At 37.5% G+C, this 127,714-nt stretch overlaps 4 protein-coding genes across 4 annotated transcripts; all 4 read left to right on the top strand.

The window, feature by feature from the left end:
• The first annotated feature begins 4,214 nt into the window (after positions 1-4,214).
• Positions 4,215-14,563, top strand: NMRK1 (nicotinamide riboside kinase 1). The gene is made up of 9 exons (XM_053456706.1): positions 4,215-4,314; positions 5,544-5,589; positions 7,066-7,156; positions 8,452-8,500; positions 11,283-11,445; positions 11,836-11,907; positions 12,808-12,914; positions 13,083-13,151; positions 14,336-14,563. Exons 2-9 carry the CDS (start codon positions 5,561-5,563, stop codon positions 14,353-14,355), a joined length of 600 nt encoding a protein of 199 aa, XP_053312681.1. The 5' UTR covers positions 4,215-4,314; positions 5,544-5,560; the 3' UTR covers positions 14,356-14,563.
• A 3,726-nt stretch (positions 14,564-18,289) lies between these two features.
• On the top strand, positions 18,290-26,800 carry CARNMT1 (carnosine N-methyltransferase 1). The gene is made up of 8 exons (XM_053466758.1): positions 18,290-18,596; positions 19,353-19,548; positions 19,774-19,937; positions 22,512-22,652; positions 23,916-24,094; positions 24,629-24,742; positions 25,830-25,933; positions 26,173-26,800. The coding sequence occupies exons 1-8, from the start codon at positions 18,379-18,381 to the stop codon at positions 26,272-26,274; spliced, it is 1,218 nt and encodes a 405-aa protein (XP_053322733.1). The 5' UTR covers positions 18,290-18,378; the 3' UTR covers positions 26,275-26,800.
• A 2,160-nt stretch (positions 26,801-28,960) lies between these two features.
• LOC128474371 (uncharacterized protein C9orf40 homolog) lies at positions 28,961-33,236 on the top strand. The gene is made up of 2 exons (XM_053456694.1): positions 28,961-29,458; positions 32,013-33,236. Exons 1-2 carry the CDS (start codon positions 29,174-29,176, stop codon positions 32,166-32,168), a joined length of 441 nt encoding a protein of 146 aa, XP_053312669.1. The 5' UTR covers positions 28,961-29,173; the 3' UTR covers positions 32,169-33,236.
• Positions 33,237-61,362: 28,126 nt separating this feature from the next.
• On the top strand, positions 61,363-105,020 carry TRPM6 (transient receptor potential cation channel subfamily M member 6). Its single transcript, XM_053472437.1, has 39 exons — positions 61,363-61,455; positions 63,834-63,913; positions 65,139-65,177; positions 66,522-66,702; positions 67,124-67,337; positions 69,951-70,075; positions 70,174-70,345; positions 70,811-70,985; positions 71,594-71,717; positions 72,076-72,148; positions 72,668-72,768; positions 73,530-73,664; positions 73,955-74,008; positions 74,921-75,061; positions 77,091-77,240; positions 77,822-78,102; positions 78,378-78,606; positions 79,110-79,265; positions 80,107-80,250; positions 80,796-80,924; positions 82,426-82,677; positions 83,130-83,304; positions 84,205-84,319; positions 85,122-85,321; positions 88,312-88,444; positions 88,529-89,613; positions 90,275-90,378; positions 90,944-91,073; positions 91,497-91,594; positions 92,070-92,110; positions 93,514-93,539; positions 93,972-94,022; positions 95,739-95,804; positions 96,727-97,013; positions 97,656-97,738; positions 98,250-98,455; positions 99,718-99,769; positions 102,635-102,741; positions 104,634-105,020. The coding sequence occupies exons 1-39, from the start codon at positions 61,363-61,365 to the stop codon at positions 104,735-104,737; spliced, it is 6,111 nt and encodes a 2,036-aa protein (XP_053328412.1). The 3' UTR covers positions 104,738-105,020.
• Positions 105,021-127,714: the final 22,694 nt, after the last annotated feature.

The raw sequence follows: 127,714 nt of genomic DNA, 5'->3' as shown, positions 1-127,714 counted from the left end.
ATAAGAGAAGGCAGCGGTGATAGTGTAAACACACGAGGAAGCATCTCCAAAGAGGAAGAAAGCGGTGACTGCAAACCCTATTGCAGACTGCACCGTCAGTTATTTACTTGTGTGTATGTACAGTGTCTATATATATATATATATATATATATATAGATAGATACATATATACACCAATCAGCAATAGTATTGTGGCCGCTGACAGGGGAAGAGAATAACACTGGTAATCTGGTTATCATGGCACCTGTCAATGGGTGGGATATATTAGGCAGCAAGTGAACATTTCGACCTCAAAGTTGATGTGTTAGAAGCTAGACAACTTGGTCGGCACATCTCCTAAGCCACGGCTCTTGAGGGGTGTCTCTGGTCTGCAGTGGTCTGTACCTATCAAAAGTGGTCAATGGAAAGAAAAAAGCAGTGGGCCAGCGACAGGGTCATGGTCAGCCAAGGCTCATTGGTGTACTTTGGGACAAAGGCTGGCCGTGTAGTCACAACCAACAGATGAGCTGCTGTAGTGCAAATTGCTAAAAAAAAATGATGCTGGTTCTGATAGAAAGGCTGGCCGTGTAGTCACAACCAACAGATGAGCTGCTGTAGTGCAAATTGCTAAAAAAAAATGATGCTGGTTCTGATAGAAAAGTGTCAGAACACACAGTGCATTGCGGTTTATTGTATATGGGGCATGCTGACCCCTGTCCAACAGCTGAAAGCTCATACAATGGGCATGTGAGCATAAAAACTGGACCACGGAGTAATGGAAGAAGGTGGCCTGGTCTGATGAATCATGTTTTCTTTTACATCGTGTGTGCGTTGCTTACCTGGAGAACACATGGCAGCAGGATGCATCCGTGGAGGTCCCTCCTTTAAACTTACAGGACTTAAAGTATCTGCTGCTAACGTCTTGTTGCCAGAGGCCACAGCACACCTTCAGATGTCTAGTGGAGTCCATGCCTCGTCATGTCAGGGCTGTTTTGCCAGCAAAAAGGGGACCTACACAATATTAGGTGGTCATAACTCATATGAAGGGAGAAAAGTTCACCAAGCATTTTTGTTTAAGAATTGCCTGTACCACTGATTAATGTTAACTACTGATGTTAATTAAAAAAAAAACAGCAATTCTAAAAAAATACGTGGCGTACTGCTGGTGTTATTTCTCGTGTAACTGAGTCTGCAGTCTACAATAAGGTTTGCAGCCACCACTTTGTTCCTTTATGGAGATGCTTCTTACTGGGTTAACACTATGTTGACTGGACAGTGTACCAAAGTGTGATATTTGTGTCTAGGCTTCTTAAAAAAAAATTAATATATAAATATATGGACTAGTTTGGATTTGGTGGATGCCAGGAGAACATTACCTACCCGACTGCATTGTGCCAATTGTAAAGTTTGGTGCAGAAGAGATAATGGTATGGGGCTGTTTTTCAGGGGTTGGGTCCTTCCAGTGATGGGAAATCTTAATGTTTCAGACATTTTAGACAATTGTATGCTTCCAACTTTGTGGGAATAGCTTGGGGAAGGTCCTTTTCTATTCCAGCATGGCTTTGCCCAGTGGGCAAAGCAAGGTTCATGAAGACATGGTTGGATGAGTTTGTGTGGAAGAACTTGATTGTCCCACACAGAGTCCTGGTCTCAACACCATCACAGTGGCATCTTTAATATTGGTTTTGTTGAGATATTTACAAATTTAGGACGGTAATTTTTCAATTTTAATTCATTTTCCTTCTCTGCGCATTTCTACTGAAGCAGGCAGCATAGTTAAGGAATCTACCCATACATGTATAGTATCATATGACAGATTAACTCACATTGATTCAATAAATCCATACAATGTTTGTATTAATTAAAAAAGCAATATGTTTTATGTGTAGCCAACTTTATTTTTTTCACGTGATCATTGCTTCCCAATAGCTCTGCCCTATTTTTATTTTGCTGATTTCTGTTAATTTAAACATCGTTTGTAAGGCTGTTCAGAACGTCCAAACTATCCAAATACTGCTTATGAGGAGGTTTGAGCTATGGCTTCATCAGCTTCTTAGGGTCTACTGTGGTAAAAAATATCAGATTGATGGTTACATGCAGGGGATCACCTGTAAACACACCGTACCCACCCTGTAGAAAAAACACAAACATATTAATCTGTATGTCATGGTGGTGATATACTTGCCTCTAGTCAGCTCCAGCTCTGGCTCAGGGAATGCTGTGGATTTCTGACCACCCATGCACGTGTGTGCAAAATCTCCCACATTGATTTAAATGGGAGCACATTCCTGCCACTGATTGGATGCTTTAAGAATAGTGGAACCATGGAGAATGAGGACAGCTTCTTTTGTGGGGCTGCATCTTCTGTGTCAGGTAGGTGTTTTTTTTTCCTTTTTTGGAAGAACATAGGGGTGTCAGCGACATTAAACTGTCCATTTAAATGGAAGCATGATGTTCGTGTGAATGATAAACTCATAGTATGTTATAGTTTAGTTATTATTGTTATTGATGTATACAGCACCATTATATTCAAAAGTGCTGTGCAATAGTTTCCTAAGGCTAGGTTTCCACTTGTTTTTTTTTTTGCTAAAAACGCCCATAAAAACGCCAATTCAGCCACACGGCGTTTTTTTAGTGAAAAAACGCTGCAGCCAGATGTTAGCTGTTCTTCAATAGGAAATCGCACAATGCCATATCCACTTGGCGTTTTTCTGTTTGGCGTTTTTTCAGTCCTCTTTGGCGTTTTTCTGCTTTTTTTGGGCTCTGTGGCAGTTTTTCAAAATCGCAGCATGTTGACACTCTGGCGTTTTTTGCAAGGAAATCTTGGCGTTTTTCTCCAATAGAAGTCTATGGGAGAGAAAAAACGCCGTGAAAAAGCCATGTGGGTTTATTGCCTTCGCGTTTTTTATGGTGTTTTTTTCACAGTTACAATGCAGAGGATGGACCCAATATCTGTGTGACCTACGAGAAATAGGCTGAAAACAAACAGTTTCACACAAAACAAAGTTCATATTGAATTTTACACCATTGGGAACAAACATGCCATTACAAACAAACATACCCGACTGGATCCTGCATGCCAAAAGCAACAGCAAACAATTTGCACCATCATTTGGGGCCAATCTTCCTAGAGGAGCAGACATTCGGAATAAAGCATGCCTTACAAACCACAGAAAAGAGACAAAAGGGTCCGCCCGGGGAGTTTAAGTGGAACTCTACCAAGTAAATGACATCAGGAGGGGGCAGATACTTGCCATTTATCCTAATCCCTTTTAGCTGGGTGAAACTTCTAACTTGTAAAGGCTGGAAAAACTGCCTAAGGTCAAAAAAAGCAATTTCCACAGAAAGGCTAAAACGCCAGAAAAAACGCAGGAGAATGCAGTGGCAGTTTTCTTGGCGTTTTTCATCAAGAAAAAAACGCAGGACAAAAACCCAAGTGGAAACCTAGCCTAATAGTAACTTTTAGGTTTGTTAGATAAAAATAGTTTATCTGGTTTAGAATCCCTTCAAGGTAAAGATTTCAAACTATTTTTATGATGATTGGCTTTTAAACACAGTTTTATTTATATGGGTCACTTGGTACTGAAGCAATTCTCAGGGTTAAAGGTTAAAATGCATTATCTGCAGCTGATTCTGGATTTAACACTAGAACTGGTAAAAAAACAAAACCTTATCACAGAGTTTCCAAGAATTAACTCATCTTCAACAGGCACAGGTTACAGACACTGCAGCATGTGACGACCTTCTTCAATGTCAAAATTAGTCTTTTAACTGCAGTTTAGCTTTCTTGAGGATCCCGTAAAATGCTTTCCTAAACATGTACTGGGTGGGTATCACAATTTGGCTCTTGTTAAAGTGTCTCAGATCCTTACGCTTGCCCATTTTTCCTGCTTCTAACACATCAACTTGCTATATCCCACCCACTGACAGGTGCCATGATAACAAGATTATCAGTGTTACTCACTTTACTTGTCAGCGGTCATAATGTTATGGCGGATCAGTGTATACATTGAGTTAGCTGCCGCTTTCACATAGAAACCATATAAGTATGTTTGCAAAAAAATGAAATATAATAATAATAAAAAAAAAGATTAACGTTCCTTTAAATATAAACAAAAATACAGTTAGTACTTATTGTACTGTGCCGAGGAATACTATGGTATGTTATAAATCAATAACTTTTACAGATAGGTGCATTTCTGTGCTTGTATTGAGTGTACATTTCACCGAGCACCATGTGACTACAAACTCCAGCCAGCTCTCCTTACTTGCCCAGCCCACTAACACTCAGCTGACACAGAGAAGGACAGCCGGTCCTCCAAGACAGCACATAAGGTACACAGTACATTTAATTAGCTATGGATTTCTGTATAGTTGTGTGATTTTAATGTGTATGAGGACACTAATCTAGTATGTTGCCTTAATGCAGTATATTCTCTTAAGATGTTCTTGCTTGCTACCAGGTAGACTTTGCAGAAGCAGGAGACTCATGTCTCTGTTACTGTAGATGATCATTAGCCAAGGGATTGTCTGAAATAAATACAAATGCATACAATGACTATAGCGGTATCAATCTCTGAATGTAGCATCTTGTTAGTGTATGAATGTACTTTCTGATATTTTGCATTATGTGCAAACTGGGTAGGAGACTCTTACAAGACCGATGAATATACATATTATAAACAACACTAACACTGCATACATACAAATAGCACTGAAAGATGACCTCTGTACCTGATACATTCGTGAATTATTGTGACCCCTCTTGTGCCTTTAGCTACCTAACCTTACTGTATTTTGTATTGCACCATATCTGTTACATTGAATTCATTGCAGAAGGTAAAAGAGCTGGAAGAGCAAAGGGTCATGTCCACTTGGCAGACTAGGTAGATGAAAGGAAACATTATTTCCAAGTCTGCTTCATATAAATAATAACAGAACAAGTTTCTGTGCCACTGTTAGATATTCCTGGGATACTGCATCTCTGGTTTTAACAGCTGTCCAGGTATTAGGGTGTATTAACTAACCTGATTACAGTACAGTCACAGCATTATAGTCATAAACCTGGTTCAAACAGCCACATGATTAGAATCATAAACCCCCTTCGCTTCACAACTGCAGGAACCGGTCTTAACTATTAGCATGTTTAAAATGAAGCAGGTTGATTCCTGGTCCTAATGACATCAAGTGAAATATTCCATTCAAGTATAGATTTCTTGCTTGCAATCTGAATGTTTTATGCAATGTAAAGTTGCAGTTTTACATATCTGTAACTTTAATAGAAATATGTGAATCCTCTATTCCTCCACTTGCTTTGCCCTTGACACAAATAGTCTGTAAGATTCAATCCTGAATCCTGCCATTAGGAATGAAAGCACTGGAGAGTTGCGCGCATGCCTAATGTGTGCCTAGAGGTTTGCATCACTGGAATATAGGCAGCGCCCTGGCAAACATTTTTTTTATATCTTATGAACACTCTAGTCTTCCGCAGTATAAATATTGCAAAGCCACCATTTCGAATGAAAAATATTCCTGTATATAAAATAACACATGCTTATTCCTAGGAAGAAGACAGTTGGTCATGAAAACGTTTATTATCGGAATTGGAGGGTATGCTACTATCAACTATAGTTTCCATGTTCCTCTTTGTCATTGTTTTTATGAAATAATATTGTGTGTGTTCCACTTTGTTCTGGGAGTTCCATACAAGTTCCTCCATTGTAAACAGACAAGCGTACTGCATTGTTTCACATATACCGTAATAATATAGTACAATTACAGGTACCTTGTTTATCAGTTCAATCCAAAGGAAGCACCACGAGTCACAAAATTATAAGTATAGACATTTGGTTGAACTGTCTGCGGACCAGGGAGTCTGGAGTGTTTTGCTTAAACCATAGAACACTTGTTCTTTGGTCTTACTTGGTCCCATCACGCCACAGCTCCTACCTTCACACCTTGGAGATATGATGGAATATCATGGCACCCTGCTCTGTCTGAATTGTGCCAGGACCACTATGAAGGGAAAGTAGATGAGGCACATATTTTTACTCAGGTAGCAGGACTGCCCTATGACTGTGTCTCATATGGCCTTGTCCTTGAGTATGTCCTTGGTCACAATAACTTATCATTGGTTAATCCAGGGCTCGACAAATCCCAGGTCGCCATGGCGACAGAGAATTTTGTCCTGGCGCCTAGGTTTTGTCAGTCTCTGACATCCAGAAAAAATTGTGGATGTAAGAGGCTGAGTCACCACACGGGGGCGCTGCTGCTGCTGGAGTCTGGGCAGACAGCACAGCCCACCCGAGCCCGCCCCCGAGCCTGAGATCACTCCCACGGAGTGAGCCTGTAGGCTGAAAACGCGGTTGCTGCAAAACCAGCAATCGTGTTTTCAGCTGCCACAGGCAGCTTCAGGGAAGGGGGTTGTGTGTTGATTGGGTCCCCACACAAGTGAGAGTGACAGTGCAGAGTTAACCCCTTCAGTGCCGCGATCGCGGCATTTAGGGGTTAATTCCCGTTTTGTACGGGGCTCTGCTGCTGGTAGTAGCCCAGGCATACCAGCAACAGCAAAAACGAGCCCCCACAAGCCCTTTGATGATTCCTGTAGGCATGGAAGCCTACAGCAGTCATCAAAGACTCCTTTCCCTGCAATGGCTGGTCTATAGACCAGCAATTGAGTCCCAGCTGCCAGAGGCTCCATGAGAGCGACAGTGCAGCGTTAACCCCTTCAATGCCACAATTGTGTATGACACATTCATGGCATTGCAGGGGTTTACATTTGTCCCCACAAGCTTGTGGGGACTAAATATCAATCAATGCTGTGCTCCAATGGAACATCAGTATCGAAAGAGTTAAAAAAAAAAAAAATTAAAAAATGTATTTAAAAAAAACAGCACTAACCTGAAAGTCCAGGGTGCTTCCAGGTCAAGCGCTGTGAGTTTAGTAAGTGGGCTGATGATGATCAGATCACTCCTGACCAAGTGTTAGTTTAAAAAAATCCTGGCTCCTAACTTTTTTACCTGGCACCTAGATTCATAACAAATTTGTCAAGCCCTGGGTTAATCATTGTTTTATTTCTTTTAACAGCGTGACAAATGGAGGGAAAACAACCCTTGCAAAGAAACTCCTGCAGTCGCTTCCTAACTGCAGCCTTATCTCCCAGGACGACTATTTTAAGGTATTTTTTGACAATAAAAATAGGCTTTTACAGCGGCACCTCATTTAATACCACACAGATATACCGTATATTCCGGCGTATAAGACGACTGGGCGTATAAGACGACCCCCAACTTTTACAGTCCAAATATAGAGTTTGGGCTATACTCGCCGTATAAGACTACCCCTCTACCCAGCGTACAACAACCAGCCAATCACGGCAAGCGATGTACCTTACCGGTGATTTGCTGGTTGATTTGCTGACATATACATACATGCACTGCCCTTACACACACACACACACACACACACACATATATAATATATATATCTACACATATGCCTGTCCATACATACACATTTATACACTGCCATCACCACACACCCCTGCCTTTACACACACATGTATATGTATATGTATATATATATATATATATATATATATATATATACACACACACGTGTGTGTGTGTGTGTGTGTGTGTGTGTGTGTATATATATATTATATATATATATATATATATATATACACACACCAGTGTGTGTGTGTGTGTGTGTATATATATATATTTCTCCCCCCTTTGTCCCTTTCTCCCCATCTCTTACCTTATCTTCTTTCTTCCATCCAGTTGTGGGAGCCCGAGGTCTGGCACTTCAGACCTCGGCTTTCCTGCTCTCTAATCACTAGGCGCCGGCTATTGATGCCGGGCGCCGGGACATGACGTCATCCCTGCGCTCGGCATCAATAGCCGGCGCCTAGTGATTAGAGAGCAGGGAAGCCGAGGTCTCAAGTGCCAGACCTCGGGCTTCCCTGCTCCCTCATCACTACGCGCCGGCAATTGATGCCGGGCGCCGGGACATGACGGCATCCCTGCGCTCGGCATCAATAGCCGGCGCGTAGTGATTAGAGAGATTGGTGGCTTCGTGGGAACCTCCGGCTTGGTAAGTACCCGGCTTATAAGACGACCCCCCACTTTTAAGAAGATTTTTTGGGGTTAAAAAGTCGTCTTATACGCCGGAATATACGGTACTAATTAGTAATCAGTTAACCTGTTGTCCCTTTGTTCTACCACAACCCCACAATATTATAATTGTTCCCCACACGCAATATCAGGAAGTTGAAATGTTGAACTCTCCTGAAGGTTCCATCTTTAGTGAATTGGCGCCATCATGTGTAAACCTCCATTTTTATCCCATATGATTTCCACTGTTCCACAAAAAATAAGAAATGTAGTCAGTAAATTTTATTTCACAAACAAAATATTACATGCTTTCCGTAATATTTGAAGTTTCTGTTTTCCTAATACCTGCAACTAGCCTGAAGCAGAAGTCGAGACTGATGAAAGAGGATTCAAACAATATGATGGTTAGTGATTTATATGTAAGTAGTATCTTTATAATAATCTGAATGCCTGCAACATAAATACTGGTTTGTTGCCAAACACATTAAGGGGGAACCCTGCTTTTTACATGACTAAAAATAACAATATTACAGGATGACCCTTGCCATCTTTACTAATTCCTCTTAGTGAAAGGTGGCTACAAGTGGTAGCTGCTCGGTTTCTCAAAGTAAAATCTAGCCCCTCCAAAGGAGGACACAACACGCCAGTCGTGATGCAGAACAAAAACTGTTTTTGAGGAAAAAAACAGGGCTTTTTAAGGCTAGTAAAACAATGGAAATAAACATAGAAAACAGATTGAATTCGCTGCTGTTATCTCCAGCCAATGAGTGTCGAGTATATAGGGTTTGATGACCAATCAGTCTTGGTGAGGAAAAATATTTGGATAAACATTTACACTCTGAATGTAATGCATACATACAGCACATACAGTATGTTGCCGGGGCTGGCATAGTATAAAGAATACATAGCATTAACCAACACACAGTAATACGACTGTGTTCTGTAACAGCGTCTTCCAGCCCCGAAAACATCTCTATCGTTCTCTTTATTCCCTTGGTCTGTCATTCTTTCTTCTGCTCTATTAAATCAAAATATTTCTTGAGTTTCATAAGTAAAAACAGTTCCAAACCATAGAAGAACCTACGTTATGTCAAATTTGATTACCAGAAGTATGCATTCTCTCATAGTTTTGGGGTATCTTCATGGGTGTCCACAGACATGTTTTCATAGGAGGAAGGGCAAAATACTAGCCTTCGCTCTAATTTATCTCAAAACTCGTAGGCATGGTCTTTCTGTCCACAATTTGGTGTTCGCCGGGTACTCGAACAATAAACGTATAATTTTGAGTAGTGGAGTGATTTGTTTCTGTGCTTTATTTAAGTGGATGGTTTTGAAGAGATGGAAGTTTCCATTGTGTGTATCTGCTCTCGATTTGCTGGAGTGCCAAGACTATTGTAGCTGGGACCTGATTTATGTTTTTGATACAGACAAAACGATACGATATTGCAGCATACATTTTTAAGCCTTGGTAGCCTCACCTGTACAGTACACACTTGCCTATTTTGTTTATTATGAGTGCCTGGGCTAGCCTTGTGTGGGAATCCAGCACTGCTCTGCAGTGATCTCCTAGAGAGAGACACTCTCTCTCAATGCATCCCTACCTTCTCCACCAACTGCTTCCATGCCCCCATTTTCTTTCCCGCAGCTCCACTTATTCTTTTGCCTTACTTCTGTCTCAGGCCTCTTCTCCCTGTGTCTTCTTTCTGTGTCTTCTTCTCTGTGAATCAGAGCACTTGCACAAAAGAGTGCTGTCTGTGGGAATAAAAGAAGCGTTTCTGCACATCTCCGCGAAATTGTCTGCATTATTCTGGCCTCTCGGAGTACTCGAAGACAGAAGAACAAGAAGAGCCAAGACAAGAAGCGGAGATGCAGGAAAGGAGACGGGGACACGGAGGTGGCTGATGGAAAAGGGAGGGGGACATTGAGAGAGTTTCTGACAGACTTGAGACCCCCCTGATGAGTGGCACCTAGCCCCCACTCCCCTAAGTATTATTCAAAATTCCCTTATCTTTTTTTTTTTTTTTTGATCAATGAGCAACATATAAGTCCGAAAATGTTTCAGGAGGGGGCAAGTGACCTTTCCCCGCCCATGGATACCTTTTAACAAACCATATATATCTACGCCATAACATGTTAATTGTTGAGTAAAACAATTGGACTTTCAGACCCTTTGGTTCAATGCTTTAGGGATATCAGCTGTTCTGTTATACAGACCTCTGGGTTTAAATATTCAGTTGTGTAGTAAATAGAATATAAATAGAATATACATTTTGACGTGCATTGCCCACACAAGGCTCATACACAAAATTTTGGAAGCAGTACCTATACGTAGTTCACAATAGAAATTACTATAAAAAAAAAAGCTTTTTTTGTTAATTGTTGAGGTTTCTCATACCATTTATTATTTGTCTGTGACTGTGAGTAATGTCTGTATGTGACTCAGTGTCTCTAGACATCAGTATATATTTTACTAATTATATCTTTCTGTATGTGAGATGCCATCTTCTGTGTTTCAATGCTCTGATTATACTATGCATGGTCATCATTCTAGAAACAACCATCCTTTCTTCAACAGTTAAGTATATACACCGAAGATAAATACAGTCTGTGGTAAAACACTACATTGCAATTTTATTGGAATGCGAGAAATTAGCTGCCAACACACTAACATTTTGGGATTTTTTTACTTTAGAAGTTACAAGCTCCTTTCCCAGGGTAGCTGTCACTGCCTTCTAGCAGGCAGCGATTCTGTCAGCAGTCACTTACTGCTCCTGCAGAGAGTGATGGTGTTTTATACATAATAAAGAACCATCTAGTGAGATGAACCATCTAACATCTAGTGAGTTTCTGCTGCAGGATGATTTTTGCTGACCCTGAATAACTCATAATTATCGGTAAATCAGCAAAATTTCTTCAGAGGCTCCTTCCGCATAGAATAATGCATTATACAGGGTCAGCTCAGTTCTTCACTCTGGAGACACTTGCTACTTTTTATAATGAAGAGGGAAGTGTGGAAGTTTAAACCATAACACTCCTACCAACTCTTCATGTAATGAATAAACCCCAATGTCTTTAAGAAGCTCTGGCACTCTCACATAAACAACCTCTGATGCAATGAAAGAACATGACCAGACCCAGTCAAAGGTGGACTCGTTTTCTAAACTCGGTAATCTTTTTGTTTTGTAGTTCTTGAGGCTTTGAACATGGATGCAATGATGACCAGTGTACATTCTTGGATACGTCATAGTAAGGATGTTGAGTTCTCCGAGGAAAAAATCAAAACCGAGAGCCAATTTGAAAACATAATAAACTTTTTAGTAATTGAGGGATTTCTCCTATATCATTACATGTAAGTATACATTTGTCAGCAATGTATTTCAGTAAAATACCACTTGTTTTGTTGTAGTCTATCTATCTTCTAGACTGGGAGATTGGATGGGCCGAATAGTCTTTATTTGCCATCAGTTTCTATGTTTCCAGTCCACACCTTTTAAAAGTTCTTTCTCTAGTCTTTTTGGGGTGTGTTTTGGACAGTACTAAGCAGTGCACATGCATGTCCTCTCTTCTCTAGCCATATTAGGCTAGCCCACTCCATTGATTCAGTAACATTTTGTTTTGAGTTCCGTGCCGTTGTACCAGCTGCTAATTATTTAAATCAGTAGTTTTTTTTTTCTTTATATGTTTAGATAAAATTAGATCATCACATCACATTTTTACAGTTGTCATTCCACATTTCTAGGCCATTGAACGATGTGTTTAATAGAAGATACTTTCTGACAGTTTCATATGAAGAATGCAAGAAGAGAAGAAGGTATGTTCTGGGACTGCTTTAGCTTTATACTCACTATATGGACCTTGGTGTTCATCACAGTCCTTATGAACAAAAGACCCTAAACACTTTTTGTATTTTTTGTTTTAAATTACCAGGTTCTATGGAAATACAGCTCTGTAATAAATTATCACATATTGAGTGTAAGAATGAGAAATGAGGGACACTCTTTTGTACATACAATAGGAAGTGCTCAGGTCATCCAAAGTGTCTGCTGTCATTTGCCCATTTCTGGTGCTTAAGCAAGGGGTATTTCATAGAAAATCATATGTTCTAATGGCACCTAGTGCAAAAAATATTTAAATTGGCAATAGCTGCCCCAAACATGCTAAAAGGGTCACCTTCTTGCTATCCTCTAAGAGGGATGGTTATATAGCATGCAGGAGGCCAGAGTCAAATTCCACATGTTGTATAAGTATATACTTTGTGTGTGTGACAAATCAGACTTTTAGTTCTGGTCTCCTATGTGTTTTTCAAGACTTCTTTAATAATCTGAGACTGTTCTTGTAGATTGATATATGATAGGAATGAAATATCCATCCATATCAATTAAGAAATGTGGTGTTGCATGCATTAGCCATCAAACACACTCTACCTGCAAACTCCTATTCACCACTTACGCTTTTTAAACTTACAATATTTGCTTTTAAAGTAACTGATCAAGTGGTTACGTAATGCCAACATATAAAGTGGATATAAAAAGTCTACACACCCCTGTTAAAATGCCAGGTTCTTGTGATGTTAAAGAATGAGACAAAGATAAATCCTGTCAGAACCTGGCATGTAAAACAGGGGTGTGTAGACTTTTCATACCCACTGCACTTTATATACAGTGCTGTGAATGACAAATATTCAAAAATAGACAACATTTCTTTTTAACAGCACCCGGGTTTATGAACCCCCTGACCCTCCTGGCTATTTTGATGGACATGTGTGGCCTATGTATCTTAAACACAAGAAACAAATGGAACGAGTTGTGAGAGAAATTGGTAATTATCAGAACTTTTTTGTCTGAGAACTTGAAATATGTAATTTGTACCTTGATAGAAACGTTGCTTGTTTTCTGTTAGTTCTGTTCATGACGGAAACGTTGGTTGTTATAACATAGGCCCATTTATTAAATCTCCTATAAGTATGTATTGTCTGCTCTTTCCTAGTTTACTTAGATGGTACCAAGTTGGAAGATGACATTTTTTCTTATGTTTATGGTGATATAAGAACAGCTGGTAAGTTGGGCAAATTACCTTTTTTTTAAAAAAAAAGAAACAAACAGTATAGTAGACAGTAATACATTTAATGTTTTGTATTCACATTCAAGGAACAATTTTGAGTCTCTCTCTTTGTCTGTATAAGCCCCTGGCAGTGTATAGGGAAGTCATTCATCAACACAAATAATGACACAAGAGCTAATTGTCATGGAATAAACAAAATGGGTAGTGCAGAGAACTGACTTAAAGGGACAGTATGATGTCTCTTAGACCCACACTATAGAAGAATTAATTTTGCAATATGCATTCTTCCACAACTAAAAAGAACAGGCAGTCCTCCTGCAGCAGCTGCCCACCTCCTCCATAGTCTGAATTTTAGCGTCACCAAGTCTGAACAGACACCTGCGCACCCCAGCCTTCCCCTAGCCAGAGCTGGAGATGACTGGAGGTAAGTGTATCACATGCTGGGAGATATGTTCAGCCAAAACCATCTCCTGCAAGGCATTTACCTTGAAGGTGGGGAAAGGGTATTAATGTAATTGCAAGCCGGTGTGCATGAAAGTGTTAAAGGACCACATATCTATCAAAGGCATTAAAGTGCATATGATGGTTGAAGTGTCCCTATGATGGTTCAGATAGAAAAGTGGTAGAGTAAAATGAAAGGTTTAGCCGCTCCAAATAACACCAACAAGCGTGCTTCTAAAGCTAATCAGAAGATACAAAGTAGCTCTGATAATATTGTGGTGCGGGGTTTAGATTAAGGAAGAGGACAGGATAATTGAGGTACATAATCTTTAAAAATGTAATTAGGTACATATGATATGTATATATCTTCAATATAACGTATAATGACATTTAACCCTTTTTATTATTACCAGTATTTTTATATAAATTTGTCTATATGTTTATACCTAAATATATAACATTTTTAAGATTTGTTTTACCTCTATTACCCTGTCCTCTTCCTTACTCTAGTGTCCATATCACAATATTATCACAATTATCTTCCTTGAGCAAGTGTTTATCTTGATTGATTATTGCATCTTATTTAGTCTTCATGTTCTCTGACCACTGCTCCCCGAAACAAAAAAATGTGTTAAACTGTTAAGACTTACTTTTTATTATTTGTTATATAAAGTTCATGTATTATTCCAAGTTGTACTAAAGTGTACCTTTTTTTTTCTCTTTTTTTCATTTTACAGCTCAGCAATTGACTACTTAAGATCGCTTGAAGGCCTTATCATCTATGCATAGTGTCACAGGAGAGAGCACAGTGAACCTTGAGTGCTTTCAGACTTAAATTAAGTCTTTAGTCAAAGTTCCTACTTTTTATTGGGCCAGCAAAGAAAAAGATGTACAAAGTTTTCAGGACCTCAAAGATCCGTTCATCAGATTTTCTTATACAGATTTAAATATAACATTGGTCCTCATTATCCGTGCCCTAGGGCATGGTGTGTTTAGTAAACTTTGTTTCCAGCTTCACTAAGGTGGCCGTGAATGTTTCTAGCACATAGGTTGGCATGGTTGATTCTACTGATGCCACTTCTGACCCCATACGCCCTTCCAAGATGTCAGATTTTGTACACACCATTTACACTATTGTATGGTGTAAGTGTATTTCGTTTAAAGAAATCCTGTGGTCAACATTTTAAAATGTAAATGACAGTAAGAGTATGTGCCACAAAAAATGCTGTTAGTGGTGTATTTAGGTTTTGAGCTCCACTATGACTGACTAAACTCATACCCTCCTAATCTTCATTTACTCTGCACCTCTTCCTATGATGTAAACTCCTTCCTCTGTAAACCCCACTCCTTATTCTTTTGGTCCCATCCCTTCCTCTCTGAATATTAAGTGTGGATACCTACTTTTGTATACTTTGTTCTTTTGTGCACCATTTCAAATGTTTTATTTATTAAGAGATTATAAGAGATGATATTTAAACAGGAGCAGTAATGCCACACCAAGGCCCAAGCCCTCTGTCATCGCCCAGCTCATCTTACCTGCTGCCATCAAGAAGACTTTTTATTTACCTGCTCTTCCTTTTTTTTGCCCTTAATTTTTTAATGCCTCAAATCCCATCCTATGGAACATCGTAGAAAGTAGCGGTGTGCGCTCTTGTTCACACTGCCAGCCAGAGCAGAGGACTGCCTCGTACCACATGCAGTCCTTGTGATCCGCCATTCATGATCACCACGCCGGATGTCTCGCGCAATCGCACAATAGACTTTCATTATTAATGGATGCATTGTGAGTCTCCCCTTATGAATGGATTGATGCCTTGGTGAGGAAACCGATCAAGCGCTTCAGAAAAGTTAAAAAAGAAAATAAAAAAATTTCAAAAATGAAAAAACTGATTCCTGTTGCCATGCAGCCACCTGAAAATAAAATCTATAACAAAAGATACATGGGCTGATGCTTCTCTCTTACATCTGCTTTTGTCTTCCATCACCCTTATCATCTAAACTGTGTATAGTGTATTATTTCACCTTTTATTTTCTGTGTGTCTACCTTGCCCTATGCTGTGTGCTGTTGCATTGTAAAGTGTATGTAGTGTGCCCTGTAGATATCACAAAATATACAAAAACCTACGCGTCTGGGGTATGTCTGTAATCTGGTGATACAGATGAATACATTGTGTTGGGTTTCTCTGTAGCTGCATGTAATTGGTGTAAACAACCCTAAAAACATGAAAATAGCAAAGAAAACTAATGTTACGGCTACCTTTGCCAGGTATTGGAGACAAACTGGTTGCATGATGTCCAAATGCTTCTTGTGAAATACTCTGGGGTTGTCTTCTCAAATATATATCATTTTGTGGGAGGTATTTTCAGCTTGTGGGCTGCTAAACAGTCCCAAATAAGACAAATGCTTCAGAAAATAAAATGTGAAAATGCCAAGTGAATGGGCATGTTCCATTTTGTGTCCCGTAAATTAAAAATAAACAAAAAAAAAATATGCATAATTTCGAGACACTTACAATAATTTAGTTTGTGGTATTTTGGTCAACCCAACTGTTTTGTGAACCATTTTCATAGTAAAATATTAGAAAAAAAAATGTTTTGTTTCCCATTCCCCCCAAACATTTTAATTATTTGAATGTATTAATAATGGAATATAAATTTTAAAATTGTATCAAAAGAAAGCTCTCCCTGCCCTTGGAAACAAATATAATTTTTGTGGGTACATGACCAATTAAAAAGGCAAATCATGGTTAAGGAAACATAGTGTAAAATGCTGAAAAAGACTCAGGTTTTTGGGCACAAAAACCCCCTTGGGAAATAAAGGATTAAACTCAATCCAGCTGGTGCATGGCACTGTGCATAGGTAACAACTTGTTTCTTGCCAGTGCCAACTTTATCTGCAAACAGCTCACCAGTGCCATATTTACCCCCAAACAGCTCGTCAGTGCCATTTTTCTCCAAGCAGCTTGTCTCTGCCACCTTTGACCACAAACAGCTTGCAAGTGCCATATTTGTGCCCATGCACAAAAAAACTAAAATGTGCCAGTGCATGAGTCAGTGAAGAAAGGATGCAAGGGTTTGATGGGGTCACTCGGCTTCAATTCTCATCTTGTCGTACCCCTTGAATATATGTATTGTATTAAGCGCTGCGTAAATTGTTGGCGCTGTATAAATAAAAGATAATAATAATAATAATAAAAAGTGGGACACGCTGCAATGCTGTTCCCCCTACCTGAAGCTTCCCCCTAGCTTCACCTCGAGTCTCCGGGCAAAACTCAGAAAGTTCTGTGGTACATGCATTAGCTTCTACCGCTTCTGCTGGGAAGCTGTTCCATTTATCTACCAGTCTCTTAGTAGGAAATTATATATTTTAACCAAAGGTGATTAATCCCTTTTAGGATTTTGAAAGAATTACTCATACATAACAAACATTATGGGGACAATCAAAGTTTTATTATGTAATAAAAAAAAGCATTGTATGGATTGGGCTAGGGGGGACAGAGAAGGAGCTACCTCTGGACTCACGAAGAGTCATTCTTCAGCACGCAGGAGAGGAAAACCCCCATTTTTAGGAGGAAACCTCTGGGGAACCATGGCTTCAAGAACTGCCCTTCCCTCTGGGCACTAAGAGGTTAACTCTGACTACACTAAAACAACAACAACAAAAAAAACATAAAAAAACAACAAAATCCACACTCTTCATACAGTTGACGGATCTCTTGCTCTCATCCTGACACTCTGCAAATCTCTTTGCCGGGTAGCCGACACTCTGCAGTTCACTTTGCCAGGAAATCAGCTGTCTTCAGATGGTCCTTCAAAATGGCACTGTGTGTGTGGAAAACCAGTGTAATGTGCGTAGCTTCCATTATGATATCACAATAATAGCTAACGTGAGAGGTTCCATTCACCACACTGCATGTTTAACCCTTCCACTGCCAGAGTACTGTATGCCACTCACATCTTTATATAAAAAATGTGAACAGAAGCTATCTTACTGCTCGTTTACATTTTATTTCCCTGAAATCCTTTTATTTAAAAGTAAAATTGTGGTGTGATAATTGGCTATAAGTACCGTTTTCCCTTTAATTTGTGTGTTGTGTTTAAGATATGAGAGATATTCCTCTCCTGGAAATTATGAATAAGTAACCAAGGTTTTTCTGTATGAAAACAAATTCTGTGTGACTGTATTATCGGTACTGTTTTTATCAGGTGCCCTTCTTTAACATACAAGCAGATTTTGCCTGCGTCGAATTCAATTTCCAAATGGAAGATGGCATGAAAATGCTGCCCTCAGACCAATTCGTTTCAACAGGAAATTCTGAATACGTAACCAAGGTTTTTCTATATGAAAAGAAATTACAGACAAAATCTATTGAAAACCGCCTTTGGCGTCTTATATTGTTACAAATCAGAGTAAAACGAGTATACATGTAACCAGTCGTTGGTGCCAATACTAAACATGGCTGCCACTGGACTATTCACCTACCACTTTTGGTTCCGTCGCAGTTTAGTGACGTTGAGCTATTATGGCAACCATCTCTAGCGGTGAACGTTGTGCTCTGTGAGCCGTGGTTCGCTAGTTGTCATTACCGGCGGGTAAATCATACTGGGATTTTCAGGCTTCCGACCTGCCTGGAGTCCCATCCTTCTTTTGTTTCGTTAACGGTTCTTTTTTACACCCCCCCTCGCCCTCTCGAGCACCCGGAAGTACCCTGACCCGTCCTCATCATTTTCTACCGTGTATAGTGAGCAGAACGTGTGTCAGGCGCCCACAGGCTCAAATATGCTGACCAGCAGCCGGAGACGGAGGCGAGAGGAAGCAGAGCTCGGGGGCGACGAAGACACACAGAGTACTAAAACCGAGCCGGACCACCTACCGGCCGACGAGGAGCTGGAGATCTGTGTGAGCACCGAGAGGAGGCAGCGGCTGAGCCCCCAGGAGGAAGAAGCCCTGGAGAGAGAGCACTTCTGGAAAATCAGTAACACTTTCTCCTGCTATGGGTGATTATATACAGCAGAGCTGCCCGTTATCGGTTGCCCATTATATTTAGCGCTTCATTACAGACAATAGGATTGAGTATTAGTTGTGAAGCAGCTATACAGTGCAAGTCACAATATAGGTAACAATGTGATCACACAACCATTGTGTTAATTGCAGTTGTATTCAGTTTCAGGACTGCTAATACATCAAGCTATATGGCCACTACTGCCTTGTGCCCCGCTTTTCTTTAATGCCGCTACCCGCTGCTTATACCATCTGGTGTGTGATGGGTTGAGTTGGCAGCAGCTTATTGCACTGGATCTATGCGTGACTTGCTTTTAATTGTTTAGTTTCTGCAAAGATGGACAAGGCATCGGGCTTCTCAGCCATTGTGTTTCCACGAGGTTAAAAGTAACAGTGATATTTATCATCACTCCTCGTCTTTGTTTATCGTTCTTACATAATTTTTTATTTTTAGGTTTATAAATGGTTTATTTATTAAACAGTAACTTTTAGGTGGGAGGAATGGGGTGCCCTAGAGGATACTTTTGCAGTCAAATAATTCCTTTTGTTCAATATTTCCAAAACAACAGCTTGGTTACAGTTTATAAAACCAATTGTTTGCTAAGTTATATCCTATCTGGTTTGAGCCGACATTAGTTCATTCAGCTGGTTATCATCTTAGAGATCTACATTTTACTTTGTAAACTAGGAATTCAAATAGAAAAAACAAAGCATGAATTCCACAACAATATTTTTATCTCTTTCTTCTTTAGAACGCATATTCATGAGCGAGTGAAACGCACAGAAACACAGTTTAAGTCCTTGCCAAAATCTCAACAAAACTTGCTCCCCAATTTCCTTTCAAACCTCGACCGGATCCGCCAGTGTATAGATCACAATCAGGAGATCCTGCAGATGATTGTGGATGATTGCACCGACATGTTTGAAAACAAAGAGTACGGCAGCAATGTAAGTAGCTGTCTTTCCTCTGGTGGTCCTGTTTTATATGGTTATTTCTAGAACAAAATTAACATTTCTGCTGGTGGAATAAAGGAGAATATAGCAGAAAGTTTTAACTTCATGCATTATCTGAAAGTAAGGGGAGCCATTTGTATTTATTTTGGAAACGTATATAGCATTTTTTGCTTAACAATTAGAAAACCTGACACGGTGAAACGTTGTTTTGTCACACAGGGTCATAGAAAACGTACCCCGGCATCAACTTTTGACATGGACAAGCTGAAATCTACCATTAAACAATTTGTGCGAGACTGGAGCGAAGATGGCAAGTCCGAGAGAGAGGCTTGCTATCAACCTATCATTCAGGAGATCCTAAAGTATTTTCCAAGGGATAAATGGTAATCCATTTCAATGTATTCACACTGCTTATGAGACTGTCATTAATCTCTTAAGAATTGTTGAGAAACGTTCTATTCATTATCAGTGGAGTAGGATGGTCCGTGGTCTTTTAGTTACCTAGGGGTTTACTTACCAGGGGTTTTGCCATAGGTAAAACACCTGCTCATCTATATGTCCTGAAGACCAATGCGGGTAGCGTTTATTATGTCTGCAAGAAAGGGAAAAAAAACAAGCTCATTTCATCTCGTCAATCAAGAATGATGACGGTCAATGCGGTATGACAGCCTGGCATTTGTCAGGTTTGCAGAATAATGAAATAAAACTTTAACTCAGTTCTTCTTGCATGAAAACTTTGATTTTGGAACTTCATAATATTGTAATAATGTTGCATAGACTTTTTTGGTATTTAATGGGATAAAAAAAGTGTCTTCTGTTTAACTTGGTTTTTCCATTTCAGCAAAATGTTAACATGTGAACAAGGCTTTTTTTTTTTTGTAATATCACACAAAACAATAGTAGATCATTTTGTTTTCCTAGGCTATTTAAACATTTCATCTACAGTAGATGGCTTGATTGTCATCCTTTTTGTAGCAGACTTTTAGCAAGAATGCAGGGCTGGAAATTGTCCTTAAACATTGGAAATTCCCTTTTAGTTTAAGAATTGGACACCCCCGTTTTATTAGTTACCAAACTCATTCAGTGCCTTGCAAAAGTATTCACATACCCCCCCCTGGCAATTTTCTTTTTTATTGCATTACAACCTGGAATTAAAATTCTTTGTTTTTGAAGAATGTGCTAGGTGTGCCGGGCTTACAAAGACCATACCCCAAGAGACGTGGCTCTACAAAGTATTGACTTTGGTGGGAGGGTGAATAGTTATGCACGCTCAGGTTTTCTGTTTGTCTTATTTCTGCTTTGTTTCAGAATAAAACATGTTTTGGATCTTCAAAGTGGTCGGCATGTTGTTTAAATCAAATTATACAAACCCCTGACAAATCCATTTTAATTCCAGGTTGTAATGCAACAAAATAGGAAAAATTCCAAGGGGGGTGAATACTTTTGGAAGGCACTGTAGAGCCACTCTTAACCACACACAACACATGCTTCATGACGTACCCTCAGCCACAGTGATGTACACACAGACACAACACTCACTCATACACAAATCACACTCAGCCATACATAGGTATCCAAAAAGTTTCACTTAATCAATTCTCATTTAATCTGTTCTCACTTAGAGACACTGGTATAAGCTGTCTGCAAAACAAAGTCTATAAAGAAGTAAGTATTTCTAGTGTTTTTGTAACACAGATTCTGTAAATATTGTTTTCCCCCAAAAAAACAATAAAAGGGGGAACATTGCATCCTCTGCAAGAATTCATAATAATTCAACTGAATCGCACATTCTTGCAGTTATAGTGCCATTTTTAGACCTTTGATTAAAGGTAGGGCTTGGCAGTGATGTTTGACCTAGATGATTTAAACCAGTCCCAACCTTCTTATAAACAGTTTATCAGATGTTTAACCACAAAAGTGATTGTTCTGTTTGTAGCTATAACCTTGTTCAGGGCACTTCAGTGGTCTTCTAAAAAGCAGGGTGGCTATTTTTGGCAATGTTGTTTGTTTAATTACTAAAGTTTAGAAGGCTGCCCATGTTTGTTCTGTATGTTTAATATGTTCTTAAAGGTCCTTGAATTTGCTGCTTCATCATCTGTTATGTTGCATTGGATAGAGACTCTGCATTTTGACTAAGCATGAGGTGCACACAGACAGCATGCTGCCCTCCTACCAGTGTACCATATGATATAATAGGGGTGATGTTGTGTCACTCTGACTTGCATAATATGACACATTGCCCTGTTTTAAGCAGGCTGGAAATGTAAAATCTATACATTAATACATCTTCTAATGTTTAAGTCAAAATTGTTTATTTTCCGTTCTGTGATATGTTTTTATCAAGTGTTAGCACGTCACCTTTTTTAAATTTAACACAGTTTCTCTAGTTGTGGTTCCACTGTGTACCCATGTGATCTAAATACAGCTGGTCCTTGAGTAACATTGTTTGGTTAAAACGCTGATGAGAAAATACCCACGCTCACTCTCAATGTCTCCCTACCTTCTCCACTGACTGCTTCTGTGTCCCCGTCTCCTTTCCCGGAGCTCTGTTTCTTCTCTTGTCTTTTTGTTCCCTGTCTTCTTTCTTCGCCCGCTTCTTCCGTTGTCTTCCTTCTTCCCTGTGAACCAGGCCTCCCGGTGAGCTTCTGCAAAAGGGCAAAGCCTCAAGGCACTCGGCTCTCTTGTGGAAGTGCGCCGGGAGAAACAGACAAAGAAAGAACACATGGGGATTAGCCCGCAAGCCTGAACTGGTATAATTTTGTTGTACATCATTTCGCAGTTTCCAAGAGACCATTAACAATGTTAAGTGAGCACTAGCTGTAATTCAGTTCCTCAGTCTTGCCCCTCTGTCATTGGACAATTTTATTGTTTAATCTTAACAAAATTTAGAATTCCCCTCCCAAATCTGAAATAACCGCACTTATGCCAACTTATCTGCTTTTTTTTCTTTTCTGCAGTGATGTTGCCAACATTAATGTCCTTGTGCCAGGTGCTGGACTTGGCAGGTTGGCCTGGGAAATTACCAGACATGGATATTCTTGCCAAGGGAATGAATGGAGTTTCTTCATGCTCTTTTCTTCCAATTTTGTACTCAACAGGTATGCGACTTATTCCTTCCCCTCCAATCTATGTGGAATCTGCTTGTTCTGTATAAATGTAATAAAGCTCAAGCCGCACATTTTCAGAGATTCACAGAAACAAAAAAACATTAGGACACTAGAGAAAGAATGTGGTATGGTGCATGGTTGTCCAGATTACACATGCTCTGAGTGATTATTAAAAGGGAAGCTCCCTACTCTCCCTCCTACTTCTTTCTATACCCCCCCTTTTTTTTTCTTTTTTCTTTTTTTCTTCTCTTTTCTCTCCCTTCCCGGTTATGTAAAATAATGAAAAAAAAAACCTGAGAGCTTTATGGCATATTGTTTGTACATTATACCAATGAGCCGATGACGGTTTTCGTCTTCACATACTGTACTACGGTATATTCAATGTGATGTCCGATTGTAATACACATCCTGTCTTTTTTGTTTGTTTGTTTCTGTATTGCACAGATGTTATTCATGTTCTCATTTATGTCTGATCTCAATAAATACTAAGTGACAAAAAAAAAAGGGACGCTCCCACCAAAATGTGATTAATATTAAAGTTTTTGTTTTTGGGTGTGTTAGCCCAACCTACCAAACACATTGACAGCTTATGATACTGTCTGTGGTAATAATGCTCATGTAAAAGTGAAAATCTTCTTTAATATTTAGAATGTGCTCTTTGCCTTACTTGATTGCTTTGGGAATTTTTGTACCGTATTTCCTTGAATATAAGTTTTTTTTTCATTATATATTATTATATTTGAGGTTGTCTTATAATCAGACCTCAAAAAGAGGTCTGACTATAAGACTAAGATCTGGATCCCCCTCTCTGGCAGCCACTGAAAGTCTATGCAATGTGCACAGACAACCTCTTCTGCTGCCAGGAATTCTATGAAGGAGCACCGGCGTGACATGACCTTCCAGCGCTCCATCATAGAAGCCGAGGTTGTCCGTGCGCATCGCGCAGACCTCCAGTAGTAGAGAGGGGGATCTGTGCTTAAATTATTATGCCATGAAATCTCACATAACAAGAACCAATCGCAGATTGGATGCGAGCTCACATTAGTGCCTACTCATAAGCTTATAAGAAAGCAGAGCTCATATGTTTTTATGTTTCTTAAATGTCATGCACTATTATGCTATGAGCAGCACGATAGTAATCATGTTGAGCAGGACAGTATATTTCAATATAACTTTGCCTTTCTGTTTTATAAGTGTCTTTTTTTTATTCCTTAAAGGCGTTTATTTGTTTTGTTTGTTTCTATTATTTTTCAGATGTTCTCAAATTAATGCTTTTAAACTTTATCCTTGGGTTCACCAGTTTAGTAACAACAGGAGTCTGACAGATCAAATAAGACCAGTTTACTTCCCAGATGTCAACCCTCACCATCTCCCTCCCGATGCAAATTTTTCAATGACTGCTGGAGACTTCCAGGAAATCTACACCGAAGCCAGTGAGGTCATAGGATGGGTTTGTCTGTACATGCCTCACTAGTATTGGTGAGAAGGCCTCTGTATTAGTGGGCCAAAGAGCAAATGTGGATCAACCAATGGGTGTTCCAGTTGATTGCTTCTTATTCAGCACATTCAACAAAATTGGCCTATACTTTATTCTCTTTTCAGCAGGAGATCACGGTACTCCATATAGCAAAACAGTTAAAATATTAGGAGTCACCTATCTATTTTTTCTTCCTATTGGTTAAAATCTGGATTGCTCTTACAATTATGACATTTTCTGCATGTGTTTTTTTTTTGGATTTCCAGGCTTAATAGTCAAATCCATATTGTTTCCAGAACATAGGGTGCTATGAATAACAAGTAGTTCTGGCACATCCAATAGGAGCTTTCTGTTTGCCTCAGTAATGCTTACTTAATTTATAGAGCTATGCCCCAGAAATGTTTAACGTACCTAACACCCACAGCGCCTGGCTTAACTAAGCTTTATTGTTTGTTTGTTTGTTTTTAAATCCCTTTTTGTTTTCTGGAAGGTTCTTGGGACTGCGTTGCAACATGCTTTTTTATAGATACGGCACACAATGTCCTTGACTATATTGAAATCATTTGGAAAATACTAAAACCTGGGGGCATATGGATAAATCTTGGTAAGCACATACGTTAATTTGAATGCTATTTCTAGGTCATGTCAAGCCATTTTTTCCTGTTCGTTTATTTGTAGAATTTGTCATTGCGAGTAAAGAGCCATTTGAGCTGTACATTACAGGTTTCAATACATTTCCTAGGGTTTATTAGTTATTTTCATGCCTTCTTGAATTAGTAATTGCAGAAACATAGGTCAGAAGTACCGTATTTCCTCGATTACAAGACAAGGTTTTTTTTTTTCCAGAGGTCATCTTATAATCGGACCTCAAACAGAGGTCTGACTAAAAGACTAAAATCTAGATCCCCCGCAGCGCTGCAGGGGACCTGCATCCTTCTCTTTGGCAACCTCTGCTGCTGCCGGCACTTCTTCTGGGGCTGATGCGCTGGCATGACATGACCTTTCAGTGCTCCATCATAGACGCCCCAGCGGAAGTGCTTGGCGGAAGCGATCGCTATCTGCCATTGGCTAAAGAGGCTACACGACATGTTCTTAATGAATAACAAAGGTCAAGGATGTTGGAAGCATCAGTGTTGTGTGAAATTTTTTTTCCCCTTTGCTGTGCCACAAACTACTATTACAGATGAAGCAGACAGCCCCTATCGGGGACATATTACAGTGTGTTGGTGCCGTGTCACTTATAAATGGAAATGATAGCATTATGACAAGTTTTATTATGCAGTAGAATATAAGAAACAAATTATACTAAAAGAACGTGTTGCAGAAAACTTCCACTAAATGATCAGAAATATTTTTGTTTGCATTAGTTGGCCTAAGCACTAGGTGGCACTGTGTCTTTCTGTGTAACGCTGATTAGGGATTTAACATTACTTGGTGTTATTGAAAAGCAGTGTGTGGAGTTATTTTTTTTATTTAGTGCCAACCATTTACAACATTGTGTTTCTTGTGAGAATATCCCTGTGCTAGTATTTATAATAATAAAGAATAGTCTTCAGACATGTCAACGTGACAGAAGCACAATATTGGTTTACTGCTGCCTTATACACGGCATGGCTGGTACTGTATTGGGCTACAAAAACATAAATAACGAAATATCTTTTCTATCAGTCTCTAAATATTTTTTTTCCTAGGTCCGCTGTTGTATCACTTTGAAAACTTGGCAAATGAACTTTCCATAGAGCTGAGCTATGAGGATATAAAAACTGTAATGTTACAACAAGGGTTTCTCATAGAGGTAAAAGCTTTTCTCTATTTTTTTTTCCTTGTAATATACTGTTCAATCTGTAATTTGTACACTAACTTGTCAGTACCACGTTTAGATTGAGGTACTAGTTTTCATTCTCTTATACATGGAAGTTCTCACCTTTTAAGGTTTAGTATAGATGCAACACATCAGCGATGCAAGTATATTATTTATACATACATACACTGTACCAGTGGTGTTCTAATATTTTTCATTATGTCTCCTCACAGGTAGAAAGAGAATCTGTGACTACAACGTACACTGCAAATAGCTCATCAATGATGAAGTACATCTATGATTGTATATTTTTTGTGGCTCGGAAGCCAGAGTAGAAGTATGTTTTCAAGTTAATAATAATGAACTTTGTAAATCAAATGAAACAACCTAAGATGGCTTGATTGAATGGACACAGTCTGAAAACAACGGTGCCTTCTTATTCTTCTTGTCCAGAACGTCCCAGTTGTCCCAGGAATGTGGACCATGCCAACAACCACACTCCACAACCACACTAGACTGATGGGGATAGTTTTTCCAAACTTCATCTTCTCATATTAGGGATTTTTTTCCTCTCTTATTTTGAGTAGGAGTTTTATTGTGGAAAAAATGATTTTGGGTGAATGCTATAAAGCCTCTCCAGTCCTATTCACGATGCCATATCGTACATGTTCTCCAGATCTATGTACCCATGTTTTGCGATTTCATGAAATCCCTAATGTTAACTACGCAGAAATAGCAGGGTCACGTTACAAGTAGTACTTTGATTTATCCTCATTAGGAATATTGGTGCAACATTATTAATTAGCTAAATGAAATTCAGTAATTTATTCCACTTTTTTTAAATAAATCTTTCTATTTATATATTGTAGATTTGTTTTTCTTTTCAGTTGTTTGGTACTCCATGTGAATTTTGTACTTGAAAGCACTCTTCTCATGCAGACCGTTAAATAGGTTATTCCCTTAGAGTACAGTGATGGAGGTTGACACAGGAGAGCTTCATGGCTGTTTGATCCAACTCCCATTCATGTCAACATATAAATTACACATTAATTATTGCATATTTTGAAAACATGGAATGCTTAATACTAGAAATCTGGTAGGTAGGCATTGTAAAATAATTGTTCAGGACTTAATGAGGCTGTTTACTGTCCTGACAGAAAAGTTATAGCCATGCTGCAAAATCTTTCTTCTTACACCATGATTTACAATTTCTTGTTAGTGAATTTTTCCTGCCAATGACTGGCTAAAGCAACCACTTTGCATCCCACAAAGACTGTACACCCACAAAATCAATGAAGCAGAGTTTGTGATACCCGAAAGCAAAACAAAATTTGTCATGACCACCTGCTGTCCCGCAAAAAACATCTGCTTGCCAACAAACTCAGAATGTGGAAAGGAGGATATCTGTATGAGATGTTCTGCAGAATCCCTTATGCATTTGCAAAAGGGATGACACCACATTTTAAAAGGCAAGTGCATATGATGCTGGTTATCCCTTTAATACAGCCCATTGTTTGCTAAAATATATATACATTTCTAAAAACAATTTAAATCAGCTGATGCTGAGAGGCTGGAAAAATTAACCGTTTAATAGCCCATTGCAAAGATTCTATGTAGTGACTCTACAACTGTGTTAACTAAATGGCTTCAATACCAGTACTAATGGAAACGTTGACTTGTCATTATTTAAAGTTACACTTAATTGAGTCACCTGCATTCAAGCAGGCATATCAACTATAACATGCTGGAAGCCAAAGCACAAATTGTGAGCTATGATCCTGGCACTGTAGAATGGGAAGGAGTCAGCTCCAGAGTGTGTGTGTGATTGGGGCAAAAACCCTGAGAGTTTCCAGCGATCCATATGATATACAATATCAGGCCCCGGTAATTATAATAATAAAGCAGTAGAAGTGCAACCTGAGGTTCAATAGACTGTGTCAAATGATGATGCTCACAGAGGTATGCAAAAAGAGGGCAAATTGAAGGAAAGAGAGTTTAGGCAATATGGAGAAACTACAACTCCTTTCTGCCTTTTCAGGTTCACTTTCTCCTCTCATATCTTAATCACCACACACAAATTAAAATGAAAACTGTATAGTTTTAATTATCACATCACAATTTTACTTTTAAATAATAACATTTCTGGGAAATAAAATGTAAAAGTGCAGGAAGATATCTTGGGGTGTTCACATTTTTTTTATATGTAAATAAAGATGTAAGGCATACAGTACTCTGGCAGTGGAAGGGTTACACATGCTGTGTGGTGAATGGAACCTCTCATGTCAATGTGACATCATAATGGAAGCTACGCACATTACACTGGTTCTTCACACACACAGTGCCATTTTGAACGTCCATCTGAAGACAGCTGATTCCCTGGCAAAGTGAACTGCAGAGTGTCGGCTACCCGGCAAAGAGATTTGCAGAGTGTCAGGATGAGAGCAAGAGATCCGTCAACTGTATGACGCGTGTGGATCTTTTTTTCTTTTCTTTCTTGATCTTTTTGTTGCTTTTCTGTTTTTTTTTTTTTTTTTTTAATGTAGTCAGAGTTAACCTCTTAGTGCCCAGAGGGAAGGGCAGTTCTCAAAGCCATGGTTCCCCAGAGGTTTCCTCCTGAAAATGGGGGTTTTCCTCTCCTGTGTGCTGAGGAATGACTCTTTGTGAGTCCAGAGGTAGCTCTTTCTCTGTCCCCCTGCCCCAATCCATACAATGTAATTTTATTATATAATAAAGCTTTTATTGTCCCCATAATATTTGTTATGTATGAGTATTTTAAAGCCCTAAAAGGAATTAATCGCCTTTGGTTAAAATATATTTCCTACTGAGATGGTGGTAGATAAATGGAACAGCCTCCCAGCATTAGTTGGTAGGGGCTTATACACACACACACAGTCGAGTTGCGCTGAATTTATCCGTAACCCTGACGCTGTTTATAGAATACACACAAGAGGGCGCGTGTATGTAGCGTGTACAGTCTGGCATACGGCCGTCGTCTCTATTGCTTCCGGATATCAGCGAGCGGAAACAAAACAAGAGCTTCACGTGCGGGTGGCTCTTCGAGATTTCCGTTAGTGTCCCGTCGTACGAGTGGCCCTTGTGCGCTGCTGGCTATATTTCCCGTCAAAGTCCGGCTCCCCTGGACGCTACAATGTAAGGTGCGATCTGCAAAGAAAGTCGCGAACACATTTCAGTTCGCACAGCAGCCGATCTCGGTTCGCAGCGAAAGTAGAACCAATGGCCAAAAGGAAGCTGGAGCAGCAGCTGGTCACCTTTCACCCCCCGTGTAAGAAGTCGGCGTATGAGTCTAATCTGTGTGCCCCGCAGAGCACTCACATTGCCCCCAGGAGAAAGCGGAAGCTAGATTCCGACCCAGATGGGGTATCGGAAGTCACCACCCCTTCAGTGCCGTGTGAGACGCCGGCCCGGGAGCGAAGCCCGGAAGGATCCGTACCTGTTTCCAGCAAGAAGAAGAGACTTGAAGAGAGCCGGTCCGTCAAAGCAGCGGTGTACAAATACCAGGTACATTAACCCTAAGCATCCCGCTTACAAAGGGGTACTGGCTCTGTGCGTAGAGAAAATGCCTTGTATTTCGGTAATTGAGATACATTTAGTAAAAAGTACTATATTGAGTACCTGATACTTGTGTAATTAAATAAGAAATACTGGAGTTCTGCCCCAGCCCCCACCCACCTGTAACTGCATTTTCTAGTCTGCTGATCTGAACATACCAACTACCCCAAACGGTTCATGTTTTTACGATCTCCTTACATGAGAATAATTGGAAGCTTCCAGAAAGCCATCTAATTGCTGGTCATGTGACTAAATTCTGCACACTTGTGCTGTTGGCGTTCCTAGAATTTCTGTTCAGGCCTCTTGCACCTGAGCTTGCCATAGACAGACCGGTGTTATCCAGCCAGTGACCCGCAAAAGGCTTCATACGGCCTTTACTTACTCAGAAATTCACAATTGATGTTGTGTTACAGAAAATTTAATTGTTGATCCTCAAGGATCTCTAACTATGTCTTCCGTGTATTAAACGTTTTGTTCCATAGCAGTTGCATGCTTATGTGAGATCCTAAAAGCTGTCCATTTGTAGTAAAAAGGTGGGAACATCTCTATAGGCTCGGGATTCATTCCCACTCTGTTCATATGTGTCTGTAAATAAGTGCGTGGAGATGAACAGCAAATAATATGAAACCTTTCAATATATGTTCTCCATAGGCGTGATCATTGTTGGGTTATAACGGATGTTACAGGGAATAGTTGGAGACAAGGACAGTACTTGCCAACAAAACACTCAGTAAATGCTACTTAAAAGCACTTATGTCAGGCACGTCCAAACTTTTTTCTAAGAGTGCCAGATTTGATGAAGTGAACATGTGCGAGGGCCGACCATTTTGCCTGACATTTTTTGAACCATTAAAATTAAATGCAAATTAACTATTTTATGCAAAGTTTATTGAAAACGGCATACCACATCTATCCCTTTCTCACTATCTCCCCTCCCTACCCCCCCTTCTCACAATCTCCCCTCTCCCTCCCTACCCCCCCTTCTCACAATCTCCCCTCTCCCTCCCTACCCCCCTTCTCACAATCTCCCCTCTCCCTCCCTACCCCCCTTCTCAAAATCTCCCCTCTCCCTCCCTACCCCCCTTCTCACAATCTCCCTCTCCCTCCCTACCCCCCCCTTCTCACAATCTCCCTCTCCCTCCCTACCCCCCTTCTCACAATCTCCCTCTCCCTCCCTACCCCCCCTTCTCACAATCTCCCCTCTCCCTCCCTACCCCCCTTCTAACGATCTACCCTCTCCCTCCCTACCCCCTTCTCACGATCTACCCTCTCCCTCCCTACCCCCCTTCTCACGATCTACCCACTCCCTCCCTTCTCACGATCTACCCACTCCCTCCCTACTCCCCTTTGTAGGTCACTTACTGTCAACTCCTGTGTTGGGAGCGTGAGGCGTTTGTCTCGGGTGCCGCCGCTTCACTGGTGAGTGCCGGCATGTGACGTCATATGCTGGCGCTCAGCGTGAAGCGCAGGCACCCGAGACAAACGCCTCACGCTTCCAACACTGCACTCTGGGCAGCGCAGAGGCAGGCGGCGGCGAGCAGAGGAGTCCTGGATTTCTGTCAGTCAGGGGGGCCCAAGAGGTGCCGAGCGGTCGTTTTCAGCAACCGCTCGGCACCCCTTGGGCCCCCCTGACTGGCAAAACTCCAGAGCCCGGTCGCAGTCGCGACCCCGGTAGTTCCGCCACTGCCTACAATTTCTTCATCAGATGCCCTTGTGGCTGTGTGTGCCGGCGCAGGGAGAAGGAAAGCCCAAATCTAGCGACGTCCGAGATCGCAAGATTTGGGCTTTCCTTCTCCCTGCGCCGGCACACACAGCCACAAGGGCATCTGATGAAGGAATTGTGTAGGGGAGGGTTAGATTTCAACCCTCGTCTACAGTCAAACATGAACCCTGTTTAAAGTTACTGTAGACGAGGGTTGAAATCTAACCCTTCCCTACACAATTTCTTCATCAGATGCCCTTGTGGCTGTGTGTGCCGGCGCAGGGAGAAGGAAAGCCCAAATCTCGCACTTTCCTTCTCCCTGCGCCGGCTGATGACGCCAAGTCCCGTGGCTCACTTGGGGGGCCGTATCAGTCCGGAACGCGGGCTGCAATTGGCCCGCGGGCCGGACTTTGGACATGCCTGACCTATGTGAAGCATAATATCTATCGCCATATATTGCTTAGTCCGCGACGTGAAAGAGCCCGATCTCGGCGAGTCCTATCTACATCATTGATGGTGTCCAGAATTCAGTGCAGTTCCACTGATTGGGCTTCATGGCAAAAAATACAGCAATGTTAGGACTACGTAGGACTCGCCAAAATTGGGGTACTTTGACGTGAATACGAAATCCTCAATATTAATGCCTCCGGTGCTGTTAGATGGTACTAGAAGTAGCGGAACTTGAATTTCTATGCTATTAAGGATGTATTTTTCAGCATATCACAGCCATGAGTGCCAAGAACATAGTAATGGAAATGCTCAAAATGTGATTGTTAAAGTTTTTTTTTTTCTTCTTTGTAGGATGATGAGAAGTTCTCTGAATTCAATACATTCCAATTTTGGAAGACGCCATTACCGCAAGTGGATTTATCTGAAATAGCAGCTGGGACTTGTGAAGACAGTAATAACATTACACAAATCGCCACCAGAGATGTAACAGAGGAGATGGACAGCTGATATATACGATTTCATATAAACTGCAACAGTATCGCTGTGTACTGTCTCATGGTTTGAGGGTTCTTTATTTATTTAGGGCTGGAATTACAGGCTTCTTAGGAAAAGGATTTGGAAATATCACGTCGGCTTTAAAGGCTCAACTAGTGTACATGCGATTGGTTGACAATATTCTTTGATTTCAATGGCTGTGCTGCAGAACATCTGCAGGACATGTACTTCAGTATGGTTCCTATTAACATTTCTTTTGTTTTAGTAGAGGTGGCCATGGGGGGACCAATTTGCATACAGTCAATATCTTCAATAAGTATTAAAACGTTTATAAAACAACAATCGTGACGAATAGACTGTACTTGTTATCAGGAGGAAAGACCCGAGCCTTAATTTAGCTAGAGCTACAAAAACAAGGCTTTGGGCATGCGAAAAAGAAACAGGAAGAAATGTCAGAAGAAACAAGTGTATTTTGCGATCATCAGAATGAACTTATTCTGTACAAGACAGTTTGACATTAAGTGACCTGTTGTAATAAATGTATATTAATGTGCATAGCACAGATTGGTGAACTGTTACCACCGTTGTGGTAGGCCATAAAGTTGTTATATTTTCACCTTTTTATATAAAAAAAAAAGTTACCATAATTTACTTTTGTTTCAGATTTGTATTGGTGTTGATGAGAAAAAAAAAAGATTGCATTATATTTAAAAGTCTCTGTAATATTATGGTCCAGGGATCCGATTCACTGTTGTAAGGTTGTAAATTATAAAAGAGAAATCAAAAGAGGGTGGCTGCAGAATAAGAAACAATGCTTTTTCCCCTCCATTACATTTTTTTTCTTAGCTATCATAATCTGTACAACCCGTTTAAAGGACGTGAAAAGTTCCAGTCGCTTAACTTTACACATACCCTTTTTTTTTTTTTTTTACTTAGCCCAGGCTGTAAGAACAAAATGATTATGTTTTAGATTATATGTCATGTGCACATCTTAAACTTTCAATTGCCATTATGTATGATCTATAAAGTTGTCTTCTTTGCAAACATGCAAATAAAGTCTGCAAAGTTACACTACAATAAGCTGTGATCTACCTTTTTTTTATAAGATTTTAACCTCAAGAAAAAATTGTGTGCTGCTGTTGCAATATAGAAACCAAGATTGCATTATTTATTGTAATGTTTTAACCCCCTGAACACAAAGTAGCTGCAGCAGCTTGTAATGGTGGTAAATTAAGGAAGGGGTCTGATTCGAGTTTGCTATCCACGTGACACCTGGAGAAGTCTCGACGCACATGAAGGCAAGAATCTAAAACACCTAAAATTTGGTATTGCTACCAGTCTTTTTATTAAGGATTACGTTCCACTGATCAGTACTCAGTATTTCCTTTAGGGGGTGCTGTTAATCTTGAATTCAGGAACATGTATCCAGGAACATGATAGGCAGGCTCAAATTACAGGATTAGATGCTCCCCTGCTTGATGGAATTAGGAACAATAATAGCATTTTAATACCGTTCCATAGCAAAATATTTGTGTAATAAAATTTCATTTTAATACCTCTTAAAATGAAGTGATGGTACAGAAACTGCAGACAGTAGGTAGAAAGTTTTGATTTTTAAGTCAAAAAAACTATTTTACAATTAACATTGTAACTAAGTGATGTGACACTTATGAAACGTTCCGCTTCAGGTATTTTCCATTCACCTTTGTAAAATGTAGGACCCTGTTTTGTGGCTGCACATAAAATCCTTTTGGTTGTTTATGATGATTAATGAAAGGTGAGTTGACCCCTGGGAGCCTGGATAGTGGCATTATTTACTAAAGGGAGAGTTTGCTGGATAGTTGTAGTTTAACCTTGCTCGCTTTAATATTCATTATGAGAGCTGACCGGTTGTTCCAGGAAGCTGGGCTGAGCTTGCCCTGTGTAAAGCGTAACTGCACGGGTGAGGTGGCTTTGAATTTTTTTATACAGATCCTGCCTCTTACTACAACAGAAGCTCATTTGTGTTTGACATCATCATGTAGAGCTAAGTCACGTAGTTGACATGTCAACTCCCTTTCTTTAGTGAATAAACCCCAAAAGAGGTGGCATGTAAATGCCCTACACCCATGTATTTTTTTATTTTTATATAGCAACTTCCATTGCCCTCAGCCACGTACGAATGCACGGGAAAAGAAAAAGGCTGGCATACTTGTGAAAATATATATATATTTTTTTATCTAAACTGTGTTTTTATAGTGTATTATCATTTAACCTTTTATTTTCTGTCTGTCTACCTTGCCCTATTTTGTGTGCAGTTGCGCTGTGAAATGAGCATGTTGTAATGTGCCCTGTAGGTTTAAAAATATATATATATATACAAAAACCTATGTGTGTGGGGTATTTCTATTATCTAGAGATGCAGCTGAATACATTTTGGGTTGCTCTGCAGTTGGATGTACTCTGTGCAAAAAATCCTAAGAAACATGGAAAGGCTGGTAGAAAAAAACAACCAACTTGGTCCGGTTGCCTTCTTCCAAAAAATATATACTTTTGTGGGGGTATTTTGAGCTGTAAAGAAGGGGTTAATGCATATGTATAGTTTATTTTAATTTATAAAGACACTTACATTGGTTTATCCACACACCGCTAAAGTGCACACACGACCACCAATAATAAATAAATAAAAATTGTGTTTGTACAAACCCAAAATAGTTAAATGAATGGAGAAAACTCTCCAGGTGTAGCAAGTAAAGCAAACAAGGTGCTAGTCTTTGGATTGCAGTGATATCCCACTGAAAAGAATCCAATATAAAAAGTAGCGCTTGAAAATACTGTATACATCACCACTGAATATTATGTAAAATCTTTTTATTAAATCTACAATGACCACACATCATAAAACGTAGAACATAAATACAATATAAAACATAAAAAAGCTCAAATGTAAAAGCAATCAAACAAGAGCCTGAATGTACGGCAATGTTACAGGCTGCAGAAAACAGGGACTGGTATGTTTAATCCAAGCTATCTCTGTATACAAAGACTATTACATACTCATACCTCCCAACATTTAAAAATGTGAAATGGGGACACTATGACTAGGCATCATGAGAGTTGTAATCCACAAATAACACCTGTCACGTCATCTGCTGTTAACTACAGTTCCCAAGAGGCTCAGCCACAATGCTTCCCCAATGCTGGCTGAGCATTATGGGAAGTGCAGCCAACACTAAAGCTTCAGATGTTAGCTGTGAACTACATTTCCAATGATTCTCAGCAAGCCAGGTGTCCACCATGATCCTGGCTAGGCATCATTGGAAGAGTAGTCCACATCAGCAGAGATTTTTTTTAATAAAAAAAAAGGCTAATGTCAGCCTCCCTCCCAGGACCTTTACACACTGCCTTTACATGCACCTGCTCATTAACACGCATATACATATGCACTGCCCTTACACACACCTGCCCGTACACACTGCCTTTAGACACACCTGCCCCTAAACACACATATACACATCCACTGCCTTTACATACACCTGCCCATAAATAAACATACACACACACATACACTGCCCATAAACATACTTCTACGCATATACATATACAGTGCCCTTACACAGACCTGCCCATACACACTGCCTTTAGACACACCTGCCCATAAACACACATATACACATACACTGGCCCTACACACACCTGCTCATACACACACCTGCCCATGCACACATATACATGTACACTGCCCTGACAAATGACTTCCCATTCACACTGCCTTTAGACACACATATATGCGCATATACACACCAGCTTACAAATACCTTCACTGCTCTTCTACACACCTGCCCGTACACACACACTTATAAACACACACATACACTGCACCTACACCTCTTTCTCCTCATCTCTTACCTTTCTCATCCTTACTGTGATGTCCGTCATTTCAGACCTCTGCTTTAGTGCTCCCTCATCACTATGCGCCGGCTATTGATGCAGAGCGTGGGGGTACAACATCATATCCCGGTGCTCGGCATTCATTTCCAGCGCATAGCAATTAGGGAGCACGAAAGTTGAGGTCTAAATTGTGATGTAATGTTGGGCCAGTTAGAGGGGTTTGTGATCTCCCTAACCAGTCCTGCAGGCTGCTGTTCGGGTGGCTGTGCTTGCCTCTCTCCTTCATACGGCCCTGGCAAAGCGGGACAGAGGTAGGGATAGGCGGGACAGCGGGACAGAGTCCCAAAATCATTGGGGAGCATTAGTAACTAATGTTCTGGGCAACCTGGGAATGTAGCTGAAAAGCCTGAGTATACCTAGTCTCCTTCTCGCAGAGCTTATACACCTTTACTTCATACCTGGAGCACTTGGGAGGAATATACTGTTTGAATCCCAGATATTTCTTCCAGGTGCAAACGTCTCTGCAAACTGGGGGTGCTCCCAAGGGGGCACAGGCTGGATAATTTCATATCCTTGCCTAAGTAGAGATACGACGAAGCTCCAGTAGGAGCGGATGGAGTGCTTTTAATGATGACCATTATTATTGTGAATGCCCAGGATTTAAGAAATTTTATTCTTAAATCTTAATCTTAAAGGCCAAGAAGGCATAAGCCTCCTCAGTGCTATACCTGCACTGCATTAACCCCTAGCAGGTAAAAAGTACATCAAGCTAAAAAGTGGTGTCTGGGAACATATTTTTACATTTTTTTGACATTTTTATTTTGAAATGTTATTACTTTTTTATTTATGTTTTAACTGTTTTTACATTTTAAATATCTTTTTATATTTTTGTTTCTTTCGAAAACACTCTACACTATCCCCAATTCCCTCCTCCCACTAAACTATTATTTTTATTATTATTTTATTATATTTTATATATATATATATATATATATATATATATATATATATATATATATATATATATATATACGGTATATTTCCCAGGGTTCAGTAGTGTCACTTTAACAAAGTATCACTTTTTAAAGCAAACAGTGCTGAGCTTGCCAATGATAAATTATGCACCTTGTCCAACTAAAAATGAGATGGACATATTGAAAAGACTGCTCAACCTTATCAAAGAAGAAAAATGCATTTTAAAGTACTTTGTAAATTCCCACATGGTATAATACTTAAATGTACCCTTCCAAGGGGATATGACTGATCATTAACAGGAAGCTGGTGCCAGTTAAAGTGTTAAGTAAACACTATAATTTCTCAATACGTTTTCCCAGAAAGGTAAAGAAATGTTTTCTGAAACATTCAGTAGAATGAGAACAGTAATTATAATATACATATACAATTTTGGATCTCTTTTCCTCGTTTTTTTCCATTACGACTGATGTTGCATACCCATGGAATAACATAATTCCTGCACGAAATGCTGTTCTTCCCCAAGACAATGAGCTTTCAAAGCTGTAGCAGCATCCTCGTCACATCATGTTTCCCCATCTTCTTCTTGCCGGTTGCCCTGGCCAGTGTCTGGAGTGGCCATAGTTCTTGCCGTTTTAAAGCCTGGAGAAGTCTTGAATCTTGATCATCATGGTGGCGCAACTATGTAAAATGGCCAGAGACTGACATGATGTCCTGATGAACCAGGACTAAACATTTGCTAACATATCATTATATCTGCATTTTTAAAATTTTTAAATTAGTTTATTTGAATTCATTGCTAAAATACACACTATTTCACAACCATCCAGTGGTCTTAATCTTATGTTACTTTATTTCACCTCTAATTCACTTTACTAGTGGCTGCTGTCTGCTTTCTGATGAGTGAATCATTGAGTCCACTGTGGATCATCAGGGCTCCCAATCATTCTCCTCTTCTGGTAGGGTTCAGGACTGAACTCTGTTGGTACCTGTCCATGTCAACCGCACTCCTACCTTCTGAACAGACTGAAAGTTATTAGGGCCAAGTGGCTTTGCTGGGTGTTTCACACAGAAACATAATGCAGAGCATAGGAAGACAGGGGACGTACAGATTTAACAAAAAGGAACTGTCATGCAAAAAAGATTTTCAACATAATTTTTTCTTAAATATATAAATGGGAACTTATGCAAATCCTATACCTTCAGCATACCAGAGAAGTGTACAATACCACTTAAAAGTGTTGCAACATACTGGACACCCCTCTGTCATTCCTGCATGAGTGTTAGCAGAGCAAATACCAAAGTAAAGGTAAATACAAAACTAAATTTGTATAAACGGAAAATGTACATACTCACCGACAAACCACACGCGTTGCCTTTTATTGTGGTTGAAGAATATAATGTATATTTACTTAAAAAGTAATTTCATTAAGGAATAGGGCATGTTTATTGCCTAACCAGTTCAGTGAGTTTAGCACAGAAGCAGACATTAAAATATGGCATATCCAGAATGAAAAATTATTTATACTATATTTGGGAATTTCCAGTGATTGGACAATTTTAGAAGAACTGTATACCCTTTTAATCTAATTGTACTACTACAGCTTTTAGGCTATTATGAGGCAGGTTTCTAATTCTAATGTTAATACGCCCAGAGTGGCAAATGGTCCATGTGCTGTTAAAAGCCTTCAATCTTTATGACAATGACCAGAGACCGTTTACATAAAACAATAACATTTGAGTTCCATTACCTTGCACTAAGTGACCTTATTCAAAGCCTACAAAGATTTTTTTAAGAAGCATGACATTTTTCTAACAATCATTTAATTAAAGACAACAGGGATTTGGGGGGGGATCAGTTAAACAATTTATGTTTAGGGGTGGAGAGTGGGTCATGACCAAAAACTGCTCCCCTGTCTGGAGAAAGAATAAACTGGCCAGGATAGTCAGATCTTTACCTGAAGACTCCGGGTCAAAACTGGAGAAAACAACCTGTGCTTTACTAACAGACAGCACTACTATGTATAATTAGCACACATGCATTGGAAGGGCAAGTTTTAACTCTGCTGACACCTGTCCAACACAATGGCACAAGCTGACATTAGCTAGTGTGCCCTTGCACTGAAAAAGGTGAGACATGCTGGAGGTGGTCATTTCTGCAAATGGATCATTATTGACATGTTCAGAGCTGGAAACCTACTGCATTTAGCCTAGTGTCTCCTTGTGAAGGCATAGTCTTAAGGCTCTGGCTTGCAAACAATGTTTGGTAATGGTAATGCCCACTTCTCACCCAGGTTCTGCCCACTTTCTACCACTTCACTTTCTACCAGGAGCTAGTCAAAGCCCTTGTCATGACCACATCCCTTCCTGCTATAAGGAGCAGGAGAGGGGGAGCTACAGACAGAAAGCTCTGGGAAGTTCCCAGGTATGGACATGACTGTTCTTATAATGAAAACATATAAATAAATTAAGTCTCAATAATTAACCCACCAGGAAAGGCTTCTCAGGATGCATAGATTATTCTTTCTGCAATTTCTCATTTGGCTGCGTAGGTTTCCCCTCCTTTATGTCACTTTTACCCCCCTCATTTTAAATTAGCACTCTTTCTTAGAATTGTCCCTGTTTGCTTTCACATTACTGCAAATGCCTGCTTGGATTGAGGACACCAATGTTAAGTCCACAAACCCCCTACCCCTGTGATTTTGTTTTGAGGGTGGCACTGTCACTAGTCACTTCTAGGCTGCACACATTAAATACACCAATGGTAACCTCAGCATTTTTTACAGGATAAAACATAGTAAATTCTACACAGTGCCAACCTTTTTTATAGCCTGACAAACTCACTTGGCGTCTATGCAAAAGTTTAGGTGTAACATGCCATTTGACATTTGACCGCTCTTAATCCAGCCTTTAGAATAAACTACTGAACTTAAAAGCAACTAAGATCACCAATGTTAATCATTTTCTACACTTAGAATTGATTGAAGCCAGACTAAGTCACAACCTCCCAAGTACTTCACCAAGGTGACACAAGCCGTGTCTCCAACTGCAGAGAAAGTTGTTTTTATTCTAACTTTCTGACAAGATTGTGATTTTGTCTGATCAAAGTGAATTAATTTCCTTCCTCTGGCTCGTAAGATAGATCTTAGCCTGGCAGAAGCATCTGGATCAGCTGAACCGGAGAAGCTCAATTCAATGGCTGGAGCCTACATACTTGCAGCTTGTGAGCATGAAACAGGTATGTATATGGGTTTCCTTGCAGGATCAGTGTTTATGATCTATTTTGACGCTGTGCATAGAAGACTGCTTGCATTCAAATCCTAAACCACATTTAGCATTGCTTCAGAGAATTTCTAATTGTTTGCAATCTAACAATGTTAGAATGTGTATATAGTTATGCACAATTTTTTTTTGGTATAAATCGTCATTATATTGGAACTTTCCTCCCTGTTTGAGTGAGAAGGAACGAGGCTGTTTCGAAAAAAAAAAAAACAGAGGGTACCAGGGTATCTACTTATGAGCATTCTTGCTGAGAAGTACACTTGAAATATATCTTTCCTATAAGGAAAGATGTTCTTTAACTATAACCCTTGCTAGGTTTTCCCTAAAAGAAATTAAATACCAAACTGGAGAGAGCCTTCTGAAGAGTGGTCACAATTTATTTCCCTTTGCTTGTAAGACTTAATAATTTTCTTGAGAGGAATGTTGTATTAGACAATTAACTAAATGAATCTCATATTACATTACAGTTAGTAGCTCCATTCCAAAAGAGAGAGAAATAGCTCCCTGCCCCTAATACAACAGGATGTGTTTTCAATAACCGACAAACACATTACTACCAGCTACAAAGCAAAGGAAGTTGTTGGAAGGATGTACTGTGTGTACTTGTTATAAACAAGCAATGCAGCTAAGACTGTAAGTAAAAAAGTAAAGATGGTCTCACTTTAGCAAGAACAATCTCTCCAGTTCTTTTTTTATGATATGGGCCATCACGGACTGGACCAGGGGGCAAGCCTAGTGACCGCACTGTAGTAGTGATGCGAGCTGCTTTGAGGGCAGCAGCTTCACTTGGGCCAAAGGGTCTGAGCCCATTCCCCTGTAGACCATTATAGATCCACTTGAGTAGTATTGTGTTGTTGTTGCTATCTACATTTGTTTTAAGAAATAAAAATATTTTCTTTTTTTTCAGAGAGTTGTATTATGTATGCAAAATGCTTTATTAGTCTTTGTGTTATTGTTGATTTGTAGCATGTTGTCGCAGATCTGTTGCATACTGAGGAACCTTTAGTTACATTACAGAGAAATATACATTTTAATATCACTCATTATTATAATATTACACTTAGAGCACCTCGCATTTTATTATGTATTTGTAACCTGGCATTTTCCCGCTAGCAAGATGTACAAGTAGATAGGAAAATAGGTGGTGAAGTCGTGCAAATATATAATTACTAATAAACTGCTAAATGTTTTTAAATTTTAACCCAAAATGAAGCTGCTTATAATGCCGTTTTGTTCAATGTAATGTTTTTCCTTTTTGTGAGGTGACAGATCAATTTTTTATATGTTTTTGTGCTGGTCAAAATAGTAAACTTTCCTAATCTGTGGCCTACGCCACTTTTGTCACAAAACTTATGACACACTTTACAGTATACTTTATTGTGTATATCCTACTGTTTACACAGTATTTTCTCAGCAAAATTAACCTTTGAACTTAATGTCAGCAAAATGTTTCACTGAATTACATTTGTTCACACATATGCATTTAAATGCTACTTTTGACACCTATAAAGCTTCCACATGCCAGCTTCATAAACTGTTTGTTGGCATGATACACATGAAAACCTTAACAGGCTTATACTAGCTCAGTCAGAACACACTAGTTGTTTAATAAAATAAAATGAAAAGAAAAATGACTAATTTGGCCTAGATAAAGGTAACAAGCAATTCGAGCACAATAATAAAAGGAGGCTGATTTGTTGGGAGTGTATCTGGGGTTTTGGGTGGGTGTGTGGTGTTTATGTACACACATATATCAGTACACAGAGTGCTTATGCTTACAATGAGCCATGTACAGCAAGCAGAATAGAATACACTTCAGTCAATATGAGCATCCTGCTCCATATTTAAATGAGTTCCAACCACCCTGAGTATTCCCCATATGCATATGCTGCTCCTTACACATAGCTTTGGGCAGATCACATGGTTGGAATGGCAGAAGCCTATGAGGGGGTTTGGGATTAGCAGATGCTATGAGGGGGCATTGATAAACTACTGATAGGCCATACTGAAACAGTCCAGTCACACAAATCCGCTTCAGACACCCTGACCATCTCACTCTAAAATGCACACTTAAACAAAACTGACACAAACTAAAGGATACAGAGCACACCCAGCCCCAATCATGCACACTCAAGTATACATACAACTATCAGCCAGAACTAACACACACTACTGTCAGCCAAAGTGGGCACTCAAACACACCTTACTGCCAGCCACACAGACTTGTCATTTTCAACCACATAGATGCCTACACAAGAGGGAGAGGGTGAGCCTAATGTTTGTGGCGCCTGGAAGATGGAGAGGAGGAACAGGAGATATAATGGATGTGTATGTAAGTGTAAGTTGTTAGAGTGGATGGGCGTTGGAGTGGGTCTGTGTGTTAGTATGCATGCTTGTTAGTTGGGAGGCCCTAACTCAGGAGCCACTAACCCTAAGCTTGCCCTTGCTCTGGTGGAGTGATGGGTGGAATATGCCTGGGGCAATGTGTGGAATAGTAGGGTGGACATGGGAGGGAAATGGAGGCCCAGGCTTAAAGTCTGTACTGGGCCCCAAGATTTCTGATGGGGGGCCCTGGAGGCCCCCTGCTTCATATATAGTTGCTCTAACAAACTAGAGCATTAAAGTTGACTGTGGCTGTTAAAATGGCCAATAAGTTATGTAGCCACACATTACACTTTAACCATGTCTGCATCATAAGGTGCAAGCATTTGCCTGGCACTTCTGTCATTAGACTTCAATGGTACCCCTTACAGATCTTTTTATAGTCCTATTTACCATGTTATCTTATTACAAGAGATTTGCATTCTAATTTATTTGATTTGGTGGCATAGACAACACTTGGCCCCCCCAGGAATATATAATCTGCATTACCACCAGAGGACAACAGAAGGTAAAAGTTTAGACAAATACAGTAGGAGTAAAGATGGTTCTAAAAAAGCAGCACACTTATTTATTTTAATGGGTCAGCAATTCCTTACTATACACATACTTATAATATATAAAGTAAAAATAAGAAAAACAAAACAACAACAAAAATATTTTCCCCCTTGTAAACAGGTGTAAGGGTCACTGTGTAGGACTCCTTGTTCCAGTACAGTGTATCTCTGCTCTGCAGAGGGAGCCACACATAAAGTTCAGATTCTTCAAGCAGATCAAGGATCAAATGTTTGTCTACAGAGATATGTAAGGTGTTTGTGTGAAGGATCCTCCTCTACCTCCTCCTCCTCCACCTACTGTTGGAGCTGCAAGTGTTTCCCTGGAGGGTGGGGGATCTGTATCTCTACATCGCCCCTTCCCTGTCTCCCTGCTAAGATTGTTGCATGGAAGCTGTAAAGAGAAGTCCCTGCTGATCCAGTTACTACTTCTGTGTACTCCAATCCTGGGGTCCTGGGAGAAATGAAAGTGCAGCTGAAGGTAAAGTGCCTTCAATCCCTCATCTTCATACACTACTCTTTCAAATGCATCCTCACCATTCCTTCACAGCAGTACAATTTGGAGTATGTCTATATGATTCTTATAATATGCAGAATAGATGGTTTATCTGCATCACCAGTACAAGAAAATTCACTCTCTTTTTATAACAGCATTCTGGTTACATAATAACATATATGTGTGTGTGTATATATATATATATATATATATATATTACATTTGTGGGTGATGATATGCTAAACACAGTATAGTGCAAAGGATGGTTTAACTGTTGCATGCTGGCTGGATTATAACATTTCTGTACTTAATAATATGCCAGGTATAGTATAAAATGCATGTTAGGTCTCTTCTCAGATCACCACTTGTATGCTGGATAATATGACTTTTATAAAAAAAGCATTTTATAATATAATATGGACTTTAGCTGATATTTTATAAACATTTTATGATACGCCTCCTATAGTACAGCATTCTCCTTGGTCTTGGTAATATGCTGTGTTATGCTGTCTGGATAATACATGCTTCTTATAGAATATCATACACACTGTATACTAGGATGCATGATTCAATGAATTTTTTAAAAACCTCCACAAATGAGGCTAATGGTGGTTACATTTGTCCTTTTTATCTGGAAACTTGGACCAATATTTTGCTTTTATTTGTCTCTCAAGAACAGTACAAAACTGGGGTATATCTGCTGGCTGTTGGGGATGCTGTGAAACCATGAATGCAGAGAATCATTTTTGATCTACACTTCTAGACTTAAGCAAAGTTTGTCTGGGTAAAGTGTGATGCTTTACAGACACAAACTTTGCTTAGGTCTAGAACTGTGGATCAAAAATCATCTTTTAAAAGCTGCTCTTTTCAGTATTAGAAGTAATGTGTTCATAAGGAGGGTGAGCTACCTGTATTAGTTTTAAAGCTTGATTATTGTTCATAGTAATAGGAATATATTGGGGGGGATTGGTCCCTGCCAAAAACTACCCTGGGAAATGTTTTTTTTTTTTAAAACAACCCTCATCACTGACCCAACCTTCCCCTTTTACCCAATGGACCTTTTGGAGTTCAGAAGGACTGTGTTCCAATGGTGAATGCCCTAACGGTTGTAAATTTACCGCTATAAGGTTGATGGGTAATTGGTAATTGTTCACTAGAGGGACTTTTATATTAGCACTAAAAATCAATTTCCACGTCGCTTCAATAAGTACCATGCAGTGGCGTTCACATGAAACGCTGAGCAATCAAGCTCAGAAAAATCATACCAACGGAAGAAAAAAGGGAACATGGAGTAAACTTCCAGAAGTCCAATGTAAGTATAAAAGGAAGCTCTTTCGCATTTCGTGCTATGCAGCACTTAATAATAAGCTTTGATTAAGTGCTGCATAGCACGAAATGCGTCTGGCAAGCCTGTGCGTTGTCTACTTCGCTACATGTCTTTATACTATTTCAGAAATAAAGCATCATTTTACACTTAGTAATATTTCGGAAATGCTATGCACTATTATTAAGTGCTGCATAGCACGAAATGCGTCAGGCAAGCCTGTGCGTTGTCTACTTTGCTACATGTTTGCATAATATTTCAGAAATAAAGCATCCTTTTATACCTACATTGGACTTAAGTAAATGCTGGTTTCCTCTTTACAGGATTCATGAATGTTGATAGCATTGTTTGCGGTATATTTGTGTCAGTGGCCTATCTTTACAGGATTATTTCATCTATAAGATTTCAAGGTGCTATCATGTACGCCATAAGTTATATGAGAGTGGAGGCGTTTTTCAGAGCTCAAAGAAGATGTATTCTACAAGCTGCATCAGGTTCTCTGGTTACCATAGTAAACACTGGAACTTTATTATTAAAGTTATTGCAAACATACGGTATATTTCTTAAAATACCTTAGTTTTAGAAGATGGGAACATGAATATGTGTCTGCCTTCAAAAAAACATTGATATCGAGACAAATTTCTTTGGAAAAGACTGAGAAATGATACCTTAAATGCAGAATATGCATTACTGTTTTTTTTTTTTATATAGATTTCTTACTTAGATGATGTCATAATGACATCTCGCTAACATGAATTTGGCAACTGTATGGTTTTCATTCAATACAAGATAAGGTAATAAAGCCTCACTTGGGTTGTTATCTTATTCTACCTAAAAGCGAGAATGCTTTATAAGAATGGATTTAACAGTTACTGAGAACTACGGATCATGTCGATGCAAGGATTAGTGTATTTACTTAACTCCTTAATGATGATAAAAATAAACTGTTGTAATACACTTTATTAGCTAGATAGATTAAGTGTATTAATAGGGTATTCTTGCCATATTGTGTGTTTTTTATTTTTAATTTCTGTTATAATAATTACAGTCACTTTTAAAACAGCTTTTTAAACTCTTATGTTTTCTTGTTCTATTATTCTTTTCATAGTAATTAGCTATATGCATGTATTCAGTAGAATAGGTTACACTAACTTAAACTAAGCAACTCACAAGGTCCATATGATAGTGCCTTGCGTTAAACCATAGAATGTCTTGGCCTTAATCACATAGACAGTTCATCTATCTATATTTACAGCGCTACAGAATATGACGGTAGTTTATAAATCAATGTGAAAACGTATTATTATTTTGTATTATTATTATCTTTTATTTATGAAGCCCCAACAATTTACGCAGCGCTTCTTACAATACATATATTCAAGGGGTATGACAAGATTAGAATTGACAGGCTAAGACAAATCGATACATTAGGTACATTAGGCTTGGCTTGAAGGAATGGAGTGAGGACAAACATAAGGAATAGAGAATAGAGAGGTAGTGTGGGGCTGTATCAGTGACAGGGAAGTTCTATCAGCTAAGATGGTGCGGCTTCTCTGAAGAAGTGGGTTTTGAGATGTTTATTGAATGTTGGGACGGAGGGTGAATGCTGAAGGTTCCTTGGGAGTAGATTCCAGAGATATGGAGCAGCCCAAGTGAAATCTTGTAGATGGGAAAAGGAAGAGGTGATAAGTGAGGAGGAGAGCCCTAGCCCATGGGAAGAACGTAGGGATCGAGTAGGAGAGTATTTGCTTATAAGGGCAGAAATGTATGGAGGAACACTGTTAACGAGGGCCTTATATGTTAGTACAAGCATTTTAAATTGAATTCTAAATTGAATTCTAACAGGGAGCAGTTGAATGCCAACCAGAAGAGCATTCCAATAGTCAAGACGGAAAGTGATAAGGGAATGAACCAGAGTTTTTGTGGATTCTTAAGTGAGGAATGGGTGGATGCGAGAGATGTTTTTTAGGTGCAGGCGGCAGGATCTGGCAAGGGACTGAATGTGAGGGATAAAGGAGAGTCAAGGATGACCCCATGGCATTGGGCCTGGTTAGTAGGTGAGATAGTCCTGTTGTTAATGGTGATTGAGAATTCAGGTATTGGGTTGGAGATGGAAGGTGGCATCCATGAAGAAATAACAAACAAGCAGTTGGTAATACTAAATTTACAGCGCTACAGAATATGACGGTACTTTATAAATCAATAAATAATAATAATAAATGTCTATTTTATTAACAGGACTTTATCTGCTCTATGTGGTTGAATGATAAAGGACACCTATTAGAACAATATCAAAAAATTATTGGGGCAATGGGAAAACATACTTTTGCTCTGCATTACTGTATGCAACACTACTTTGTAATATAATTTATCTGCAGTGCTTCCAATTTAAACACGTACATTAGGTTTCCATTTTGACAGCAATGAAAAGGAATTGCAAAGTGTTATGTAAAGCAGAGGCAATTAAACATTTGAGAGGCGTTTAAAGCCATAGATATATATGGCAACTCCCATAAACACTGCAATGGTTTTTGGCATTTGGGATTGCCAAATTGCAGCCTATTAAGACAGAGGTCTCACTGGGTGATATTCCCAGCTAAACTAGGACACTTGGCATCTGTTGAATGTTGTTTGCCAACAATTGCCCTGAGAAATGTGGCATAGGTCAACCGTCAAGGCATTGCAAAACTTGTGACGGATACAGAGATGCTGTGTTGAAAAAGATCAAACTGAAAATGGATCTGTCGCTTTTCTCAAATACTCCATATTACAGTTTGATATGCATACCCCCCAACTGTCCAGCTCAGTGTGAGACAGTCCCGATTTTGCCACCCCATGAAGTAGAGCTCAGCAGGACAGCAAGATTCACAACCGCTATTTTCAGTTCCTGATTTCATTCTTTGGTGTGGAGGACATTAGGGCTGCAACTAACGATTATTTTCATAGTCGATTAGTTGGCCGATTATTTTTTTGCTTAATCGAATAAAAAACATTTTTTTTGGTTTATTTAAAATCATTTAATGAACAAACTGGGTGTTAAAAACAAACATCAGAATAAAAACCTTAAAATTTACATTAACGTGTCATTGTACTCTGCACACACAACACTTTCTCTACACTAATCCTTGCATCGACATGATCCGTAGTTCTCAGTAAGTCTCTAATCGCCTTCTTATTTTACTATGACATAATAATAAAAGCTATATTTAAAAAGGAACCCAAACATAATATTTCCCTAGGTTTTAATACCTAAAAAGTTTTATTAGTAAATATTAATTCATATGTAAACTATTTTTGCCATATTTAATAAAAACTATGAGAAAAATGCATTTCCTTCTAGTTATGCACATCAGCCTTATTTCCCCTCAGTATATGCCTAATATCCCCAGAAATGCCTTATATCCCCCTAATATGCCACTGTGCCCTCTGATATGCCATATACTTTCTGATATGCCACGCTGCCCTCCAGATATGCCACTCTGACCCCCAGATATGCCTTATACCCCCAGATATGACTTATTTTCCCCAATATATGCCTATATCCTCAGATATGCCTTATATCCCCCTAATATGCCACTGTGCCCTCTGATATGCCATATACCTTCCGATATGCCACTCTGCCCCCCCAGATATGCCTTATACCCCCAGATATGCCTTATTTTCCCCCAATATATGCCTAATATCCCCAGATATCCCTTATATCCCCCTAATATGCCACTGTGCCCTCTGATATGCCATATACCTTCTGATATGCCACTCTGCCCCCAGATATGCCTTATATCCCCAGATATGCCTTATTTTCCCCCAATATATGCCTAATATCCCCAGATATGCCTTATATCCCCCTAATATGCCACTGTGCCCTCTGATATGCCATATACCTTCTGATATGCCACTCTGCCCCCAGATATGCCTTATACACCCTGATATGCCTTATACCTCCCTATATGCCACAGTGCCCCCTGAAATGCTTTATATCCCCTATATGCTACTCATCTTATATTCTATTAGTTGTTGCAGCCCTAGAGGACATTGAAAAGATGAGTCATTGAAAAGTTGAGTTGTCACAGAAAAAAGAAGTTGCTGCCATGTAGATACAGGTGTTTGTGTAAGCTTTGCAAATCACTTTCTGCTGTTCACCATAAGTGAGTGCTTGGAGGTTATCATTTAAGAGCTTGATGTGAGTACTGACTTAGATTCCTTGACAAACCTGATGCCAATTAAAAAAAAATTAAGCAGAGGTCTTTCCTAAATTACTAAACTGATATTATGGTCGTTCCGGTTGCGTGTAGTTAATTGGGTGTGTTACTTAATGGTTCAACTTCCCTTTTAAATATATTTCCAATATCCCTTTTACGAGTCACGTTGAACACCTGCTGGTCAATTTACGTGCAGTACTTTCCATTTTTACTTGGGGTTCAGTTGTGTCCTTGTGAGTCAGTGTAACAACTCGCAAGTTGGCATTTGACATATTTCAGGATATGGGTCCATGGCTGGCAACATTTCCCCCTAATATATATAAGTCAAGGCTCTCTCCAGTTTGTCCCTAGTTTATTGTGTTACTGGGCTACTGAAGGCTGATAAGTCCACATAAAATTTTATAGATTCTCTCCTTTTCTTTCTCCTCTTTCTGTAATTTTCCCTCTGTTGCAGTTAGTGCATACCCACAAGGCTTGCCTAGTAAAACTTTACCTCAGTTTTATAATGTTTTATAATAAAGTTGTTTGATTGAGACTTCCACCTCTAACTCGGTCTCAACATAGCATATTGTAAATCCTGGCATATAGCACATACACTACCCAAGTTGTAATTCCAAATTCACTCTCATCAACTCACCTGAATTTTTGATATCACCTAGTGGCCATACCAGTATGAAGTGCATCCTCCTTTCTCCAGACTTGAACCTTAACGTAACACAGTTTTGATACAGGATATGCTTTAAAACATTCAATTATTTTGCTTTTCTGTCTATAAACGTAAGGACAAAGTGACAAATGAATAAAAAAAAAAGTTATTTTGACACGATGGCCTGTTTTATGTAGACTCGGAAAGGCACCGAGGAAGATACAGAGGCCTACAAATGTGCCGGCTTGATACATGAACTCAATGTACTCCTGACAGGCTTATGCTGGAATCGTTTAATGCCAAATCTTTGTTAAATAAAATGACTCCTCTGGGTCAATCCATGTAGCTATTGTAAATAGTTTATTTCCAGGTGGCATCTTTTACAGGCTGATTGAACCAGATTGCAAGGGAGAACTCTTGGAACTTTTGGTTTCATGCCCTAGAACACTCTATCTGCATATCTTCTGATAAGAACTTTTACTACGTACTGGGTCACTGAAGTGTTTAAAGTGCACCTGTCATTGAAATTGAAAGTTACCCAACTGGCTAGTTAATGAAAAAAAAATATTTTAGGAGATTTAATTCATGAGTATTATATTTTCCTTTACAAAACTAATTGTTATGCTACATTTGCCAGAGATGTCATCTTCTCTTAGGTAAAACAGCCCTTACGTTTTAAGCCGAATGTCTCCAAAACAATTACATTGGTTGACAAAAAAAAAGCATACGCTGCAGGTAGTATTAATAAATGAAGGTGTTTATTCTGAAGCCTGTGACGACTGTTCAATTTAAATACAAACAATGCTATCATCATTTGAAATCCAGATACACAAAGCCTGTCTATCATCATTGTGTTGACATGCCGCTAAAAGAAACGGATTATGCTAAATGATGTGTAAAATACCATAGCTCGGCATGTTCCGTTGGTTCATATTTACTATCCTAATATGAACCCTGTAGTATGCATTTTAGTCATTTGTTGAAGTAAAATATTCATGTATTACATCCAAAATCGAAATAAGAAGTTTACACGATATCAGAGGTTTGCCGACTGGTGGGCAAAAGGGGAATTATCTCCTAAACCCATAGAGTTGAGTGTTGTCTCTGAATGCATTATAACATATAATTAATTAAATATGTAGTAATTTACATTTTTTATATCTTTTTTGTTGGAAATTGGTAAGCAGGCCCAGGTATAATTAATTGGGAAATATATACATCACAGAGAATTACAAATAAATCACAGATATTAACAAATTAAGTATCACTAGTAGATATTAAAAACATTAACCAAACATTAAACTATAGAATTCTGGAACATGAGACAACATACCTTACATATCTCTAGTGTACAATGTATTTGGTCGCTTTTTATACTTGTTTTAATTTTTGATGTTTTATTTTGTTTTTTTATTATAAAAAATTTGGGCTAGAGATAGCTTTGGGATCTTTTTTTTTTTTTTTTTCCTTTAAATTTTTATTTTTGTTATTTTCATAATACGTACAAACAAATTGAACATTAAATAGACAAATACAACAAAAAATGAAGACAATATAACAATTGAAGGATCTAAATATCATCCTAGGTGTAAGTTGTATAATACATCATATGATATCTTAATAAATCAAAAAAAAAAAAAAAAGGCAAGAAAGAAAGCTTTGGGATTTTTATAGACATCGATTAAGTCTGTTGTAACCAAATGGTACCCTTGAGGATGTCGTGGTGACACCACTGGAGTCCTTGTGGTTTTTTAAAATTTATTTTAGACTGATTTTATAATATATTGTTTAACAATTTTTTGCTGTGGTCTCCACTGTAGCCAAACACATAGTTATCAGAAATCAGGGCTCTGGGGTCCTGCTTTCATGATCACTGTATGGGTGATTAGCCTGCGGGGAGTAATCAGAGATCCCAGCATGACCTGAAAAGATCCTGTGGGATCTCCACTCCTCTTGTTAGTGCTTTGATGGGCTTGGGCTGTAAAACACCGGTAACTGTAACTGTTGTTCTTAATCTGTCAGCTGAGAGCCAGCAATGCTAAAACCCCGGAACCTGCTGTTATGTCCTAATAGTACTTTATGGTGTAATAGCACATCCTAAGGTCAGTAAGGGGTTAAACCATGTAGATTTACTCATAACTGTGCTTTATCTTTACTACATATTACTGCAGAGGAGATTTATAACTGCATTTTTTTATGAGCAATGACTTTATTGGATTCCTAGCTTTAGTTCTAAGAAGACTAGCACATTCAGCTGTATTAGTTGTTGCTATGCCCCAAAGAGGTTGTGTTTGAAACATTATTGAAAAATGCATTGTAAAAAAAGGCAAATGTGGCGGACAGGATATTGCATGGATGTAACACATCTTCACAACTATAAAACCCAAATGAGATTATGCTTCCATATGGTTTGTTGTTAACAAAAAGTATATTTCCAAAGTAAATTAGGACACTTCGGATTAAAGTTTCTCTTTTTCCGGTTCCTTACAGTTCTAAATACAAAATAAACCTATGCAAGTTGCACTTAAAACTTAAAATAAGTGATATACGTATTTGGGGAAAGGCATCTCACAATCTGGATTATTCCTTCTTTTATCTTGGCTTCGCCCTGTTGTTAAATTGATGATTGTTCTCCACAGACTTTATATGGGTGGCTAACATGAAGGGTGAAAGTGCTGGCACTGCCACTGGCTACCTGTGATCTCAGCTTCTGGGGGGGGGGGCACTAAAAGCAGATGTAAGTGGCACCTTTAAAGAAGATATTTGTTATCCACATGTTGTATGATATGAGCACAGTATGATCTAGAGCAGCAACAAATAGCTCCCTAGCCGTTTCCTGAGCCATGGATGCCATAGTACTCTGCCAGTCTGCGTCCAACCAGAATCTGACTGAGAAGCGTGTGACCAGCTAGACAACAACTGTATTTACTCTTTTTTGTCATTATATTCAAGTAGACTCTTCAGATATTCATGTCTTGATTTAATTAGGTATGTGTTTCTATTCCTTTTAATTAGGAATATTCCAATAAGCATACTATCACTTTAATGGCCATTCTTGGGAAATTCCCAAGGTAGGCTACCCTGACTCTCTCTCTTCTGGGGTTTTTTTAGGAGTAGGGCTAGCTGCACATAAGGTCAGGGCTAACCTCAGATAGCCTGAAATGGGTTTGGACTGGGAGGGAAATTGGGCAGAGAATAGGTGTGGCTAAACTGTACTCCCCTATCCCCAAAAAAGATGAGTGAACTGGAGACACAAGGGAGCAATGCCTCACCTGGAACATTTAGGTCAAATCTTGAGAATTCTTTAATGAATTTAATGAATTTTAATGTGTATATTGTGAGCCATTTGATCTTACCATATATCATACAATGGATTGTATGTATTAGGAGCTATTATGGTTTTAGAAAGGGGGGTAAGAAGTTTATAAAGGGGCTTTAACCCCTTAATGACAAAGCCCGTACATGTACAGGCTCAAAATGCATTGTTTTCAATGGGTTTGGGGACCACCCATTGTCCTTAAGGGGTTAATAAAATTACCTTAAGAGGCTTCATTTGATGCAGTCCTGGCCATTTGAAGGACTATCAGTCTAAGAAGCTATACACCATGCCAGGAAATTATATAGCATACACAAAAAGAGAGGTTGGAATGCAGCACTCAGCAGTGAAATGGTGCACGAGCCAGGGTACCACCAAGTCCCTCAATAAATCCAAAATAAAGAAGCAGAGGCTCAGCACTTCAAATGATAAGGTGAGTTTATTTCACACAGGCAACGTTTCGACGCACAGGTCTTTCTCGAAACGTTGCCTGTGTGAAATAAACTCACCTTATCATTTGAAGTGCTGAGCCTCTGCTTCTTTATTTAGGAAATTATATAGAGCTCACAGAAGGAAATACACTAATCAGTTACATATGATACATGGTGCCAGGCCACCCTTTAAGTATGCTAGACAGGGACATTGTGGAGACTTTTGGTCCGTGTAGGGGAATTAAGTGATATGTAGCTGCCTAATCCTATACGTGAAGCAGCTTGTTTCACTGAATGTGAAAACACTAGGCATTACTTTCCCTTTAAATTAGAATTTGCAAACCGTAATATTACTTCACATGTACTACATGGCATTATTTCAAGGCAACTTATTTACAGACTCTTTATATATATATATATATATATATATATATATATATGCTAATAACACATTATTTCATAGACTGAGGAGACAACAAATGCAAATGTAATCACACAAGGACAACACTCAAACAAAGCACAAAGGTATGTAAATGTATACATATAAACACAAAACACAGAGGATTCCGCATACCTCTTTGGACTTTGTAAAAAGATTGTTAAGAAATATCCCTCATATATGTATTTAGGCAGACTGATCACAATGAATTAGATCAAATGAAATAAGCCTGTTTGCAGAAGGCTTCAACATGGATTTTTTTGTTAGCTGAAAGTAATCTTTGGAAATGCATTTGTAGCAATGTCTTCCAAAAAAGCACATTGCTACAAACAGGCTTATATTACGGGTTGTTACAGCAAGCAGAGGTATAGAGCAAACAATGGAGTAAGCAAACAGTAAGAAGAAGGGCTCTACATGGATTAATATAAAGTCCAGCCAAAGTGGTATAGGTGGGATATGAGTTTGCGTGACCTGAAAGAAACAATGGTAGCTGTGAATGGCACAAGGGTCATTCTGGTATCAGTCTAATCTTTATGAGTATTGGATGCTTTTACCTAAGGGTTAAAAGCAGTTCACTGGGTTATACTAATATAATTCAGATCATTGCCCAATTAAGCTATCATGAACATTGATAAGCTATCAGAGGATCGCAGCGAATGCCTGGAATCGACTCACAGAAAGCAATTGTAGTATAAAACTGAAACTCTTTTGCACATTATACACTTCACACACAGAAAAATATTTTTAAAATTAGAGTGAAGCATTTCTTTCCTGATAGTACCTGTAGTATAACTGTCATCAGTAAAGTGGACATTAATCAATACAATTTTAGAAATGTTTGCATGTTGTATTACTGTTTTTAACATGTTATAACACCATAAGGCAGTTGAATGTTGCCATGTTGCCTAGTATGAAACTTACTCCTCATGTTTGCTTGTTTGCTCTTTAAATCTCTGTAGCATGTTATATACCCAACATACCCGGGAACAGTGTCGCTTCTCCAGTTTTTTGAGGGGGGGGACCTTAATCCTCCAGATCGTGGGAGCAGGCTCCTGACATGCTTACTGACGTCAGCGTGTAGTCCTGGCCGCATCCCGCAAGGGTGTTGCCGGGGCATAAAGGTTCCTAGGCATGACAATCAGCTCCAGTGGTTGGGGTCTTTTCAGAGCCTTATGTGTCAAGTGCTCCTATTCATTTCAATGGGAGCACCTTCCTGCCACTGATTGACATTGTCATTGTCATTTTAATGAATAGGAGCACTTGAGATATTGCAAGATATAAGGAACCACAGGGGAAGAATGAATAGGAGCATTTGATATATGGCAAGATGTGGATCCACAAAAGAGGAGGGCAGGTAAAGCAAAATGGCTACAACTGTTAGGTCAGTTAAGTATATTATTTTATTTGTTTTGAAGAGTGCTCTGTGAGTACTTTAATATGTATTATTCTTTAATGGGGATGTCAAGGACATTAAATTGTGCCTTTAATATTCCATCAAGCCATTTTTGGCTGTAACAACAGCGTAAAGACTTTGGATGTAAGTATGTGCCAACTTTGCTGATAGTATCAGGGTTATTTTGGTTCATTCTTCTTGTCAGAATTGCTCCTTCTGGTTTATGTTGATTGGACACCCTTGTAGAAAGCAATTTTCAAACAGTGCCAAACGCTCTCAGTGGGATTGGTCCTGGTGCCCAGCACAGAAGCAAGCATGCTTGTGTGCGAAAGAAGTGCAGAAGACATTCGGAATGTTTGAGGAGGCAAACGTTCATTTGTTTGTGGAGAAAACAAAACTAATACCAATCCCATGTAGTAAAGATATGTTTGTTAGGTATAGCGACACTCTCTCATCACTCTATAAGTCAGTCATCAGTAACTCTTGTAACATCATGTCCTAATACATTAGTTGGGTTGGGTATATTGCCTTTGTCAATAGATGCTCATATGAACTTGGATTGTGTTTAAAGGCTGTTAATACTATATCATGCTTCATTTGTAATTAGTCAATACCCCCTATGTTGTTTGTTGATATGAATGCACTCCAATGAAAGTGTTTAGGATGTGTGCCTGTCAAAAAATAATAATACTGTTAAGCAATTTAAAAAAAGCATGAAGCTATATGTTCAGTTCAAAAAAGTAAACACATACATACAAGCCACAAACTTTTTTTTTTTTTAACAATAAATTTAAAAACCAATCAACAAATATATGGACCCCAGTGGTGTCACTATGGCATAAAAAAAAGCCTTCAACTAGAAATATAAAATGTTTTTTTAAAAAAAACAACCAAACATTTGTTGGCCAAAACTCATTTTCAAAAAATAGTGTAGTTTGTAAGGGAGCATTTTGTCCCTCCAAAGGGTAAAAACAATTATGTATGTACTCAAGAGAAGAGACCTATCCAGTGAAACAAATCCTACATAAAATTGCAACAAATGCGTTTTAGTTGCCAGGGTTGTTATCTAGCCTAACAGTTATAAAATATAACTTACCATATTCTTGCATCCTTAGTGGTTTTCCAATATACCTTGACTCTTTCCTATACCCCATCATGTTGATAACAACTAGATGAACACAAGATTCTGCCACTCTGTAATCCATGCCGGACATGCCTTTATATTTATATTAGATTCATATTTCCCATGTGCATCAGGCCTCACATCTACTGCATAGTGTAGTAGGACTCTGCCCCCTGTTTGAATAAATTGGGTTAATGGGAGGTTTATATAGAAACATAGAATTTGAAGAAGGCATGCGGCCCAAAGCTATATTCTGCCTTGGCATTTTTAAGTCTCAAGTGCATGATTTTACATTTATCAACATTAAACTGCAGATGCACATTCGCAACCATTTTTCTTATATACTTAAATCATTTGCAATTTGGCATGATCCATCCAAAAAGTCCACCCTGTTGCAAACCTGGGTATCCTCTTTAAAAAGACATACCTCACCATTAAGACCTTGTGTAATATCACTAATAAAAATATAAAAAGTACAGATCCAAATATTGACATAAGACTTATTGGTCTGTGGTTGGCTGAGACTTCCCTCCTACCATTTATGTGAAGTGGTACTACAATTGCCAACTCCCAGTCTCCTGGTACTCCTGCCAATAGTGACTGGTAAAATAAGGACACTCTGGGGTTCAAGTAGAACTACTTTCTCTGTAAACACACCTGTTTTACGGTGTTACAGCTTGGCAGTATATTCTCACAATCATCTATGGCATATCCGCAGTGTATATAAACTAGAAAACATGAGAAAGAATATTATCAAGGCTGTGCTGTAATTAAAACAATTGCAAATGATGAGCTGTGTTCTTAATAGTTTTCCCTGGCCCACGCATTTAAAAAAAAATAATAAAAATTAAACGGTGTGATTTATGGAAAGGAAACATGCAGGTTTGACATAATTATGTGAAGCAATCTATACATATAAAAGTCACACACTAAAATGATGTTCCCCTCCCATTTAATTAGTTGCTGAGTTATAATAATACATCATTTATAAAATTATACATCTTTGTTCCGGGTTAATCTCAGAACAGCTTGAAATGTACTAGATATTTAAAGTTGCTATTAAGTGGTATATCCCTATTGTGCCATAAATCTTATTGGACACTTTGGAACCTTTTGCTCTGTACACATACTGCTATATAATTAACTTAAAGCAGGCACCGGCCATGGGCAAATACTGGCCAGAATGTTTATTTTTTAGCAAAAAGATGCATAGGTTGAATGCAACATGGGGGAACTTCTGCTGTGACCCCCTAAGACATACCAGAGAACAGAGGTGCAGAACTTTAGTGCTTGAGGACCACAGTTTTTGAATATCCCTACTTGTTCACATTAAACAGCTTGTTTTTTTTATAGTACATAGTTGATATAGTATAATACATTTCAAATTCATTGTACACAATTTTTTTTGTACAACAATGATTTCAACGAAGAGGAGAATAATATATAATCATTGAGTAATGACGTCCAATCTGGTTTACAAGAACTAATAATAGGTGAGGAGCTCAGTCTTGGCTAAAACCCCATTTAATACCTACCAGAAATGTTTGTTTCCCTCTCTGTGGTCAGTGCAGTAACCTGAAACATACCTTTTCCCTTGTTGCAAAAGAGATCTGTGTGGTCTGAAAACAACTTCCCTTATACTTTTCCCACTGCCACCTTCCCTGTGAACCCTACGGCAATTAGAAACCATTTGTTTCTACTGCCTTCAAGATCTTCAGGTCACTGTGACTTTCTCTATAATAAAACCATCCTCTCCTTCTGTCTCATTTCCTCTCAACCTCTTAATAGATTTTAAGCTTGCAAGACAAGGATTCTCTTATCTGTTATTCTCTGTTATCACTCTGTCTGTTTGTTTAACGTTATTGTTTAATCTATAGTCTCCCATCCATAGCGCTACAGAATCATGTATTATTATAATAAGAATCATGCTATTAAATGTTGCTTTATATGTGCTTAAGGACTCCCATATTGTTATCTATTTATTTTTCAATTTCATATTTAAAATGCAGAGGAATAGATTCTGTTAAAATGTGCTATGTGTACACGCGTATGCGAACATTAAGGTACTTGCAAATGTTCCGAAATTCAAGGGTAGTGTAACAATACCTCAAAATGTTGTTTCTCTTGGTAAACACTGTTATGAGTGCAACATCATTTAAATAAACTATTTACACTATAAAATAAGGGGTTGCCATATTGATAATGGGCCTCCCTTTCTACTTGGAACACACAGGGAGAGGCTATTGTTTTTTTTGTCCATATATTTCACCCTATCTTTATTAGTTGTTGGTTGAAATAATGGTCGAATTCTCCTCAGAAAAAGTTTTCCTTTATTTAGATCATGCGCATAATCGAGACAAGGCACACAACACACAAAAGTCGAAGCGTTGTCTGATTACATGTTTGGATTACATGGTTTATATAACCTCTTATCTACTTCTAATAGCATGCATCATTATGATTGGTTACTTTTCAAGCAGGTTACACCTCTTTAAGCTGCATAATTAAAAATGGCCCAGACTTGACCCTTTGCACACATATATATATATAGAATAACATAGAGTAGATATGTTGGTGTGAACTCATGCATATATCATAGACTAGACATTTTCTACTTCCTTATATCTTTGTCAGCAAATAATATTTACGATAACATAAGCATTTTTCCAACATTAGTGTTTTAGTGCTTTTCCAGGATAACTGGTTACATGATCAGCTTGATCAGAAGAAGGCCAAACACCCTGAGCAACCTTGAGCAACTGTTACCAAATTGCAGTCAGTTTATTGGTTCTGTAAGATTTAGCTTTTAATGTTGACCAAACACAGAATTAAGAATATGTTGGTTTTCCATTATGTCCAATTATATCATCTGTACCTGCTTTAGTTTGTTACTCTTTATAACTTATGCTCTTCGAAGAAGGAATCTCTTGCAAAAAACAAGTATTGACAAATACCAGTTACACCTATATAATTACAGAATTAAACAGTTACATAGCTTACAATCAGACTTAAAGTCCATCAACCTTAACCTTTCCAAGTTTTTTCATACAGAAGGCAAAACAGCTCAAATGAAACTTTAACACAATGTTCTTCCAAAAAGTAAAACAATTCTTTCTTCTTGAACTCCAAAGGCAATTAGATTTTCCCTAAATCAACATTACCTATGCTGTATACTGTGTTTTTAGATATATTTTACTGAATTGTTAATCATGTTAACTATTGGGTTTTTATACACTAAGATCCTGGAGCTTTTTGACATTTTTACCATATGTTAGTTCACTCATGATTCCAGGGCCAGATTAACGACAGAGCAATTGCTCCAGGGTGTTGCCGTTGTAACTGGTCCATACCGCTCACCTGTCCCAATCAGGTCTTGCAATGCTCCACAATCACAATCACTTTTCCACCCACAATGTCAGTGAGGTAAGGTGATTACCGCATGTTGCGGGACCCAGTTGGATCCTGCTTGTGGAGGCAGCTACAGGCCACAAGCGACATACAGGAGGGAAGTGGAGGATGCGGTAAGTAATGTGTGTATGTGAGTATATGTGTGTGTGTGTATATAAATGTGTGTATAGGTGTGTGTTGTGTGGGAAAGTACAACCTTTGAATTCTATGGCTTTGCATATCAGAACATAATAGCAATTAGACTTGTGCATTCCTATTCGGGTGAACATGAAAATGAACACAAAGGGTACGTCTTCGTTGTTCAACCCGAATACCCAACATACGAACATGGCGCCGGCAAGACGAAGACGAAGACACACAACACGAAGAATCTTCGTGTTCGTCTTTGTTAACTAATCTCCCTGGTCCCTTCCCCATCTAGCTTACCTTATCTACGCAGCATGGCAGGGGTTAACAGAAGCGGAAATCCATAGGTTTGCCTTCAGGAGTTAAGAGGCTGTGCAAATGACTCTATTGGACGCCTGCCGGGGCCTCCTCTGGCATCAACCAATTGGTTGATGCCAGAGGAGGCCCCTGCAGGCAACCAATAGACTCATTCGCAATGACAGCTGCAATGATCTTAGAGAAGAAATTGTTGCTGCCCATCAATCTGGCAAGGGTTATAAGGCCATTCCCAAACAATTTCAACAAGTCTATTATTCTACAGTCATAAAGATTATTAAAAAGTGGAAAACATTGAAGACAGTTGCCAATCTTCCCAGGAGTGCATGTCCCAACAAATTCACCCCAAGATCTGCAATGTTCAGAGAAATTGCAAAAAAACAAATGGTACATCTCAGACTCTACAGGCCTCAGTTAGCAAGTTAAATGTTAACGTTCATGACAGTACAATTGGAAAGACTGAACACGTATGGTTTGTTTGGAAGGGTTGCCAGGAGAAAGCCTCTTCTCTCTAAAAAGAACATGGCAGCACAACTTATGTTTGCAAAGTTGCATCTAAACAAACCACAAGAGTCCTAGAACAATGTTCTTTGAACAGATGAGACCAAAGTGGAGACGTTTGGCCAAATGCACAGTACCACGTTTGGAAAAACAAACACAGCATATCAGCACATTTATCTTATATCAACTGTCAAGCTTGGTGGAGAAGTGATGATTTGCGCTTTTTTGCAACCACAGGACCTGGGAACCTTGCAGCCCTAGAATCGACCGTGAACCTGAGGCCATCTGTTTGGGTTATGCAACAGGGCAATGATCCCAAGCACCACAGAATGGCTGAAAAAAAAGAATCACAGTGTTACAATGTCCCAGTCAATGTCCATCAACCCGATTAAAATGCTGTGGTTGGACCTTAAGAGAGCTGTGTATTAACAAATGCCCGTAAAACTCAATGAACTGAAGCAAGGGCCAAGATTCCTCCACAGCGATGTAGTGAAATTGATCCTTATTGCTGCTAAAGATGGTTCTGTAAGCCAATGAATCATAAGGTGTATTTTGTTTGTCACACATTGCTTCTCCATTCTGGCTTTATTTTTGTTGAATAAATAATCACACATTCTAATATGCCATGTGTTGTTCACTTGAGGTTGTATTTATCAAATTTTTAATTGTGCTAAGGAATATGATTATTATTATGTCCTTATATTTAAAATCATAGCATTTAAAGAGGGTGTACTTTCTTTTTTACACAACTGTATCAGTACTTCCAAAGGGGACTTTACTGTATTTAATAACGAGGAGGACCTTTTAAATTGTCACAGTGTTCCCCTTGCAAATGCAGGAGGGAGTCTATATTAGTCTCATTAAATTTGCAATGTAGAAGATGTGTTCCAACATTCTTTCCACCAGTTCTGAGGAGTCCATTGCGACCCCTGCATGTGTATGCATGCAGAAAGTCCCCCCTTGATTTCAAGTGCTGGCTGCATCATGCAGAACAATTTGTCTCTACAACAATGCACAGTCTTGCAATATTGCTTGCATGTGAATTAGAAACTGACTTAAAATAGAGTTCAGAGAGTTAATAGTAAAATTCCTAGGTCCTCTGCTGTTTCATATAAAAAATATAAATTTTTACCAGTATGGGATATTTAGTATTTAAAGCTGAGATGGCAACAGTTTTAATGTGGAATATGATGTCATATTACGGTCTGCATTGTCTTAAAGGCACATAGCACATTTTAATGCTGGCTATGCTCAGCACAGCCTCCATAGTATACATGGGCCCCTTGGGGGGATCAAAATACTCCTTGTAACTAGTGGACACAAGGGAACTTATAGGGCACTGGTCACGAGTATCACTTTTTACTCAATAAATGTAGGGATTAATTTCCTGGCTTTCATTTAAGTAATGAAAGGAATGTCTCTGTTAGATTATAAAACTGCAGTCAGTCACAGTGCTCTAAACATACTCCATGACAGTATATACACATATACATACACTATCTATCTATCTATCATCATATGATCATCTTGTATGACCCTCTAGCCTAGTTAAAATGTTTTAATAGCCCTGTCATAATTATTGATTATGTGCATTGTTGATAAATAGGACAAAAACTTCATACATCAACAGATCATCCATGGCATTAGAGCAATCCTTTAGGAATGAAGCATGGAAAGTTTCGACAGCAGCTAATAATCATAATAGGTTGTGGCTATTGCATCGTAATTGATGTTCTTGCGTAGATTCCACACAGTATATATAGACAGCTTAAGCAATACTACAATGCCTTAGCCTTTTTTCCACTAATGTGTGTTTTTACTGAGAAGTAGATCTAAGTTGAAACCCATTTTCATCCTTTGGGATGCCATCATGATACAGAGTATTTGCAGCTACAGTCAGCCATCTACTGCACCATCCAGTGTGGCTTCTAGTATAGCATCCAGGATTATTAGGGAACCTTTAGTGTTTTACAGCGATCATATAGAACTGCAAACACCAAGCAAGGTAAGTAAAACATATTCTGCAACTCAGAATCAGAACAGAAGGGACATTTTCAGGAGGGTTTAGATCTCATTATGCTTAAACTATACATCTCATAATATATTTTGTTATTAGCTGGAAGACTAACTTTGAGAACAAAATGAGTAGATGCCAGGTGTAGAAGTGATGTGATAGAATTTGGGACACTGTAATAAGAAACAAGTACAACTACCAACAAGAATGTTTTAGGGCAATAAGGTGGATATTTTCCATGCACATGTTGTTCATGATTGCTTTTCAGAATAACCTGTACTCATACCCCCCCAACATTTCAGGTACTCTGTTGGGGGTGTGATTAGAGGCAAGGCTGGGGGCATGCTCAGGTGTGTGTGTGGCTAACCCCTTCACAACCCTATGGATGTACTCTTACCTCCAGAAAAAAAAGGTATCAACATGGCGCAATTAGATGCAATAGTATGTCCAGCTTATTTGGCAATGGCACTGCCCGAGAGATCTAGCTGCTGTCTAAAGCCAAGGAGATATTCCTGTCTCTGTTTTGTTAGACAGTACACTCGACTGTTTTTTTCTGATGGATACATCCAGTTATGTCATAGTATGACTTGCTATTCCTTTATGCCAATTTTGTATAATTGACAAAATATATGCAAACATGGATGATTGTATTCTCTGCATTAATGTTAATTTAGCTTTTAGGTGGCGTATTGTTTTAACAATGCAATGACGACTCATAACATATTAAATCAATCATTACCTGATATATTGTGTTGTTTGTCCTTGTGAAATATGAATGGAAAGGAGTACAATGAGGGCATTCTGTGAAATGGACTTTGATTAAAATGAAATGTAACTTGAATATGTGCTGACAAAGTTTGTTATGTTTTGGATTTCTTATTTATTTCAGTCCGAAAAATCTTGGATTGAGGGCATCTTTTATAAAAGAGAATGTGCGAAATTCATACCAGCTTCAAGGGACCCTCATAGGTAAATTATTATCTTTATTACGTATGTTCGTATAACCTGTAATTTTGTAGAGACGACATTGTATTGTAGACATATTGTAGACACAGACATATGTATTAGGCTTCTTGAAGTTAATGTGAATAGAAAGTTCAGTCATAGACGGAACTCGTCATCTAACAATGAAAAACCTAATTTAATGTAACTTCCAAAGTAAATGCTTTGTAAGTGTAATTTAAAGTGGACTTGTCATCCACAAATATGGCTTGATGACTGCCTTCTGATATGTAAATAAAGTGCCTTCGGCCTCATAATACAGTGGATATAGGGCTTGTGCATAGCAAAACTTATAGGTTTTATCTTCCTGCCATCTACGCCTGGTAATATGGGTGAAATTCATATCCTATATAACCTATACATTTGCTAGCTAATTGAGAAACACAGTTTATGGGTGAAAAGTGAACCATTTTAAAGTGGCTCATTGCCATTTTTCAATGAGAGGTGCAATTTAAATTAACAAATGATAAGTAGTGAGTGCCTTTTTATATTAGAGTTTTACACGACAACAGCCATGCCTTTATTACTATTATGTTTTAAGAAGGAGCAATGCAAGTAATACTGCATTCTGCATTTAGTGTCCTTTATTTGTTCTCCTTGTCCGGTATATTTCTCCTCTCTTTGGGGTCTATTCACTAAAGGTAGAGTTGGCAGGAGAGTTTGGGTTCAACTCCCTCATTTTGCAATTGATCATGAATTGCCAGCACTGGGAGATTTCTCCAGTAACCTTTGTAAGCTTAGCTGACCATTTATAATGCTCAATTTAATGGTTGAGATATCTCAGATTTATTGTTCATAATACAGGGTCAGCCAAGCCCTTCCTTCAGTAAACTAACAGGGGTTGAAACATCACAACATGTTGAGAAGTCAAGGAGGTGAAACCACAAAAGGGGTCAACTAACACAAAACAGAAAATGGAGAATTCAGCTAATCAATACTGTAAACCCTAAAATTCCATGCCAGGAAAATTTCGGAAATGGTTTCTTGCTGTGCTTGCGTAGCTCATGACAAAGTGATAATTTCTTTTTATAAAACACAATTTTTGCTGTTTTTTGTTCAAAATAAATTTTATAAGTTACGCTACTTAGAGATGAAGCAGAGTGACCCACATATGGCTTCTTGTAAATTGGTAAAGCTTTGTGGTGCGACTTGTCTTACTAATATCGAAAGAGTATTGTTTTATCTTTTACAGATGTCATAGAGGCTGCCAGGTTTGTCACAACCTAATCAGGTAAATAAGTGATATTTCATGCATATTATAAAAAAATGATGGTCCTGCTGATTGGACCACCTATTAATTACTATGGTGATAAAACCAATTTTTGAAAAATTGCACCAGAATAACTATTTATGCATAAGCGCCAATGGCCAGTATTGAAGTGCAGGAAGCCAATATCTTTCTACCTATATCTTTCTACCTGAAGTAATACTGCAGTTTTTTGGACATGAAAAAACTGCAATACTGCACTTTTAGTGCAGTATTACTGCACATTTACTGCAGTTTTACTGCATTTGTACTTTACTGTACTGCAGTTTTACTGCAGTTATTTTTGTACGGAAGTACAAATGCAATAAAGCTGCAGTACATTGAAGTACAACTGTAGGTTTGCAATATAAAAAAAACTGCAGTAAATGTGCATGCCGGATCAACCTGGTTAATTAGATCAGTATTATTTTTTTATATAATGGAACCTCTATTTAAGGTGACAAGGTATAAGCTGGGCTTTGTTGGTTACTAAAGAACCAAATGTTTGTATTATTGTCATTATGTATTATTCTAGCACATTTTTCCAATGTTTAGATGACCATTACAGGAAATCATATTATGCTTCACTTGATGTGTACTATGGTGCTGGCCACTGTCCATTACTATGTACAATAATGTCCCTGTCAGTAAGCACTTCTACATAATTGCTTACGTTATAAACATACAATAGTTAATCTGTTCTGTGGAAACCCCAGTAGGGAATTTACGCTAACAATAACCCTCATTTGCGGTATTATGTCTCGGCTACAACTGTGTGAAGAAAAATGTTATCTTGTAAAGGTTCTGGGAGCTCAAGAAATCATGTGTGGTGTTTTATAATTATTACCCTTTAACAGCAAAGGTCTAACATAACACCATGCCACTCAATCAGTACAATGAAATTAAAATATACATGATGTCTTCTACATAATGATACAATGATGGGTCTTCTTGTTTAAGATACGGATACAAAAGTCCTATACCTGAATCCCAGAACTAAAAGACTTCAGATCCATAAAAAATAAATTAAAATAAATTAAGTGTTCATGTTGTTGCATTGCATTATATTTCATGGGAGGTAACATGGGAGAAGGTGTGCATACATTATAGGTTTCTGCCAAGTATAAATGACATCTAAATTAAATAGAAGTTTAATTGAGAAATGCCAAGTTCTTACGTAATGTAGTGAATTTTTCCATTGAGTTGGCATCATAGTTATATATAATTTTTGCTTAAGGTCTTTGCCCAGTGAAAAATTAGTAATGTGCCAGTAAGACAATTTTGGTTTTCTTATCTGCATTGACAGAAATAAAACTGATATCTTTTCAGATGTTGCTGTGGAAGATTGATTGGCGAACACCCTGGTTTAGATTATGGCTGGCCAATTTACCTTTCTCCCCAGGAGAGAGATAAAGAGGAATGGACAGCCCACAAACATACAAAAACAAGTCCCACCGATGCTTTTGGCACCATCAATTTTCAAGATGGCAACCATACTTACCACGCAAAGGTTTGTTACATGTATAAGCTGAGTGGGGGTGGTCTTTTTGTCCCAGTGTTAGTATAGTATGTGCATTCTTACTAATAGAATGGATTGACCTGCCAAACCATAATTATTTATTATTTAAACCCAAGCTGTCAAAAAGGTGGAAAGCCTATATTAAGTAACTTTCTAAATTATCTTACTGTAAGACATTGTAAGTGATGTGTTTGATTTCTTAGTGGTCCACCTTTTCGGTATTACAGCATGAGGTCTGCCACAACATGCTTATCACAATGAAGAACTCTTTCATTCCTACATTAATTAATTCTAGTACAAGGATAGATAGTCTATCTATCTATCTATCTATCTATCTATCTATCTATCTATCTTATTTCCATGTATCTACCATCTTTCTAACATATGTTTAATTCCAATTTTATGTTATTAGTACATACGGATATCCTATGATACCATGATGGATCAGTTGATGCAGCTGATGATAAAGGAATGGCAGATGGAGCTTCCTAAACTTGTTATCTCAGTTCATGGAGGCATCCAAAATTTTAAACTTCCTTCCAAAGTGAAGAAGGTCTTTAGCCAAGGCTTGGTGAAAGCTGCAGAGACCACTGGGGCTTGGATACTGACAGAGGGAATCAACACTGGTATGTCTCATAAACTATTTTAATCTTACTGCTTTGGTTTTATTCTCTTTACCTTCTCTCTTTGTATGTATTTTCATATAACATTAGCCATGATGCATTGTTTTAACATATCTGTAAAACATCTCCACAACGCAACATCTAGAACTTCAGATTGCATTGGCTAACTCAAAGTGGATTGAAAGGCATGCCAACCTCTTATCTTTAATAATATCATATATAAAGTCAGATATATTCATCTTGATGCAATGAAAGGTTTCTCTATGACCGTTTTGTCTTTGTACATGAAAAAAATGGCTGCTGCCTGTAGTTTTATTTAGGAGGTTAAGCAAATAGACTTGATTACATCTGAAAATACAGAAACAGAAAATATATAATATGTGTTAAAAGAAACTAAGCCATTGTTTGACACGGGTAATCGAAGACATTTAGTACTTTTGTGTCAGATAAGGATCTCTTTGGACTTTGTTGATTTTGTAATACTACAAACACAGATCATCTGTCAACAAATATAAAACACTGGATTTAGTAACACAACTTCGAAACATTTATTAATGTGACTTGGTAATAGATTTAAATCCCTTTGCTTTGGTCCATTTTATTTATTTAACAAAACAGTATTAAGTACTTAGTTGTCATTAATGTTCGGATCTGTGTACCTATTAGTATGTTGAATGCCAGACAGTTAAGCTATATTTTGTTGATCAAACGCAGTGGCACCTATTCACAAAAAAATGTGTGTGCATGCAAGTTGGTTTAGAAAATGTGAGAAGTCCAACTCAGATATTTGCTATTGCAAACTCACATGAGTACTTCCAAAAATATCACTCTCAACTTGTATACACTTGACTGGGGAAGAGTTGGAGCTTTGTGAAAATAAGAATAGATTTTAAAGAAAATGACCAAAACATAAAAACTAATGTGATAAAAACACAAAACAAAACTCTTTATTAGTTAATGTACATGCTAGCATGTGATAGTGTGTGACATCCTCATATATAGTACGAGGGTGAAAGTAAAGTTATGGGGACTGAAGCAAAATGATTTACACATCTACCCTACAGAGTTAAGGAATTGATTGTACACAACGGCCAACCTTGATGCCTTGTGAAAGGTCTCTTAACATGCTGGCTATATACAATATAAAGTGGCACTCCAGACACCCCCTTAGCGATCACTTCTAGCAGTCATAAAATAGGTTTCTGTAGTGCTGTGAGGTTCTCATCACAGCCGTATTCTACCAGGACTCTTAAGTGTTCAAGAGAACCCGCAAGACCTCCAAAGATGAATGCCTCGTGTTTACACTTAAGCAGCGAGGCGGAAAACAATGTAGGTGTTAAACTGTATTTGCAGAGGTTGTACTGTACTGGAAAACACATATCAGTTCTTAATAAGTAGCCAGGGTTTATACATAGATCTAGATTATTTCTTGCCTCCATTTTAGGAACATCACATATAGAAAATACGGTAATTCCCGTGCAAAGTATGAAAAGTTGTCTTATGGTCGTAGCAACCAATGGAGTTCTCCGATTACTAGGAACATTCCATTGGTTGCTAGGGTGATATGACCCTATTTCAGACACTTATACAGAACCATGTAGGAATTAGTTAACTGGTGTTTAAAACAACATTTCAGTATTTGCAGTTGAATCCTCAACTAAAAGAAGAGGCTTGAAACGTCAATCTTTCAGGATTGTTTTCCACATCATGTTTTCAGGATAAAGGATAGTCCAATAGTCAATAATATTTGGCACAATGCATGCTTCTTGCATATAAATAATGATTTTAGGATTCAAATCTTTAGTTATATGGTGTGTGTAATATATTGTTGCCCTGTAATCAGCACTATAAAATCATTATTATTCCACCTACTCCTGACAAGTCATTAAATCTCCTGGACAGCATTAGACTTTTGGATCTGTATACATGACACAAGGGTTTCTCTCAACAATATAATATAACAAAAGTACTGATTTTCTTTTTTTTTTTTTATAATATATGTAAGTCATGGGTTTTGTAGACTTTTCCTAATCCAGTCTGGCCGCCATATGCTTTAAAAGCTTTCAAGCAAACAAAATATAAAACCAAAGGACAACGTTCTTCATGCATGAACCTTAAAGATACATTTTTAATTATATTTAATTATTTACTCAACTCTTGATTTTCATGTTAAATGAATATGACTATGCATTCTTAAGCATATCTATCTGGTGCTGTATTATTTGTAGATTTATAAATTCAAATTACAAAGTATTTCTATGCAAGTGCTAGGCAGGTATTTGCCGCATATAACCTTCGGTGCTCAGATTTTTAACTCCACAGACCCAGTGCTAGGATATGTGGTGCCAGACACAACATTTTTTTTTTGTTTGTTTTTGTTATTTAACTAAAATAATAATAACATATTAAAAAATGTATCTAACTATTTAAGTAAGCAAACATGGCAAATATAAAAAGTTTACAGCACTGGTAAAACCACCACAGTTCCTTTTGAAGGCACATGTAATGCATCATTGGCATCTATCTAAGGCTGGCCATGTTCATTGTAAGTTGGGAGCAGTATGGCTGCCAGTGCTTCATACTGTTTTGACCGCATGTAGTCCACTTTTGTTTCAGGAGTCTCAAAACACGTTGGAAATGCCCTGAAAGGTCATGCCTCCCAGCACTTAAGAAAGATTTGTGCAATCGGCATTCCACCATGGGGAGTGATTGAAAACCAAAAGGATTTAGTCGGGAAAGATGTGAGTGACCCTATGCATCGGTTTATTTACTTAGGAAAAAACCTTAGCTGTTCTTTACACACAGCACATATACTAGGAAACTGTTTTTCCTTTTCCAGGTTGTTTGTCTTTACCAGACACTGAGTAACCCACTCAGCAAGCTGGCAAGTCTGAATAGCATGCACTCCCATTTTATCATGGTGGATGATGGCACAGTGGGAAAGTATGGGAATGAAATGAAACTGAGGAGGAACCTGGAACAGTACATATCCCTTCAGAAAATACACACCAGTGAGTAGACAGAGCACCTACTAATTTAAATTGGACCATGGGGATTTCTTTATAATACAAGGCTATGTGCAGTTCAATGGAATCCTCGTCAATAGCAACTTTTATTCATTCTGGTACCAGTTTAATGTTAATGTAATCAATCCTGTTCAACCATTGTGGCAGAGCATTTGCATGAATCTTCTTATGGGCCTCTGATCTGGTTGAAGATTCCATTCATGTGTATTTGATCGCCTGGATCAGCACCATGGACAGAGGCTATGGAACAGCTTCAGTATAGAAAGATTACAGCCACTCACAGTGGCTTAAGTAATTAATACTGAGGAACATTATCTATGTAGTTTTGTATGCATCTATTAGTCTTAAAATCATGACTCCCTCATAGATCTTTGATATAGATCTTTGATATAGCTATGGCACAGTATCATGTTGAACGAGTTGGTACTGTCTGATTTGGTTTATTTACAGGAATGGGCCAAGGAGTCCCAGTAGTTGGCCTTGTTGTAGAAGGAGGTCCAAATGTCATCCTGATGGTCTGGGAATATGTCAAAAGCACACCACCTGTTCCAGTTGTGGTTTGTGAGGGGACAGGGCGAGCGGCTGACATTTTGGCATTCACACACAAGCACACAGCAGACAAAGGGTAAGATGTGTTCTCTTTTAGTTGCTCCTAAGTAATCTTCTCATTGTACATGAAACTTGTGCATGTTTTGAGACAATCCTTTTGTCGTAAACATTTCACATATACATTTTAGATTTAGGCATCTATGTGCACGAACTGTTATGTGTTTTCACTTTTTATTTTAAGCGGCTTCCTTCATAAATCAGTTTCCATGGTTACTTTACCATTAAGTGGCAGTATTATTTCTGCTGTACAGTAGTTTACGGTAGTTGCTGTAGCTAAGTCCTGGGATAGGCACCTATAGGCATCTATGTCATGTGTTGGCGTGTGCGTTGCTTGAACTTTGTCACTGAAGAAGAAATAGAAGGTTATTCTGGTAACTAGTCTTCCTCAACATGTTACCTTACGTGACCACAAATTGAAGGATCTATAGCTGCGCTTCGCAAGTACAGTATGTTCCATGATATAGATATCCTTCCGGGTTTTGCGATTGGTTTAAATGTAACAGCCCCTTTCTTTGATGAAACAAAATACAGTAAATATGTAAACAATCCCATGTATTGAATGTGTGTGATACAAAGAAGTTGCCACCAGCCATGTGTTGATTGTTAAATGTCCGTGTCCCTCAGGGAGATCCGCCCACAACTCAAGGAAGAAATCTTGCAGATGATTCAGAAAACCTTTAATCTTGGCCACAAACAATCTAATCATGTCTTTCATATACTGATGGAATGTATGGAGCATCGTGAATCTGTAAGCGAACTCAATTCAATACATTCTGATATGTCATTTTCCAGTGGAACTCATAAAATTCAGTTTAATTTGAAAAAGGAGAAAAACATTTTCTTAAAATATGATAACTTTATGAATGCACATGAGCATGTGTTGTTACAATTTTAAACATATATGATATGTTAAAAAAATGGTTGTTTAGAGAGGAAATATTTTTAATGTTACTGTGTGTGACCTCCAGTTTGCTTAACTGTACCTGGTGCAAGAAGCAAAAGTAGCAATATTTCTGGATTTATTCATTATTGGCCAGATCTGTTGTGCCGTTAATGTTCCTAAACATTTCCATGTGTAAATCAGTCTATTGTGTATTGTATATCAGATCACCATATTTGATGCAGAGTCTGAAGATCAACAAGATATTGATTTGGCGATCTTAACCGCTCTGCTTAAAGGTAGGTCGTTTTTGTAATCTGGGCATACTTTTGGTTTACTTACTTTACCTAAACATAAGGTGGATCCATCCTTTTCCCAAATTCTACATTTTACTATTAATTAGACTAAATGAACCCATGCAATGCTATTTGTAGATTAAAATGAATATTATAAATGCATTTCAAATTCCTTTGTGTTTATATACGGTAGTTAACTTTCATAACTTTAACTTCATGGTCTCAGGATGTGGATAGTCCGTTGAGGACTCTACTGAGTTATCTATTAACTGTTGTTAAGTTATCACAAGGTTCAGGCAGAATTTGTAGGGGTTGCTGAGAAAAAGGATGGGAAATATATAAAGTTAGTTTAACCGCATGCAGCTACAGATCTCAGCTTCAATCAGGTTAACAAATTACCTCAAAAACAATTACCTTGATAGACAAGCAAAAAACACAAGCTTTATTTAGCGCTCATAAATTAATTATGTTAAAAGCTATGATGGCGTCATTTCCTCTGTAACTCCAAGCAATATTTTCTAGGAACTAATATGTCTGCACCAGATCAGCTGAGTTTGGCACTTACCTGGAATCGTGTGGATATTGCAAAAAAGCACATACTTGTATATGGACAGCACTGGAAGGTACTGCATTTATCACATTATGTACTTAAAATCAACCTGTGTGAGTAAAGAATTGAAATTTAAATGTCAGAATGCTGTAAGTAACACAAATTATGAATGAGAAAATATTCTCATATATATATATATATATATATATATATATATATATATATATATATATATATATATATATATATATAAATAACAGCACCTTATTTCCTAACAAATTTTCAGTTTTCTTTGTTTCTGAATTTATTATAATTGTAACGTAACACAGATTTATTTAACAAAGGGAACAGGTCCAGAGATCATAAGTGCAATCACTGCACGTTGTGTTGTTATGCTTGCGTAATGTGCGGCCAGGCATATCTAGTAAGCGGCTGCACACTGCAGCACGTGATCTGACGCTGGAGTGGCAGAATGGTTGAGTACTGTATGAGGCACTGACAAGCAACGGCCCACTGAGTATTTTTCCTGTGTGGCAGATGGCCAGTCGGGGTCTGGAAGGTGATTTTATTTCAAAAGAAGACAAACAATAGAACAAGAGGTCATAATCTAGAACTAGTTGGTCAGAGGTTTGGATGTAATGTAAGGGAGTTTTACTTTACCGAGATGGTGTTAGATATGCTGAAGAGCCACACAGCAGGAGTGATAGAGCAGACTAGATGGGTATAATCTGTTGTGAAATTCCGTGTTTCTATGTTTTGTATTGTTTTGTATTGTAAGTAATTTGTGGTCTGCTAAGCTTCTTGTAATTGATTATCATATGTTACTTGTTCAAGGTTGGCTCTTTGGAACAAGCAATGCAAGATGCATTGATAATGGATCGTGTGGATTTTGTGAAGCTGCTAATTGAATATGGAGTAAACATGCACAAATTCTTGACCATTAGCCGTCTAGAAGAACTTTACAACACTGTAAGTAGCACTTGTTTTAATAATTACACCTGTTCTTGAAGAGTACAGAATCTAAGTTAACCTATATGTTTTTATGAAATATTTTATAGTGTATTTGGATACAACCATCATTGAAAAAAAAACTTTTTTTTCAATTAATATTGGTAACTAATGTGGAATGATTGTGTTAGTAGACTAAAAGTTTTCCCCCCAAGAAAAACACAATCATTCCACATTAGTTACCAAAATGAACTTTACATTTTTTAATGGTTATGTTATTAACAAAATATTTGTTTTTGCTTGCATTAAAGAAACAAGGGCCTACTAATTTGCTCCTACACCATCTTGTTGGAGATGTGAAACAGGTAAGGTAAAATGTTTTTTATTTTTATGATATGGTATAAATTTATTGTAAAAAGGTAAATGATCTCTCCTGTAAGTCAAAATTCACCAGGTACTTTGATACAGTGGTGTTCTTGGGTTTATGTTAAAGGTTGTGCGAATGTGTGAAATAGAATTTATTCAGTTGAATGTTGATCCCTTAAAAACCCATAAGAATACCCATAAGAATACTGATGGGTGAAACCTTACTGCACAAGCATTCAAAAGAACACAAATACATGTCTGGACATGCCCATGCTCAAGTGCACCAGAGAAGAAACCACCAAGGGGCTGGCAGAGACTTTTTTTTAATGCACACACTAATTGCCAGGAAGAATTAAATATTGCACACATTTAAAATTTGATCGTCAGCCTTGGAAAAATAGTGGGCACTGCCCATCTTGTTATTGGATAAACCAAGCTTTGCCTAAAATCCTGAGATGCTAGGTGGCTGGCTGATGATCACTAAGTCTGCCTGAACCTCTGGTGGTGGTATTTATCCCAGGATTAAGCACCAACATTGCTCATGGTGGACATTTACTGGGGTTTGTGGTGGACAATTTAATGATGTTCTACAGACCTTCACAAATCTTGCCACGGACAATGGTGTCCTTCTATGGACACTTTGCCTTTCACTGTTTACTTTAGATGCATTATTATGGCTTGATCTTGGAAGTTAATAATAATGCCATAGTAACCAAAACAATGTGAATACTTCAAAACATATTTTTTCTTTTTTGAAACTTTCTACATAGTTGCAGTTCTACCTTTTTATACATAGTGTTTTGATTTGATGGAAGGGATGTGGTCCTGACACAAGAGGATGGGATTCTGATACAGAAAAAAAATAATATTATAGGTACAGGTTTAAACATGCATTTTGTTTCTTTTAACAGAGCAATCTTTCTCCAGATTACAAAATGTCACTAATTGATGTGGGGATCGTGATTGAGTATTTAATTGGAGGAGCCTATCGGAGCAGCTACACAAGGAAAAGCTTCCGAGTCTTATACAACAGCCTTTACAGAAAGCACAAGGTATTTCCTCTCTTCGAAATGGGAAGTATTATGTTCTTGCCATCCATAGCAGCGTACACAATATGTAACCAGGCATAACAAGATACACCAAACCTCAATAAACTCCCTAATGCCCAGAAACGCTGTGTTTCCTGTCCAGGTAGGAAGAGTGTTTGGAGTTCTCTTCTGTTTTTTGTAATTTTTCTTTTATATAGGACGTTATTTTAGGTTTTAGCAGGAAAGGGAGAAATTTGTAACATTGTAATGCCTTGGCTTGACCATGACTCGAGCAGGATCACCCACTGCAGCTTCCGCCACATTATTGGTAGTGACAAGCACCTCATTTGTGAATGCTTTCTGACATTGTGCACATGCGCCTGCATCTATGCTGTTATTGAATGAATGCACTTGCTGTACTGAGTGACAGCTCTTGGGGCCTGGGATTCATCATAGTACCTACAAAATGTTATTTTGGAGGCATGAAGCATTCATAAAGAAAATTTTCAGTCTTGAGGTGAATACATAATTTTGTTTGAAGATACATTATGGGAACCTGCCATTCCTTAGGAAGACCCTGCTCATTTTTTGGTTTGGATGGACAACAAGACAGAACAAGTCTTGAGGTGACCATTGAAGATGACTTTCTAAATTTAAACCAGTGGTGGGTTAGATTCAATAAGATGCTTTGAGATAGCTTCAAGAGCAAAGACAATAAATACTCTTCTTCCAACAAACACAATCCCACAGGAAACAGTTCAGAATCAGAGGAAGAAACATGTCTTTCTCCTCTCAAAAGCTCAACCAAGCATGACATCATGTTTTTTTTTTTGTGGACCCAGTTCACTAAAGGCAGACTCCTACAGTTCAGCCAAGCATAAACATTAAATAAGTATTGCCTGACAAAATTACCTCTAAGAATTTCAGTTCTTAGAGTTCTCCAAACTCGCATGTTCTCACTTCTCTGCCTTAAGACAACTATAGGGCACATATTGGTTTTCTGACCTTAGAACTTTGTGGCCCCCCTTTCTGGAACCAGTACTTCTTGTGCAACAAGGCACAACAAGACATTTTATTCTACCTGAATATGGGTTACAGTGAGCTAGGAATAGAGGCTCTCTGTTGTGGCTAGCTTATGCATTCCCTCTAGTATTTCTCATCACCATTGCGTTCTTCAGAATATCTAGAAGAAAGGCTACATGTGATTATAATCACTCTTGATTGGCCCAGGAGAATTTGGTTTCTTGAGTTACTACAGTTACTTTTTCTGCTTCCTCAAAGAAAAGGATTTGGGTTTTTTTAGCTGTTGTTATAGAAGCCTTGCTTCGTAGCAGGAAAGAGCTTACTTCTCTCAGTTACAGCAAGATATGGCATTAATTTATGAGGGTGTGCTATTTATATCAGCGAGATTCCCTCACTGTTCCAGTTCATTGTATTCTGAGTTTCCTTCATGAAGGATATGAGCAAGGACTGAAGCCAACTACTTTAAAGATCCAGATGGAGGCTCTTGGAGAATTCAGACATTTTGCTGTTGCAGAGGACCCACTTTGTTCAAGCTACCTCATGACTCAGACCTTCTCTGTTCATTAGTATGATGCAATGGGATTTTAACATTGTGTTGCAATGTCTTATTTACAAACCACTGAAACCCATATCGGACATTCCACTCTTTCTTTCTGAGATAACCTTTCTTCTGGATGTTTCTTCTGATTGCAGAATTTGAGAGTTACATGTTCTCTCTATAAAATATTTCTTTATGAACAAAATGTTTTTGTCTATTTAGAAATGATAGCCAACATACAGTATATGCTAATATACTTCAGCTAATATAATAACAAATCCCATAATTCTCTAATTGCAAAAGTCTGGCACAAAATAATGGGAGCCATAATTTAGGACAACTACTTGTTGACTGTCCATGGTGTTTGGGTATATATCACACATACTTGACATCATACACGCAATAGAAATCATTGACACATCCATATTGAGATATTTAGCATATAGTTAATTTAATTATTTTTTTTGCATTTGTATATTTATTTTCTACTAGAGAGCAGCCCACTCTTCCTCAAACAGCCTGGCTCGGAATCTGTCTCATCTTTCTGGAAACCAGAACAGTCAAATGAGCAGCAAGAACCCATCTCCCGAGAATACCTTACATTCCCAGTTCTTACGAACTGCGCAGCCTTATAAACGAAAGGTGAGCCGTCCAGGTTTTACATCTAAGTTAATTGAAAACCTTCTACTGAGATCATGTTTCTAATCCACCCTACTCATACACAAGACAGCTTCTGAAAGTATGAAAAGGGCACAGAACATTCATTTCTCAAAAAGGAACTAATAGCGTTGTAAACTATCAATATAATTTTTGTGGATAGTTTGTATCGCAATTAAGATGCTTATCACTGCAACAATGTATCTATATTTCCCTTTAATTGATTTAAACTAGTTATTTTGTGGTTTTTATTAAAAAATGTGAGGACAGAATGTTATTTGGAGTCATAACAATTTTGTTACACAACCTTCAGATCATGCCTGAGTTTATGACAATTACATAACTAGCAGCAGCATCAGATAAAGTAACATTAGAGCAATTGTTCCTTATGTACTTCTTGTTCAAAAAAAATTGTTGGATCGTTGTGAACATAAAAGTATGCTATACATTTATACGTTTAAGATTACAGTTTTTCAGTGATATCAAATTCTCCCGAAATTAAGATATACTGTAACTTATTTCTAATATTTTATTATTATATTAATATTAAATTTATTATATTGTAGGAAAAGACTGCAGCCAATCCGAAATCAAAGAAAAAACCCAAGGATGAAATTGTCATCACTGAAGATAATGATCCTGTTGGCTTTGTATACCCTTACAACGACCTCTTCGTTTGGGCAGTTTTGATGAAAAGACAGACGATGGCCATGTTTTTCTGGCAGCATGGAGAAGAGGCCATGGTAAAAGCAGTAATTGCTTGTAAACTCTATCGGGCAATGGGACATGAAGCAAAGCAGAGCAACATGGTGGATGACACTTCAGAGGAACTCAAGAAATACTCCAAGTAGGTTCTCTTTTACGTTTAAAAGGTCAAAATGTACATCAGAGAAACTTAGCAAGTGTGAAGAAGACTAATGTGTAATTAACTTGTGTATAGTTCCTCCCAAGTGTGGCTACTAATACCTCTGGAGTGTTGTAGCAAACTTAAATGACAATGAAAATCATGATCAGGTCTGCAAAAATATTTGTGCACTCATCTTTTGCTTAGAACACACATTACATTACACACGATAATCATATATTTGAGTAACTGCAAATTATTTTTATAATGTTTTTTAGAGAGTTTGGTCAGCTTGCTTTGGATCTCCTAGAAAATGCTTTCAAACTGAATGAACAAATGGCCATGAAGCTCTTAACTTATCAGCTAAAGAACTGGAGCAACTCAACATGTCTAAAGCTAGCTGTGTCCTCGGCTCTCCGCTCCTTTATTTCTCATACATGCACTCAGATGTTACTGACAGACATGTGGATGGGGTGTCTCAAGATGCGAAAAAATTCCTGGCTCAAGGTATTTTTTGGTGAATTAATATTTGGTATGTAGGCCTTGAAGAACGCCACCACATTTAATTTGTATAATTTCCATATAACATGAGATATCTTTAGCTTTAGTTATGTCTCTGGAAAGACAATAATCTCTAATCTTAATTAGCACAGATAGATCGGAGAGATTGACTGATTGATTGGTTGAACTGACATGCCAAGATACTGATAGCATTAAGGATGGGGACGTGAGGACCAGTTGTAGAAAGAGGACTTCTATACCTCATTTATACAGTCTACATATAACAAAATCATTTCAGAGAGCTCTTGGTGTGTCTTTTTTGCCATCAAATGCATTTTTAATTACTCCAAATCAAAGGTTATTCAAACAGGAAAACAGCAAATGACTCATAGAATGGAGATGTACCCTGAAAATCTTCACCACCTTTATTGCGCTCATTTTTAGAGTATAAGTATTAACGTGGATTCTTTGTTTACTAAATAATCTTGTTTTGACCATTCATTTGACAGGTTGTCCTGGGAATTTTGCTACCACCATTCATCTTGATGTTGGAGTTTAAGAGTAAAGCAGAGATGTCCCATGTGCCACAGTCTCAGGACTTTCACCAGTTTACCCGGCTGTATGTGGACCCACCACCCCCAAACACCAAAGTGGATCAGGCTGCAGTAAGCAGTACATATATAGGGAGCATACTTAACTGCAATGGTTAATGACTAACCCGTAGAGTACATTTAACCCAAGCACCTTCGTACTGCCCCCTGACAGATCTATAGCTACTGTGCAGAATTATAAGCACCTTAATAATTAGCACACAAGTAAAAAATCATCACATATTCAGTATATAGAGCAAACATATTCCATTCCACTATTATAAAATATTGGAGAAAAACAGTATAAATGTAAAAAAAAAGGGAATTTATTGTGTTATTGAATCTGCTTGATATATACTGCCCCCTTGGGTAGGTTAAAGGAACAGCATGTTTAGGGGAGACACAGGACAGTTACTGCATTGTGTACTACACGGAATGGAATGTTGATCCTGGCCCAGCAACCTGGCTAGGAAACAGTTCAGATTATCCACTGAAACCTTTTAATGACATTTTGTGCTTTTGTATTTGACATTTCTAATTTTGTGTTGTATTTTTAGCTTAGAAAAAGTGCCTACTTGTATACTAAGCAGCCTTGGAGGACCCACCCTCTGCCAGAAAACTGTGTGTGCTTGAAAGATCAAATTTAACTATAATGGTTAATGGCTAACTGGCATAATGAATTTAACCCAAACTCCACTGATCTCATTGAGACAAAGTAAAACTGCTGGGGTAAAATATGACTAGATAACAGCTCCTATTGTAGATTTAAAACATGTATTAATATTTATTATTTTATTAATACTTTCTCATGTAAAGAAATGTGATTTACTGTGACCTCAGAAATGAGTTTTAAGAACAGAAGGAAAAATCTCAGCTTCTCATAGCATCTATTCAAAACATGTATTTTTTTTTTCAGAGTTTGGATCCAGAAAAGGGATCGAAGAAGCTAGGTGAAGAGAAAAACTTCCCCAACTTCCCCAACGACCAAGGAAATCTTTCAATCACCAGAAAAGTTTGTGAATTCTATAGTGCACCTATTGTCAAGTTCTGGTTCCATACAGTAAGTCACCAAGTACATAACACAAGCAGGTTTATCAAAAAAAACCAAAATGCAGATTCTATGCTTGTCTTGAATTGATAAACAAAGCAACAGAGAGTTTATGAAGCTCAATCTGCAGACTAAACCTTTAGCTCAATGCCATTTTAATCTGAAGTCCACCAAATGTTCCTACCAAGTCAATATATGGCCTTAGAATGATGTTTCCTATTAAAGTATTACATATTAAAATATTCATTAAAATAAAAAAAGCCATTAAAGGCCCATGTGGCTCTGCTCACATGGAAAGCTTGTCTAGGTTGTTCATTATCTGCGATACTTGGGAGACCTGTAAAAAAATTATGTTTTTCTGCAAATTCTGGTGGGTGTTTGGGAATTAAGCAGTCATTTGGTTAACCTATGGGTTTCTTTGAGTCCTTGAGAATTAATGAAAAGACACAGAAGCAAAACAGTGAACACGGAGGATGATAGGATTGCTGTATATTTATTACATCCACTCAAATAGGGATTGTATATTAAAGATTGTATTCATGTTTTGCTCTATACAGATGGCATATTTGGTGTTCCTCATGCTTTTCACATATGTTGTGTTAGTGAAGATGGAGCCAAGGCCCAGTATCCACGAGTGGCTGGTTATTATATACATGTTTACTACAGCAATTGAGAAGATCAGGGAGGTAAGTCGTATATTCCTACAAATCTAGGAGTGTGAATTGATCAGAAAATAACTGGAGATGTGCAAAATATCACAAGTCCTGAGCTACTCATAAAGTACTTTGTACACATAGCATTGTAGTTTAGCACATCACCATTTAAACACTCAACACTTGGTCTAGTTACTTGCCAACTTGATGGTGCAGTACTCGGGGACAAAATGAAAAGTCAAAAGAATGTATTCATCTAAACCTTGGGAGTTTCCTCTCTTTGTAAAAGCTCCAACCATATCACAAATAAGTAGTGCACAGCCTTCTAATCTCCTGTAAAATTGTCTAAATTTGAGAGAGAAACGTCATATCATGTGAAGTAAACATGGCCGTGAAAACACATTTTTTAAATACAAAAGGTCCTATGGATTTTTTTTAGAAAAATTGGATATAATCCCAAAGGAACTAAGGTCTGACTTTTGAGGCTAGACTAAACTAACCTCAGAAGACTAAGAGCCCCAAGCGATCCACCAAGTTGACATTGAATTCCTCAGTGACAGTGGATGTAACCCTTTCCAGTACCAACGAGTGTATTGGCAAATCATTGAGTGTAAAAAAAGAATGAAAACTCTAGTCCCGTTTAATTGACAACTCCATTCAAATGCCTATCACTAGCTTTAAAACCTTTTAAGAAGGATATATGGACGGCTAGTATTAGCATTGCAATAAAAAAAATGTTTATGTCGCTGATTTTTAAACCAGATAGGCACGGCTGTACCAAGTCACTGGATCCATTAAAACAAGAAGCCAAATGTTCTAAAACATTCAAGATAAGATAAACTTGTGAATTGTGACACGCGACCTTGGCACCACAGCTGGCTTCATATATTTGGAGTTGTAGTCCACAGCAGCCAAGGGTCAGAGATAGTTTCCCTTGGTTGTAACAGACTTTCTGCAAATCTACAATTGTGCTTAGCTGCTTTGGTTCTTTGGTATTTGACCCCAACAGAAATGAATTTTTTAATGAAGCAAGTTTAGTTAACAGTTGCCAACGTCTCTTGTTATGTATGATCATGTGGAATTGTTAGTTTTAGATCGTATCAGGTAATTGGCATACGCTGTCGCCGTAGACTTTCTGTATAATTTGCTTCTTATCAGCTGGATCATGCAAGGAATAATTGCTTGCATTATAATGCACAGCGTGCTTTTTAAAGCTTGTCAGGAGTTTAACCTTCTGCGCACGTTCATTGGAGCTGAAACCTCCCTGCGGGGCACTGATCATGTTTACAAAGTGAGCTCAGTCACTAAATCATTTCATGACTGCGATTTGATCATGGGAATTTCAGTGCAATAGTAAAAAGTGAGTTCTAGAGCATGTGACAAAAGTTATATGTACAAACACTAAAATGCATATTTCAGTATTGATCCTATCTGACCGAAGAACTTCTGAGATCTTGAGTGTTTATATGACTTCCAGTAAATAGGAAAAGCTAAAAAACTGAATTTATGATACATTCTTTTCTTTTCTACTTAGGTGTTTATGTCAGAACCAGGGAAATTCAGTCAAAAGGTCAAGGTCTGGTTAGATGAATACTGGAACCTCACTGATGCTATAGCTATCATTTTGTTTGTGGCTGGCTTTGGCCTGCGCTGGGGTGACCCTCCATTCAGAACAGCAGGGAGAATTATCTATTGTCTGGACATTATATTTTGGTACACTCGTCTTCTGGATTTCTTCGCAGTAAACCAACAAGCCGGTCCTTACATCACCATGATTGGAAAGATGGTAAGAACTGGGTCTCAAAGATTTACGCCAATAACACAGTTCTACTTGGAGGACTTGGAATGGATCATGTGGCTATTAACTGACCAATGATTTGTAAGGAAAATAAGCCCTGATCAACATAATACTTGCCACCATTAACATTGAGGACACTATGTATATACTAGTCTCATTTCCTTACACCTATATGTCTGCACTGATTTGCGAAATAGACTTCACTATAAATTGCACATGAAAAAAGGGCTTGGGTGCTCCTTGGACTACAGCTAAGGGGCTCATCTCTAATTATCATTTTAATAATTGAATAATGTACATTGTGGAATAGGAAATAACGAAATTAAAAAATAAAATGCTGTAATTAATATTGAAGATAGCCTCAAATGTATCTTATCACAAATTCATGTAGCTTGCTTCCTAATGTTTTTAATTCTAACAATTTATGTCTTGTATTGCAGACATCAAACATGTTTGGTATTGTGATTATTATGGCCATAGTGTTATTGGCATTTGGAGTGGCCCGAAAAGCAATTCTGTCTCCAGAAGAACCTCCATCCTGGACTCTAGCTCGTGACATTGTATTTCAACCATACTGGATGATGTTTGGAGAAGTCTATGCTTCAGAAATAGATGGTAAGCAGCAATTACCATTATATTACACTATATTAATATGAGTGCCGTGTTTGTCTCTCATAGCAGAAACAAAGTTTCTCGCTTTTCAAAAAAGCAAATAATAAAATATTATTATTATTATATTATTATTTTAAAAATGAATATATATATATATATATATAAAAAACAAAAATAGTTATACAGACCTGGATTATGCCGCAATCAGGGGTATCCATTAGTTGTAAGAGAGATCCCTAGGGTATACATATACAAATATGGTTTCAAATATGGAAGCTTGCTGGTCCTGAAAAACGATATAACACTTGTGTTCGGAGGGAGGAAAATTTAGGGTTGAAGATACTGTAGATATAGCAAAAAAACATGATAATTGTACAATAATTCCAGTTTAGAGGAGGTGACTGATAATATATGGCATGGCGATTACTTTTATTGCCAAAAAATGTGCAGTTCGTCCATCTGGTCGTAATAGGGTTAAACTTCTGTAAAAATTGCCTTTGAAATACCTAATTGGCAAGTAAAAGAGTCATTAATTCACATATACCTTTCCTCTTAATGACAGCACCAGGGGACTAGTGGTGGGAACTAAATCCATAATAGATAAATCTAAAAAACTGAGAGACCTAAAATAGATACCGAGACACTAAAGACCCTATGTCGTTTACTACATGTAGGACTAGTAATTACTACTGATTGACTACAAGATTTAATGTTTTAATTTGCATAATTAAAATTTTATATTTTTAGGATTCGGTTTTTTTACATTAATTGAAACATTAGAGAACAAAATGAGATACTGAACAAGTAACATTACTTAAAATTGAAGATGCATTATGACATTTATGGCACATAAAAACACAAATGTAAAGGTTTATTTTCAAATGTTTTTGTTTTCCTTTCAAGCTTGTGAAGAAGACCCAGATTGTCCCACTGGTTCATTCATCACCCCATTCCTTCAAGCTGTCTACCTCTTTATTCAGTACATCATCATGGTGAACCTACTCATTGCCTTTTTTAAGTATGTACAAACCTTGTGTTATGGCAGACAAATGGTTAAGTGGAGTGGTAAACTAAAATACATCTTAACTAAAGAAGTATCTTAAACTTCAACTGCTATTTAGTAAGGACATGGATGAGCTATAATGAATTCTATTCTTGATCTATACAGTACTAGCAGGAATCTCAAATGCATAGATCGAATAATATTCCAAGTTTACCAGTTCAATAGTGCTTTGTGGGTTTGTGTGAATCCATAACACAACTAGCAGGATTTCTGGATTTATAAGAACTTGCAGTTCACTTTCGTCTTTTGATGGCATCCATTTCAACATGAAAACCCATGACAATTTGGGATTTTATGTTTTTTGTTTCACTGTAATTGTTTTAGATATTGATAATAAAATGCAAACTTCTATTCTTTTTTAAAAGTATACATTAACATTTCTATGTTGCTGAACAATCTCGAGAGCTTACGTTGCTGTTCGGATTTAGGTGTGAATATATGGTGCTAAAAATGGAACAGACTTATTGTCCCTGTTATTCCACAATCTAAAGGCCAATGGACTACTTTTTTTGCCCTACCCTTTTATTTAGTTTTATTTCATATTGAACATTTGCCTAGATGTTATAATGAAATTGCTAAATGAATTTGATCAATGCAGTGAAGTTTGAGCAGGAAGCCCCAATTCATATGCAGGATGAAAACAGGTTCAACAATAACCTTTATCCATACATGTCATCATATAACATGAAACCACTCTCTATATACAGAACCATACTCTTTCATACCGCCCATATAACAATATTTCCTGTCCTTTCAGCAATGTATACATGGAAATGAAGTCCATCTCACACAAACTGTGGAAATATAACCGGTACCGGTACATCATGACCTACTATGACAAGCCATGGTTACCCCCTCCTTTAATTGTACTGAGCCACATTTATCTTCTCTTTGATCGTCTGTCCCACCACCGATCTCAGAGTGAATCTGACCAAGATGAGGGTGATGTTGGATTGAGTAAGTATACAATTCATAAATCTGGCATACTTCAATCTGTATGGCTAAACAATTAACCATTAACCATTAACCATGGTTTACAATAAAAAAACAGGAAATTTATAGATTTAAACAAACATATATAAATATAATTAATTAACTTCTTGAATATTCAACAAAGATATTATGTGGTCTACACTTTGTATTCTATTGAGAATGTCCATGTTTTTTAGGAAAGTTTATTGAATCGGTAAACTAGGTTATTTCCAAGATGGAACTCTAGTGCCACCATGTGGCTATCTTACATAACTACTGGTATTGATGTTTGTTTTGGCTGATTTGGGTCATTTGTTTGGTCACATTCGTCCAACATACTGTAAAATAATAATTTACTGTATCAGAATATGAAGTGGAACTGAAGATGTTTTGCACCAACAATAGCATAAGTTGCTTAATTCAAATTTTGAAATAAGTAAATTCTTTTTAATTCATTATAAATGATAATGTGACACATATTTTATTGGTTTAACTTGATGTAAACAGTCTAAAGCACCGACCCATCATTGCTATTATTATTAGTAATTATTATTATTATTATTAATAACATACCCACCAGGTGTTTGCTGGAAAATTATGTTATGCAGACACTATCCTGGTGTCCTGCTGTCCTGTTTTTACAAGCAGTGGGAGCCATGGGTGGGTTAAGGAGATCTTCAAATCCATGGACATCTGTGCTGTTAGAGACCTCTATTGTAGCTCCCACTTTGAGGATAAGTAGAACAATATTAGATAATTCTGCAGTTCAAAAGACGGATAAGTGCAAACTGTCAGGATACATAGATAAAATGTAACTCCTTATCAAAGAAAATTAAAAAAGATATTGTATGTCCTAGGGGTAAACCCCTCAAATGGCATTTAAATTATGGTAGTCTGAGACCATATGGTATACCCATGCGAAGTACACAATGTTCCATGCTGTTCACATATCTGACTACAGGTTATAGTATTGGACATAATAATATTGCTACTACTTAATATTTACTTATTAAGACTTAAATGCATTTCATAGAATAAACAAATTAACCTATTGATTTCTGTAGCAGCACCTTATAAAAAAGGGAAAAAGCACAACTTACCTAAAACCCTCCCATTTATTGACATCACCATGTAGCATCATATGCAAATCAACTGATCCCAACCGAAAACAAACAATGACCAGTTGCCCCTTTTTCTATCATTTACCCAGTGGTGTATTTAGGTTTTGTGCTGCCCTAGGCATGACTAAATTCACGTCCCCAATCTTAATTAGCCCCACCCCTTCCTCCCAAGGTAACATCTCTTTCACTGTAAACTCTGCCCGTTCCATGTTTGCTCCCGCCCCTCCTCTTCAAGGTCCACCTCTTCCTCTCTGTAAATTAAGCATGGACACTGAGTATCTATTAGATATTTTGTTGTTTTGTGTACCATTACAAATATTTTATCTATTAAAGAGAATATAATCTTTAATTAAAATAATAGAATGTAAATTCATCCGTGTCAAGTATACTAGAAAGGTCACAGATGCTCAAATTGGTTGAATTAGCACATGGTCAGTCTACAATGTGAGCATGATGTGTGAAACAGCAACCGTTGCTACTGTACATTCACACACCATTTGCACTATACAGACAGTGCCAAACAGCTTAACAGTGCCCAATGGCTTGTTTCTGGCATCTTTGTCTGCAAACAGCTTAACAGTGCCATCTTTGTCCCTAAACAGTTTAACTGTGTCATCTGTGTGGCCAAACAGCTTGTCTCTGACATGTTTGTCTACAAAAAGCTTATAAGTGCCATATTTGTGACCAAAAACCACATCTTAGACATGTGTTTCCCCAAACAGCTTAACAGTGCCATCTTTGTGATCAAATAGCTTAAGAGTGCCATCTTTATGACATATTTGGCCCAAAAAATCTCACTCGTGTCATATTTGTGCCCCAACAGGTTAGCAGTCCCATATTGTACCCAAACACCTTAACAGGGCCATCTTTGTCCCAAAACAACTGAACAGTGCCAGCTTTGTGCCCAAACAGCTTGTCTCTGTCATTTTTTACCCCAACCAGCCTCCTAGTGCCATTGTTGTCCTCAGCTTGTCACTGCCATGTTTGTCTTAATAGTGCCAACCTTATACACGCTCACACACACCTATATAAATATACTGTACACAATCATGCTGACACACACATACATGCTCACATACAAACACTTATACACTCTAAGGTACATATAGTCATTCATGCATACTCCCTCCCTTACCCTCTCCTTCCTTCCCTCATTCACCCTCTTACCTCAATTGCAGCTTTCCCTCCAGCTGTGACCACCCTTGTGTTTAACTGTGGGGTCATGTAACCTACACATAGATGGGCTATCCTTCGGTCTGTACAAACTTGTTCACAAAGTGCTTCTTATGCTGCCCTCTGTAAAGTGCCGGCCTAGGCCTAGTCAGCCTAGGCCAAGATACAGCCCTGCATTCATATGCAGTAGATATCATCTTATATGCCAATTAGTGTAACTACTCTTTAGGTGGCATTCCTTTAACATATTGTAGTAGAAATGCATAAATCATTTATGTGACCCACTTCTTCAGTGAAGCATACCATCTTAGCTGCTAGAACTTCCTTGTAATTGATACAACCACCACACTACCTCTCACCCTTTCTCTGTGCCTTTTGTTTGTCACCCCATTCCCTCAAGATTGTAAGCTTGTGAACAGGGCTCTCTCCACCTAATGTATCGGTTTGTCTTAGTCTGTCAATTATTGTCTTGTCACAACCCTTGAATTAATGTATTGTATTAAGCGCTGCGTAAACTGTTGGCGCTATATAAATAAAAGATAATAATAATAATAATAATAATAATGTGACACTGCAATGCCTTCTTGTCACTCACTGTCTGCCACATTATTGTTTATGTCAACATTAGCTTTTTTGCATAGCTATTTAGTGCTGAATATGATTTTGTGTGCATTTTTGTAGAGCTCTACCTCAGTGATGATGAACTACGCAAACTCCACGACTTTGAGGAGAAATGCGTGGAGACATATTTTCATGAGAAAAATGAAAAAGCACATTCCAGTGACAGTGAAAGAATACGTACCACAACGCAAAGGTAATGGCCAAACCATTTCATACAGAGACTCAGTTGGTATTTCTAAGAATGGTTTTAAATAAATATTTTTTGTCTTGAATGCAGAACTGAAGAGATGTTTATGCAACTCAAAGAGTTGAACGAGAAAGTTTTTTGCATCAAAGACTCCTTAATTTCATTAGACAGTCAGCTTGGGCACCTGCAAGACCTGTCTGCCTTGACAGTAGACACACTCAAAGTTATCGCAGCAGTGGACACTTTGCAAGAGGAAGAAGCCTTTATCAAAGACCAGCAAATCATCTCCAATAAAAAACTGCCCCATAGCTGGAGTAACATCACATTTTCAGAGAACAACAGAGAGTATAATTACTACAGTATGCCACCTTCACTTCTTAGAACTTTGGCAATGAATCAGTGCCATAGCCCCCCTCTGGAATCTTGCATTCGTTTGAAAAAGGACAAGGCAGAAGAAGAAGCAGAGACAGAAAGTGACACTGTTACTTCAGGGGTATCATCTGAAAGCAAGTCAGCTCCTCGATATGGGAATTTCCTTCTTGTTCCTTCAAGCCCAGTGGGTTCACCTTGCACTGAGGAGCCTAACTTGAAACTATCAAGTCCAAATGCGATTGCGGGAGATGAAGCAGATTTAATTACAGCAGTGAACACAGAAACCAGTTGTACCATACAAATTGACCAATGTTCTGAGGAGCAGCTGGAGAAAGAGATAGGCAATGGTCATAAGGAATCTGATTTAAAACCAGCATTGACTGATACACATGAAATCCATAGTGTGATAGTAAATGAATATACCTCTGATGAACAGTCAAATGATCTAGCCATTGAATCATCACTGTGTTGTAATACTGATGATTCCAAGGAAGGGTATGTCAACTGGGCATTTTCAGGAGAAGGGGAAATTGATGTGTTTAAAGTCGGAAAGAGCCAGCAACTATATATGCATCCAAACCATGACACTGACTGTAAGTGGTCTCACAGCAACCATAGAAGGGTCAAGATCAATGAATCAAACCTATCAGAGAAATGCAGAAATAGTGATGACAGCTCTGAATCTGGCTCATTTCACCAACCACGCACATCATTTTGGATCAACCCACTTCACAGGAACTGGAACTTCCGGAAAGGAAGTTTTAAATGCCGTAAAGATAAGAAAGATGGAAAGACGATTAAAGGTAGGGATATTTTATAATGAAACAATCGTACAGAAGTTTTGTGATAGATTACATTTTATTATAAGCATAGGTTTTGGTCAGAAACTCCTCCCATCCTATGAAATTCCTCCAAATGAGTTGGGTTGTACAAGATATCACAATGTCACAAAAATATGTTTTTTTCTTATATTCACAGCCAAATCTAACAGAGGTATTATCACCAAAAGTATGTTACTCAGTCATTGAAAGAGCTTCATTAACTTACATGTGGCTGCTTGTGGCCTTTATATTGTTTACGGAATAGCAGAAGTAGGCAAACTCTGCCACTTCAGTGCGTTTTAATCTAACTCAGCCTTTAGGTGGTACTTGATGGAACTTATAGTCAACATTATAAAATAAAGTATTCTTTTTTGTATCTGAAAGAAATCCAGCATTTGGGGGAAAAAATACCAATTACCAAGTATTTTAGTGCAAAGACATTTATGAAGCCTTTCAGCAGATCAATGTTCATAAAGTAAAAAGTAGGATCAACTAAGCTTTAAAGACATCAGACTTCATCTTACTCTGTAGATATTGCCCATTACAAGTACGGATACTAAAACACACCCCAGCACAGATTTTGCTGTTCTTTATAAACGTATGGCGCAGACAGCCTTTATTTCTCTCTTTTTTTTTTTTGCAGAATTTGCAAAACCTGAGATATACCAAATTACCTGGGCCAAAGAAAAAATATATAACACCTTTCGAAAGTCGTCAAATCAGAAAGAAAAACAACTTCAAGTGCCTGTAAGATTATTCAGGAGCATGGAAAAATTCTGTGATTTTTCTTTCTTTTGTTACTGTTTTTTTTTTAATATTTATTAGTCTAACACTGCATTTAGCAGACTGAGCCATATGACCTACACTGTATTATTCACAATACATCAGTGATATTTCAGCTGATAACTAATGCCATGTTAACATTCCTTGTGCCTCCTGTTTATAAGGAGGTCTTATGACATCAGAGTACGTCTTGTTTTTTTTTTATTTTACATAAGTATTTGTCTGGCGTATGTTAGATAATGTTCGGGGATTAGAAATTGCACAGGGCCGTTGCAATCTGCATTGTTGAACGATGCTGTTACATCACTGTTTTTTATCTGCTAATGTATACCAGGCTTACTGACCTGCTTCTGTAGCCGTATGATTGCCAGTGGGATGCGCGTTATCACATCTGGTAAAAAGTAATCCATGCTATTGTATGACAGGTATACTAGCCTGCACCTGGAAAGGCATATTGCACAAAACGTTCTGTTCGCATGATCCGAGATCAGGTGTCCCATGACTGAGTTACGTCCTGTGTGTCTGGCAGGTGATTACCGTCGATGGCTGTTCTCAGAGCACCCAGATGAGCTCGGAACCCGCAGAACGTAGCAGCTGCAGATATGAGGAAGAGGAACCCACCAAGAACAGGCTGACTGTATCTAGTTTCAATCAGCTAAGTGAGTGGCCACCTGCTGCGAGCGCTATCCATGTCCTGCTGTACATTAAGCTCCTAGCGCAGGTTTCTTTACTGTCGTAGAGTTACTGTAATAGGTAATACTTACAAAAGCAGGCCCGGTCAGCTTCAGCGCATCACGCTGTTGTATAACAGGTCATTAGGACCTGGTTAAAATGTGTCCAAGTTAATTGTTTTTATATCCGGAAAATAAAGAAGAACTGTGTGGCATGTTTGGGTTTGCTGATATAGTTGTGATAAAGTATGCAGTATCTATATATATATATAGATCCAAGACATGCAAACATTTTAAAGGCAGACCAGCACAATAAGGGGCGCCCGTGGCTTGTACTGTTTCTTTAAATAATTATTTTCATTCAGTCATTTTGAATCTAAATGTTAACAGTCACAAATTATTCCTGTTTAGGCCTAGAGCACATGAACTATGTTCGACAGCAACTGAAATCCCAAGAAATTGAAAGACATCTAGTGCAAACTAGTGAATATCTGAGGCAATCCAGAGAGGTCAGTAGCTATTTTAACCAGATAGGACATATTATTTAGTTAATGAAACTATACGTAGGCAAGTATTGTGCAGCGCTACGGAATTTGATGGCACTATATAAAACAATAAATAATAATAATATACTGGCACCTGGTCTTGTACTTCCATCTAAATATCTCATGGAAGAAATTTGATCAATATATAACAATATTATAACTTCACCTGCAATAACTAATGCTTACATTATCAACATCTTAGCTTAATGGGGAATTACCAGGGTTTTGCATTTTACTAAGCCTTCTCTTACAGTTTAACCTCTTCAATACTTGAGAGCAGCACATTGCATCAAAGTGTTGGTTACAAGTAGAAGATGGGATTCACAATGGAGTGACCACCTCTGGTTCATTCATGATTCACATTCATTCACATTTAAATATGTATCATTAGAGTGATTGGTCTATGCTAAAGACATACATGTGTCTGTGTTTTATGCAGGATCTGCACAATAGCACAGTTCAGCTGAGAAGGAGCTCATTGTAAGTACAATAATCTTGGTACATGCTTACATTATGTTTTCTCAATGCGAAAAAAGCTTATAACACACTCTTTCTCTTCAGTTTCCTTAATGCTATATTTTAAAATGTTTTATGACCCTCTTGAATCCCACCAGTTCAAAAAAAACATATCCTCCTATGACCAATATTTTAGCTATTCAACACAATATATTTATTGTTGCCTTGTAACTGACAGATTTAAAATGCATCGCTTACAAACAATGAATGAACCTTATTTAAAACGTGGTTATATATTAGCCTACGGTGTCATCCTTTTAGCTCCATTGTCTAAAAACCATGCAGCATTTTACATATTTCGCAACTTTAGGTCTCATAAGTCTCCTAAGGATAGATCCCCAACCAATGTAATCAGTAGGTGGTCCACAGGTTTAAATGATGCAGGCATTCACTGGAGCGGGGCTTGTCTTTAAAACGTATTCACCTAACTTTAGATTTCAAAGCCTAGAGGTGGTTTCAAGTGTTTCTTGGTAGCTTATTCTATCTCTGCGGGGAGGAAATTTCACCTGAAATAGATTCCTGTAATGGCAGGCAGTGAATGTTCATAAACTCTCTAATGCTCCGGGGCATTTAATCTGCTGGAGCATAAAAAAATGTTTACCTCCAACATTTTTACTGTCTTTAGTCAGTCCTCAATCATATTTGCCAAGCATTAAAACTTGGATGTGATTTCTGTTCTAACTCCCGTTTTTGTGCAGAATTACGTTAGTCTAAAATTGAATCACTGTTTTATTTTGCTTGCAAGATGAATGTCTTTTTTTCTCATCGCCACGTCTGTGGAGGACAGGTTCATTTTAAAACACGCACAACCTTTAATACTTAGTGCATTCACAAGACAAAAAAAAAATCTGGAATGTCACAAAGATATTTATAATTACCGGTTAAATGTTAAATTAACTAGAATTACAACAAATTTCAGGGTTGTTTAAATTAAAATTAAATATAGTTCTTGACATTCTGTCCTGTCCATTGGGACAGAATAAAAATGTCAAGTATATCGACCAATTAGGACAGTTGACAGCTACAGTATATTATGCTTACACTGATTATTTAAAAGTGATACTCAAATAATAAATAGTGTGGTTGGTATATTGTAACGGCATTGGCTATGTTAGATACATTTAAGACCAAGTCACTGTTTTTATATTGGTCTTGAATAGGTTTCCATAATACGATCCTTTCTGATGGAACGTTATTGCATGGTGTGCCACAATATGGGGTTGAATAACAATGCAGAAAAAAGAGGAATTTGTCCAATATGACAATTTTTTTTGTTATGTATTAATTTGCAAATACAATTGTAATATTTAGATATTTCCAACAGTAAAAATATTTTATCAATATTTTTTATATTTGTTTTGCTTTAGATTCAGAGGTTCAGATACAGTGAAGAGTAAGTTTCTTTTATGTCTTATTTTTAAGAAGTTGGCAAACCAGACAAGATTCTTTTTTCTTTGTTTGTATAGCTATAGCGGAAAATGTATGTAGAAATTGTGCAAATTCAAAAACTTAAATTGTTTATCACACATAAGCAATAAAAAACCACATTTTTATTTTCAGCTAACCCCTCTTTACGAACCCCCCCTTCTATTCCATCATACGTATGCCTATTATATAGAAGCGTGCTGTTGCTAAAATATACAAGACATAATATTAAAGCCCTCTCTCTCAGTTGTATTTATTTTTTTACAATATTTTACAAATTTTAAAACTTTTTTACAATATACATATAAAAGTATACAAAAAACACAAAAAAAGCATACAAAACACATAAAAAAGTATGTTTCCTATGCACTCTAATAACTTTTTACACATTTTATTGCAGAAATGTCAGCTTCCTTAAAGGCCTCACAAGATTTAAACAACCATTATTCAGGTAAGTGGAGGAAAACCGATAGTATGAACTAACACTAACAAGTAGTACTCCAAATATCTTAACAAAGGGCCGGTCTGACCTGTTCAGCACCGGTCCAGGTCAGACAGGCACTTTGTTCCCAATTTTTGGATTGGGGAAAAAGTAAAGCAGCGGGCTAACGTAACAAGAGGTAATGCAACCCCACAGTAAATGCAAGTGCGAGCGAGTTAAGAGGGAAAGGGAGAGAGGGGGAGGGTAAGGGAGTGTGTATGTATGTTAAAATGTATGTTAGCATGAATGTGTATGTGTAAGTGTGTATGAACATTAATGTGTATGTGTAAGTGTGTATAAGCAGGAGTGTGTAAGTGTGTGTGAGCAGCCATTAAGAAAGCTGCGAGTGAAGTAAGTGGGAAGGGGTGAGAGAGAGGAAAGGAGGGTGGGTAGTGAGAAAGTATGTATGTTAGAGTGAGAGTGTATATTTAAGTGTGTGTGTTAGCATGGATGTGTATGTATAAGTGCGTGTGAGCTTGATTGTGTATGTGTGTGCTAGCATGTATGTGTAAGTGTTTGTGTATGCATGAATGTGTGTATGTGTGAGAGGGAATGTGTGTTAGCATGAATGCATAAATGTGTGTGCTGGTGCACTGTATGAGTGTGTGTTAGTGTGAGTGTATATGTTTGTGTAAGTCTGTGTACATGTGTGTGAGTTATGAGGGGTGATGGGGCCATATATGTATATATATATATATACACTATTCTGATATCATAAGTAATACAATTAAATTACAATTAAATCAAGTGTCCCTTATGTCTGTACCATACAATGAATATATATATATATATATATATATACATCCACCAATATTCCGGATAACATTAACCCTAATATTTAGTTAACTGTTGAATAACTTCAGCATTTCCAAAAATATTGCACAATGCACTTCCCAAGCAAGTGGCTCCAGTGGCTTGTACAACATGAATTTCTGCATTAGGTTAGGTCAACTATCCATGAATTTAGGTATGTTACCAGGTATAAAGTAGATCTGTGACTGGTCCTGTGCACTAAATAAATTCAAGTAATTGTGTTTAGTTTAAAATAAGCAATTGGCACCTATTAAAACCCCACCTTATGTGTATACCATTGGTAGAGTTAACTTTACATCCTGATTATTATTATTATTACATGATTATTCATCCACTTTAAGTTATCTCTACCCTGCTGTTAAGCTAATTGTTGATTCAGGCAACCTTTGAAAAAGCGGGTGAGGAGAATATTAATCTGATAGTGGTGACTTTTCCACGGATCTCAGTCTCCATGAACTGAACATTCGTATTAAATATCTAAAAAAATCAATTACCCTTATTGACTAACCAAAATCCGAATTTATAGGTAGTTTCAATAAATTAATTTACTTATAATAAAAGCTGCAACAAGATTCAAGATTTGGGAAAGCAACATATCTACTTTCAACTGTGATTTTCAGCTGCTAGAAAATATGGGAAGACTGTATGAGCCAAATGGTCAGATGTTGTCACATTCTATGTTTATATGAGTTGTATGAGAATTATGGAAGTTTTTGTTCAGTGGTTTGTTGGATGGTCCTTCCAAGGAGTGTTCGTCATCTCTGGCTTGTACAATATTGTTCATAAACCATCATGGTCATTGCACGGTAGGGTCACTAACCAAGGTCACTTTATGAACACAGGTCAACAGAAGCTTTTCTTTATTTCTTTTAGCTGTCGAAAGGAATAATTTAATGAGGCTTGCGCAGACCATACCTTTTACACCTGTGCATCTATTTGGTGAGTTTCCTATGACTGTAACCATTTACATATACATTTCATTGCTATCGTAAATATTCATTGGTTTTTTTTTATGATGTAAAAGGGATTGTTTATAGGTTCGATTTTCCATTGTTTTCACTTGTCAAAATCATAAAACAGCGGGATATAAGTGTCCAAATAATTTAACAGCATGTAGGTACTATTTACTGTATTTATTTGCGTCAAAATATTATATATATCTTCCGTAACGCAGACAAAGTTCAGTCCTGTTTCATATAACATAACTTCTCCTGCGGTTCAGTCAATATCATAAAGAGACGCATTTGGAGCAATTTAGTAGTCTTCTCGTAACAAGTCTGAAATCATATTAACATCAAGCTGCTTTTAGTAAATCATTTCTTTATTCTAATACATACTATGTACTACTCCTCTTCCTAGAAGCTGATGTACGCAATGTGCACACAATATAGAAATAAAATAACAGCTTACCATCGATCAAACTATTTTGTCACATTGCTATCATTCAACTCTTAATTAACTTTTTTTTTTTTTAACTTTGCATGGAAAGTAGCATTTTCCCATTCATATGTAGGTTGTGGTTATTCACTTGTATAGTTACTGACTCAGATAAAGCTGTTGAAATCATTGGTTGCCCATAAATTCTGCAGCATAAGTAGGACCGGTTCTAACGCCAAGCTCTGTGAGCTTGGTGTCAAACTTTAGGAGCAGGCAGAGAAGAAGCTGTCAGCTACAGTTCTCGGGGTCAGTATAGCCTTTACAGAGCTTTCGGTATTCTGTCTCTGAAATGTTCAAGCTGCTGCAATCTCAATAGTGTAGTATTATTGGATCAGTTTAGGAGTTTAGGAGTCAAGTATTAATTCGGAGGTGGGGTTTCATAAAGCTTTTATTAACATTTTTTCTGATGTTTGCTACATTATAGCTGGGGAGGAAGTTACAGTCTATCGGCTGGAAGAAAGTTCCCCTGCAAACCTAGATAAAAGTATGTCCTCGTGGTCGCAAAGAGGAATGGCTGCAATGCTTCAGGTTCTGTCTCCAGAAGAAATGGACGGTGGTCTCCGCAGAGCGCTGAAAGTAGTCTGTACATGGTCAGAACATGATGTTCTAGGCTCTGGAGAGGTTTTCATTGTTAAGTCCTTTCTTCCTGAAGTGGTGCAAACTTGGCAGAAGGTTTTTCGTGGGGATACAGTGCAAAATCTTTGCCTTAGGGTAAGGTCATACGAAAGTATCGAAGCTTCGAGGCGTAAATTCCAAATCTAGTTAATTCTCATTGTGTTCTTCAATGGATTTTTTTGTATTTTGCAAATGTTTCATCACAGAGGTGTTACCTTTAGACATATTACCATTAGAAAAATATGTTGGATAATGAGATTTAGAAAAGATTTCCTGTATTTAAAATGAATTATAGTTTGATGTCAGGCTAATTCTAAACATATAAAAGAATTACACATTTTTCAATACATGGTGAAAGTACAAACATTTTATCCTGACTGGACCTGCCATATTTTGTAGAATTTCTTTTTGAATATATATACATATATATATATATTCTGCTCCATAATACAAATGGTCTAAACCTTAAATAACTTTTGAGTGTTTTAAATTAAAAAAGAAATTAAAGTTATATAACTCACTTTTAACATGCAACTATGTAAAGAGGACATTTACACTTGAAATATGAAAAAATTGTATAGTCAGAGTGAATTTAGTAATACTACCACATTTTGAGAAGAGAACTGGTAAGTGAATTATATATATATATATATATATATATATATATATATATATATATATGTAAAGTTTTGTAAAGTTTTATTTGTAAAGTTAATATTTGACATTTTACCTAATTAGGAAATCCAGCAGCAGCGAGCAGCTCAGAAACTGATATACACCTTCAATCAAATGAAGCCTCATAGTATTCCCTACACCTTAAAGTAAGGAAATGTTTTGTTGAACATTCCAAATATGCTGATTTAGGGTTCATTTAGTCTTGTGGTTAGTTGAGTTAAGGGAGTTGAGGACCGGTTGATAAATGGCTACCATGAGTTTTGTCCCTGTTGATTTTAATGGAGATTGAACTCATAAGTGCAAGTCATGAAAATGTGTAATGTGTGTCTAATTGACTTGCTGGCGCCTGAGACATAAAGGGGTGAGTTTCGTTTTAATCTCTTTACTAAATAGCCTGAGTTGGAAATTTCCATTAGAGAGGCACTGAGTAAATACAAAACTCAATGGTGCAAGGAAAAGAAAAAATACTTTTAGCTAACATTGTATGGTGTATGGACTTTTAGGTAACATTGTATGTAATAGACTACAAAATTATCATCGTTAAGAAAGCAAAAACTATTTGTGAACAACGCTACAATTGTACATGAAATTGGAGATTCCATAATTCAATTTACCAGTAAATAATGTGAGCATACATTTTTCCTTTAAAAATCCTAGGTTTCTGGAAGTTTTCCTCATCTATTGTCATTCGGCAAACCAGTGGCTCACTATAGAAAAGTACATGAATGGAGAATTTCGCAAGTATAACAACAACAATGGTGATGAAATCACCCCAACCAACTTACTGGAGGAGGCACTGCTGTCTTTTTCCCATTGGACCTACGAGTACACAAGGGGAGAGCTTCTTGTTCTTGACCTGCAAGGTACATCTAGTATATTCCATCAATATAGATAAGGGTTCATGAATCCCATATTGGCTTAAAGTGCTTTCTTAAACCCAAAAGACTACTAAGCGAGACATAATATCTGAGAACTTCCCAGACCAGCGCACTTGGAGCTCCTCTACACCTGCTTCGTATGGGAGCTAACTGTGTAGTTAGCCCATATAGCATAGGCGATGAAAGTAGAAGAAGCCAAATGCCCATCCCACATTCTATGTTAGTTTTAAATCCATGTGCTAAGTTTAAACCATTTTCAGGAATCCATTCAAGGTACCACTAAGTCAGAATCATTCCAAAGTGTTGGGATTTATTTTAGGAGCCCTATAGTGATGTTTTCATAATGATTAATAGAAGGAAGTATAAAAAAAGCCCCAGTTCTTTGTTCTTTGTTTTAATATGTCCTTCTGTATCCCCCCTTCCTTTTAATACATAGACATATGTTCCCATGCAGTCCAATGAATCCATTCTCCAAATAAGAACCTTTGTATAAATATAATTAGTTTTTTTAATTTACATACAGGTTTATAGAATAATTGTAATTGTCTTTCTGCAGCCTTATCAAAAATATGTTTCTTTAGCAGTTGAATTAAAATAAAAAGTAGGCTGGGTGGCCCATTTTACAGAATGTAAAGTTGCTGGCTCCTACGAAGTTAACGTGTTAAATCAGATGTAGAGTACATAGTGATTCCAATGTGAATTTGCCTCTTATATACAGCAGATGTCTCTCTTTCCCTTTTAACGATTCCACGGCAATTCAGCTTTATGTAGTTTCACATATTTAAACCAAAGGAGATGTGCTACTATAATTGAACGTTCTCCATCTCCCCTGTGTAGCATTTGTTGGCAGTCAGGCATTCGATTTAGTTAACATAGATTTGTTTACCATGATTTATAATATGAAATAAAACAATAACGGGAAAAGAAATAGTTGACAGATACCGGGTGGACACGGTGTCTATTCTTTGTGTTCGGAAGCAGGCTTGCAAATTCCGTTTCATGCTGGGTCATTTCAAAGTGGAAGATGGTTTCAAATCATATTGGATTCTGGTTTTGGGTTAAAAAATTATACTTACACATAAATCATCATGCACATATAACACTAAGTATCCATTAGCACACTTTTTCTGGAGAAGGCCAATAAATAGTTAATGTTTCTGAGCAGTAGTGTGGAGGTGACAAAGTGAATATAATTCATAAGCACACCGACGATTTCTCTTTTTTTTGCCTCCTTCTTTTCCTTACAGGTGTTGGAGAAAATCTTACAGATCCATCTGTTATTAAACCGGAAGACAAGCAGTAAGTTTAATCTCATTTTGCAAGCTGCCACTCTGAAAATACCAAAGCCGATGTAACGTTCAGAGGAGATTGTCTGTCCATCTGTCCTCGGCATGCAGGCATCTACACAGATTTGTGCATTTCAAATGAGAGTCTGCTTGTCTTAATCCTGACATAAATGAGTCTAATATATTTCAAAACAATCAAGTCTTTTGTGTGTCCCTATCACTCAAAAACGACGGGACTGTTTTCTGCATGGCTAGCTATGGTATAGCTATATCTTGCTAGCTAAATTGTTGGTGAAATGTGTAGATCAGACAAACTTTTCATCTGATATTCTTATTTGGGAATCTAAAGTTATTTTTTACTTTCACTCTCATGAAAAAAAACCCTAACTTGCATACTTGCTAAAACATTGCATTATTTTGGCTTCTCTAAGTGTACCTATTTATATCAACCCTTCAGTCATCTAAAATCCCTAATACAGCCTCTTACAGCGTCACTATCTATGTCTTAAAAGGGGCACTTTCTCTGTATAAAAGATACAATCCAATCTTAACTTAAAGTACTATACTAAATACTACCCATGTATATTATGATTGAATAATTACACAAATAAATACATTGTTATTTCATTTTTTAAAATAAATGCATTACAGCACGGGCAGTTTTATTTTGCATTGCAACATCCAACGCTGAGAAAGAAACACTGGAGAATCATTGTACTCAGTCAATAGATGGCTAACCTCACGGGAGCCTTGGTTCAAACTTTCCCCAGTTGATATGTGAATTATAAATGCTGTTTTTACCTTGGGACTTCCCTGGGCTGAAAATGAGCTGTTATTGTTTATCTCACTAGATCGGTCTAATTAAGTACCTTCCACTCGCTGCTTCCCTTTCTTCCCTTTCAATGCAGATCTTATAAAAGGCACTTTACATGGTCTATGTATCTAAAATTCTTTTTTTTGTGACACACACACATTATTTCTTTTAATGGCATTTTGCAAAGTAGTAAGAATCCTGGGTCTCTTCCATGAGAAGTGGTCAATTGAGTTAAGGATTGACTTGACTAACTAGACTCGACTGCAGCAGCAGCTACTTATTCACTAAAATGAAAGGCATAGAGCCTTTTGAGGCACCTATTGAGGCACCTATGCCCCCTGCCTCTCACTGGGGTGGGGGGGGGGTAAAAAAGATTTAAAAAAATGTTTGGGAGAGACATGGCTCCTGTCCTTCTCTCTGTCTCTGCCCAGGGGTGGGGGAAAAGGGGAGTAATCACGCTGGGGATCACCATTGTTTTTAACATTTTTAAAATGTATTTCTTTTTTTTATACATTTTGGCGGGGTTGTTATCGCAAGTTACCTTGCAAACTCTGGGGAACTTCCTACTGGGGTTTGCAACTTGCAAGCGTCTGGCAGGTTAAAACTTCATGTCAACATCTAAGAGTTGTTAATGATTTTATGTGAATGGCTTGAATTGTGTTCTTGTACGACTTGCTGCTGGTTCCCATTTTTAGTTAATTTGCATGCAGTTTGTTAAGTTTGTTAGGTGTTTCTGGATCAGCAGAGCTAGTAAGCAATACATATTTTCAATACGGAATGCCCACAAAACTTGTGTTTATTAAACATTATATAGGTTTTACCCATTTGTTGCTGCTATCTAAAATCTTCTGTGTCCCTGGCCTTACAATGACCCTTGCAGGCAGTTATTTTCTCTTCCTCTCTTGTCTTCCATTTTCAACATACATCTTCTTATACTCTGCTCCGTTTATCCACGATTTCTACTTCTTAGTGTTATTTTGTCCTTCTTTGACCTAGACCATCTGTTGGGAAAAAAATCTAACTGGGAATCATTTTCTTTTAAACCGAAATGTTCTTGAGCAGTCACTCTAGGTAAATTAGAGCACTGGGAATTGTTTCACTGATGTATTCTAATGTTGTCAGCACTAATATATTTACCCTTTATCTCTCACCTCTGTACCCTATTGCTGGAACATTTCCTTTATTCTGTCTTAACCTCATCTATGTTTCTCCATGCCTATTTCTTTCTTTTCATTTTATTTTCTGCTCACTCTCTTTAAGTATTTACAAGGGATGAGAGGCTAAAATCGCTACCTTTCTTAACCACATTGTTCTACTGGAGGGGCATGCCTGTTTTTTCACTTCTGTATTCAGGCTGCACTTTGATGACCGTATTAGTAAAATTATTAGCATAAACTAACCAAAAATATAAGTAACTTTCTCCAGGAAGTCAAGGATAATGGACCAAGTTCAGGTAGGAACATTACAGTAGATTAGCAGTTGAACTGCTCCTTTGATGGAGTATGATCATTGATGGCAGCAGGACCACCCCACTTCTTGTCATGTGACAAGATCAGCCAATTAAAAGTTCTTTTTGTAGTCACATGTTACAGTCAGATACAGTAGAAGCTGCATGCCTCTCTGCTTGTAAAAAAAAAAAAGCAAGCCTCAGAGTTACTGTGTCAGGATCATGAGGCAGCAGCCTGCAGTCACAGGAGAAGAGATACTATTTGCCGGTACGAAGATCCATATGGAAGCAGAACATATGTCATTTTTTAAAAGAATACGTTGAAATACTTGGTTTAAGTATTCTATTTTCTAAAGTTAACTTTCATTTAGACATGTGGGAACAAAAAATTAGCTTTGTCTGTGGTCCCCTTTTTGCCCTCTTAAATATGATTCCTAGGGATGCTTCTCACTATGCTGTGACTGTCTATTATGTAAATACAAAGTTCCAGAAATGTAGACAAAAATTAATCCTACTATGATCTGACACTGTGGTATGTGGTTTTATATATATATATAGGCCCCAAGATAAATAAGAAATTCCATTTCAAGATCTTCTATTCACCTCTTTTTTCACAGATCACGGGGCATGGTTTTTGGGCCAGCCAACTTAGGCGAAGATGCACTTACAAACTTTGTTTCAAAACACCAGTGCAATTCCTGCTGTAGGAAACTCAAACTTCCCGGTGCGTATAGCAAGCTTTTGTATTGGACTTATTTCTTTTTTGGTTTCGAAATGCACATTCTGCCTAGCTCTAATGATGGCTTTCTGTTATATATATATATATATATATTCCAAATGACTTTGGAAAGGAGTTTACTGCTGCACAGAGAAAAGATTAAATAGCAGTGACACTTTTACATTAATATAACACATGATGAGGCTGTCTTTCACATCTGCTGAGTCTGTTAAGTATAGCTGTCTTAAGCCTACTACCCCTCCCCCTCCGCCTGTCAGTCACCTCCAAGGAGAGACATATAACCAGTACAGCAGTAGCCAGCCAAGCATCACAAAATTATATGAAAGTGACCCCTATGGGCACACACAGTGTTAACAATTCTGTTGTTAAACTCCTTATCCGCTTCTCTTATTTTAAGCCTTTGGTGTCCTCTGCAGTCAGCGAGGCTCATGTGGATCTTATATTCAATTTATCTTTCACAAGCCAACTTTGTGCTGTCCCACCTTTTCATTACTGATGAGTGTTAACCTCAATGGCATTTGGTGTTTTTACTGTGTGTTTAGGAGGCTCGGACCCTGTATTATTTGTTATACCTTTTTAAAAGTGTTTAATTCGTCTTTTCAGAATTAATGAATTTACACGCCATACATACATGATAAGATTGCCGTTTACTTAAATTGTATATGAGATGAAAAAGTGACTCAATATGAAAGTGCTATTCAGCTTTTACAGCTGGGGGAAAAAGGTTAAACAGTTTGGGGTTGTGGCATATTCAATGTCCTCAATCTATATAGGTCAAATATTAGAATAACAAAACTGCCATAATAGAGGCAGACTAAATGAAGATGGACGCTGTTAAGTCACAATATATGTATGCACAAAAAGCTCATTGTATTATGTATGATTATTGATTTCGTTCTGACATACATGTGACCTTTTTTGCAACAGATTGTATCTGTTGCTGGCGTTCTTCCTTCCGCCAGATTTTTTAGTCTCCAAATATAGCCATAGTCGTAAAGGTCACTGTTGTTACAAAATATTTTAAACTGTGAATGATAAAGGCTTGGCTTCGATGCAAGGTTGCCACAAACTGATTGTTTTGTTTGGACCTTTGAGGAACCAAAGGTGATGACCAACTCACCCTTAAAAAATGTACTGTGAATGTGAGCATACTCTTCCATCTTAGCAAATATAGTGTCAATGAAACTTTTCCAGTACATCTGCAGTGCAATATTTTGGGGTATGTATTTATGAGACTGTAGGGGTATCTTTTATGATGATTTTTTGTGCCTTGATCTTAGCTTAATGTAGATGTGATCTGTGTTTGTGACCCAGTACCTTCTGTGTACAACAGTGGGGGAAGCCACCCTAACTCTAGCATGATTATTCCTTCTCATTGTTGTCGCTGATCTATTGTTGCTATACGTTGTTGGTTGTTGTTGTTGATTGGTTCAGGCGGTGGGTGAGAAGAAGAGAGAATGCCAGGACAGAAAATTGGCTAGTTCTGCCACATTGGATCGCATATCTCACTAGCATCCATACAAATATTTTCTAGCCTAAGTATAGAATAAGAGAGACATTTATGCCTATCCCTCTGTCTCAGACGCACACAGATTAGACTTTAAAAATCATGCTTTAAATCACATTAACATGTCAGTAACTGTGTAATTTTCAGTTACAGGAATATTGAATGCCCGATGCATAATATAGTCATGTATTCTTATTTCTTTAAACACTACATGAGCCCTTGGGGTCCCACAGAAATAGACTGAAAGGCATGGCGGTGTCTTGCTAGTGTTGCTGAATGAATGAGCCGCATGCCCTCTCTCTATCCCACTGTGTGATGTGCCATTATTTCCCATGCTCTCTGAAATATTTGATCTTCTTTCCTCCTGCAGATTTGAAAAGAAACGACTACTCACCTGGGAGGATCAATCTCGGTTTTGAAATTGGAGAAGCAGATACAGATGAAGACCTTTCGGAACATAATACAAGATTATAGTGCAAAATTTCAGCTAAAATACAAAAATAAGTGTTACACCCAGTGCAACAGCAGGATATATGGTCCATATTTTACCGCACTAGCCTCGTGAATGGCAACAAGAAAGTGGCATCATTAGTAGAACGCCACACAAAGGAGATACATTTTCTTACCTGTGATTATTGTTTCATCTTGCTATTCTCTGTTTAGGTTCATGCATTATTTGCATTAGGAAAAATCCATAGATCTTATTATACTAGGGAAAAACACTCTTATTTTAATTTGTTTTAGGTAAAAGTTTGGGTATTGTAAAAAAACTGTTGGCCAAGTTACAGTTTGTATTGAAATACTTCAGAGGGCATTTGAATGAATCCAAATTCAGATATATATAGATATGTGAATCATTAAATGAGGAGGATTCTTGTTTGTTATGTTTTTAAATGTATGGAAACATCATTATCATAATGCTGTCAAACTACACTCCTTACATGAGAGAGCATATAAGTCATTATGTGGCACACAACAATCTTTAGAAGGCCATATAAATACATAACGTAAGCTATAGACCGGCATGAAAACACTATTTCTTGATGTGAAGATTCTGAAATCCAGTCACATTTATTATGTGTACATCAGTTCAAAACATTATGCAAATTGGTATCTACGTGGAATTGAATGTTACAATGGACTAGCAAAGGCTATGTAATTATGATTATATACAATTTTGATTCCATTTTAAAGACAGAGCAAGCTTAAGTAATGCACTCTTCATTGAGTCCATCTGTAAATACACTTTGCTATTGAAAATAGAGATCACTAATGCTGTCTTATGTTCGCTTTCCTTCCAGTTTTAGACTGGAAGTTTTGTAATATTTGTAAAGTAAATATTTTAATATAAGGCCCATGTTTGATAGGTCATGAAAATGCAACTTTAAAATTGTACATCATCCATCTTCCAGAACAAGAATACAGCAAGAATGTGAAGTCAGTGGTGCTCTAATTATTTTTAAACTACAACTCCTATCATTATTACCACTGTATGGCAGAGTAAGGATAATGGGAGCTATAGTCACCACCTCTTGCTATCGTTAATGTAACGTATATAGATCATATTTTATGTTAAAAAATTCTCAGTGTTTTCCATTTGAAATAAAAGGGATATATACAAATTATGAAATAGGTCAAACATTATCCTACAATGATTTTTTTCTTATCATTGTAATATGTATAGTAAGCATCTATAACACATAAATATGTCACTAACCTTCATAATACATAATAAAAAATCTGACAAACTGTCTTCTGCTGTACGAAAAGTATACGACTCTGAAAAATGTATAGCTAAAAAATCTATGAGGAAACTAGCCATGTTCTTCTAGCAGCAAGGCCCACTGGGTTTGAGCTTTCTTAACGCATGGTGTCAGGAAGTTCAACATCAGGTTTAGTGAACGTCCAGGTTTAGTGAATAAACCCATTTATGTGCATTTCCTATGTTTTCCCTGTTATCAATGTTGTAACATGTTTGTGTAATCAGTGACATATGGTGTACATATTGTTTCTTGAATAAAATTTTAACGATCCTAAATTTGTACATCAGCGATGAAAACAATTATTCTGGAGTAGACTCTACCGCACAAAGAGGAATTACTTATTGACATCAACAATATATCTTATACATGCAAATTATTATGTGGATAAAGCATTATAAATATTGGGTTCAATATAGGTGCATTTACTTGATTACTTGCCATTTGCTTTGTAAAAACATGCCATTATTATTTATTATTATTGTTTATATCAAATTCCGTAGCGCTGTACAATGGGTGGACAGGACATAACAAATAGTATATAACATAACAAATTGACTTACAGAGACAACAAGGTGAGGAGGGCCCTTCTCAAACGAGCTTACAATCTAGAGATGCCATAAGTCAAGTGCTCCGCTTATAGGCAAATGCATTCATAATGTTACATATGTAAGTATCCATGGGGAGATTTCCTGTACACTCTTGTGTATGGTTGTGTGCCCACATGCTTGTGATATCTTATTCCCTATGTTTTGTGCACTGCTTCTGTGAAACCGCACACCTTAGTTAACAGAGCATAATTCATCCTTAGGTATAATCAAAAACAGGTGAGGAGGGCCCTGCTTAAACAAGTTTACAATCTAGAAGGATTTAGGGTGTATTACACAATAGGTAAAAGGTAATAGTGCCATTGTAAGGGATGGACCAGCCACACTAGTGTAAGTATTGCATTAGAGGGACTAGGAGAGGTAGTGTAAGGGAATATGGGGGGTGTTAATGTGCAATATTACAAGCATCCTTAAAGAAGTGGGTCTTGAGGGATTTTTTGAAGCCCCGAAGGCAGGGGAGAGACAGAGCGGGGGAGGGCATTCCAGAGGCAGCCCTGGAGAAATCTTGTAAGCATGCATGAGAGCTAGAAATCAGAGGAGAGGATAGAAGGAGATCATTGGATGAGCAGAGACCGGTTAGGAGTGTATTTATAGATGAGTGAGGAGATGTAGGGAGGGGAACTGTTGTGAAGGGCTTTGAAAGTAAGAGTGAGGATTTTGACATGAATCCTGAAGCGCACAGAAAGCCAGTGAAGAGACTGACAGAGTGGAGAGACGTTAGTAAAGCGATGGGAGAGGAAGATAAGTCTGGCAGCAGCATTAATGGTGGATTGTAGAGAGGTGAGACGGTTAAGAGGGAGACCAGCTAAGTATCAAGACAAGAGATAATCAGGGAATGGACAAGAGCTTACGTGGCATGCTGTGTTAGGAAGGGACAGATGTGTCTAAATGAAGGTACACCTTATTTCTGCCCCATTAATCTGGGACGAGTTATAAATCCATAATTTTACAGTGAGAAAGATTATTCAGTAGTGGGAAACATTTAAGACAGTTGCCAATCTTCCCAGGAGTAGATGTCCCAGCAAATTCACCCCAAATTAGCATGTTAAATGTGAAAATTCATGACAGTATAATTAGAAAAAGACTGAACAAGGATGGTGTGTTTGGAAGGGTTGCCAGAAGAAAACCTCTTCTATCTATAAAGATCATGGCAGCACGACTTAGGTTTGCAAAGTTGTACCTGAACAAACAACAAGACTTCTGAAACAATGTCCTTTGGACATACGAGACCAAAGTGGAGATGTTTGGCCATAATGCACAGTGGCACGTTTGGTAAAAACCAAACACAGCATATCAGCACAAACACCTCATACCAAGCACAGTGGTGGATGGGTGATGATTTCAGCATCCACAGTACCTGGGAACCTTGCAGTCATTGAGATGACCATGAACTCCTCTGTATGCCAAAGTATTCTAGCATCAAATGTGAGTCCATCTGTCTGACGGCAAAGCTTGGCTGAAATTGGGTTATGCAACAGGACAGCAATCCCAAGCACACCAGCAAATCTACAATAGAATGACTGAAAAAGAAAAGAATTTAAGGTGGTGCAATGGCCCAGTCCAAGTCCAGACCTCAACCCAATGCTGTTTGTAAACAGGTGGCCCTCTACATATATCGTGCATATGTTTCCTTGTGTTTCAATATATAATGAAATTGAATCTATCTCTTTGAATTCTCTGTCTGCATGTCGGGTAGCCATGTGTTAATATTTCATAACTGTTTGTTATTGTTATTAAAATATCAATGATAAACATAGTGAATTTTCAGCAGTTATTTAAACAACACAAACAACACTACAAACATTTTGCATTTTCTGTTCAACCAAAGGAATATCCTTAACTTTTGAATATCTGTTAACCAAGGATGAAAGGGGGATACTGTTTTTTTCCGTTGGCAGCATATTTATGTAGTCAGTAGGGTACTTAATAATGTGTGCTTAATAGGTAGGTGTTAGGTGAAGCAGTGTGCTAGAAAACCTACAATACATTTTCCATTAGTGTTCTTAGTTGATGGTTCCCTTCACAAAGGTCCACCTAAAATTTGAGAAGGTCCATAAAATGTTGCTTATTTTTTGGCAATATGTAGCTTGCGTGTAGTATGTTACATTCCATTTGTGGCATCGTTATTTATGCAATGATATTGAATGCTACATGGACTTCCATGAAAAATTCAAACAGAATCCATAAGCAGTCCATGGTTGAAGTCTTCACCAAAGCTGTGAATAAGCTGATACAAAAAAGTAGCTCTAGAACACAGGTCACAACCCTCCTTCTATGGCTTAGATAAAATACAAAACTACTTCAAAATACATTGTATAATGGCTGTTATTTGTAAATAATAATTATTATCATTATGATTATAGTAGTAATTTTGGCAAATAACTGCATTTCCATGTTATCAGCTTTGATTTAAAGCTTGCCTGTATTGTTGTTTGGTTCTGCTCAAAATGTTAATAAAAAAACAGGCACGGTTATTACTTTAAAATGTTGTTTCTTCAAATACAAATTTCAATGAATACTCATCCTTGAAAAAAAACGATTTTCAAATGGAAGAATAATCTATGTCCAGAGTGATTACCTTATCTTCCATTAAAACACATGTACCCTTGAAAGAGTCTTAGATAGCTAGAAATAATTACTTAGGGCAGACGTAATGTTTGATTTATACGAATCCTGTATTTATTATTTATTGTTTTACATTGCACCATCATATTCTGCGTATAACAGGACGTAGCAGTCTGACTTACAGAAACAAGAGGTAAAGTGGGTTATTAGTAATTAAAACAAATTTTCCACTCTTTGGGGTTAGTTAATTAACATAAATTACTTTGTAGAATTGTATGCATTATTTATTATGATAATTAAATATCAGTCTAAATTATTTAGCAGTAAGAATGATGAAAAAGTGTGATGTATTTACCTTTTCATGAAGTTCACATTTATTGAGTAACAGAGTGTGCACTCAAAAGAGTAAACCCAACCGTATCATTAAGGAAGCTCATTGATGGAAGGACCTCATTTCTTCTGAGCCAAGTAGAGGTATTGAATTATTGACACAATAAGCACTGGCCAGGAAGGAAGTTAGGCCACTGTTGATGAATATTATAAGGCAAGAAAAGAGCTAAGCACAGAAAAATAAAGAGGCAGGTACGTGCTAAAATGTTATATAGACCATACTGGTTTGGCCTGTGAATTAATGATGATTTGGCTGACATGACCATCTCAACAGAAAAGTACAAAGGCTACAAAGGGGGAATAGCATTTTAACCAGACATCCCATGAAATGAGAAACCAATTTCATAATATTCATAATGTTCATAATGTTAAAGTAGATAAAAAGCAATAGACTGAATAAGGAGAATATATATTCTGCTAATTTTTGTATTTTTCAATTTTTAGTTTCTGCTACAGTTGTTTGGGGGTCTGCTCAAGACAAAATTGTAAGGGCTGTAGACTATTTGCTGGTTTCAAAAGATATGTACTTTTAAATGGCATTTGAACCAGTAAAGCAAAAAAAAAAAACAAAAAAACCCCAAAACAACAAGATCAATTACACCAGCTATCAATTGGCTTACAAAATTGCATTTCTGCCCTAGTTATTGTCATCAAGCTTTTCACTAAAGCCAGTGTCAAAACAATTGCAGAATTTATTATTGGTGACCATCAGAAGACCCTCTGGTAAGACACCATGCACATACTATACTCTTAATAATGAATATTTACAAAAATCTATTAAATAAAATTAATAATAAACAGTAGATACTTACAACCCGGCAAAGAAACAATTTCTACTCTGCCTTTGAACAGAAAACCGTTGTAAATATGGGATTAACAAAAATAACATTAAAATGAACATAAAACAACTCATTATTTAATATGGTCAATTAAACCAACAATACATTCCATATTTAAATGTTTTAACTCCAAATGAGATAACTTTAATTTACTATAATTATGAACAGATTTATTAACATGTTGCACAGTTAAAATAATAGCAATTAGTGCCGTCTCACATTGTGGCAGATTAGCATGTGTTTATTGGTTGAAGGAGATGTTTCTCAGTAATAATTTTCAATTATGATTTACAGATACGTGACAATACTGTGTTATGAACATAGCATAACAATTTGGAGTGTAATAAAAGTGTGGTGAAGAATAACCAACTTGGCAAAACATATCATTTGGAATTATTCCATGTTAGCACATTTCAGAATCAAATTTAACTATCCGGTTAGAATTTGTATTTAAAAGAAAAGAAGCACTTTTTTTTCTGGCCCTCAGTGGTGATTTTCAGCAGGATCAGTTGTTTAACCAGTTGCTTTATGGACAACTTGGCAAGGTTTGCATTTGATGGACGGCTCTGTCTTTCACTACAGCTCAGCTACCGTTTCATATATGCTCATCAGCAGGGATCATGGTTACTGAGATTGTGGTAGATAAGTGGGACAACCCCTAGCAGAAGTACTAGAGGCTGATACGGTGAGGGACTTTAAACATGCATAGAAAAGGCATATGCTGCATCTAAAAATCTTTACATCAAGAAAAAATGGCCAAATGGATGTTATGTACCAAAGAATTTTCACATGGGACATCATTGAGTAAGCAGGGAACCCAGACATTTGCAGTACTGAATGATGGCCCTTTATTGACCAGTGTCTTTTTGGCCATCACACAACGAGTTTCCCCATAGATTATTGGATAGTTAAAAAAAAAAATGAAAACCTTCCTGGGGGCTCATGAATACCTTTACATTAAAAAAAACATTATTAAATAAAAAATAATAACCAAATCTCAATACTCTTTTGGAAATATTTCCATCTTAGCAGAATTAATACTACTGTAAAAGTCAATTGAAATGTTTATATAAAATATATTTGAAAAAAGACAAAAGAATATTACAGGAGCCAGGAAAAACTGTGTATAAAATGAGAATTACCTTAATTTGTTTTGTAACACAGAGTCAGCTAGGCTGGCATGAGATGGTGATGTAAGTGTAACTATTTACATAACAAGTCTATTACTAACTGTACAGTACAAATGAGGATCCCACAGAGAATGTTAATTTATTTCACAGAGTGACTGACCATAATGACAGCATCCATGATTTTTTTTAGCCTTGTTAACTTTGAAATTGGAAGACTGCTGAGTTCTTCCTTTTTTTTTTCTCTGCAGGTAAAATGCTTGTTAACCCTTTCAGATCGTGCTACTCATACACCTCTGGCGTAGAACTGAAACATGAAGCTTTGTTTTAATGGTAGACGCTTGCTACTTTCTAGGGATGCATATAGTCATCATTTATGTGCCCAAAAGTGTCTTCATTCAGGGAAAAAATAATGTAAATCAGTATAATGTTCCATTTCTTTTATTAATTTTGTAACCCACCTCTGCACCTTTTTCAGTGCTATAATATCCTTTGTTAGAATAGGTGCCCAAAATTGCACAGCATATTCAAGGTGTGGTCTCAAAGAGGCAAAATTATATTTTTATTCCGCAAATTGATGCCCCTTTTTATACCTGATTGGCCTCCGCAACTGCTGACTGACATTGCACATTGTTTCCTAGTTTCTTGTCTATAACAATTCCCAAATCCTTCTCATTTGTTGTTATCCCTAATTCACTACCATTTAGCTTGTGCATTCCCTACCCCGAAGTGCATAACTTTGCATTTATCTACATTAAATTTCATCTGCCATTTGTGTGCCCTGTCCCCCAGTCTATCTAGATAACTCTGCTGCAAAGTAATATCTTGCTCATGTTGTATTACTTTACAGAGTTTAGTGTCATCTGAAAACACGGAAATATGACTTTCAACAGCTATTACAAGGTCATTTATAAATATGTTGAGTAAAATTGGTCCCAGAACAGAACACTGAGGAACACCACTTACCACTTTTGTCCAGCTTGAAAATGTATCATTTATAGCAACTCTCTGTAATGCCAATGTTCAACCCAAGAATTTCCATCTAGACCAATTTCTTTCAGTGTGAATGCTAACTACTACTATTGTGTGGAACCGTGTCAAACACATCCAAATAGATTACATCCACTGCAACACCCTGATCTAAACTCCTACTTACTTCTTCATAGAATGCAATTAAATTAGTTTGACATGACCTATGTTTCATAAAACCACGCAGATTTTTGTTAATATTACTGTTCAGGGGTGTAACTAGAAGCCTCAGGGCCCCGGTGCGAGAATCTGTTAAGGGCCCCCCCACCCAACCCAATATACCCCCTTCTCACACCATCTACCCCCTTCTCACACCCTCTATCCCCTCTCTCTCCCTTCTCATTATCTACTCTCCCCCTACCCCCTGTTTTCACTATCTACCCTCTCCCTACCCCCCATTCTCACTATCTACCCTCTCCCTACCACCCATTCTCACTATCTACCCTCTCCCTACCCCCCATTCTCACAATCTACCCTCTCCCTACCCCCTTTCTCACTATCTACCCTCTCCCTACCCCCTTCTCACTATCTACCTTCCCCCTTCTCACTATCTACCCTCTCCCTACCCCCCTTCTCACTATCTACCCTCTCTCTCCCCCCTTCTCACTATCTACCCTTTCCCCCCTTCTCACTATCTACCCTCTCCCTACCCCCTTTTGTAGGTCACTTACCTTCACGTCATATGCTGGCGCTCAGCGTGAAGCGCCGCCACTCGAGACTGACGCCTCACGCTCCCACCACTGCGGCACGGCAGGGAGCAGAGGAGACAGAAAGGCGCAGAGCGGTTGCTGAAAACGACCGCTCGGCACCCCTTGGGCCCCCCTGACTGGCAGAACTCCAGGGCCCGGTCACAGTCGCGACCCCTGCGACCCCGGTAGTTCCACCACTGATACTGTTTTTCCCAATTACTTCCTGAATATTATCCCTTAATAGCTCTTCAAATACTTTCCTAATCACAGAAGTTAAGCTCACAGGTCTATAAATTCCGGGCACAGAGTTTGAACCCTTTTTGAATATAGGAACCACATCTGCCTTCCTCCAATCCTCTGGTACAATTCCTGAAAGAAAATTGTACCAGATTATATATATATATATTTTTTTAAATAAAATGGGTTTTATTGCATTCTATACCATGTGTCATTTTAATATGTGTTGTGTCTCATGATTATAGAAAACGTTTATGAGATAAAAGTTAATAAAATACAGATATAGCTGCACAGTACCATTGGACAATGGGAAGACCTACGAAAAAGAGAGCGCATATAGAGAGTCCCCCAAGAATTGTCCCAGATGCTTAAAAGGCTGAAAATGGTTCAATACAATCATAAAGAACAGTACCATAAAAAAACAAACTTCATCAACCAAATCTCATTTTGACTTGAATTTACAAGCAATGTTGTCCCTTGATCAAGACCCTTTCCTAGGAAATAGAAGTACCATTTTCCTGTTCCATATAGTCAGATACTGAAACATAGAAACCTAGAATCTGACGGCAGATAAGAACCATTTCTCCCATCTGGCCATTTTTTGTGATGTAGAGACCCAGACATTAATCAATCCTTGGTCGTTGATTCAGGATAGCTTTATGTCTATTGGAGGTACGGAATATATTATCTTAGCAAGGTTACATGATGTAGGGATGCAGCTAATCGTAGTAATGCAGCTCATAGAGGTTCCACTTTGACACTCAAAGAAAACTAAAGTTGCAACTTTAAAACAAGACTAGCCGTGGCAGGAGGTAACCTCCTTTATAATAGAACATCTAATCAACCAGTTGTTATTAATCATGTAAATATGTATTGAAAGAAACAATTTTATTTGAACCTGTTGAAGTAGCCAGTATTTCTTTTACTGCCATCCTGTAAAAAAAGTTAGTACAAATAATAATAATAAAAAGCAACATATAATTTATTTTAAATCAGGACTATTCACCTCCAGCAAAGATGTAAACGCATGGTACAGTAGCTAAGAATGAGAACGGATTAAAGAGCTAAGATACCATGCTGACTCTATCAAAGCTTGACTCTGTATATCTACATTATGTGAACAGCTCTGTTAACCAAACCTATTATCTTTCCCCCCTTGGTTATCAACTTGAGAAAGTGAAAGCAACTTTCTATAATGGCCCACAGACTGATGATTAACATTTTACATGTCCCAGCTGGTAAGTAAAAGAACAGTTTAGTGGACATTTAGAATGCCTAAGAGGAGGAAGCGAGAACCAAGTTGTTTTATTAAGTTGTACTGCATCATTAATCACAATCTTTTTTAATGCAGTGCTTACAGCCAAATTCACTGTACATTTCCGGACTAAGGTTGGATGGAAAAAAAAACAAAAAAAACTACGGGGGCTTAATGCACCTTGACATCTGGCCCAGCAGCTGGCTATTTGCTATATCATCCTTAAGAAGCGTCTGGAGAGGCATTTTCTTTGACCATCCTAGTCCTCTTGAGCAAATAAATCGCAGAGGGCAATGAATTACCGCAAAGTAGCGTCTTTCGGAAACCCCAAGTTATTTGGACCCCTGCCATGCTTAGCACTTCACAAATAGGAACAAGCAAACAAATGAACTGATTTTACTTTGCCCCTCCCGGAGTTTAATTGCACTTAACCTGTGATGTAATGCATTTTGAGGAAGGAATCAGGGGTATTTCTGGTCATGCTCTGTGCATCTCTTACCGGTGGGAATGTTCATTACTGTCTCAACTAGGGCACCCAGTCTTGTTAATTTAGCACTGTGGTGATTTACAGCAAATTGAAAGGCTGAATGTTAAAGCAATTAAAATAAAAAGTTAATTCTGATTCAGATTGGTCAAACTACACCCTGCGGGGAAGAATTAGTAAATGCAACACCCTTTTCCCTGAGATCAAATCATGACACTGTACTTGGAATGGCACATATTCTTAACCCCTTAAGGACAATGGGCGGTCCCTAAACCCTTTGAAAACAATGCATTTTGAGCCCGTACATGTACGTGCTTTGTCATTAAAGGGTTAATAAACCCTAACCATCTTGTTAGAGTTATTTTTTTTACAAGTAAACATTATTGTTATAATTCATATAATGGCCTCTTAAAAATACTATACAACTATAGTTGCTACTCTCATTCTTTATTAAAATTGAAATTAATATTTATTTTAAAGCTTTTTCAAATGGTCAGAAGAAAACCCAAGACTTGGACGTCTCATGGCTTCTCTTCCCATCAATCATTGCAGTAAAATGTGCTCCATAACATCCCGGTGGGCACCTTGGGGTGCTACGCTCTTTCTGAATGAACCCTTATTAAATTGCAGATGAATGAGATGTGTATGCCGAAGCAGCTGTGTCTGACCCACTGATTTTTTGGCAACATAAAGCAGAAAATGAAATATGCTAACAAGCTAAACTAAAGTTACTGAATTCACCTGTCAAACCAGGTATTAAGAAACTTAAGAAATTCAACAGGTATTAAGAAACTGTTAAAATTCAACAGGTCTGTATTAAACTTGGCCAGTACTTTACTTCTGCTCATTTCATTCAGAGAAAGGTGAACTTGGAAGAGCTTTCAAAACTAATATAGAAATGTTGGCAGCAAACAAAATACTTTTTGATCCATACTTATCTTTAGATAAGGTGCAAATGACACGCTAATGCTGCCTACTACAAAGGAAAACATATGTCAAAAATACCTAAAAAGACTATTGGTTTGAAAATGGCTTTTTATCATTGACCTACTCTCTGTCAGCTAAATTAAACAGGTGATACCATCCAGAGCTTAAAAATATTTAATAAAATGGGTCCTTGTTTTGGTTTTATACTTGCTAATAATGAAACCTGTTTATAAGATGGCTATAGTGTACACTATGCCTTTAATTACGGAAAATGCTACATACAACTATAGTCACTTATGTTATAACTGCATCAACAGAATTATGGAATACGTGTATATATATATATATATATATATATAAAGTCCAAAAACTTTTACTGCTGCAGTTATTTGGCACCGGGCAGAAATCTGGCATTTGGAGTGCAATTGTTAATTTTGGACTTTATATATATATAAATATATAAATATTTGTTTTATTGCTTTAATTGCTTTTGCAGCTGTAATAGTCTAAAAACAAAACTAAAGATAAGTTAGAATGTGCTTTTTCATAGAACAATCAAATTGGAGGCATCACAGTCATTGAAGCAAGCTTTGTAATACAAACCACCCCATGGGGTGTATGATTATCTCACAGTACTCCTTCCTCCAGCCATCCCCCCATGTCGCGTATACATTGCCTAATTGTTCCTGAATATTGGTATAATGATTCACTATTCCTTATGACGGCAGTAACCAGCTGCTTGCATAACGTATAGTTAAGTACGTGTTTTTGTTTTCTGGGTAAAAACAAATTGTGCACCCAGATTTGAAAAAAAGCCTTTATTAGAAAAAGGTTCCCATAAAATCCACATTGTGCTTTCCCATTAGCCTTGCCACACCTGCTGAGAATAATATAACTTAGGGTACGGATGCATTATTTTGTCAAATAATTGAATGTTTATCAGAGTTCTCCTGTGGTTAAGTGCTATATTGGATGCAAAATATATGTTTTATCCCAGTTTCATTTTATCTTCTTTTTATTGCAGTAACAGACTGACTTTGGCATACCAATGTAACATAATACCATTGCATGAACCTTTTTTCTTTTAGAAAAGGAAGTGTGTTAAATCAAAATCATCCTCAGGTCAAGTTTGGCTGTCGTATGTCTTTTCTTTATTATTGCATTTATTTTTGCTAACATTTCTAACTTTTTCCCCACAAACCTTGAATTAGATGTACATAACAGGTAGCAATCTGCCTCCCCCTAGACCTGCGACCCTAGGCCTAAGTCTAGTTGGCTTAGGCCAGAATATATATATATATATATATATATATATATATATATATATACATACACATATATTTTTAATTAAGATATTGTCCAAGTCTGCTATGCATCAAGGGTTCCTATGAACACGGAAGAGAACCTTGCAGTGGATGACGACACCACCTCATATTGGAACAAAAAATCTAATAAGCCTGTTATATATATTTCTTACAGATGAGACTACACTTTTCTGCAACTGACCATATTCCCCTTCTGCCCAACGGTGGTGATTGATCGAGATGTTTACTCCAACGGGAATGCTTTTGGATCTGGACTTTCAATATGGTGTCCCCACATGGTCTTAATAAACATTTATCTTTGGCTTTCTTTTTACTACCATGTTCATTTGTTTTGCCTTTTAGTATCTTTCAGGATTGAAATGACATTATATTTTTATCTTTATGTTTACCCATTAGTTTTGTGACAATAGTTGTACACCGCACAGACAATGTCACGGTGATGGTGTGGCCATTCCGCTCCCATCTGCTCTTCATGTCCTGTAGTAGTTAAGGACCCGACACAGGCATACAGGATAAGTGCTTTTAGTTTTGGTACATGAGATATCTGTAGATTTGTATGTGGTGTATCGACAAAGATCCTTGGTAAGGACTGAAACATCGATCTTATAGCTTTGTACTAATAAAGTGGATTGTTGATTGCTGAATAGTCCTGTGAGTGCGTGTCTATTTTGACATGTATTTATTGGCTGCACAGCACCCCGACCACTCAACTGCTTGAAGAAACTATCTGGCTGAGTGCAGTCCCAAACTCCAGATAATAAGCCTAGGCTGTTACAATCTCTACAAGCCCAGACGTCCATCCTGGCTCTTGAAGAGAGGACATAAATACATGCCATGATTTAGCATTGAGTGGTGGAAAGTCTCCTGTATCCAACTGCTTATCTCATATTTATTCTAATTTCCGGCAAGGTCTCACTGCTACTGTGACATACAATAAGAGTTACTGTTAATTCAAAATTGACTAGTAAACTACATAAAAAGATAGAAAAGAAAAAGTGTCGGTGCGCTAAGCTAGTCTCAGGCTCAAATAATACAAATGTATAATATGAGGCCTACCAAACAGTGTGAGCATGCTGCAAGAAACAGTGTATTGGCTGTACAATGTATACAAAAAACAAAAACTGTCTGCGCTTCTTACCCTAATAAAGTTGGCAACAAATATATAAACATAATATAAATGAGAGGTTTTGGTTATATGAATTGGCCAAAGCATAATTAAGCTCACCCGCCACGTCAAGGCACACTCTCAATTTATATTATGTTTATATATTTGTTGCCAACTTTATTAGGGTAAGAAGCGCAGACAGTTTTTGTTTCTTGTATACATAAAAAGATACATGAAAAGTCACATAGATATTTAGGTTTGAAAAACAATATCCAGTGTAATTCAGAACCACACTAAAATAGCATGAGTGACAATGCTAACCCCTACCAAAAAGTCAACATCAGGGACCGTGGGTGGTTGTTACAACCTGCCCTGTTGAGTAACTCTGAACAGTTACATTTCCTCTGTCATTGTTAAGCCCTGTAGCATCACCTACACTGTTCATCATTTCTTAACCCTTTGCTCTCCTTTTCGATGGACTGTTACAATTACTTAGATGGGATATATAAGCACAATCTGAATGGCTTGGCTATGGATTATTCAGATACGTGGTCATGTGCGTGGTCATGTGAAGGGTATTTTACTACCCCAAAATACTGCAAGCACTCTAGGCAACAATACATAACTAAAACAATAGAAATAACTCAAATTAATATAATATATTTAAAAAAAAAACTATAATTAAAGGGGTGAGCGATAGAAGCAAAAAAGCACATTTTGAGCCCTTACTGAACCATGGTATATTAGGGGAATGAATGCCCCACTGAACTATCAGATATCAATCTCAGAGGTATGATTATGGCTATAATTATGCTGTTTCCCTTGTGGCTCTCTCATAGTAATTATTTTTGTTTATAAAGCACATGAATAGGGTTTAGATTAAAAAAATAAACATCAGGGACATAACAATTCAAATCAGGTTCAATCACTTCAAAGGATGTGACGTTACCATTAGACTATTTTAATGAACATATCTTGTCTACATGACATGAAAAATGTTATCTAAATTGAATAATAATAAGGGATTATAAATCACTTGGGGATAGGTGAATTAATAAGATTGTCATTACCTGTTTGACTACAGAACATTTTAAACAATTGTTTCTGCTAAGAAAACAAAGTTCCTTTTACTACTAAATAAGATTCCGAAAAGGTTTTTGTTTTTTTTTTAATGCTCCTATTTCTTTTTCTTTTTTGGGAAGTTTTAAGTAGATCAGTCAAAAGACCTTCAACACAAAAAAAATAAGATTCAGGAAACATTTGCATATTCAGTAGAAACTTTATATAAGAACACTCCAGGGATCAGATCAAACAGAGAGGATATTCTTCCAACATGAATTAATTTCCAGAATCTCACGTTCAGAAGTTGTTTTCCTTTTAAACAAAGGTCTTTGCCATTTTTTGTTCAATAACACAAAACTGGTTTATGGCACCTTATCAAAACAAAACAAAAAACAAATCAAGAAAACTTAGTCCAGTGGATCTTATTGGGTTTTGGTTCTGTGATACTGGATGATACTTGAGAAACATTTTATAGTAAAGTTTATTTGATTGCAACGTTAATTAGCAAACTTTTCAATCAGCCAGATATGGCTCCATTTGGAAGTAACTTATAAGAAGATGCTAGCTAGGAACAATGTGAGAAATATGTGTCAAACTACAGCTAAATGTTGTAAAATCAGTGTTTCAAATCAGTGTTAAAATAGAACATAGGTCTCGGGATTATTAGGAAACATAGAATTTGATTGCATACAAGAACTTTTCGGCCAATATACAGTAGTTTCCCTGTTTCTTTCTGGTGGGAAGACTCAAGTCTTAATCAGTCCTTTGTCTCATCTTACATTGAGGATAACCCTGAACCCTGCATTAACCTCTAGCACCTATGATGATAGGCGGCTCCGGTTATCTACTTTTAGCTAGCAGCAATACTAGCAATTTTACACTCATAAAATAAGGAATTGACAATTGAGATCAACATATGTATTGTAATTAGGATACAATATGGTGTGAAATCAAAATAATTTTAGAAGATGTTGGCTGATTTTGCACATATCTCCATTGTGTTTACTGCTGATCTGATGATTACAACAATGAGAGCTTCACTCTGAAGAGACACCCTGATCTATAGCCACTTTCCACCACCACAAAATCCACCGGACTAGTTCCGATGATAACGGGTTGCTTCAAATGACAAAACTGCCATGTCTGTGATTATAGGAAACCAAGTAAGATCATCTAAGGTAAAAAAAAACATGAGATATCCAGTCATTTATTAAGTTTAAAACCACTGGAGCAGCATATCAGATTACTGTTGAACATGGAAATGTTCAAGCCTCTGATTTGATGCTGAATCTTAGAACATCTAGATTTAGTTTATAGGAAGAAAAAAATCTTAACCTTCTGTGATCTAAACAGCAGAAAGGTGGTGGTAATAAAAGGCCAATAAAAAAATTGTCACTAACTTTACAAGCATAAAACCTTATCTTCCAAAGGGCTTAATGAAGGATTTTCATTCCCTCCATTCATAGATTAACACTATTTTTATATAATTAGAATCATGAGTATATAAATATAATATATATATATATATATATATATATATATATATATATATATATATATATATATATATAAATATACTGTATGGTATGTGTAAAATATTTCAATAATTTATTCATGTTATTATGGTAAAATTCTTAATTTAAGATTGTTTAAGACATCAGTTGTTATACCTCTATCCTGCTAATTACAGCAAGTCACATTAGTTTGAATTTAGGGCCTTCACGTTAATTTGCAATTTAAAGCCTTCTCTGGACACTATTAATGAGGCATCTGTGCATAGGCATCGCTACAGGGGGACAAGGGGGGTCAATTGCCCCACCTAGATTATTCCTGGGCCCCTATCAGCTACAGGACCAATTGGCACATTGTCACCTAAACACATGGGCACGTTGGGCAGCTGCCAGCAATGTGATTCCCCACGAAGCCCCTAAAACATTAGCGTATCTATAGGAGGGGGGGCGAGCATGATTTAACAACCTGTGTGCAGCTCAGGTCTAAAGTTTGGTCAGAACCTGCAAATATTCACAACACAAAAAAATATATAGAACAGCACACAATCCAAAAAAGCCATGAACAATTAGATATCGCCAAACACGGGGTACTTTGACGTAGCAGCGGGCTAAACAATGATCATGTAGTGTGCTGTAATCCCCAATATTTATGCCTTAGATAGGTGCTTTTTGAATGGTAATTACTGGGTATGTGTTGAATTCTCTCTTTTCTGTACTTACTGATCATTATTATTCTAGCAGCAACCTCGCAATTTGAATGTTGTATTCCTTTTATGCTTCTTTGAATTTGCACTCCCCTATTTTGTATATACACATTGAATGTGCTGACTGGTTTATGGATTTCTAATTATGCCTCCATGCACTGGTGTAACTTCAGGGGTCACAGTGGTCACAGTGGTCGCCCCGTTCTTCCTGTCTCCTTGTACCAGTTCAAAATAGTTTAGAATGGGCCCTTCCGACCTAGATCACAGCGATCCAAGTCGGAAGGGCCCTTTCTAAACTATTTTGACCCAGCATGGGGAGACAGTAACATATTGGGGTCACGTGAGGTCACGCGACCCCACGGTGAAACCTAGGCTGCCCGCATAGTGTGCCCGAGCATCCAGAAGGAAAGCTGCAGGAGTGGTGAAAGGTAAGTGGGGGCAGACAGTGGGATATACTGTATGTATATGTGTTTGTGTGTGTGTTTATATATATATAGATATATAGATATATATATATGTGTATATATATGGATGTGTACTTGTGTGTGAGCATGCATGTGTACTTCTGTGTGTATGTTTGAAAATGAATGTGTGTGTATGAGCATGTGCATTTGTGTGTGTTTGAGCCTGAATGTGTACTTGTGTGAGCATGGATATGTACTTGTGTGTGTGAGCATGGAGTGAGCATGTAAGTGGGGTGAGATGGAGTGTGTGTTAGTAAGTGTGTGTTTACATATGTTGTATGTTGGAAGGGGGGCAAGGTTCAAAGATGGCACAGACCAGTTGCAATTTTTTGCACCAGGGCCCCGTGTTTTCTAGTTACGCCCCTGCTTCCATGCTGTTTTATTTTTTTATCAATGGTTGGGCTTTCCTATAGGTGATACTTTTTTTTCACAGCTGTGTGATTGTATCAGCCAACCACACATCTGGGCCACAATAGCCCCACTTTTTTGTTGAAACGTGAGCTTTTTGTTGTGATACTATATTTTTTAGGAATATTATATAGTTGCTGTTTGTTTTTTTGTTTTTTTGTAAATGCATATTTATTGGGAATCATAACATAAAATGGTATCAAAATATAAAATGAATAAAGATCTAACTAAGTATCCTAAGGTATTACAGTCAAGTCAGTAATTCCCCTCACCAATTAGATTGGATTCTAGAATTGTATATTGTGTCTACTAATCGCCTTAAGAAGGTGTTTAACCCCCACTTTTCATTTTTCTTGTAATTACTTCCAAGCCTAAAGCTCTTGTTAACAATGTGTATATTGTTTTTTTTTAAGTGTTTGAACCGAAGAGACATACTAGACATCTGACTACAGTTTGGGTACCACAGCATCATGTTCACTTTCTCTTGAAATAAAAACGATGACACGTTTTTTTAAGTTTTATATATATATTTTTTTAATTTTGTTCAGCATTAAAGAAAGGAACATTGATTGTCATTTACAGAAAACATTCAAAAATCATGTGTGCATTATAATGAAATCATACAGCAAACTAATCATTTACAGGACATGAGATAAAATCTATTACATTCTACATTAACATGGATCCCTTGCATTCGAAAAGAAATGTCGGTCCATGAAAAGAAAAATAACAACAAAAAAAAACAATTATAACTTATGACAATTATAACTTTATTTAAAAGTATCGGACTTTTGGACTAAGAGAGAAAACAAACTAGTGTGGGAGTTATAAAGACATTTTGAGTATCACATTTGTGTCTTCAACGTCTCAGGCAAACAAGGGCAGTAGAAATACACTATTTTACATTTATGTTCTGGAAAACATAATCTATGTGACTGTACAGGGACATACATAGAATTAATTATTTTAATACAAAATGTTCAAGGGTAATGCTGCTATACAAGTGATATCAGGCAAAGAAGTTATATGAAAATATCCAAACTCTTGAGATGCAAGAATGGTGGTTAGGCCATTGGTTTGTCTTTCACATGCCATTTAGTGGGGCAATCCTGCAAAGCATTCAATAAACCCAGAGAATGGGCTTCATGACAACTGTAAACGCTATGAGTTGGAGAAAATAGTCCAAGAGGTTAATTCTGGGTGTAAGAGTATCATGTCTCCTACTGCAAATTAACAATAGGGAATTTAGAGGAACAAGAGCACCAATAAACAATACAGAACATTATTAAGAGGACAACTTAACGATGCAGGCCTTCCAGAACAAAACCAGAGTTGAAGACAAAAAAAAAAATAATCACGGCATGCTTAGAAATATACAATCTCCTGCGTTTATGCTTCCTATAGCACCATTTACAGGTAATACCTTCAGAAACCAACTTAGGTATAAAAAGAAAAATCTTCTAAGACAAGTCAGGTCTTATTTTCAAATATATATATATATATATATATATATATATATATATAATATAACTGCAGAAGAGATGTTTTCTTGTAACATTGCCTATTTGTTCCTTGTACACAGAAGAACATTCCTTTTTTTGTCTATAGGAACTTTGAAAACACACATACGTACAGAGATACAAACAATGTGAAATTTAAAAAAATTATTTAATTCATTCAGTTTACTTGCTAGAATCAAAAATACTAATGTCAACGGAATGTCAATACTTAACATTAGAAATTAGACCGCTAAGCCATCTCACATAAATATGTTTGAGCTCAGTGAGCATGTCTGCACCTTTACATCATTATACTAATAACGTATTTAATGTACAGCAAACATAACAACAAGGGGGCATTGCTATTACTTTAAAGGAGATTCATTTTCTTTTATTGTGTAACAATATATCTGGACTTTTTATGTATGTTCAAATACATTTAATCTTCAATGCAAGCAAGGAAACATTACAGTAAATATATATATCTATATATATATATATATAGATATATATATTATAAATGTTTAAAAACAGCCTAAGATTTGAATGTTCAATATCCAATTTTTTAAGTGCTTCTATAAAGTCTTATTTAGAGTAGACTGGATTTGCATCAGTTATGCCTAGGGAATTGGAACATATTGGAACACAGACTTCTTTTTTAAGCGGTGGTAGCTTACCAAGGTCAGGGGGCACCTTAAACATTTTTAGAAATAAATTCAATTTTGTTTGATCATATTACACACCTCTCTGGTGAGGTGCTTCATGGGTGGTGGCAGTTATTAACAGGCTTTGTGGCAAATGATTCCCTAATTGTCCCATAGTCAGCGATGTATTTAATAAGACTTGTCATGGACACTGATCCACTAAAACAAACACTTTGCCTATCCGTGCTCATGTATGACACTAAAATGAGGAATGTATAATTGAATAATAAGAAAATGATAGTATACACACGACCCTATCAAAAGGTTTTTCAAAATGTTATTTTCTTAGCAATATATCTGCCTCTGTTGCAGAAATGATGTCATAAACCGCATCCTGTGACATCATAATTTGTATTATGCAATAGGTATATAATTACAAATTTTAAAAATGATAGGTTTTTAAAAGATATGTCCCGCATACACAAATCCAACCTTAGTAATGTCCTCTGTACAAAAATGATTGCTATTTTGTTTTATAGGTTTTGTTAACATTTTTCTATTAAGATTTCTCTTTAATTATTTATTGTATTTTTAAAAATATCACACTTTTTGTCAATCTATGGATTGAAAACAAACGTAATCACTATTAAAGACAAATCCCCCTGCTTTAATAATACATTACTGAACATATATATTTTTTTCATTTCAATTTATGCATTCAGCAAGTTCCATAGATCTGTTATAGCTGTTAAGGTAACAAATATAACAAATGCTTTTGTTTAACGTCTAATATGGCTTTAGCAAATGGCTGGTAAGTGAGCTGGCCTTATATCCATTGAGTTGGGAGAGAACAAATGCACAAAACAATGTAGCAAAAAGATATCACAAATCATGGATTTGGAGAAATGTAAATATTAAACAATGTTCCGGAGACAAAAAAAGTAGCTATTATAACAAAAGTCCCAATGTTTATTTTAGTTAAAAGGAAGGTGTCTTTTTGGCTATTTCGGAGTTATTACATGGCTTTTGTTAATTTCGTAAAAAAAAAAAAAAATTATGTGAGCACTATTGGTAGCAGATTCCATGTACAACCCAAGCACCTCTAAAGCAGGGGTTGATTATACCATGTTCTCTATTATGCACCTTAGGTATCATAATGTGGAGTTTAATGTACTTTCTAGACATGTTATTGGAGGCCAGTCGGAAACAGGGAATCTGGTACCCTAGCTGCTTTGCACTGCAACTACATTATGGTTAGCAAGTTGATCACTGAGTGACCAGATGGACTCCTTAACCAGTTAGTTACAATAAAAACATTAATCAGGCAAGGTAGAGATTTTCTGTAGGTGCTCACTGTTAAAGGGAGCTCTGATCACCCTACCCTACTGATCGGCTGAGCACCAAAGGATTTGCATATGCACCGGCTTTCTTGTTGGAGGACCACACATATAGTCACGTAAATTGTACCATAAGGTAGCAGAGGAATTTACAATACTTAAGTTTGGCTAATAATATGGCTCTTTCCTGTTTCAACTAATTAACCCCTTAAGGACAATGGGCGGTCCCTAAACCCATTGAAAACAATGCATTTACGGGCTTTGTCATTAAGGGGTTAAAAACTGGGCAACTTGTTCTTGCGTGTCCTTTATGCACGGACTACAGACATGTACGACTTAGTGTTTCGGCGTCACATTTGATTTGGTTATGGAAACAAATTTTATGCAAAATAATATAGATTAAGAACTGCCTATAATTTCAAATGGTACTGCAAGATATCCTAATAAGAAACATTTTTATTTTCTTTTTCTCTTGTGCTTAGAATATCATTTTTTCCATATCTTCCCAGCTTAAAAATTCAATATTGTACAGACATATTTTTATTAATTCTGCTGTTGAGTAGCACATATCTTTTGTTTTGAGTGACATAGCAGTGTTTTGCGGAAAAGTAAAGTTTTCTGTATCATTCATAAGAATCTGTAGCAAAGGCCTTTTATCAGCCATCAAATTCTATGTTTATATTTTGATATTATAATTATTCACTTTATACCTTATTGATACTAAGCAGCATCCATTCCAAAAATGTATCTGCATGAGGCACCTGGCACATCCGCTGACACAGCAATATTTTGTATAATGTTCGAGCTAAACAATGGACGTAATAATCACGGAACTAATCCATTTGGGTGATAAGTCTCTCTATGGGAGAACCGCTGGTTATGAAAAGGGAAACCTATTATAACTAAAATGAATTCGGCAGCACCAGTTCAGAAAATGATGGCCTTTTTCATTTCTTGAGAAATGTCTTTGGGTTTTGTTGACTCTGGATTTACACAGAAACCAGTATTCATACAGGAATGTTTTCCTACGTAAAACTATTCCTCATAAACAGGCTTCAGAGTTACTCTATACCTGTGGTTAAGGATTTCTTAGTAAACGTGGAGCCGTATGCTATGGTACAATGAGGGCTGGCTCTAGGATTCCTTGCATTGGAGGTGAAACAAATCTCTTACTTTCTTACATAGGAGATGCAATGCTCCCCTACCATCCCAGGCAACTGCTTACGGAAGGGACGGCTCTGATAAAATTGGAGAGATTCCGGAAATGTGCAAGCTTTTTGCCCTCGAATGTATAAATGCCCCTGTGTTATCAGAGGTGGTTATATTTGTGTTGATATTGCAGAAATCGGTTGTTTTTGTTATTCATGTTTTTCATTGACCAGGACAGTGCCAATCACAACCTCAATTTATTGCTACAGTAAAGAAAGCTCTTTGGTGCACAAGAGACCTGGAGTCATCGTTCATCTATTTATCACTGGCTAC

Source organism: Spea bombifrons, chromosome 1, assembly GCF_027358695.1.
Source record: "Spea bombifrons isolate aSpeBom1 chromosome 1, aSpeBom1.2.pri, whole genome shotgun sequence".
Classification (NCBI taxonomy): Eukaryota; Metazoa; Chordata; class Amphibia; order Anura; family Pelobatidae; genus Spea; species Spea bombifrons.
The sequence above is the reverse complement of the archived record's forward strand: the minus strand, read 5'-3'. Positions and strand labels throughout refer to the sequence as shown.

Excerpts from the sequence above, each read along its gene's own strand:
- NMRK1 (XM_053456706.1), top strand. The coding sequence starts at position 5,561 with ATGAAAACGTTTATTATCGGAATTGGAGG. Across the intron at positions 11,446-11,835 it reads TTTCTCCTATATCATTACAT|GCCATTGAACGATGTGTTTA; the intron begins GTAAGTATACAT and ends CCACATTTCTAG. Across the intron at positions 11,908-12,807 it reads GAATGCAAGAAGAGAAGAAG|CACCCGGGTTTATGAACCCC; the intron begins GTATGTTCTGGG and ends TCTTTTTAACAG.
- CARNMT1 (XM_053466758.1), top strand. The coding sequence starts at position 18,379 with ATGCTGACCAGCAGCCGGAGACGGAGGCGAGAGGAAGCAGAGCTCGGG. Across the intron at positions 19,549-19,773 it reads ACAAAGAGTACGGCAGCAAT|GGTCATAGAAAACGTACCCC; the intron begins GTAAGTAGCTGT and ends TTTGTCACACAG. Across the intron at positions 24,743-25,829 it reads GGGCATATGGATAAATCTTG|GTCCGCTGTTGTATCACTTT; the intron begins GTAAGCACATAC and ends TTTTTTTCCTAG.
- LOC128474371 (XM_053456694.1), top strand. The coding sequence starts at position 29,174 with ATGGCCAAAAGGAAGCTGGAGCAGCAGCTGGTCACCTTTCACCCCCCG. Across the intron at positions 29,459-32,012 it reads CAGCGGTGTACAAATACCAG|GATGATGAGAAGTTCTCTGA; the intron begins GTACATTAACCC and ends TCTTCTTTGTAG.
- TRPM6 (XM_053472437.1), top strand. The coding sequence starts at position 61,363 with ATGCCCGTAAAACTCAATGAACTGAAGCAAGGGCCAAGATTCCTCCAC. Across the intron at positions 70,986-71,593 it reads AAGCACACAGCAGACAAAGG|GGAGATCCGCCCACAACTCA; the intron begins GTAAGATGTGTT and ends CGTGTCCCTCAG. Across the intron at positions 102,742-104,633 it reads TAGGAAACTCAAACTTCCCG|ATTTGAAAAGAAACGACTAC; the intron begins GTGCGTATAGCA and ends TTCCTCCTGCAG.